Source organism: Chamaea fasciata, unplaced genomic scaffold (genome assembly GCF_029207755.1).
Source record: "Chamaea fasciata isolate MVZ Bird 193981 ecotype frontalis unplaced genomic scaffold, bChaFas1.0.hap1 SCAF_4, whole genome shotgun sequence".
NCBI lineage: Eukaryota > Metazoa > Chordata > Aves > Passeriformes > Sylviidae > Chamaea > Chamaea fasciata.
Genome location: NW_027094089.1, coordinates 2,820,917 through 2,942,812, shown reverse-complemented (window position 1 = coordinate 2,942,812; position 121,896 = coordinate 2,820,917). Strand labels below are relative to the sequence as shown.

The 121,896-nt window shown below is 38.0% G+C and overlaps 1 protein-coding gene across 2 annotated transcripts; it reads right to left on the bottom strand.

The window, feature by feature from the left end:
• Positions 1–1,340: 1,340 nt before the first annotated feature.
• On the bottom strand, positions 1,341–74,884 carry TNPO1 (transportin 1). Of its 2 annotated transcripts, none has more exons than XM_066180726.1 (26): positions 74,833–74,884; positions 57,511–57,693; positions 57,223–57,336; positions 54,583–54,658; positions 37,277–37,426; positions 33,740–33,846; positions 32,477–32,610; positions 30,122–30,203; positions 29,321–29,443; positions 28,723–28,841; positions 27,077–27,137; positions 26,270–26,438; positions 24,567–24,719; positions 23,134–23,359; positions 20,585–20,756; positions 19,290–19,376; positions 18,394–18,501; positions 18,060–18,218; positions 17,878–17,965; positions 16,809–16,907; positions 16,503–16,598; positions 13,661–13,736; positions 12,755–12,854; positions 11,298–11,372; positions 8,467–8,609; positions 1,341–6,987 (listed from the first exon to the last, which is right to left on the bottom strand). In XM_066180726.1, exons 3-25 carry the CDS (start codon positions 57,325–57,327, stop codon positions 8,502–8,504), a joined length of 2,673 nt encoding a protein of 890 aa, XP_066036823.1. In that variant the 5' UTR covers positions 57,328–57,336; positions 57,511–57,693; positions 74,833–74,884; the 3' UTR covers positions 1,341–6,987; positions 8,467–8,501. The 2 variants fall into 2 exon arrangements, with proteins under 2 accessions (XP_066036823.1, XP_066036825.1); XM_066180728.1 differs by having other exon boundaries at positions 57,223–57,332; positions 74,833–74,878.
• Positions 74,885–121,896: the final 47,012 nt, after the last annotated feature.

The following is a 121,896-nucleotide window of genomic DNA, read 5'->3' as shown; positions in this document are numbered from 1 at the left end:
TGGGATAACAAAAGCTACCACCAACTACTCTGTGAGCAGTTAGAACACATAAATTATTTTCTACACACTCTATGCCTATTGAAATATTTCTTCATTCAAGTACAACTTTAAATGCTTTTTTTAAAATAAATACCATGATGTACAATTAAATTTCAATCCTTTGTACCGTTCCACAAGCTTTGCAACACTCATTTCCCTTACTCAAAACGTACTTCACCCTTTTAACATTTTTAAATACAGGTAGTAATTAACCTCAGACTTAAAATTAGTGGCCACAGCTTAAAATCAGACTTTGAGTGGCAGTAGAAAACTTGAACAAAACTAGTGACAGCAGTATGCTGTCAGCACATAAGGTGAGTGGGAATGTCTATTTCAAAGAAAGCTAAACTTCCCCAATCCCCTCCCACACAGGCGCTGATGTGTTCAGCTACCAGGAACTGGTATTTCTGCTAAGCAGCTTGGTCTCTCTTGTTTCTGAAAACGGAAGTCCTTCATTAAGCAGAGTTTCAGCCAAGTATGCAGCAATTAGTTTCTACTATAAATTTCATTATAGCATTTATATCTATGCATTTTATTGCTATATTAAACAGTCAGTCAATAGCACGTAGACAACTCAGACCATAATGTATGTCTAGCACAGACTGCTTATACACTGTAATGACTAAGTTCAATAAAATATTCAATGGATAACCAATTATTAAATACAGGAAGTGGACATAAAACGTTCAACTCCACATGTGTGGATTGAAAAAAACTGTTGTTTCATATTTTAGAGACTTCTAAACTATAGAACTTTCTAAAGTTCTCTAAGGATAGCTCTTTAAATAGTTTATATTACCATGATCCCAAGAAAGATAGATAAAATCAGACTAAGACCACTGCAAATTTTGGTACAAGGTCTTCAATAATTTAAATTTATTTCTTGTTTACTCATTGTTTAATTACTCACATTATTGATAACCCTGGAAATAAGTACAAAATTTTTCTCCTGTTTCCCATTTGGTCAGACTTAGCAAGTATTAACTGTCTAAAGAAATACAATTAATGTTACATTACTCAGTAGTAAAGTAGTTACCAGTTATCACCCAACAGGTTATAATTTCAATCCACCTAAACCTCCTTTTTATACATTGATTTAACATCAAGCAGCATGAAGTATCTAAACTAAACTAACATTAAGTTATCCAAAGACCAAGCTCTCTCAGTTAAAATATAAATCCTTACTTCAGAGATTTGAATATCTACATGTGTGAACCAGAAGAGTTCTGCACTACTGGGTCAGGCAAAACATCTTGAACAATAAATTTTATTAATTTAATCAAAAATTGGAATGCAACATCTATATTTCAACAACTTTATTAACATAGTCAAGCAGTGATTAACATTCACATCTATTATGTCACATCATACAAATGTAAATACAAAATTACTACAGTACAATATATATTCTCTGCATGATCCAAAATATTTGGTGGCCCCAAAAACTCTTTTAAAATTCAGCAGCTTATCAAAAATTAAAACCATATTCTATTTAAAATGAAGTTCTGTTAGCACATAGGCAGACTTCAAGAAATATCACTCAATTTAGTACAGTTTGAGAGGTTGCAGGAGGATATGTTTGAAGGAAACATTCCAACATTGTGGCAGATACAGAAACGTAAGATTTAAAGCTTTCAAGCAAAACTTATACAACCTAAGTTGTCAGCAGAAAGATTGGGTCACCTTTAATTTAAAACTATTTTGTGTACTTCATCCAATTTAAAATTTCAGAAGTCTCTAGTATCAATAAGTCAGACAATGTACAATACAACTATCTCTTTCCACAAAAAAAGATATCACACTGCAGATTTCAGCCAAATAAACCTCCTTACATCAATCTTTTTATTCTCATTGCTGTCCTCAGAAAAAACACCCAAACCTTCCTAATTTTGTTGCTCACCCAAAATAAGGAAATAGAGACCTAAAGCGAAAGTAGCACAACAGAACAACACTATAAGTGCTGAATTCTTTGAGATGTGGATTTGGCTTACTTAAAGCATACTGTAACACCACACATGGATTCATCCTATAGAGCCATTTCAAACTTCCCTCATTTACGTACATTCAAGCGAGTGAGTATCACCATTTTAGCAGAATATACAAGGCAAGCAAGAAGAGTACTTGCCTCAGTTCCCCATTTAAAACTGGCTTGCTCTAACCGTTAAGTGCAAAGAGCAAGCATCAGTGGCAGACAAAATGCAGTTTCTACTGAAGAATACATAGAAGACTGATGGATACAAATCATCCTGGAGAATGCATAGGTGAGTGAAATACATAGCTACTGAACAAGCTTTATTTATTTAAGGTGAGGTTATGTAGTATTATAACAAATATGTGTGCAAACTACATCAGCATCTATCTGAGATTAACTGCAGGATGTTTTGCCATTTCACTGTAGAGCTTAACCTTTAGCTAAGATAAAAAGTCACACTTTAGACCCTATATAAAAGCTTTATGCATCTACCATACTCATGAAAGAGATAGTATGGAAGCAGTTAGTGTTAAGCTATAATTTCTTTCCTTGAAAAAATCCGAAAGAAAAGATTTCCAATTTAATGTTGCATTTAAAGCATTTTTAAAGAAATATTTCAGTTGTTTGAATATGGATGCATTCTCCTTAAGGGAAGAATGTTTTTGCACCTTATCTGTTAATACATTCAATATGAATAATATAGGTGAAGCAAAATTCATTATTGTCCCACAGTAGAAGGTTAATTTAGAGTAAGTTTAAGCAAGAGGAGCTGCCTAAATGAAATACGTAAACTGATAAAATTACAACACATTTTTATTAGCATGTGTTCTGAACAAAAAGAGTATTCACCTGAGATAAAGCTAGTATTTGAATATTTCTAAGTAGCAATGAGTTTTGCTTGAGGAAAGCCACTTGAAGTTTTAAAATATACATTTTACTATTATACAATATATGCAGTTTAAGTAATTAAGACTGATGCTAACATAAAAGTCCTAAAAAAAAAATCACAGTGTGTATCAATATTATTAGTTACAAAATTTATGCTACTTCATAACTTTTAAAAATTATAATGATTACAAATTTTAACCTATTCCTCTAAAAGTGATCTTCTGAGTAAAAGCTTCAAGGAGCAATGAAATAAAAGCATAAGAATTAGCTTCTTATAATTTAAATATATACATACTCACTGATTTAGAAAATAATCAAGCTTTGGAAAAAAAATTACAAAACTACTACTTTTGCTTGCACTGGTTAACATAATGGACTAATCTGTTTTCCAAAATGAAATGAGCGGTTTTATGACTGTGTTATGAAAAAAATTTATATTGAACTTCACTTAAGACTAATTTAACAGCAATTTTGAACTGCCAAAAAGATGCATTTATAAGGATTTTGAATACACTTTCTGTTACCAACTTAGGTTGATCAGCAGCTTTTTTTCACTCTCAGAATCCTTCAAAAAGGGAAACTCAAAACAGGAAAAAGGCATATATAAAAACAGTAAACACTGACCTCCTGAGGTTCCTACAACAAAATTATTCAAGTAGAAAATCTATACCATTATGTAGCAGCGGCTATTTCTGTAGTTTAGCACACTAACAGCACTTTTTCAGTGTGTAAGGAGCAAATGAAGGAAGCCGTGCTTTCAGCATGCCAAGAGGCAGAAACACTGGAATGTAACAAAGACAAACTCACAATTCTACCAGTATAAACATTCAGTCAACATTCAAGAACTGTCAAGACTACACCACAAGAATTAAGATGCTTTTTATATATCCCATGATGCAATAATTCAGTTTTAAATATTAATGCTGTGTCAGAACTTCTCTTACCTCACATTACACCCTAAAAGGTTTCTGCAAATCTCTGCGCTATATGATGCATTAGGAATATGGTTTATTTGCTTTAAAATATACCATGAAAGAACTTACTGATACAAAAGACTATTTTGTTTATTCCTGTACTGGTTATTCCTGCCCTTTTTAATTATTTTACTTGCTGTCATACCAGATCAGTTCACATCTGTACAAGTATGTATTAAAACAAATATGTACGAAAGTGGCATCCTAAGATAATCCAAGGTGAGGTGGAGTGGTTCTATTTGGTTAAAGGGGCTTTCTGAAATTTAAGAAGTTTAGTTAAACCCAGATTTTAGTTGTTATGCTACTATATTATTTGGGTAGGTTTTCTATTCTACAAACTTTTAAATGTAATTTCTCTGAAACTCTTCCTTAATGTTCAAACACACTTAAAATTAAAGCAAGTTTGGGTCTGAAATAATATCCCACCTTGCTAAATGTTGAGCAGGGATGTTCCCTTTCAAAATTTAAGTTTTTTTACATTTAATTTTACTAATTTATATCAGAGTTATTAGTTGAGAAGGTATTTTTGGTTTGTTATCAAAGTAATGTAACTTGAAAGCAAGTTATCACATGCAATTTTGATCAAAGTGAATAAATTCTATATACTGGTATTATCAAATGTATTTCATACAGTACATGTTCAAACTATGCTTCAGGCATAAACCACTAAAATTTGCAAAGCCAAAAAAAGGGGGGGAGGGAACATAAAACATGCATGTGATCATGCATAGAAAAAAAAAAGTCTAAAACTCTTTAAACTGCATTTATAAGTTCACACTCACACAGCTCAAACTTCAGTGCAATGGCTAAATCATTCAACAGTCAGAGAACAGAACCATGCAAAGAAGAGCAAGTTCTTTAAAAAGCCCCAACAAAAAAAGGAAAAAAAAAAAACAAAACCAAAAACCCAAAAACCTCAAACCAAATTAAAAAAAAAAAAAACCCAAACCAAACACAACAAAAACACCCCCAAAACCCCAAACCAAAACAAAAAAAACCCCCAAAAATCCCACAAGCCCTTTCAAGACCCCCCAAAATGCCCAAAACAAAAAAAAACAAAAACCAACCAACCAACCAAAAAAAACCCACACAAAAAAACCCCCAAAAATCAAAACCCAAAACAACAACAAAAACAAAAAAAACCATAAAAAATCCCCAAAACAAAACAAAAATATCCCCAAAAAAACACCAAACCAAAAAACACCAACTAAACCAAAAACTGTTATCCAGTATCCATTCTGCAATGCAAAGGTGAGAAACTAAATCTACAAAAAGGCTGTTATGGCTTAATTTTGTTTTGCAGATTAATAATGCAGCACTTGAAAAATGGAAAGGTGTGGCTTCACCTCTGACCAGCAGAGTTAAAAATCTCTCCATTTTCCTTTATCATCATGGGATACTCTTTAGGCAATCTAAATTAATAAAGACTTGCCACTTTCAGATGGACACAAGATCAAGTGTACCAGTTAGGATTTCACATTCACAGTACATAAGAAAATACACATGGAAGGAAAAGTAAAGCGTTAACTTAACAAGGATTTATTCACAGGAATACATGTAAGTAGAGAAAAAAAAAAAACACAACAGAAAAGCTAAACAAATGAAATGAAGAGGATCCAAACCAACTTTCACTCTGTAGCCTTAAACTTGCACCCTTGTGCATTTAACTACATCACAAAGGGCCACCAACATGCGCCAATACAGTGTAGATACCCTGCATTACATCCATTAACTTAAACATCTCTTTAAGATCATGCTTTGAACAAAAAGAAAGCATAGAAGGTAATACGTTGAGTGGGAATAAACACAAATATAGCAATCTTGTCATCAACTTCTACAATTGTCTTTACGTGCCAACTAACATTTATGCAGCCTTTAACGGGTCTTACCATGTAACTCATTTTAGAGATTCTGATAAAATCACTAGTATATAACCATGCAGAAAGCACATCACACTGACAGCACAGAGGCAAATATTTTGCACAGCTATATCAGCTTTCCACATTGTGCAGGTTACACACAATACAATATCAATCTTATTCTTAACAGATCCTAAAAAGGTATTTCAAGGCCTAATTGTTAACTACAGTACTTTATATCTATATTCTTAATAAAAATAAATTCCACTGAATCTTAAAAAGGAATTTTAAATGCAGGGCTATATTGAATTGGTAAACTGCAACACAAAACTGGCGCAACATAGGTAAAATGTATACCAATTTCACTCTATGTGATGCAAGCATGCTACTTTCCCACTAATTAAAATTACTTCTGATCACTATGAGCCAGAACGCATGCCTGAACCTTAAACTGCAAGTTAAGAATAATGCCTTACTCTAGAAATCAAAACTAACAAAGTACAATAATAAAATCATATCCACTACCTTGGTTGTTTTTCTTAATGTAAAAATTAAGATGTCAATCTTTCCTTTGCAGTGTCCCTCTCCTTACCCCAAAAATGAAAGGAGTGACTTATTTGGCAGCTTGCAGGTTGCTTCATTTTATCCAACTTAACCTTTACTATTTTACGATGGGGTTTCTATACTGTACACTGCAAATGCCTGTTCCTAATACAGACACAAGCTGCATTTTAACTGTACTAACTTTGTTTGTGTAGTTCTTCATTAACATGCAAATACCTAGAAATCCCATCAAGTAGGATGAAATAATGTAGAAAACCCTGACTTAAAAAAACAGAAAACAAAAAAGAAAGCCTTTTACTGCTTGTGACCCCCATTCTTAGGTTTCCTTTATTGTGCGCAAAATATTTTTCCTCTTTACGTATCCCTAAGGTTCAATTATATGGTTTCTTATTTTGGTACAAATCCCCACAATATTCCAGAATGTGCTGTTTTGTGACTAGATTCTTTTTTTTTTCTTCTTCACATCCAGTGCAGAGGTGTAATAGGAGACAGATTTCCACCCACAAAGGCTCCAGATGTTAAAACATTTCCCAACATCGACTTAATACAGTGACGGCAACACCTCCCTCCCGCCCCTCCCAGTAGGGTTGGGATTGTACTGTATTCCCTACTGGTTTACCCTTCCCCCCAGTAAAGGGTAACATTTTCCCTGGGTGCAGAGGCTCCCTCATAGTCTCCCAGACTGAAGGACCTGTAAAAGGAAAAGACAATACTATAATTAAATCTTACCTTGAACCTCTGGCAGATAGATAAATATATCTTTTTCAAGCACTAAGTGCCAACCCCTGACTTAAAAATGGATTTATGCTTAATGTTCCCTTTTAAGCCTGTTAAGAAAGCAGCCCATTTGTATCAGATAAATTATTATTCATGAAACAACACTATATGCTTTGAAGCTACATTGACAGTTCCACTATTGTGATAAACTTAGATTTAAGATAAAAGCAGACCTATATATTGTAACTAGTTTTTCCATTTTTAGCACAAAATTATGAGGTAGTTACGACACTGAGAAAGAATATTAAAACATAACTGCAACTGACCTAGCAGCTTCCCTTTTGAGAGGATTAAAAGATAGCCATAGCTTCTCTGCAGTTGAAACTGAGAATAATGGCAGATTTTATCACTTTGGTTTCCTTTTCATCAGGAGGAGAAAACACCGTTCTGTTAGAACTAAAATGCCCCCATTGGTAAGAATGTAGCTGTTTTATTTTTAATCCATTGTTCCAAATGTGTAATGCAAATAGGATTTTTATGACACTGACTTTGAAAAAATCTTAGGCTGAGTTTTAAATAGTTGTCCATTCTAACACTAAACAGAGCTGCATGACTCACTCTCCTAATTACAGTACAAAAATTCTACTAGAAGGATCAAATTTGTAAAAAGACTAAAAGAATAACCTTAATTCACTCCCTTTCATGGGTAATACAATAATCTTTTCACAGTATCACACATTGGAAATTTACTTTATACAATGTACACAGGCAGCATACAAAGCAAGGTGGTATAATAATAGAGGTACTCTGGAATGCACTTTCAATGTTCTTTGTTGAAGCTGAATCATTCTCCACACAGAGGTGTCTAACAATTCTGAGCTGACAAACAAAATGGAACACGCCAATAATAAACACATCAGCCGCCCCCAAACATCAAGGTATTAGCATAGCATTCTCTATTCAGTGGAAAGATCATTCAGTATGTCATTAAGACTTCTCATAGCTAGGGTGTTAACAAAACTACTTTCTCATCCTAGAAGAGTATTCCCATTTAGACCTCATCTGCCATTTACTAATTCATAACATATAAGGTAGCCTGTGTCTTTAGTATGATGACTTGAGGATCTTACTCATCACTTTGCTTATTAATCTTGAACCAGCATCTTGTTATACCTACACTTTCTTGATAAACTAATGTGTGTATCATAGACTCAGTTTTTCCTTCTTTCTTTCTCTCTCTTTAACAGTAAAAAAAAAAATCAGACAAATGCTTTTGCTACAGTCACCCTCATTTAGGTACACTATCATTCCTTCTTTCTTTCCTTCATATAGGATGGAAAAATACTTTCTCCAGTGTATCTCAGCAATTCTAAACGGATGAATTAATTATGTTTCACATGCAAACAGGGAGGAAGTCCCAGCTCTTTCTGGCAGGCAAGACTCACGTGCTTACCTCTAATTATGGGACTGCAGCTACAGTGCATGAGGTTAAACTCCATAGTAAGCTGCAAGGCGCTCTTTTAAGGGAAGAGGAAACTGGTCAGAGAAACGCCTCCAATTCTCATCCCCAACTTGATTTTTAAATCCATGAAGAATCTACAAATGAGAAAGTGGAAGTCAAAATAAGCAAAGAACAAAGAGTATATTATTTACTAGCCTCATATGCAGTAAGCCACAAACTGCTGAGTTGTACATCTGGCAATTTGAATTCTCCGTCATCAATTTGAATTCTTCATCATTCTGAAATGCTACAAAGAAGCAAAGAAAGTAGAGCAAGGTCTTTCCTAATGTGTTTCTTAAAAGGTGACAAAAAGAATATAGCTACCCACAGAAACTACTGTATGTAACTTAAAACCCAGGGTTAAGCCATTTCAGAATGTTTATTTGTAATTTTTTATATTCATTTTTCATCCATCCATCCATCCATCCATCCATCCATCCATCCATCCATCCATCCATCCATCCAATCAACTGACACTGTTTACATATTTTAATACTACTGTATTCACATTTATTTTTTAATAAATGTGAAGTAGTTGTGGCAAGTTGAGTTAAACAGCAGCCAGCTTTTATAGAATGAATATCTGTCAATTTCTAGCACAAATATAGAATCTTTGGGAACTCTGTTTTCTGCATGGAACCTGTAAGACAACTTCACTAAAAATGAAGCTCTTAAAATCTTCTTTGTTTCGAAAGAACAGGGATCCACAGTCAATGGCAATCAAAAGCCAGTGAAAGAGGAAAACAAATAATCTACAGGTTTCAGTCCAGACCTTGTGATGTAACAAACTAACTGAAAAGGAAATTACACTATCAGAAAAAAATCTTAGTATGTTATCTCTTAAAACTGTAAGTAAAAGCCAAGTATTAGAAAGGACAAAAGCAGACAAAATTACTGTTCCTCATATAAAATCATATGAAGAAAATCCAGAGCTCTGTTTTCCCTTTTTACACTCAGTGTAACTGAATTGTGGAAGTCTGTCATGAACACACATCTTCAAATAAAAGGCAATGTCAAAATTCAAGGTCATGGTAACAAGTTCACACTCAACACAAGACTGTCAAGCGGAGCTGTTTTTAATCAGATGTAGTGGTAATGACATTACATGCAGCCAGTTAACTTACTGCTTTTCTCCCTCCCATAAGCAGCCTCTTTCCTAAACCCAAAGAGTCACATTAACCAGCTGCTATGAAACTACTGAAAATCTAAAAATACTCAGGTATGACAAAAGGTTATGAGTCAGATTTTAACACTGGCTCATCTATCCATTTCTTGAAAGTATTTTCTCCTACAGTTCTAGTACTAAAAAATAAATAAAAAAGAAAACCAAAACCTGGACAAATCCAGTTTCTTTCTCTTGTTCCTGAAAGTCATAATTACTGTTGGAAAAACATCTAATTGGGACTACAGCAATCACATATTCATGAAGAAGTAGTCTAAAAACCCTCCATGCTATCACTTAAGAAAGCTTCATCTTCTTTCCTGTGAGGCAAAACCCACAAATCTACTTTAAAATTGCTTGTTTAAAAAGCAAGGATGCCCTTATGCCAAGCGACCAAGAACCACTCTGTCTAGTTTGAATGCATTGTATCCTAAACAGATAACATGGAAAGAATCTGAAAAAGAGGAGTTTAACCTGCTGAAGGACTGGTGCAAAAATATGCAGTGAGACTGCTTTGGGGAATCATCACAGACTCTATCCAGAACCTCCTTTTAAGTTGTAATTGCTGTTTCATTCTGCTGAGGTTAGAATACTCATGGCTGTGCCTTTTCTAGACCTAATGTTCGTTGAAAGGAGGCAGGTTATCTGAGGGACTAACTAGGACAGCAAGATTTCTGTCTCTGCTCTTAAAGATGGGATAGAGAAGTTCTAGCTTCTGATTTGATGCTCACACGCCACTAATTGAAGAAAAAGTGCCAATACTGACCCATGAATCTAATAAGTACTTAAGAATATGCTCCATTTTTGCTTTGGAATATAATGAAACTTATTTTTGACATAGAACTTCCTAAAAATGGGAATTTCACTTTAGAACTTGTGAGATGAACCACTTCTCCCTCTCTCATTTTCTTTTTTTAAATTTAAGACACCAGTGCCAAAATACAATGTAATGCATTCTGTGTGGGGCTTTTTTAGGTTTTGTTTGCTTAAAACAAGGCAAACAGTCCATTTGTTTAAATTCTAACTCTTTGCATAGGAACGTATTCTTGGGTATAACTGTACGTTAGTTTCTTGAAACTTACACAACCAAGAGGGATTCTGAGGAGGATTAAGCAATCTCATCTTTTCAGCAGGAGTTAGGAGAAACAAGTAAGATATCACTGGGATATCTTTGAATTTGAAACTTATGTGTGTCTCCAAAACAGAGTAGCCATCTTCATGGCAAAAAAGTCTTGAACCATACAAATCTCATTTTCTGAAAAAAAATTACATTCTTACACGTAGTATAAACTCCCCTGTTCTTCCAAATACAGGAAAAAAATAGTAGGCTGGATATTATGAAAAGCTGTTTGAGGATCACTATCCCTTCAAGAAACACCACAAGTGAACTTTGCAGCTATTTAAAAAAGTTTGGAATAATCCAAATGCATATCCAAAGACACAAAAAAAGTCAGGATTTTCATGCTTTGTCTGACAATTTATGACCTTGCATGACCCACAAGGGGCAGAGGAACTCTCATGACCACAAACACAGTAAGTGCTAGCAGTGAAACAGAAAGAAGGAAACCAGAGGATGTAAAACAACCACCACTAGAATGTAACATTATCTTAGCAACCTTACCTTACAGAACATGTCTCGAAGATCATCTTTTGGGCTAATCCATGATGCAACAGCATCACAAAAAAAAATAAAGTCCTACAAGATTAAACAATCATACAGGTTAGAAATCTCAGTTTATACATCTGAAAACAATGCTTGATGTTCATTCTGTGAATTGTGGGTGGTCTTTGATCATAATTCACATCTGCTTTTGCTTTTATGTATTTATTTTCCACTTAAGTCAGACAGTATATTATTGTATGTGCCTAAATGCTCAGCAACAGAAATTGCTGAGTGTCTTAAATTAAACCACAGTGAAATCAATCCCAACTCTCCCTTTTGCACCACACTAATATAACCTCAATTCACCACAGTAATATAACTTCAATTCTTGCAGTACACATACAAATGCAAGATCTACTTACTTTAGTGACAAGTAACAAATGCATCTCTCACACATTTCCAGTTAGGGAAAAAAAAGCTGTTTTATTTCTTTAAGTAGTCTTTTTCTGGGACACAGAGAACATTTATTATACAGGTTCAAAACTAAAGCCACCTCAAAACCCCTATACTCCATTCATCTGCTGTCATGCATTACCTCCTCCTACACCAATAGAACACCAGTCTTTAAAAATAAAGTTGCTAATGCACATAATAGGAACTGAGGATGAAGACTAGAGGAGTTATTGAAATGGGTCCTTATTTAACCCCCTCTGTAAGCTACATGAACAAACACAGTAGAGGACTGAAATGTAAAGTACAGAATAAGGCCTATATGAAATGAACTGAAAATTTCAAAACAAGGTAAATGTTCAATTCTTGTGTTTCAGGAAGAATTATTCCAGGCAGAGAAAAGAGAAAGATCAGTTTTGTTCTCCTCTCAGAAAATATTACATTGATACAGCTTTACTTTAGAGGTGTGGAGACTAAAGATCAAGTCATATTCTTTTCTTCAACAGTACCATTTATTTTGAAGAGATGGATGTTCATTGTCACATTGACTATTTGAAAAAATTACCTGAAATTGAAATAGAATCTTCCCTACCCAATTGTTAGGAATGGAGGAGCGGTTACTGGTTTTGTTCTGTTTCTTTTCTTAAAAACCTAGGTTATATCTGGAAAATGGGTTTAAGAATGTCAACTTTTACCTTACATTTGCATACAGATCCTGACCACAACCTGACAGAAGTATCAAAATACTTATTTGAATCAAAGTTGTTCACATATTCATTGCCAGTAAAAGACAAAAACTGATTTTAACAATACTTCTCCACTTTCCTTTTTAGATGACAATTACTGAAGCATCATGATACAGATCACTCACAATATAAATGTTTATGGGCTCCTTGACCTCAAAATAAAGCTACATCATGTACTGCAGTGAATCTCTTCAAGGTGAACTTTTTCATACACCCCATACAGCTTTCATTAAATTTCACATGAATAAAGAAAAATTAGCATCTATTAATGCATCTTACTTGGACTACTCCACTGGGGTTGACCGTAATCATGGTACATATCCCACGGAACGCCGAGTCCTTTTCCTCATTGTCTCTTATGTTTCGCAGAGAGGTGCACCTAACAAATTGGAAAGCAAAACTTAGATAACTCTATCACTTTTCTTCAATCAAGTCAAAACTAGATGACAGTATCTGATGGAATAAGTCACACTGAAAAGATGATCTGAAACACAGTTTTGACCACTTAGAAAAACACTTGTTGCACACAGTCTTTACTAGTGTAATCCCATTAGGCATCACCTCCAGAATCTGGCTTTTTTTGGTTATACTGTAGTCAGAAAGTGTGACCTCTATTCCATTAAATACAAACGAAACATGTATCTGAAATACTTATAGAAACTATCATTATTAGAAGCGGAACATAAAGTACTGTCACAGTATGAATTATGTCAGATACCACTTACAGAACAGTTATTGAACTTTAACAGCAGCAAGCAAGCTATTTTATACGTAACAAATCTATAAACATATATTCCTTACAGCATTTCAAGCCTCAGACTGAATTTTAGGTAATGCACAGTTTAAATTTTACAATATTTGCATGCATTGTATTTATCATTCTGGTGGATTTTAAAATGCTCTTTCATAATCAAGCTTTAACACAGCAAGCATGTGACAATCTTATCCCATGCATAAATTAGTCGTTAGCCACAACATAAAGAATACATGACGGTGCTACTAAAAACTCACAAACCTGATAGGACAAGATTAGTCACATGGTTGGCAATGATTAAGGATTGAGATTTTGTAACCAACTGAAAATATATCTAAAAGTGAGATAGAGAGAAGAAAGAAAGAAAGAAAGAAAGAAAGAAAGAGAGTGAAGAAAAATGAATTAAAAAAAAAAGATTGAATAATACACACCAGGGTCTTATAAACTGCTGTAGCATGGGGGCCACCTCTTGAGGACAAACGTAACCAAGACGACCAATTGTTATTGCTAAGGTAACGCAATCACGGTTATACACCACCAAACGCCAACCAAGACATGAGCAAATGAGGGGGGAGGAGAAAAAATAAAGAAAAAACAACAAATAACTCAGAAACAGAAACCAACAGAATCTGTGTATGATAATAAACATAAGATTTCACCAGTGCTGTTTATTACCACCCCCTAAATAAGAGGCAGCAACATATATGGTATACTCTCCAAGGTAAAAGAAAAATTAAAGAAGTATGAGAGAACACCAAAAACACAATTTTAAATCCAAAGGCTTTCTGATGCAAGCAGTCATTCTGTCCCTCTTTAGAGTAATCATCTGCAGTAAATTTACCTCTACATATTCAAAGTTTTTATTGAAATGTACTATAATGGATATTTTTTTTAAAAGGAAATTATTCATTTTCAGTTTTAGTATCAAGTATTCTAAACATTTTATTTTATCCAATATTTAGAATTCAAGGGTTTTACAGACCTAATCCATCAGTAAAAATGCATTTCCAAATACTTTTACATGGAATATATTGTGGTCTGCCTGAAAATCCTAAATAGATTGAACAAGTCTCAAAGCGTAACCAATGGTCGTATTCTTCATAATGTCATAGAGAATTTAATTTAAAATGGTTGCTAACTCAAAGCAATTGACTGTAGAACATTAATTCTTTAATCCTAGTATTTCTCCTGCTCACAAAAGTTTTCCTCATAAGATGTACAAGGATCTGACTTCTGATACCAAAGCATGAGAACACATGAAAAGCAAAATTGCTTCACCATATGATGAGGTAGTTTTGTTCTTTATTCCAAGGGACAGACCAAATAAAGTACCATTATGCAAATGTGTTTTAATGGTGTTTGCTCAACTCACAAAAGATTAATCTTTAGAAAAAGGAGAGGGTGGGGAATAATGTATCAGAATTACTTGAAGCAAAATACATGAATAATACTAAAATCCAGCAGATTCGTATGAAGCAGAAAAAGGAAACCTATGTTCAAGGGACATACTATGCAACACTCTAATTAACAGGCATTTGTGAACAGTTTCATGAAACATGCAATAAAGCAGATGATGCTTTCTCAAATAAAAGTTTGGTGTAGGATATACTAGCAGTCTGAAACATATTAATTCCATGTGATGCAGCTCACTGTTAATGTACTGGGGTACTTGATTTCCATATACAGTGTCTGAAATTTTTTAGTATATTATAAAACTTCACTGAAGTTCAAATGAAAATACAGTTTTAAGTTTAATCTGTAAATTCTTACAGCCACAGCCTGAACAACAAATAGAGATCCCTGTCAAAGTGTGTTTTTCCAGCTGTTTTCATAATTACACAGCAAGCTACAGCAAAACCAGTAATATTCTTGAACACACTAGTGGCACACAACAAAATATCCCACAACAAACTTATAATAAGTACACCACACTCAACATTTATTTGCAGTTATCCATTCACATTTAAAGTAACTATTGAGAGAATTAAAAAAAAATAAAAATCAGTGTTTGGATGCTTCCAAAAATTCTCTTAACAATGATGGAAGCATACAATTAACTATAGGATGCCTCTCAGTTACAGGTATTACACATCTATCAGTGCAGAGGAGGGGAGTCAGGACAGGGATAAGGAAAACTTACATTGTTACACTATTATAGCATTATACTGTTACACTATTCCATGGTAAATTTCACAACTAGGTATTTGATTCAAAATTTTCTTTTCAAAAAGAAGTACCTATAATAAGCCAAAAAACTAGGTAAATTTTCGTTCAAGTTCACCTTCCATACTAAATGGGATAGAGGAGTAGAGGAAGTGCAGCTTTTAAGTTCAGAGAATACTGAAAGCAAAATATGCTTTTCAAAACCTCTCTCCAAATTATCTCTTGCTTTATTCAGAAAGTGTAACTGTACCCTAGTATTTGCATCATATTCAATCATGTCAGATATAGCAACTAAACTCTCATTTTCTTACAAGACAGTTTTCAAACAGAAGGAAAAAATCCTCAATTAGTAAAACAGTAAACAAAATAAACCCATTGCATTATCTATAAATTTTTTGCTAAAGTATGGAAGGTGCTTTTCATACCAGAACATGCCCTCTATAAATGCAAAAGAAACAAGCCTCAGAAATTCCAATTCAGTAAACATTTGGAAATTGCTCCCAACTTGGAATGCAAAGCCAGAACATAAAATATGCATGCCATTATTAGAATTCTTTTCAGAAATTTGTTATTAAGTGACCAGGTAACAGAAATTAAACATAATTTCAGTTATGTCGTGGTAAAACTGCCATCACAGATCTAGATTTTTGTGCATGATATTGTAAGTTTATCTTTTAAAAAAGTGCAAATTCAAAGAGTTCATTTTTTATATATGCCAATTATATTTTTTCCAACACTAGACATATATATACAGTACACATGTAAGGACATGCATACATCAAAACCAGTGAGAAATTAAGTCCTAAGTGTTACTGCATACATTTGTCATATTTAATACATAAATAAAACCAGAAGAATAATAAAACAGATGATAAATAGATATAATAAATGTTATAAAAGGAGAAAGCAATTAGAATCTAGATATATGATTTGCTGCAAGACTGAGACTTGTAAGAGCTTGTGCAAAACAGAGCTGCTTTTGCTTATAAAAATATATAAAAGTACATAACAAACTCAGTTCTGATGTAGTTTCCCTATGCAATTTCAAATAATAATTATTTAAAAACCCTTCTTATTCCCTTCACCATGTACAGGTTATTTTCTGGGTACCTGTGTTCTCTAACAACGTCTTTGGTGTGTTGGGTCTGTTAATTATTTCTACAAGCTGGTGCAAGACCATTGGAATATAAGGCTGCATTTCTATACCTGAAACAACAATTTAAAAAAATCAGAAGAAAATGACCATTAATATACATATTGTAAACAGAACATGTACACTTAACTTACTAACGAGGACACGGACCACAAATGTAATTTAAATATTAACATAAAGGTATCACTTAAAAAAAATCACCCAAAACACCCAGACAAATAATTCTAAATGTGCCGAGATTTAAAGAAAAAATTAAATCTTACCCATCTGAATAGAGATTTCTCCAATTGCCCAGGTGGCATTGTTACACACAGAAATGAATTCAGGGTTTAGGTTGGTTCCCAAAATTGGCATGAAATCAGCTAGAAAGAACAACATTTTAAAAACTCATCACACAATACAACCATCTTGTCCCATTACTTTATGATTGTGAGGGGAAGAAAAAGGGATGTTTAAGAAAAAGAAAATTTAAGCCTATTTAAATACTTGGAATGCATGACATTCGAATTAACAAGAGCTATATTCCAGCTATATATCAGATTAACCTGGAATTTAGAACCTAAGCAGATAAATGCAAATATTTTCAATTTATGCTTTCATAATCTTCTTAACAGGGTTTATCTTTATGTAACTTTCACAGAAACCTTCTCTCCTTTCCTTGCTCAGGTGAGAGAGGAGAGAGGAAGAGAAGAAAAAAACCCACAGCTACAAGCACTAGTGGTTTTATCATATGGCTGAATATCCCACAAATCACCTGGATAACCATGTATTCAGCTACCTTTGAAAAAACAACAAAGACTAGAAGGTAATCATGTATTTGATTACATTTTAAGAAAAGTGAGTCAAAAAGGTCATTATAACATCTGCCAAATTAATTTTAAATTACAAGCCTATCCAAGCATTCATTTGGCAAGGGCATCTCAATAGTATCTGTGGGAAGTAAGAGATTGTGGAAGTGTATCACTGATGCTACTTCCAACAGTAATAAAAAACAAAGCAGAAAAAAAAGAGTAAAACCTATCCTCTAGCCCATTTTTAATTTTATATATTATGTACATATTTACTTAACAATAAATTCTAGTAGAACAAAAAGAACTATAAAACTAATGAAGAAAAATTAACTTCTGCACTATCCACAAAAACAGGAACATGTTTTCTTAACATACAAGTCAAGGGAAAAAAGACTACAGACTCTTGTTGATAAAGGAAAATTAAAATTACCATGTATAAAAATATAAAAAGGCAACCCACAGAATAGGGAGCATAACAATGGCTAATACAACCTCCTAGACATCTGCAAAACAAGTTATTAAACACATAAAAGAAACATACCGATGCAAGGTTTAACATGCTGAAAACATGCCTTTGTCAGGTCACCTAACAATGCAAAAGAACTCTGCCGTACTTCAGGCATTTTGTCCTAGAGAGAGGAAGAAAAATAGTTACAATTCTAGAAGAGTTTCTGATTCTCTGAATAAAGAAAATGTATGGATCAAATAGCTTACTCATCTCACCTGCATGCATTGATACATTAGTGTCAAGATATTGCTGCGAGCCACTAACTGTTCAATGTTGCCTCCAAGTCCTTCAGCTAAACCGCTGAGTAAATCAAGAGCCACAATCATGAAATCTTTATCTGGAGCCTCATACTGGTCTGGCTGAGCATTATGCAACTGCAACAAACAAGTACACATTTTCAAAATCATACTTGATGTCTCAGGAGTATGCATAAAAAAGTTGCAGAACTGCACCTTCACTTAGATATTCATTTTCCCTGCACACCTCTAATTTTACATAGTTTAAACTTCAGTTTAGCAAAGTAACATTGGAATAGTTATAGCAAAATACCATGGCTTGTGCAAGTGTCTTCTGCACCAGATTTACACAACGCTGGTACACAGGTTCACAGTATGGAAGAAAGCCAGATTGCAAGGCAGTAGCAACTGACGACAGGCACTGGAATCAAAAAAAAAAAGGAGGGAGAAAGCAGTCACTACTTTTTTTCACATCCCTGAAGAGTCTTTTACTTGGGAGAGGCAATTTGGAATATATCAGGATTACACCAACATGTAACTGATTAAGTAAACACAACGCAGAGAGGCGGCACCGATTTAGCTGAGCCAAGGCAACTATCAGCAAGTTGTTTTCACTCCTGCCGACACCAGTTGAGAAAATTTCTCAGCAGCAGCAGCATCTTCTTAGAGGTAGCCAAGAAAATGCATACAAAACCAGTTACGATAATTCAGACAGCACTTAGGCTAAGCTGCAGTATCTTGACCACGAACAAGCCCTTATATAACCTAGGAGCTCCAAAACTAATTTTTCTAGAGGTTTTTTCCTCTAGAGGTGCTTCACACTCAGCAAGTACAGAGCATTAGACTACATGGCCTGGTTCATACCTTTAGCTTGTCTAACAATAGTTTTAATGGACGGATGAAGAGAAAGCAAGGAGAGAGAAAACAGGAATAAAAGGAGGATAGAAGCCTTTTTTTTCCTAAAAGAATCCTATGAAAGAAAACACTCTAAAATGGCAGAAAAAAAAAAATCTAAAGGATTTCTGCTAAACCTAAGGACATTTATTCAGTCATAAAATTTTCTTACCACTGTCAGAGTATTTTTCCCTAATGGAAAATAGCTAAAAATGTCAGCTTTTATAGTCACATTTCCTAGGAGGAACACCTTTAGTAAAAAACCCATAATTTCTAAAATAAATTGATAAGAAATATTCACATATTAACATTTACCTCTAATAAAGGGAAGAGATCTTTATCTTCATCTTTCAGCATGTTCCACTTCTGGATTAATGGAGGCATTAGCATCTGAATATATTCCTGTTTAGGATGAAAATGCATCAGCTGATAAAACACTTTACTGCATACCACTTTATTTCGAACTTTTAAAAGAACTGAGATATATTCTGCTTTTTCAAAGAACAGGACAAACAGGTGTACTGTAATTCAATCACTGTTGCAAATTCATAGAAATATTTTAATACTAGAATTCACAATTTGTGTTTGATGTTTTTTCCTAAAGCACATAAGTACCTTTACAAGGGAATCTCCTCCTCCAGGTTTGGTTTCAGCATAGCTGCCTGGGTTATCTATCTGACTGCCACAAGGCGTACAGAAAACATTTTCATATTTACATTGTGCCTCTACATCTACCACCTGCTTTTCTTAACCATCTTCTACTGCCCTGATGCTACAAACCTATCTCCATGACCACAAGTTCTGAAAATTCTGCCTCAAACTAACCATCCATGAATAAAGTAATTTCCTATCCCTTCAGAAGGAGGCACTTAGCCTTTCTATATAAAGTTGGCTTCCTTGCCACTGCACAGCCACAGTCACAAAGATATTAAGCACGGCACCTCTAAAGTGCTGTTGCTTGCAGAGGATATCCAAAGAGCCAACAGATTTTGCTGTGTCCACAGGTACAAAATTCTAACCAACTAAAGAAAGTCCCACCCTCATCAGGAGCTGCCATTTAATTTCCTCCTGGTGCTGTCAAATGTCAAGGTGGCCAGGCTCAGAGAGAGACTGAAAAACAAGTCCTTTGATGGTGTGGGGTCCAGATGGCAAGTAAAATACCATGGAAACAACTAAAAATGTTTTTATTTCTAGGACGTCTATGTAATTTGAAGTGCTATAGAGAAATAAAACAAGATTCAACAACCACCATAAGATGCAAACATGTACATCTTCTACTAATTGGACACTAAAAAAACCCCCAACACATTTGCCTGTGTGTTATGTGTGCTTTGTCCAAAGGGGCATCTGTACCGACATGTCCTCTCAGCTAAAAAACTGAAAGCATGCAGAAAAAAACCACAGTGAATGGCACATTTCATAACAGAAAATACTTGTGTAGTGGGAGAATTATGTGCAGTCTGTGTATTTTATCTGTAAGCATGTGGCAATAATAGAAGGTGCACAGAAACAGCATTTCTGGTTTATAACACGTATAGCAAACTACATAAAACACTGAACAACTTTTTCAAATGTGGTAAGTGCTTCTAGAGAACATAAGGTATACTCACTGGTTTATTTAGATGATGTCCTACAGAATCTGCTAGGGTTCCTATAGCATCATAAAGAATGAGCAGGTTTTTATGCTGGTATTTACTAAATGCGAAGACCAAAGTGTCAAGTATATATGCAAGATAAGGAACAAGCTCTGTACAAGCCTCCTCTTCTAGAGTAGCAAAGGCACTGAAGGACAATAAGACAGGTTAGTACTTTGGAAATAATGAAGCAAGACAACCCTAAAATGCATGACTTAACCTATTTCTGTTTAAACATAAAACTCTATTTAAAGCTTCAAATTCCTGTAAGATATGCTTCCAAAAACGTAATACTTAAATAACTTCAATCTTTTTTAACTGAACACAGAATCACCCATGTGGAATTAGTTCTTACATTGTCAAGAACAAAATTTTAAAATATTGCCATAAAACTCATTAGGCATACATGGAAGCCCACACTAAAAAGAAAAGCATTAGCAGAAAATTTACAATACATTAACTAAAATAGAAGGAACCACATCAAAAGCTGATTATTTAAGTTAAAAATGGACCACTATCTTTAATGTACACAGTAGCTGCACCTAGAGATTTTGGTGCTGCTGTGCCAGTACAATGCAAACATCACCCTGTACTCAGCCGTTCACTGCATAGAAAAAGATATAGAAAAACATGGAAAACTAAAAACAAATACAGAGGATGAACACTTTTAGCTGCTCTTGGTCAAAACACACATCATGACATCATGGAAACTTTTCAGCTTGTCTATCCAGTGTTTCACGGCAGCATTAAGAAGACCCATTCAAAATGAAACAAAACCAAAAAAATCCCCTCACACCAGAGACACCGCTTCTGAGAAACATTAAGGAAAGGAAAAAAATATGGAGCTGTTGAAGATTTACTGGCCTAGCTTTGTCAACAAGATTGTTATTAGCTTGTCTCTGCACCAAAAATGCATGCATCATCGCATGAGGTGAACAATTCACTGTGTGCTACGAAATACAGAAAAGCAGTGTTTTAAACACAAGAGAACTGTGAACTGTAAATGGCTAGCATTCTTACTATATTGATTTAATTAATGATTTTTTATTTAGTTATTAGTATTCTTTCAGAAAGGCGCACAAGCAGGAAAATGTGTTTCACTAAAACATTATTCTGTGTGTCGCCAACTAAAGCAGTAGTTTCTTGGAAGTACAGAAGTGAATGTCAAAGACATCTGCTACCATACAGAAGCTAGAAACATAACACACAGACCAATCTTCAATTTGGTAGACATAAACAATGTATGTAACTGTTCACTGTTGTGAGGAAGCTCTTTGTAGTTGCCCCAGAAGGTTCATTGTATTTCCTTACAATTTAAAAAGCCAGTAAATATGTTTTGACTTGGAACAACTTCAAATTTTCTTTATAGTGAAGTTTCCCAGTTTAATTTTAGCTGCAACAGTAATTTTGGTGAATCTCTGCTCTAAAGAAGGTATTTCAAAACACGATTTAATTCTCCTATTGGACTTAAATATAAAAAAAATCAGTGTACTGCAATTTTTAAAATTTCCCCTCTAGATTTTCTCAGGTCCATGGCCCATTGCACATCCCTCATAAGGAGCAGGTGAGGTTATTTAACTACACCACAATACAGATGCATTCAACTAAATGCAGATTTTCAGCCATGTTTAGGACAAGGAAAGCTAGAAGAGAAGTGGAGGATTTTCCTTTGGGGATTTTTTTTTTTTTTGGTTGTTTGTTTGGTTTGGTTTTTTGGGTTTTGCATTTGTTGAACCCTGAACTCATCACTGTCCTTAGGCACAGCTGACATTTGGGAGTAGCCATTATTACTACTACTACTACTATTATTGTTGTTATTATTGTTTTCAGGTGTTCAGAAGCAGACCTAACTGCTTCTTGAAGACACACTGAAAGCTTGCTGTGTACACCCCAGTCTGACAAAAACTGACATGTAGATTTTTTTGACGCACAAGGGGGTGCATACATTCCCATTCCATTAACGTTCTTTCCATTAATTGAGCAATTAATTTTTAAAAATCCCCAACAGATGTACACAAGGGGGAGAAGGGAATCTTACCTCCCAACATCTCGTTTCAAGATAAAGATAATATCCCTTGAAATAATAACTGAAATGTTTTGGTAACACTGAGATAAGTATAAACAGTTTCAGTAACCCAATGATAGGACAACTTCCCACTGTAATTGGTTCTGACTGCATTCATAGACGTTTTTTAAAAATGCCAAATTTCTGGCCAATGAAACAGCATAACAGTGAAATTAAATGTTGCAAACAGCTAATTTAGTACAACAAATTATTTAGGCTGGTGTTTTACATACTCTGAAAACAAAGAGCAGAAGAGAAAAAGACCTTAACTTTTTCTTTATTATTATAATTGAGGAGAAAGTTGCATGTACTCCAATTTAAGAGAAAGAATACATTAAGAGCTAGAAATGGAGTCACGCATTCAGTGGTAAGGGCAAGTAAAATAGCTAAGAAAATAGCTTCCCATGGGAAAAAAAGCACTGTGTCATGGAAAGTGATGTTTGCTTAAGCCTTGGCTTACCTGCAGGCAGCTTCTTGTACTCTCTTGTTGCTATCCAAGATACGCTTTAGCAACTCAGTCATTAATGGCTTCAAGTATGTGTCTGGGGGTTGACTAACTACCCAGTGTGCATAGCGACTAAGAGTCCAGCATGTAATGGAGCGCACAAGAGCCTTCTTGTCGGAGAGGCACTGAATAAGGTGAGGGATTAGCTCTGGAAGATATGGAATCATACCCTGCATGCAGCCTGGAAAGAAAAATATAGCCACTGCAGTACCAGCATTAATGAAAAATTCCACTGTTTTCTGTTTCCTGTGAGAGACATATTTTCATTCTCCATCACATAGGAACCCAACATGCAAAGTTGAAAAACCAAACATTTTAACAAAGCAAGTCTACCTAATTTATATAAAGCACTAAAAACCCCTTACATAAATACTATTTATAATTATTATAATATTGTAATAATTAAAAACATTAAAATTATTAGATAATAATTAAATCTTCAAATAAAATTACATTATTTTCAATTATATTTCTACATCAGTGCTTCCCCAGTCTCCAGAAATTCTGCTTTATTAAATACAGTATAGCAAGTACATACAAATAAAGTTTCTTAAGCTTGATGTTCCTACTTCAGTCTGCTCAGAATAAGCAAGAAAATACCAAGCAGAGAAAGACTGTCTTGACAACAAATCATCACACGAAAAAAGGATTTCTTAAGAAATCCATATTTCTTTGTCTTTCCTAAAATCATACAAATATTAACCACGAATAAAAGTTGCACATTTCAAGTCAGCAAGGGCAACAGGACACTGAGATGTGCCAGAAGTACTCACTTCCATCTTGCTGGACTTCAAATCAAAACCAATTAAAAGTTTTCTAGTAACAGTAAAAAAAAGTATGTTCATTAGACAGTAGGGGAAAAAAAAGATAATCCAGGCAAGAACCCAAATCTACTTCTTCAGCTTGTAAAAGGGACAGAGATGCTGAAACTTCAGGCAAAAAGCCCAACAAGACTGTGAGTAAGTAAAAAAGAATGGGAGTTAGCCTATTTTAATTGGAGGATGATCTACAAAAGGCACCTTAGTGTATTGAAAGCACAGGAGTGGTCATCTCCGTTTCTGAAAACACTTAAAATCTAAGGCAAAAATTTATTAAATATTTATCTTCTGTGAAATCAAGGTAGTATTCTGAGAGACATTAACACCTCTATACTGCAACGTTTAGAAAAGAAGAAATAAAAGCAAATATGTAATCTGTTTAGCCTCCCAAACATGCATAAATTTGAAAATGAAAAATAAAATAACTGCAGTCACCTATCAGCAGATGAAGAGAATAATCACCAAAACCAAACCAGCTAAGGACATACACTTGTTTCCATTAGTAAATTCACCTAATCTACTTTAGAACCAATTTAAAAATCAGCAACCTGATATGAACTGTTGCCTTACCTTCAGCAATTGCACCAAGAACAAGGATGCCAGATTCTTTAACTACCCACTCGGGGTGGAAGAGCAATTCCTTCAACAGTGGCAAGATGTGTGGCAGAAGTTCATCACGAAATACATTAGCTAGGACATCTAGAGCCGCAGCAGAACATTTCCCTAAGGGGAATTAACAGTGTTAATCTCTGTTTATTATACAAACAGTGGTAGTTAGGCAGTATAATCCCCTTTTTAACTCTGAGCTGGCAGTGTATTCTCAGTGCACTAGAAAGGAACATACTTCCACTCCATTACACTACAGAGGAATCCACTGTGCTCCTGTGCAAAGCCACAGCTCTTAGAAAGCCATTTTTATTATAATATCAGTTCCTTCTTAATCTGTATAAAGAATTGCACTGGTCTCATTAGTGAGCAATGCTGCTAATTGTCAAGCTATGCTAATGATTCCTCTCTGTTCAAACTGGAAGTCAAATATAGAACACTGGATACAAAACAGGGTACACAAATCTGATTTTCAGATAATACAAATTTTCTCAAATCCAGATAATGTATGTTGTTATAGATTTCTGAATTGTTCCACTCTTTGTCTTTTAGGCCACCATTCCTGAAAAAATTCAGCTTTCTCACCATTTTAATCAAAAATGTGTACCACAAGGCACCTCATGTCATCTGAACTTGTTCTCAGAAAATGAATATTTAATTCTGCCATCTCTACACACAGCAGTGACAAAAAGAGCATTAAGAATATAAAACTACACTTTTTTTCCAAGACACAGCTTTACAGAAACAAGTATATTTACACTCATATTTTCAACAACAATAATTCTTCAGATATGTCTCTAAATTATTTAACCATAAGCCTGAAGTTACATTCACATGTTGTAAAAACTTGTGGCCTTGGGGAAAAAGACCCTATGTGGCTATGCCCACATAGCATTATTCCACAATGAGTTTGCTTGCAAAGAAAATTCAAATCAGATTTGTCAGAATTTCACTAGCCATTTTCTGTCACTGAACTTAAAAAATGGTTTGTGGTGTTTTCTTTCCATATAACGTAGCCTATTAGCCTAAAGATCCTATGACCCTCAAAACAGGCCATCCAAACTCTGGTATCCTCAGAGCCTCTCCTACCTTCACAACTAAAGTACTGTAATTTGAAGCCAATTACTCACTAAGAAAAGAAATATCTTTATTGACCACAGGTAGTAGAATGTTTACATACATTCTACTAAATGAATAAAAACCAACCCAAACCAAACCAAACACAATCCAATTTTAGAGGGAAGACTGAAATTAAAAAAAAAAAATTAAAAAATTATTAAGCTTGCTCCAGTTATCAATGTACAAAGCTTTTTCTTCTCCTTTTTAAATTGAACTTAAACAAGTGATACAGGATTTTTATTATTTCCATAGAAGTAAAATTTTGAGTCCAAAAGTTTCACTGAATTGTATCAAACAAATAACTTGATCTGCCATATACAAAATAAGCTTACAGATGAATAACTTTAGCCAATACAGTTATAAATTCAAAGTGTCATCTCAAAGACTCCCCCCTACAACATACCAACCAATTATGTCAGCAGATAGTTATTTCTGTAGTCAAAACAAAGCCTTGGTATTCCTTATATACAAACTTGTCTTTTTACTGTGGTTCTTGCATTATGCAAGAAACTCTAGTTCAAAGCATTTCACACATTACTTTGACCTACTTAAATTCCAGTCAGAAATAGTATCATCATCATCAAGTTCATCATCATCATCGTCATCATCTTCAATACCATCTTCCTCATGTTGCTGAGCCACCGTCTTCGAACGATGAAAACGAGGCCTTATATCCTGCTCACTATCTGGAATAGCTTCGTCTTCTTCAACATCCCCCTGTCATCAAATTGTTTTATTAGATAAACCAGTCCAACTGTATTGCTTAAGGAAGTTAACAATGCAGTTTTAGTTCAAGATGTTGTAAGTGTATCAAAGATCCACATCCCACGTGAGCTGCTCAACAAAAAAAATCCCACTGGTTCTGTGTTCTACTGCTGCATTTACCAGAAAAGCAACAGGAAAACACAAGCAAGGGAGGCATGCTCACCCCTAAAGTAACCTTCTTTTTAAGAAATTACTCAATGGGAATGGAATAGAAAAAGTAACTGAGAAATTTTGATCCACAGATATATGTGACGGCAAAAGCCATGTATTCAACCCTGACGGCATTAGAATAAGTTCTGAACATTTTTTTAATGCTGCATTCTTGCACTAGTTCATGATAATAGAATCCCAGCTCTGTCTAAACTGTGTGGGAGGGGACTTGAGGCAAAGCAGGAGAGACACAAATTATTTTCCAATAAACACAGAACCAGTTGCATTTAGTATCTGGAACAGCAAACCTTGCCCCAGAAAGCTAATTCTGCACTGAAGAGATGGTAGGGTAGGTCTGCCCATTCTGGTCAGAATCATTCTGATTTACAGGTCAGAACCTAATCAACTATTCCAACAGAGTAAAAGAAACTGATGCTCACCTTCAACAGAATAATATCAATCTCTGAATATTTCATACCATTAACCAGCACAGGTATCAGCCTACAAAGAAATATTTATACATATTAAAGTAACACATAAAAAAGCAAACCATTTTAAAGTTATATGGTTTTGGTTGTAACCCCCACCTCCCGACTCAAAGAGAAACACCTTAACCTGACAAAAAGACCTATTACCTAAACCAAGTTCCATGTCATAAGATTCATCAATACTTTCTAATGAGAAAAAGTGTTATTTCAAATTACAAACTCATTCAGAAGCACCTTTCAGAAATTACATCTACAGGTTTTCAGTAAGAATTCAAACTCCCATAATATGCATGATAAGTTGACTCTTGCCAACAGTACTTGTCACTTCATCTACCTGACAGTGAAGACTCCACTTCATTATTGTTAAAGATGGAGGCTAACTACATTAAGCTCTCCTATCACCTCGTGATTATTTCAGTAAGACAAACCTTCCGCATTGCAGAAATCCTGACTAATCCATCCCTAGTCAACGCAGAATCTGCAAATATGAAAGCTAAAGCTTAAGGCATCATTGTGTGTTGGGAACTTTTGCTATGTACTATCATTCTTTTGCCTTTTGAACTACAAAAACAGGAATTAAATCTGACCATTTTGAAATTTAAAAATAATTTCTCATAACACTTACTCTCCTGGTTTTAACTCCTAGTCTTCCTCCATCACAGTACATGTTTTAATCTCAATTTTCTACTTTTTAATTGGTTAGGAAAAAATTTTGCTTTCTTTCTTTAATTACTTCACATTTATAATGCTTAATTTAGCTGAGGATGTGTCCCTTCTGTCATTCTGTTCTTCCACTCAAATCTTGAGAGAACCCTCTCCTTATTTAAAAAATCTTAAATGCATGTATGAAAAGAAAGAGCACATTTGCTGGCAACACTGAAGAACTAATTTCCTGTTGTAAAAGACTTCAAATTAGTCTGGAGGAATTTGCAACCACTGCTGCAGACAAAAAGGTATTTACACTACACACATCGATATTTATTCCCATTCAACCAAAGATCTATCTCTTGATGCATAGTAAAACTTTTTGAAACTTTGAAAAAGTGGGGTTTGAAATTTAAACTACTATCAGGCTGCAGAAGTATAAAGGAACAAATTGTACAGGCTTTCTTCAAGTTTAACTTGTAACAGTGATACAAAATTGATTTCTAAATCCAAGTCCTGTCATTTTGTTTTATGCTCTTTTTAAAATGAAGAGTCCTTTGCATGACTGTGCACATTGAAGCAGTGCACAGATGCCAAACATAAGCAGCAGTCTAGACAACATGTTTCTGGTACACCAGATATTGCAGGTAACGTCATGTGGAGTTGTTCACTTAAGTGCGTTTTACTGTATCTTTGCATTCATGTGAAGTGTAACAGCTTGTTAAATTCGAGGTAAGCACTACAGTGACACAGTAAATTGTTTCTGGAGTTCACTGGGTCTGAGACCCTCAGAAGTCTTTTCAATTTTACTGTGCACAAGAACTAGCTATGGAATTCGTCTAAGCATACTGCAAGCCATATACACTGCCTCTAAGAGCATCCATGAACAAGTCAACTGAAATTTTAGGACGAATGTCTCAAAATAAATATGAGTTGTAATTCTTTATACTCACTTAGTAAGATGCCGACATAATACCTCTTTACAAATCGGCTGTTCAGCCAATGTCAGCCAAAATTCACATGCCTCCAAAGCCACATTTTCATCTTGGTCCTGGGTCCTTTGAAGCATGTACTACACAATATAAAAATAAATTACTTGTATAAAATAGAACATTTATGTTAAAACTTTTTTATTAGTAGCTCAAAGAGCATCTTATGTAAAATAACATGCTTTATCCTGGTTATGGTCAACACATCCAAAAAAGTGACATCTTCAGTGAAAGAAAAACTGGTGCTGTTTCAGCACTAGTGCCAGATTTTTTACCATAATCTTTGCACTTAGGGTCAAGCAATGCCTGGCTGTGACATCAGCCATTTAGGGATAATTGACTTAATGAAGAATAAACAACTGCATATGCACTGCCTGTCAAACACAATGTCAAGTTGCAATTAGACAAGAATAATGTTTTGCAATCTCAGTCTTAAAAGGGAAACAAAGAGCTAGCAAGTGCAAGAGCAACACACCTGTTCTGATGAATGCTTTTTATTTATTTATTATTTCTGCAATGTCAAACAGGGGAATCTGCAGAACATCTAGGAAATGAGACTCACCTCAACTATACTAATCATATGAGGAAGAAGGCGATCCATCCGAACTTCCAGCAGCATTACCAGAGCACGACAAACATTTTTGCGTACTTCAGGCTCCTCATCACCAGCCAGTGCAAAAAGATTCTGTTGGGAAGTAGCAACAGTTGAAAAACCTCAATTCACCAAGTTCAGCTTGTATTAGAATTGGCATTACTGGCTGACTGAAGGAGAAGTACTTCTGTACTTGCCCAACGAACACCTCAGAATACTACTTTATTTTTTAAAGACATATGGGTTAGCAAATTAACTCTTCAGTCTCACAGTGTATATTTTATATATAAATATGACACCGTGTATTAACACTGGCATAAGAACAGTACTTCTGCATTATTTTTTCCTCCTAAATATAAACTGTGTCAGTACATAAGAGGACCAAATCAAATACTCTAGACAACCCAGAATCTTCTTATCCAAGTTCAGGAACAGTATTCAGACAGGCAGAGAGGCCCAGTGATATTCAATTCTCAGGACAAGTAAGAGACAGACTGCTGCCATTACTTTTGCATCTTTACACAACAAGAACTTTTCATACTTAGGAAAAGGAAACATCTTTTGAAACACATCTATTTCTTTTGCTTACAGGGTGGTTAGCTCTGAGCACAAGCATACAGAGTGAACTTCAATCTATGGGGGCTGAAGCTAAGAACGGGCAAGAGAAATGGGGAGCTTAGGGGTAAAGGTGGTTGTAAAATGTAGTTCAAACCTCTTGCTAAATTGGACAGGTAATTTGGCTTAAACCTCCAACCAAGAATACACACCCACCTCAATAAAAGAATCTATATGCAACATAAGAGCTTGAGTTCTGCTGATGATAAATTGATTGACGCATGCCACTGCATGAGACCTACAAGAGACACAGTTAAAATATATACGTTTCATGAGCTAAAAACATTTTCTAAAGTGTACTCAGGCATCAAAAGCATATACCAAATATCTTTCAAGGCAAGAGAAAACAAATCTATGCATCTGTAGCATTACCAAGCAAAATTACTAAACTACATTTCAAGTACTACCTTATACTCTGATATACCTAATAAATATTTAAAAATAAAGTATTCAGTAAATAGGCTAGGATGACTACAGCTGGCATATTTGCTCTGAGCAATGTGTATATTCTTTTTGAGTGTATTAGGACTGTGATCTTCTCAGATAATAATAATAATTCCATACAAGTCAACATGGCAAAATTTTAGCCTGACCTTCTTCATTGTTAAGAATGCAGCCGTTTGCAGTATGTTCAGAATTTACTGAGACCAGAATGTGTTCACAATATAGATGTACCTTAGAACAAAAACACACTTGTAGTTGGATATGTACTAAATCACTAGTGGAATAAACATTTTAAGAAATGAACCACTTTTCTTCTATTCCATTCCATGAAAAGCCATTACTTACATACCTTTTTCATTCTCAGACACAAAAGTCAAATTCTCAAGGCAGAGGCACAAGACAAAACTACCTGTAGAGCCCTTTCAAGATTCATTACAGTATTTTTATAACTTTAACTTCAAATTTCTATTCTATTTGGACATTTCTTGGCAGACTGCATCATAAAACATCGTTTGAACGTTGTCTTTTATAAGATTTAAAGTACTGCACTGACACGACTAGTCCTTTTCATGCCTCAGCCCTATGTACTGAACTGTCTGGGTCAGCAGGTAGCCTGCTTTAAACCTGAAACTGGTTCAAGTGTCAAAGCCTTGAACACAGAAGCACAGGAAAGAAGTGAAAGACTGTACAGTGTGGTAAGGAAGAAAGCATGTTTTTCTGCCTCACTCCCAGTTCCAGAGAATTACTAAGTTCATCTTTTCCACAAGACCAAGTTCACACTTTGTTTCATAATCTTCTTAGCAAGCATCTTTTATAGATGACTTTCTAAACTGTATTAGAATACTATCATTAGTCTTAGTCTTCACTATCTATTACTTTTGGCAATAAAGAATTGCCACTTTAAAGCTGTCAAATCTAATTTTCAAAGAGAAGATAAAACACATTTCACAGAATCACCAAGAATCATATAATGGTTGAGGTTGGAAAGCACCTCTGAAAGTCATCTAGTTGATGCCTGTGCTCAAGCAGAGCCACCTACAGCCAGTTGGCCAAGACCATGTCCTGCTGGCTACTGAGTATCTCCAAAAATTGAGACTCCATCACCTGTCTGGGTAACCTGTGCCAGTAATTGGTCATCCTCTCAGTAAAAAAGCAGTCTTCTGATACTCAGAAGGAACAGTCTGCCTCTGTCTTCTGGCCACTGCCTCTGGTTCTGTCACTAAGCGTCACTGGAAAGAGCCTGGTCATTTTTTTTCCTCCCTCTCTTCAAGTATTTACACACGCTGATGAGTCCCAATTCTCTTGGCCTTCCTGATATGGCCCTTTGCTGGTATACTTTCCAGTATATCCATGCCTCTCTTGCACTGAACAGTCCAGAACTGGACACAGTACTTCAGGTGTGATCTCACCAGGAAGATGAAGGGAAGGATCACTTCCCTTAAACAAGCTAGCAACAGTCCAGGATACCATTAGCCTTCTTTGTGGCAGGGGCACTGTTGGCTCAGTTCAGGGTAAAACCTACTGTTCTTTGTCAGGAACACTAGCAATAACAATGTAATTCTGGAACTTTTCTTTTATACAGTTACTTGGGAGAGATTAATACAGTTTTACAATGAAGGGATGATGAATCCATTTAATTTGATTCAGCTGAAAGTTCAGTTAAACGGAGAATCTTTTCTTCTCTCAGAACTCAGAAAATTTTGTCAGCAAAAGAATTTTCACTCTGCCATTGCAGAGGCCATTAAAAAAGGATTGTAAAATTGCTATTTCTAATCAGAATATTAAGTTCTAAGCACAGTACTGATTTTTTTGTAATAATATGCAAAAACTTAGAAGGAACTATTTGATTTTCAGAATCAGACTGATTGTATGAAGAGGTGAGATTCTTGTATTAACTATGAAGATAAACATGAAAATTATTGATGCACGGAATCTCTGTGGGTCTCTGCAGGATCATCTGGAAAAGCTAAGCAGGTTTCAAACAGATCTACAAAACAGTAGCCTTGCTGCTAATGTAATGTAAGTAGAATTTTAACAGGTAACTGTAGGTATAGCTCATAAACCTACCGTATTTTTGGACTGCTGTGCTTGAAGAACTGCAAGAACTTAGGTATCATGATATTGAGTGGCCGGTCCAACACATCACTATCTAAAATTTCAGCAGAATCTTCACATATCTTCTGAAGAGCGCCAAAAGCGCCCTGTTTAAAAATTAATAAACAAGTAAGTGCCTTCTTTCACATTGTGAAGAAAAGAAAATTTAAGACTTCATATAGAATGGGTAATTTCAGCACAACACAGTAAATGTAGCTAGTTAATACTGTAAATGCAGCTAACTAATTAATTGTTAAACTGAAATATTCTTAAAAGCATTTTATTTAAACTAGCATCTGAGCATCTGTCTGCTTTCAAGCTGGGAGAGTCAGCAATGACTAAGTGATAACTTTAGTTTGATTTGATGCTCATGTATCCAAATACATTTCAAAGAACACTTAAAAGCTAATTTTTATTTGAGAAGTAAGTAGAATGAGGCAGAAGTAACCAAATCAATTGCATATATAATTGTATTTCCTTTCATAGTTCACTATAGGGCAAAACAGATATGATGAACAATTAGAGTTTCATTTCAAATGTAGGGAGATTTTTTTCTGAGAGAAAGAAGCACCAAACATTGCACAACAATGTGGCATCTTGGATCATTAGTCATCTTTGAGGTTCACTTTTTACAAAATGTTTCACACTTTCATGGAGATGCTATCAAGTAATTCAAATGGTGTGATCACAATCTTAATTTTTTTACATCAGACATAGCTTTATACTTTTTCTCATAGTTTAAAACTGTTATTTACTTATTTCCCTTCATCCAGACTAAACGAAACAGTCCATTTCACCTTGATATAGCAATCAATCATTTTTCCAGGTTAAGTTACAAGAAGAATGAACACTACTTCTCTGTAAGAAAAAATTCAACATCAACCTAATGATGCTAATGGTGCCTAAAAGATTAGAGACCATGGAGCAGTAATCTCAGAAGACTTCTCAGCTGAGACACTATGATTACCCATTTGCAATCTTGTTGCACTTTTACGCAAAGAAAATCAATTTGTTTGAATGAACAGTAGGAACATGGACCACAGGTAGAAGAAAAAGCATCAAATCTGAGCCACTGCTCTGCAAGAAGAACACATGGGCATGTACAAATACATACAGACATGCACACAGTACTATATATACACATGGTGTCTGTGAAGAGAGATAAAAATAACGAAATTATCATCTTGTATTTGTATCTTGAAAATACCATCTCGTATTTTCTATAAATCTCCTTACCTCACAGGTATTGTAATCTTCAGAATCCAACAGGCTGCAAAGCTTTGGCAAGAGTTCGGGCCAATTCTGTAACTCCCCTTTTGAGGCAATGGTTGTTATCAGAATGCCTAAAAGAAAATAAAAAGAAACAGAAGAATGGAGAAACTGAGATCTCACATGCTTTCAGTTGTTTCATATCAATTTCTTGTATTTTTCTTCTCTCAAATACCTAAAGAGCTAAGAAAGATAAGTTTTGCTAAGGACTGCATGCATAAAAAGAGGAAGTACATGTAATTGCAAACGTTATTTGAAGAGCTTTGAACAGCAAAGTGGGTTGCTCCTTCCTGCTGCCACGAAGGACTCAAACATTAGAAATCAAGCACCAAGTAACTTCACTTAAGGAAATTATAATTTATAACATTTATATATCCGTATAATTTAAAATCAATAACACAGCAGGGTAGCTTTGGCTCTAAATTTACTAAGCACTGTACAAATCTGGACCTTTATTAAACACAGAGTATCCACCCCAAGTCACCTCCTTTTTACTTTAACAGGAAAGCATGAATGTGGGAATGTGTCATTCAATAAACGTACTACAACCTAGTGAAAAATCATGTGTTCACAACTTTTCTGTGTTTACAGAAAACATTTAGGACACATTCTAACACCAAGATTATCTACTAAGAGCTTAAACACTGTGATAGGTCATCCAGTTAGGAGCTGTGAGAGACAGCAAACAGATAGGTCAGCCCAAAGGGTCACTAGTTCTGTTTCCACCACATACAGAAATTATGGGGAAAACTAATTAGGTGACAGGGACAGAGAAGGCTACTTATAAACTAGGACTGAATTTGTGTGAGTCCATTCTGCCTCAATGCAAAATGTAACAGCTAGCACAACCCTTTACTCTACTGGCAGTTACTTCTAAGGAGTATGAACACAGAAGAACTCGACACTACTACAACTAGTAATCTCCCCAGCAAAAAGTGATGGAAAAAGCTTCCCAAGGTTTCTTCTTGAGCTACTCACGATATACCATTTTTCTTTGGAATAAAATGCTAGAATTCTTGTTAAATACACAAGAATAGAGGACAACATTACAGAGCAAAGGACTCTTGGACAGGACATACAGTAACTAATAGATATTTTGCAATATTCCTTTGATGCAAGGTCCTAGAATTGGTTTCAGAGGATGAAATTGTCTGGCATGCAATTCAGACCACACATGTAATTATAAATTTTCTGTACCAATGGTGCTTTGGCTCTCTAACTCCTGAAGCTGACTTCTGAACTTAACTTTTAAAAACTGAACTTCGGAACAAAATTCCTCCTTTTAGGGCAATTGTTAGCTTTCAATCTGCTCCTGCAGTGAAACTGTCCAGTTCCTCCACTACTTTCAAATACTGAAACTATTTTCCCTGCTTGCTTTCAGTCAGGAACTACACTAAGATCCTGCCCAGACTAGAGTCCCTAGAAAGTTTTAAGAACAGTTGCAGATACTTCCTAAAGAGAGGTAATTATATTCTGGTAAATTTGTGGGTCCTCAACAAACTCAGCTTGAATCTATATTTCAAAATCAGCACATGGTTACCACAGGTTAACAGCACAGAGAAGATACACTTGTTCCTTTGGGGATTAGAATAAGGATAAGCCAAGCATGATAAAACAATGTGCAGTTATCATTTGGTCTTAAGTCACGTGCTCATTCTCCTCAGCAGGGTGACTTCTGAAGATGGGATTAATCAGCTTGCCTCCATCTGGGCCAGAAGGTATCACCTTTTGTCTGATCAGCACTAGATGCTAGAGACCACAAAGGAGAGTGAATACTGCAGTAAACCTTCTCTGATGCAATTTTGATGTACTTGCTCATCTTGCTCTCAGAATTCCTGAGATGTTATTTGCAATTGACTTGTTAAATTGATAGTGCTTGAACTGCAAAAACATGTACTCATCAGAAAGAGCAGCTTTAATCTCCACCTGCCAACTCATGCTAAGAAGACAGTCTAGGTAAGTAGGAACATCTATGTTTACATCTCACTAGTAACAAGAATCCAGGGGGTACCAGATCAAGGTCAGACACCTATAATGAGCTAACAATTCAAACAGGAGGGTGCCAAACACATGCAAAACAGCAACACCTAGGCAAGCACACAGTTCATCAGCTGCTACTCATCTCCAGAGTTCATACATGTCTACAATCCCTTCAAGCAACACTTAGAGCTGAACAATACTTGAGCTACTAATCCACAAGCATTTCCTACCAGGAAAAATTAAAGAGTAACTGCTTGAAAACAAACAACCCCTACCTCCCTCAAAAAAACACCACACAGACCATCACCAAACAACACTAAGACAGCAAAGGGAGCTGGAATATGTTCCTTAGCTAGCTGCATTGTACTCCACTGAAAACTCCTGTGAACAAAGAAGTAAGCATGACATCGACAACCTGAAATTCAAAGAGTACCTGCTTCTCAAAGACTTGTTTCTACTCTCATTAGGAACATTGGTCAGTAACAGAATTCATAGTAAAGCAGCTTCACAACTGCCAAGACAGCAGGAAAATTACAAAATTAGTAATTTTCTCTAGTCTTAAATCCATAATCTGAATGCCTGGAGAAGGAATCCTATAGAAAAAGCAAATTACTCTAAACAGTAACTGGTAGATTATTTTATAAGAGGAGTCAACTGAGAGAAGCTGAATTTCTTTCTGAACTGACACCCATATCCATTTTCAGTGTTCAAATACATATTTTATGTTTTTTTTTGTTTTTGAGCAGACCAGGAAAATTACTACAACATTGGAGGAAGTGGTACCATCAAAGAACAGACAGAAAAGCAACTTTACCTTGAACTAAGTAAAAATTATATAAATATACATATAGAACATGTATATAATGATGTATATAATACAAACATTTGTATTTTATGAAATATGTGTATCAAAACAACAGGTTTACAAAATCAAAAATTCATGTGACAAATAAAACTTCTCACTGTAACTAGATCATCTTTACGGTCTCTTCTGAGACCATTTCATGATGCTATGAAGTTCTATACACTACACTTTATCTACTGTTTTCTGACAGAAGTTCTTTACATGAACATCTTATGCATGGTATGATGATTCCCTGAAGGGTGGTGCATATGTGTGCATATAGTGGGTGGAGTGTAGAAAATCAGCTAACAGAAGCATTTCATTGATGGAATCAGAGTACTGCAATAGTTCTTAAGTCAGATCTCTACTGTGTTCCTGTTTCTAAGTACATAAGCTGGCAGCAAGCTCAATTTAAGCAGATTCAAAAAAACTTATATTCAGTTACCTTTCAAGAGATATGAACTGAATTGCTAACATCACATCTAAGATAACAGGAATCTAGACCATGACATCCTTATATTCACAATAAAGAAAAATTTCATTGAACCATGGTGAGGTTTTGACAATTAAGACAAACAAACAATTTTATGAATTTAGTAACTCTCTATGTCCCTAGTACAGCACTCACCCATATCAGAAACATTTCCAATATGCAGAGGACAGCATTAGAAGAAACTTACCTACAGTAGCTCTAATTAAGGGGGAGGAATCACCAATGTTGTTCAGACATTCACTTTTAATGAAGTCAGTTACCCCATTTGGAAAGTTGTGAAAATGTGCTTTTACATTATTCTTCAAGATAAGACCACTCAAGGAACGTGTTGGCTCATCTGCAACAGAAAGTAATTACAGTCAATCTTCAATCAACTCACATAAATAAGGCAGATTTCCAGAACAATGGCACAAGATCAAAGCTTATATACAGATATTAATCTTTATTTCCTTATCTCTCCTTCCACCTACATCCATCAATTCACCTTTTCAGGTTCAGAGCACACAAATTAATCACCAGCCATATAAAGTTCAACAAGGGTAGTGCTGGATTCTGCACTGGGGATGGGGCAGCCCTGGATGTGCAGACAGACTGGGGAATGACATGCTGGAAAGCAGTGCCACAGAAAGGGACCTGGGGGTCCGGGGCAATGGCAAGTTGAACATGAGCCAGCAGTGCCCTGGCAGCCAGGAGGGCCACCCGTGTCCTGGGGACATCAGGGACAGCATCAGCTGGGCAAGGGAGGGGATTGTCCTGCTCTGCTCTGCTCTGGGGCAGCCTCACCTCCAGTGCTGGGGGCAGTTCTGGGTGCCACAACAGCCCAATGCAGGGATACAGAGTGTCCAAAGGAGGCCACAAGGATGGTGAAGGGCCTCGAGGGGACCTTATGAGGAGTAGCTGAGGTCATTTGGTCTGTTCAGCCTGGAGGACACTGAGGGAAGAGCTCATTGCAGTTACAGCTTCCTTGTGAGGGGCAGAGCAGGGGCAGGCACTGATCTCTGCTCTGTGGTGACAGTGACAGGACCCAAGGAAATGGCCTGAAGCTGTGTAAGGAGAGGTCAAGGTTGGATATCAGGGAAAGGTTCTTCACATAGAGGGTGGCTGAGCACTGGTAGAGGCTTGCCACCGAGCCTGACAGAGCTCAAGAAGCATTTGGACAATGCTCTCGGGCACATGGTGTGATTTTTGGGGGTATCCTGTGCAGAGGCAGGAGTTGGACTTAGCGATCCTTGTTGGTCACTTCCAACTTCAGCATATTTCTGATTCTGTGATACTTTGATTCTGTTCATTCAAAATTAGAGTATTGGATTATAAACTCTACATTTTAAGAGAAAGTTTTGAATAGATATATGGGCAAGGAATAGATCTGAAGTCACATGATACAGGAAACTCATTAAAGACATTTGTCAGACAAAGACATTCAGACATTCTGATTATACTGATAGGCTCTTGCTGCAATACTGATACTGTACAAAACTGGTGACAAACCTAGTTTCACTACAGTAAGGTATAGAAGTGATGTAGGGACTGTGCAGTAAAACCTCTACCCCTATTCCCACACAAATATAGTGTTCAATTTTTCTATGAAGTATGGTACTTTAATACCTTTAGAAATTCAAAATGCCGGTCTATTAAATTAATTATTAGAGGAAGCAGGGGAAAAAAACTATATTAGACAATGTTAACAGGAAAGGGTTACACAGTCTGAGCTATAAAATAAACGCAACCAGAACTGACTTGAATTGAGTAAGAATTTAAGTTCAAGCAATGGTCTGAGTTCTGTTCACTGAGTTTGCTCTAAGTTACTGGGCCAAGCAGAGGAATGGAAAAAGAACAGTCTAGATTTTTCATTTATAATGGAGTAGATTCATGTTTCATTCTCAACCAAAGGCACAAGTAACTTGGTATTACATCTGAGATATGGTGAAAGATCTGAATGCTCTATATAAAAAGGGTTAGTTTACACTATAAACAAATTTAAATTTACAGTTTACAGCAACCCTAATAGCACTGGAAGCTAATTTTAATCAGCATTTTAGCCACTCGTTGAATTTTTTCGATGAAGTGCTGATTTGGGCAAAATAAGGAATTCCTTTATGCCAAGCATTAGTCTACACATGGATCTATTCCAGCCCTTCAAAACTACTATTAACCCAACAGAAATAAAGATAAGCAAAATAAGAGATACAACTTTCAAATATAAAGTACTTCCAAACTAAAGGTACTGCAACCACAACACCAAGACTCTCACAACACTGCAATGTCTAACTGATGGCTGGCTGACGGACATTGGACACTTTATAGCAGTCGGAAGAAAAACAGAGCTTTTCACAAGAGAGGGGATTCCTTGCCTGATCAGAAATCAAAATTCATTTTAATCAACTGGTTTTGAGTGCCAAAACCGGAATGCCTCCATACGCTTTATAATCTTGTCTTCTATGTTCACATTTCAGTTCTTCAAAAGAAGTATTGGATAGAATGCTCTGGAACTACAAAGGTATCAGTATAGAAACAAATACGCTCTTCAGAGTTCAGTAACTTTATAAACCAGGAAGCCACCCAATGAATACATATTTGAGCCAATTCTACAACTTTACCTACACTATATGATTTAAATACCAACTTCTAAACAACATAAAAATAAAACTCATTTCACTTGTACATCACTACTGTTTCTGGGAGAAGGAGGGGGAAAAGGGTCTATTATTTAAAATAAAAAACTAAAGATTGTATGTGTGGACAAACTTCTCTCAACCTCACAACTTAGCCGGGAGCCATCACAAGTATTACCAAGTTACTTGGCAAGTCAAATCAAGTAATTTTGAGATAATCTCTGAATTACAAGTAAAATCTTCACATCAATTCATGTTCCAATAAAGTGTGTCAGACTCTTATTGCTTTACATAATTGTCATCCATTGACAGGTAGACACACCTTCAAGCAATTAATGAAATACTACAATGATTTAAAATTGTGCCTGAGGAGGAAAGAAGCCAAAGGAATTCTCCTTTAATTTCCACATTTTAAAACTTTTGCAAACCACAAAAAATCATTATCATTAGCAGCCACAGACACCAAATATAATAGTTATTCTAATTCTCCATCATCTAGCACTATCTTCTTGGTGTGAAAGAAATCAGTGACAACCAAAGTCTGATTAGAATATAGTAGGCTAGTCACTATTAGGATAAACTCTAGAATGAAAATATTGAACACTGCATTAAGGAAAAACATTAATCCATTAGAATGCCTGGCTACAGCTACAAAAGAGATGAAGTGACAGCTTCAATTCAACCAAACAGAGACCTACACATTATCTACACGTTCCTTTTGTCAAAAACAGATTTGTCAATCAGTTTAGATAAAAAGAAAAATCACATGAAGGTGACACTTCAGGCTCATTTCTTTTCTTCACAAACTATTCTATGGTATGCACCAGTAAGAAATATCTTTAATCCATTCTTTTAGCCAAGATAACAAAAAAACTATTCTTCATAGAAAGTGATTATCCCATGTACCTGCAACAAAGATTCCATGGGATTCATAATGGAAGTGGCATCTCCGACAAATGAAAAAGACGTAACAAAATGAGAAAAAGAAGAAAAAAATTTAAAAAAGGCAAAATCAATTATTAACAGATTGAGTGACAAGCAGAAATCACCAAGGACTTTGTGCTAAACAAACACCAACCACTTGAGAGAGAAGCAGCCCAGAACTGATATCCAAGCACTAAAAAAAATTAATAACACTGCATCTTAAACTCTTAGCTTGAGAAAAAAATTCAGATATGACTGGACAAGGTTATTTATGGAATCCAGGGTGTTCAACAACTTAACAGCTACACCATCAGAAGACAGTAATTTAGGTCTGTATGGAATTCTTGCTGTAACACCAAAATTACAGGCAGATGGTTTAAGAGCTGAGTAAGACACTCCTCAGTCTTCATAGATTTTGTGATTAGTTCTGTCAGCCATATGCTTCTGCCATCAAAAAAGCTCAGTCTTGTCCCCTTTTGTCTCAGTCAACTTGGAAGTACAGAGTTGACAAGAACATATAGTACAAGAAAAAGAAGGAATGTGAAGCAGACCTCTAGCATTTGGTATCATCTTTGGTGCCAATTCAGTTCATCAGCTGAAGATTCCACTCTCACACTGCCTCACTTTAAAATAAAACCATATAACAATTATCATTTGTTTGACAGTAAATTTTCAATTCTGTTTAAAGATTCTCATACTACTTCCAAATTTTAGTAACAGAGAAAATGCATGCACAACCACATTACACAAATTATTTTAGGGTTACTGCAGTGCTTTTAAGAACCAAAGTGTGTCCTTCAACAGTCATATTTCCACTGCCGAGGGTTTGTATGACAAAGGATGCATGTGTGAAAGCAACAAGGTTTTTATTACACCTTGCAAGCCCAGGTAAGCTATGTTTCACCATGCCTTTTAGAACCATAGAATGACTTGGGTTGGAAGGCACCTTAAAAAGGTTATCTCATCCAACATCCTCACCATGGGCAAGAACGTGTCCAATTAAATCAGGTTGATCAAAGCCCCACCCAATCTCACTTGGAATGTTTAAAGGGATGAGGCATTCACTACTTCCTAGGCAACCTGTTCCAGTGTTCTACCACCCACATTGTAAAAAACTTCTTCCATACATCTAATCTAAACCAACCTTCTTTTTTAAAAATCATTATACCTTGTTCTATCATAATAAGCCTGGCTAAGAAGTTTGTCCCTATCTTTCCTATAGGCCCTCTTTCAGGTATTGAAAGGCTGCATTAAGATCTCCTCAAAGTCTTCCTTCTTCCATGCTGGATCACACCAGCTCTTTCAGCCTTTTCTTATTGTAAAGGTGTTCCAACTCTCTGATGGTCTTTGTGGCTCACCTCTAGACCTCTTCCTTGTCTTTCCTGCACTGTGCCCCTACTTCTATGGTCTGCAAATTTCCTTTTCGCCCTTTACTTTGACCAGCAGGTCAAACATAACTTGCTAGATTGCTAAAAGGACTGAGTGAGTGGAATGAGAACATTTGTCCATTCACAAGCTGTGATATAATGATTTATAAGCATGGCTATATTTTGCTGTGGTATCTTGTGGTATTAGCAACATTAGATGTGAGGGTGAGACTTTCTAAGGCAAAACTACCTTCCACCTGAGAGCTGTAACGTCTTTTTCAGAAATAAGCTAATAAATATTCTATGTTTTAACTATCGATATGGATTTACTATGTACAAATATAAAATGTGTATTGACAATGACTAGTGTTACTGTTGCACATGAAGATTTTCCATGTGTCAGTAAGACTGACTGTTAAAAGAGATAAAACCAAAAAAATAAGAATCCCACCGCAACTGTGTAATATGGGAAGCAGAAAATGAATAATTTCTTCTGTCCCAATATATAAGAATACAGCACAAAAACAGCTTCTCAAGTTTCCTACCAGAAAAAAAAATCTGCCTCTTTTTTTTTTTTTTTTCTTTTAAACTGGACTATGCCTTAAGTGTAACACTTAAATGGATAAACACTTAAATGGATATGGTTACTGTCACATCAGGAGTGGAGTGATGGTATTTCAAAACATTCAGTGTATGTCAACACATAAGTGACCTTGAAATGTAGTTACTAGACTGAAGTTAATCAGTGCTCTCCATTGACTTATGTGAGTCATGGAAAATAATTTAACTCAATTGCCTAAGCTTAGGAATGTCTGTAAGAGACGAAAACAAAGCTGGAAATGTTCTGCTGATACCGAGTTTTACATATTTATTAAATAAGTTATGCTCCTTAAGATGATTGTGTAAATAAAATTGATCTGTGGACAATACGGGAGGAGTATTGAACTGCTGACCAAAAAGAAACTTGTTAGTACATCTGAGTGTGCCAAGGTTTTGGTAGCAGAGAGGGACCTGCAGAGGTGATTTCCCTGAAAAGCTACAGGAAGTGTCCCACAGGTTCAACAGAACTAGTGCCAAATGGCTCCAAGATGGACCTGCTGCTGGCCAAGGCTGAGTGGGAAAACAGCAGAGGAGGAGGTGCCCACCTCTTCTCTCTCAAGACACAATTTGAGGAAATGGACTGAAGCTGAATCAGGAAAGGTTTAAGTTTGATATCAGGAAAAGGTTTTTCACCCATAAGGTGGCTGAGCACTAGAATTGGCGCCCCAGGGAAGTGGTCACAGCACCAAGCCTGACAGAGTTCAAGAAGCATTTGGGTAACAGGTTCAGGCACACGGTGTGATTCTTGGGGCGCCCTGTGCAGGGCTGGCTAGGCTCAGTGATCCTGATGGGTCCATTCCAACTCAGCAAATTCTATGATTCCCTGATTTACGAAAGCAAAAAAATTACAAGAACAATTGCAGCCAGAGTAGAGAGGAGTGAGAATATGTAAGAGAAACAACTCTGCAGACATTAAGGTAACTGAAGAAGAGGCATGAGATACTCCAGCTGCTGGAGCAGAGATTGCCCTGCAGCCTGTGGTGAAGATCATGATGAGGCAGCCTGTCCCCCTGCAGCCCATGCAGGATCCCACACTAAAGCAGATGGATGCCTGAAGGAGTCAATGCCTGCACTGGAGCAGTCTGTTCCTGAAGGACTGCACTCCATGGAAGGGATCCACATTGGAGCAATTTGTGAAGAACTACACCCTGTGGAAAGGACTCATGTTGTAAAAGCTTGCAGAGGATTGTCTTCCAAGGAAGGGAACCTCTCACTGGAACAATGGAAAGTATGAGGAGTGCTCCCTGTGAGGAGGAACGAGTGGCAGAGAGAACATGTGGTGAACTAACAACAGACCCCATTTCCTGTCCCCCTGCATCACTGGGGGAGAGGAGGGAGAGAAAAATGGGAGTAAAGTTGGCCCTACAGGAAGGGAAGTATTTTTAAGATTTGGCTTTATTTATCATAACCCTAATCTGATTTGATTGGTCATAGAGTAAACTATTTCCCCAAGTCTGTGACAGTAATCTGAATGATCTCTCCCTGTCCTTATCTCACAATCCACAGGCTTGTGTTATATTCTCTCTCCCACGTCCAGATGAGGAAGGGAATTACAGCCACTACGATTAGTTTCAGAAGGGTTTGTATTCCAGCTAATAATTACCACACGTCAATCAGAATGCCAAATTCTGTGTATCTCTACAGACTTGTAAAGGTTAAGACATAAAAAAGGTTAAAGAACTCATCTCCTGGTTTCACTTCTACTTTCAGCCTCTCTGTCAAATCTCCACAACCTTGTTGTCCCAGCACTTTTCCTCTCTCATGTAGTCTCATGTGTTGTCTCCTGATTCAGCAGCTAAACCACTCCTTGAACTGTATCAAGAGCAGAGTAACCACTAGTAAGAAACAGGGATTCAGTGTTATGAAAACAAGAGTTACTACAAGGTCCTGAACTATACAGCAAATGTAGAACAGTGCTGTAGTTCGAGAACATTTTAAAAGTAATGTAATGACTCTGGCATTTACATTTTGAGGGCTGGGAGGAGGATGACAACATGGACTTTTGTACTTAATCAAGTGCATAGGAAAAGGAAATTACGATGGTACCAATGGAACTTGCTTAGTCAGCATCTGGCAGTGAATGAATACAGATTTAGAGTCATTAATCTATCTGAAGAAACTGCCTCGTCAGATGAGTAGAGGTTTTGTCACTCTCTGGATATATCAAAGGTGAATCTTATATATTAAAATATGTGATGATCTGTCACTTGAATGTCAGCTGTTGGTTGACAAGGATTACTTGACTGAGTAAACTAAGGCTGTGTTATCAAAATGAGTAATTCAGAATCCTATTCAAACTGCTGAGAACTGGGAAACACAAAATGCAGGATACAACACTGGTGTTGTACAGGGTATTGCACAGTGCAAATTTTGATTAATTTTCCTTCTGTCTATACCCTATAGGTATAGCTTAACAGAAAGTTGTGCAGTAGCACGCAAGCATAAATGCTGTTTTAAGGCCTGACGGCTTTGTTTCCCTGATATTTTTACAGCCAGTAAAGCTTCTTCCCTTATAAGAACCATTTTATGAAAAGAAAGCCTCCTCATGTTTATTTCCTAAGTCTGTACTCAGTGTAATTCCTTACTTTATTTTATTTTCTTCCCTTCATTCTAGCTGACTTTTCTGAACAATATCATCAGATTTTAATTAGCTATATTGGATTGCACTCTGGTAAACATCAGAACATAGTTTTGGCACTACTGGAAGTGTTCCTCCTAAGCAGCTGTGTATCTAGCTAAAATAGGAAAATAAAGAGCAGAGATCTGCTTTTAATTCAATACACTTTCATGTCACCTTAGGGTTTTTTTGGTTTGTTTTTTTGTTGTTGTTGTGGTTGTTGTTGTTTTTGTTTTGTTTTTTGGGGTTTTTTTTTTTTTTTTGGTGTGTTTTTGGGGGTTTTTTTGGCTTTTTTTGTGTTTTGTTACACAAGGGTTCTTACCAGGAAGGTTAAGAGTACCAGTGAATATGAGACTTATCTGAGATGCTTTGCTGGGTGACTATGCTGCTCTTCTGAGCAACTATAAATCCATCTTCAGTTTCTTCAGTTTTCAGTTTCTACCTACCACTTCATCAGTCTTCTTTCTTTATAGGGGAATGAACGTGAGGAAAAGTGGGAGCTCTTATTATTTTGCAATGTTCAAAGCTCCTGAGACTTACAGCTTGCCAGTCAGAATTTTCTCTGATCCGTAGCACATCTACTGATTCAGAGAAAAACATCCATCGCTTGAAGTTATGTGAATGCTTTTTCCTTAGACATATCAAACTAAAAATTTGTCCTGTTGAATCTACACTTGCTTGAACTGTCAGTGTGTGACACTTCAGATGAAGCAGACAACTGCTGTAGGGCAAAGCAGTTATAAACTCCCTACACAGCCTGAGTGCAGACTGCATTCATTGTTACTTGGGATTGAGTGCTCCCTTAGCAGGTCTGCAGATGACACAAAGCTGAGCAGTGCAGTTGACACAACAGAAGGAAGTGATGCCACCCAGAGGGACCTGGACAAGCTTGAGAAACAAATCCATGGGAATCTCATGAGGTTCAACAAGTCCAAGCAGAGGAGCTGCCCCTGGGTCAGGGCAGACCCAGATATGAGTACAGACTGGGAGAAGAAGCCATGAGAGCAGTCTCATGTGTAGAACTAGAGGGTGAAAAGCAGGACATGAGTCAACAATCTGTGCTTACATAAAGCCAATGGCATCCTGTGCTGCATCAAAAGCAGCATGGCTGGCAGGGTGAGGGAGGGGAATCTCTCCCTCTTTTCTCTGCTTCTGAGACTCCACCTGAAGTGCTGCATTCAGCTCCGTTGTCTCCAGCACAGGAAGGACAGTAACCCATTGGACCAAGTCCAGAGGAGGGCCACAAAGATGATCAGAAGGCTGGAACACCTCTCCTGTGAAGACAGCCTGAGACCTGGGGTTGTAAAGCCTGGAGAAGAGAACACTTTGGGGAGATCTCAATTGCTGCCTCTAAGTACTTAAAAGAGGGAGAGCAACTTTTTTTCACTGACAGATGGTGGTAAGACAAGGGAGAAAATTTTTAAACTAAACAAGGAGAGATTTAGATTACATGTTAGGAAGAAATTCTTTACTCAGAGGGTGGTGAGGCACAAAACCAGGTTGCCTAGACAAGTAGTGGACACCTCATCCCTGAATTTATTCAAGGGTTAGATAGGGCCCTGAGTAATCTAATATAGGGGGTGGCATCCCTGCTCATGGCAGGGGAGCTGGAGCTAATCTTTACTGTCCCTTTCAACCCAAACCATCATAACCATCATTCTCTGATTATGTAACTCTGTCATGGCACAGTTGCTCCTGAATGCCTGAAAGCAGAAGGCCTGAAGCTTCATGAGGGTTCTGAAGAGTACGTATTATGTTATTATAAAAGGAGAAGAAAGGAGTTTAAAATGCCTTGCAAAAGCAATAGTAATGCTTATCCTATTACTGGTATTAGCACGAAACTGTGGAGTTAAGATGTGCCTTTTCTATGGACAGTAAAGATACTCAATTCTGACGCTGGTAAAACATACTGTGGATATTATTATTTGTATTATTAAAAGTATTTGGGTTTTTTCTTCTAGGTTCCACTCCCTTGTGACATTAAAGGAAAGATGTTTTAACTTGTACATGAGCAGTAATGGGCATTCCTCTATTTAAAAAAAAAGCTTTAAGATCTGGCTTTATAAAAATGGTGGGCTATCCAATTGCATCTGGCCCAGCACTGCAAGATAACATACATGCTGAAAAGCTTCATCATCCTAATGCCTCACAGTAAGTATGCATTCTGAAAATCTAGAAAGAGGTGGTGAGACTGCTTCCTAGGAGCCTAAATCAGACACCAGCATCTAGCCTTCCAAACAAGAGGCACCTCTAAACTGCATTAAAACAAATACTGCTTGGTGAACAGAATCCCTTTGGAAACGCTGGCAACACTTTTGCTTCTGTAGGAAAACACCCCATAGGAATGCTTGATACTGGCACTTTAAGTACACTTCGGTTTGATGTAAAAAAACAACCAAACATCACAGAGTATAAGAGCTTGCTTTTTTTATAAAGCATACAAAGAATTACCCATTACAGGAAACCACACTCAGCTTGTAAAGAAACATTAAGGAAAGGCTTGAAACAGCTGATTAAATACCTCCACCTTACACCTAAAGATCTATTTTAAGGAAAAAATAGATCTTATCCAAGACTACTTGAGCTTCAGAAAATGACATAGCAACTCTTTCCTTGTATGGGCTTCCGGGACAAGGAACAAAATAACAATGGAAATTTCATACTCTTGATTCTGGATGTTCATAACAAGGAACTGCAGGAAAGTGTTCCTGAAGCACTGAATCACATAACAATTCCACAGACTGATTCAGTTTCTTTCAAGACTCTAAATAAAGAGTTAATCTGTTAGCTAATCTGTTAGGAGAGACTTTCCTTAAACCTGCACTACAAAATCCCTAAAGAAACATGGAAAGGAATAATTAGTGATCGTACTGGGGAAAGCCATGGAATTTTTACTAACCTTACAAAATCAATTATCCCATAATATGTATACTAAGTAAGTTGGCTGATGATACTGACTTGGGAGGAGCTGCTGACTTTTTCAAAGGTGGAGAGGCCCTGCAGAGAGACCTCAATAAAGTGGAAGACTGAACAACCACCAGCTGAACGAAGTTCTAACAAGTGCTGGATTCTGCACTGGGGATGGGGCAGCCCTGGATGTGCAGACAGACTGGGGAATGACATGCTGGAAAGCAGTGCCACAGAAAGGGACCTGGGGGTCCGGGGCAATGGCAAGTTGAACATGAGCCAGCAGTGCCCTGGCAGCCAGGAGGGCCACCCGTGTCCTGGGGACATCAGGGACAGCATCAGCTGGGCAAGGGAGGGGATTGTCCTGCTCTGCTCTGCTCTGGGGCAGCCTCACCTCCAGTGCTGGGGGCAGCTCTGGGTGCCACAACAGCCCAATGCAGGGATACAGAGTGTCCAAAGGAGGCCACAAGGATGGTGAAGGGCCTTGGACCTTATGAGGAGTAGCTGAGGTCATTTGGTCTGTTCAGCCTGGAGGACACTGAGGGGAGAGCTCATTGCAGTTACAGCTTCCTTGTGAGGGGCAGAGCAGGGGCAGGCACTGATCTCTGCTCTGTGGTGACAGTGACAGGACCCAAGGAAATGGCCTGAAGCTGTGTAAGGGGAGGTTAAGGTTGGATATCAGGCAAAGGTTCTTCACCCAGAGGGTGGTTGGGCACTGATAGAGGCTCCCCAGGGAAGTGGTCACAGAACTGAGCCTGACAGAGTTCAAGAAGCATTTGTAACAGTTTCAGGCACAGGGTGTGATTTTTAGGGGTATCCTGTGCAGAGGATGCAGGAGTTGGACTCAATGGACTTTGTGAATTCACGGATATTCCATAATTCTACTCCTTCCCTTAAGATATTTAGGCAATTCAACTATTAGATTTATGCACTTATTAATAAAAGTAAAGTCTTTCTGTAATTCCTCATGTATCTGAACTTCAGAGAAGAAAATGCTTTGCTGTTGTTAAGTAGGCCACTATGTAGGGTATGCAGCATTTTAAACTATAAAGGCACATTAATCTGACTTGATTTCTGAATGGTAATGCAATCAGCTTCATTGCTTGGCAATTATTTTTGTATATTTAATAATGATATGTAGGGTGACTGTACTGGGTAGAAGTGGTAGGGGAGCTTTTGTTTTAATTTAACCGTTAAAGCTCCTGAATCACTTTTCTGTATTAATCTGTCTCATCAAAGATGTCCTCTTGAAATGGGTAGCTTGCAAATTGACACAATCTCATACCATGGTCTTTTTCTTGCTCAGCTTCCATTATCTTTCAACACCAACAGGTCAATAAAGATCCTAATGGAATGAGTTCATGAAAACTGCTCTCTGGGTCAAGTTTAAATTTCAAGACTCATCAAAAAACATTCCCATCAAACCCACATGACCATTTCGAATTCCAGCAACATCTTATAAAAAGCTGTTTCAAATTGTATGTGCAAAACTAGATTAATTATTAGCGTCATGATTACCAGAACTTAAATTTCCATCTGTGAAAAGTCCTGTTGAAACAAAAACTTGGAAGGGAGGGAGGGGAGGGAGTAGGGTGGGGACAGGACCAGTCCTCATGTTAATGTTCCAGATCAAAGTACTCTGAATGACTCAATTATTACATGAACAAGACCAAGAACTGCTAAGACCATGCTCTTCTATCTTCAACTGGTTGATAAAAATCCAAAGTATTTTGGAAATAAGCTCAAAAGACCACCCTTAAAACCTGTGACAAAACCAGTACTAAAGTAGTGTTCTCAGTTTCAGCTCATTTACCTTCAGAGTAAAAGATCATTTTAAGGACTCTGATCCTTGACTGTAATAGCCTTACACCATTGCCTGTGACCAATCAACCCACTGAGATAACACTCTCTGGAGAACAAATAGTAGAGTTCCCACGGTTGGATGGGGTGAGGAGTCAGTCACTAAAGCACCTTCACAAGATCGCAATTGTGTAACTGCAACAGAACTGACAACTGCAGTTATACAAGCCAGCAGAAAGTATCAGCACCATTATGCACCTCCCTCAATACTCTCCCATTAGCACAAGAACCTGCTGAGAACTCGGCAGACAAGAGGGGGAGATGAATGCAAAACTTTACAGAAATGATGCAAAGCTAACCATGTCCCAGTGAATAACAATGGACAGCATCTTCTGATAATTTAGTGCAAGCCACATCCATGTCCCGTTCACAAAGTTCAGGATGCTGTTTGAAATAAAGTGTGGTGTAATTCTGGGCTGAAACTAAGCAGAATACACCAAGAAATTTATGAAACTGTCCTACAACAGGACAATGCTAATTAAGAAGGGTGTTATTTCTGTCTATTTTAGCATAGAGAAAGAAGTATCTTACAAACATTGATTTGCAGAAGGCATAAACAAAGCAAGTTTTCATGCAGACAACTCTGGAAATCTCATAATTTCAGTCAATAGAGCTTGAAACAAACTCAGTACTTCTGCTTGCAGTACGAATTGTCCATATTATGACATCCAGAGGTTCTGACCTGCCTCAGGCTTCATGTATCTTGGAGAACTGCCCACAAACACCTTAAGTAGAGACTAGAATGGGCCTCAGCAAGACAGCAAAGAGGCTGAAATTAGGAAAATACATTCTCATAACTTTCCTTCGAAGAAACATACTTGGACTAGGGATGCAATAATGCAAACAAGGAAAGGGGGATTTAGATGCATGACTTTGATCACAGAAGGGAAGCTGCAGTTAAATGAAAAAAGCAATAAAAGAAGCAGAATTGATACTTCCATGTAGCAATGGACTATTTCAGTGAACCACACAAAATCCAGAAAATTATCTGAGAAGCAGAAGCAACATGCATACAACACTCCAGATAACAAATTATTAATTTGACTAGAGGATTCTGAGCTCACCTCAAGGGACACTGGAAGAACAAATCCACAAACAAAGTACTAAGGACAGGGCAGTGTCACCACATTATCTGTGAGGTTTTTTACTTTCCAATCCAAGGAGGAACAACTACACTAACAGTACCTACTAGTAATATTTTCAATTACTGATAAATTAGCAAAACAACCTTTTTTTCATTCAGACTACTTTTCAGTTAGTCTGGACTCCATCTTACCTACCTAAGGAAGATCTCTAAGCACCATACTTTGTGGGAAGCACACTTTAGAGATTGTATCTTAAGCTTTAATGGCTTGGGATCTTATTTTATTTCATCAGCCTGCCTACTGTTTAACTGAATGCTGTTTCCTTAAGAAGTTTTATATTGTAATAGTTTTAACACTGGGTTCATCCTGATTCCCAACTCAATCTTTAGAAATGCACAATAATTTTAAAACAATCAAAACAAACAAACAAACCCTCAATAAACAAAGCCTAAAATCCCAGACAACAACAAAAAACCCAAACAAAATCCCAAACAAACAAAAAGCCCAACAAAAGCCCCTCCAACAAAAAAACAAACCAAACAAACAAACAAACAAAAAAAAAAAAAACCCAAGAAAAAAACCAACAACCAAACCCCCAAATAACCAAACTCAAAAAACAAAGAAGAAATGAAGGAATTAAACCTGGGGTGTACATATGCTGTAGCAGCAAAGTAGGCCATATATTTTCACTGATGAAATGGCAGTAGGGCATTCCTGCTTCCAGGAAGACCCAAGCTTAACATGTTTTGACAGGGCCCAGAAAAATAGAAAAACAAAACCAAGAAAACCTCTACTTATACATAGGATTACCACCATAGGTCTTAAACCAGTAAGTCACAGGCATTCCAGAAGAGAAGCCTGATGGAACTAAAACTAGAGGAAAAGAACGTAACACTTCTTTCAACTGAACAGTAACAAAGCTAAAACAAAGCAAATTTCCTACACATAAGGGTTACCTAAGTATCTTAAAGGCAGGCATTAGTGAAAGCCAGTTTTGCAAAAGAAGGGCTACAGTTACAAAAGAAGTTCTCTTGCAAAGTTAATTGTCCACAGAGGTGTAAAACTCAGGTCAAAGATCAATCGGTGTGATCTTCACTGCAGTAGAAGGATACTATTTAACACACATTTCAACCAATCAAATGACAGAATTCCCACATTCAGGAGTGGTCTCCTAAATGTATCCTTGAGCACCATTTTCTGAGAAGAAGTTTCAACAGTAGCAAACACAGAATCAAAGCTTAGTTCCATCTGCTACTAAGCCAGGATCTTCTCCCCGTGGACTGAAAACTTAATTTCTATTGAATAAGCTGTCAGAGATGTCATGAGCCTATTTTCATTGCTCCTTCTGCTGGAATAGTATGGACACAACAAAAGCATGAACTTCTAACAGTACGAATATCTACGCTTTGGTGTGTGGCAAGGCTGTAGAGACAGAGAGCCAACAGAACCTGGTTCAGGAGGGGAAAAAAACAGAAAGCTTTCTCAGTCATACTGAAGACAGGGATCTACTGGGATGAATCTATCCAATATTGCAGCTGCTGACCAGCAGTTCCAACAGTCTCATCACCTCACTTGAGCATGAGGGAAGGTGAAGGACTGCTAGTTGGATTCAAAGCAAATCCAATCAACAGTTTTCTGCCATTCTTCATTAGTCCTACCTAAGCAAGGCAAGAGAATTTGCAAATTTAGAATTTAGGTTTTGGCAAACACTATGAAAAATACCAACAGCAGTCTTGGTTATGGTACCTTCAATATTCTGCATATTTCTAGAAATAGAAATATTAAGTTAAAAAATAGTTGCTTTGGATAAAAGGTTATGACCCTAAAAATGTCATGATGAAGGACAAGAGCATCACCAAAGTAACAGGTGCCTTTTAACAGTCTCACAAAAGACCTGATGTATTTGTGAGAGGTATCAGGGTAATCTGATCCAAAACACCTCTCCCTGGAAGCCAACTTGCTACTTCTTCCCAATCTGGCCCCTCAACCTGCCGGAACCTGCTTTTTTTCCCCTCAGATAAAACATCTTTACACAACCATTTTGTAACAGCAAGCATCTCCTACTATTTATCCAGTTCTACAGAGGTTGATGTGATTAAACATAAGGAAGGGAAAAAATGACTACTGAATAACCAAAACAGTTCTGTTAGGAAGACAGATCTTGACACATCACTAACACCAAACATCTATGATAATCTAGAACCTCAGGCTCAAATGGTGAATGAAGAAAGCGAAATTAGGAAGTCGTGTTAGTGTCAGAAAACAAATTTGTGGACAAAAAAACCCAAACAAACAAACAAACAAACAAACAAAACCAAAATGAAACATCCTTTTTGTCACGTCCTTTTGTCCTTCGTACAGATTCCATATCTTTACTACTGGAATTGCTTTGCTTTAAATTTTTCTGGTAATGGTATAAAGGACATGTTATCTACACTGGCACCTTATTCAAGGATTTGGTATCCTGGCTGGCTCAAGTCTTGAAAATGCTCTTAGACTTAAGGTACTCCCCCAAGACTTTACAGATTATTAGGTGACTTCCTACACAGGACACACAAAAGCATAGATATACTCTAGCATTCAAACAGGAAAATATGTTTTCATACTCCTCTGTGTCCCTTCTCCTGAAGTAGGCTGATACCAAAACAGTGCTTAAAATGTAGACAAATGTTCTTGACAATTCTTTGAACGTTACAGAGCCAGACATAATTAAAATCTATTTCAAAGGGAAAAAGCAAGCATTCACAAACAGATGTGAAACACCAAAATGCAGAAAAAGCTTGAGTAGCAAACCACTAAAGGAAAAAAACCTAGAAAACTACCCAAATAACCAAACATGATTACAAACAAATGTAAAGAAACAGATGTGCTAAAGCAGATCTTGAAACAAATTTCCTTTCTCTATCAAAGACAACTCAAAACTGTAGTACACTGAAAAGACAATCTTTCACACACCCAGATCACAAAGGAATTGGCTGAATTTACCAGCTGGCAGAGGCTACACACTATGCCATATACAGTCCGTACTGTAATGTCCATAACAATAAAACTACGTGACTGATTTCTAACTGTATTTTACTACAATTAAATCTTCAGAATGAATATTATGACAGACATCTTTGGACAATTCTAAATATGTAGTCTTTGAAGTATTTAGCAGTCTCATTACTATGGAGATAATTGAACTTAGCAGTATGTTTTATAATGTATGTAGTCATGATTCATCACAGTTGTTCCACAACTTTACTGCAGTCTAACAGAGGTATGATGCTCTAACATTTCTCAGAAGATTTCATAGGCCATTTAGAATGGATTCCATTCTAAGGCTGATACTGCAGCTACCATTAAGTTATCAGATGTTTTCCCCCAGAAAGACCACTGAGTGCACAGGTGAATTCTACATGACCATGGACACTCAATCAACCAGCAAACTGACTAGAGTCAGCTTTCTATTTCTTTTAAGTGAAATAATACTTAAGGCAAAGAAGTAAAATAAAACAGTCACTATCTCAAGAACTTACCTTCAGACTTCAATTTTGTAAGAACAAAAATCAGGTAGTTGTTGAAATCTGGATACTGATTGAGTTGTTCTAGTTTCTGAAGAGAGAAACTGTTAAGGAAAGTTGAATCTTTACATACAACATTCACAGCTTTCTGGATACCAAGATTGTTATATTTGTTATGTACTGCTACATCACTTCAACCAGCTGTGACCATAAGCTCACGATGTACAGAGAACAACCTAAAAACAGTTTCTGTAATTTTCTTACTGAAGCAATAGCTTTTAGTCATGGGGAAGACTGAAAAATAATCCATGGACAGACATAAAAATTAATTAAAAATATCTGTAATATCACTGGGACAGGCAGCTGAACATTACCAACCATGTAGTCAAATGCATCAAAAACTATCAGAAAGTAAAAGAATGAAAAGAAAGAGCAGTATTTAACAGAAACTTATGAGAAAACACTTAACTGGTCTAGAGAAATGAAGACCAGCTCTTAGACCACTTTTCTAAACAACTTCTTCTCCCACTCAACTTTTCCTTTTTTATTCCATGAAACATACAAAAAATTAATCTGAAAAAAACTTGAAACCATACCAATTTATAACTTTACTAACAAAGGTTTTTAGCTCACCTATACTTTCCACTTCATTGTATTTGACATCCAAACACCCAAGTGTGCTAAAACAGCATCATAAAGAAACAACATTACAGAATAAACACACAGCTTTTTAATTTTTCTACAAAAAATTATAGACTAAGTATTTTTGAAACCATTAATCACAACCGTGCTTGGACATGCTATTAAACAGCATCCTAGAATACAACAGACATCACTTTTTTTTTCTTTTCTTTTTTTTTTTTTTTTTTTTTTTTTTTTAAATTATAGGACATGGTCTGTCAAGTTGTATTAGATAATTTCCCCAAACTGATATACAGTACACTGCTAAAACTATCCCACTTCTCTAACCTTTATGAGCCAACATATGAGGACCCACTGGAAAGCAAAGGTATGAACACAGCAGGGAGGTTTCACTATTACTGAAGAATTCCAAGCATCAGTTGACTTCTATTCAGTCAAGTTCTATACATCAAGACAGACAGCACCACTTATACTGCCCATACTGCAAATATGATGCTATAGCTCAATAAACAAACCAGATGTGATTCAATTATTTGAAGCAAAGCTTTAAAACACAATTTTACACTAAAGCTACACTATAAACACTGTTCCTATAAACACTTTGATATTTTAAACACTAAATACTGGTTTAAGCTTAGGGCGTTAGCAGAACACTACTTCTTTAGACTTTTATGTTTAAGATTTTTCAAAGAAAGCAATCATATCTTAAAAATTAAGAACACAGCTGATAGAACCGGATGATCAAGATGAAATTGACCTTCACCTTTCAGACAGGAGTAAAAGTCTTCCTCAAATTTACTGCATTTGCTACAAAAGTCTAGAAGTGGAGCAAATTTGGCTTAAAGTTAAACTCCTAATATAAATATATACAGACGCGTGTATGTTCTTACCTAACTAAATAAATTCCGTTGTTTACTGTGGAGACCTTCAAGAAAATGCCTTAAATAAAAAGATAGCCAGATAATAAACTCATATCCTTCATAGAATTTCAGCACTTCTACAAATTTCAAAGTACTTATGGCTAGCTCAAAGAGCAGGAGACAATAGATGAGGCCTTCATTTTTTTAAGGCCTATGCTCCTATTAGTCTTAATTTAAAATTCTGCTCTCCCAATCCTTGCTCCTTAAAACCTCGCTATTCATTGCTTCTACAATGAAGAGTGACCGGAGGTGGCGGGGGGGGGGGGGGGGGGGGCAGGCCGGGGGGAGGGGAGGAGGAGGAGCGAGGGTAAAAAAAAAAAAAATCATCAATCTACACCACCAACACCTAACGTACAGCAAAGCAGTACGAGAAGCTACATACAGCAGACCTCCCCTTTTTCGTGAATTTTAACGACCCGAGTCTCAGGAACAAGGCTTCCAGGAAAATCAAAACATCCTCACCACGTACCAAAATGCGCAGTGTCAGAGCCGGCAGGCCCACGAGGGCGCGCAGACAGCGGCTCTGCCGGCGGCACCACCCGCACCAGCTAAGGCTTTCCCCTCGAATCCCGGCGGCAGACGACTTCCAGAGGCTCTGTGGCCCCTCTCTGCCGCGGGGGCGGCAGGAACACCGTCCGGGCACCCCGGGCCCCTCGGCGGGACCCGCCGGGCCCAGGCCCCCGTTCCCGCCTGGCCGCCCTGGGGCCGGGCGGGGGAACCCGAAAGAGCCGCGGATATCGGCGGAGCCGCGCCGGAGCACAGGCTTTGAAAATAAATTAGTAAATTTTAAATTTAAAAAAGTCCCCCACGGCCATACCCAACGCGGCCCTTGTCTCTGGGCTCGCAACAGGTGCCCGGCGCCCGCCGGGTGAAGGCGGCCCCGCGGCCCACAGGCCGCCTGGGCGGTTCAAACGCCGCGCCATGGCCGCCCGCTCCGGCCGGGGCTCGGCCCCCGCGCTGCGGCGGCTCCGCGGCCGCGCCGAGCCGGGCAGGCCCGGCTGCCGCAGCGCCGACCCCACTGCCGAGCAGGCCACACTCCCCCCGCCCGCCCCCGGCCCACGCTCGGGGCCCCGCAAGCCTCGGCCAAGGATACTTGTTGCACGGCTCTCTGCGTGGTGGTGTCCGGGGACTGGGACTCCTTGAGCAGCTGCAGGATCTGCTGGAGCCCCTGCTCGTCGGGTTTCCACTCGTACTCCATCTTGCCTGTCTGGAAAACAGCAGACAACAGGCGGTCGCGGTTGGCGGCGCGGCAGGGCCCGGGCGGGGGCGGGCGGAGATGAGGGAAGGCCGGGCCAGGGAAGGGGCGCGGCTGTGCCCGCTCCGCTCCGTCTCTCGTGCCCCCACGCACCCCAACACGGCCGGATAGACGTAGGACACCGACCTGCTCCCGCCGCTTCCGCGCCGAGCAGAGACTGAGTCACGACGAATTTGTGATCCGGAGCGAAGAGCCGCCTGGCGACCTGCTGGGTCCTAGCGCCGGGCACGGCTCCGCCCGCCCGGGCCGCCTCGGGGCTGCCGGCGCCGCCGTCCGCCTTTCCCCGCTGCGTCCCACACTGCCAGGAGCCTGCGGGCGACACAACGCCAGCACCTCAATCCTGGGGTTTTCCCGACGGGAAACGGGGAGCCCACGCCGCCCCCGCACGAAAACAGACAGAAACTACCAGCGAACGGGACAGGCGAGGGGTGAAGGGGCGCCCCGGGCCCGGCCCAGCCCCCTGGGATAGCGCCCGGCAGCGAGCGCCGAGGCTCCCGCCTTCTTCCCACGGAAGCGAAGTGCGAGCGCGAATCCAGAACCCGGTGTCGGGAACGTGGTACCTGCTGCACTCCTACGTCATTTGGCTGAGTGCTGAGCAGATCTCAGAAGCTCCCAATTCCACGTGTAAAGAGGGAACAGGACGAAGTACGCAGGGAAGTTAGGGGGAGGCTGGGGCATGCAAACTCCAAAGAAACTGCTTTGAATACCTACTGTATCTTAAACTTAGCCCCAAAATATATCACGGGACATCTCGGGTTAAAAATGACAATTTAGATACATGTATACATATATATGTATGTAGAATAGGCATTACACATGGATGTGTATAGTTATTTTTATGTATTATACTAACAGAAGAAAGAATACATTTTGTTTAAAACTGGTCTAAAACGCGCAAATGAAAGCCAGTAATTCCCTGGTTTTTATAATCTTACTGTTAGTCACTGTGTAAGTAAGCACCTCACTTGACATGAAAACTAGCTTCTGCTGCAGTACAGAACTCAGTTGAAACATTGCACATCTCAGCCATAACAACTGTTCAGAGATACTGAGACAACAATACTGATTTATAAGGATGCATCCCAGATAATTTCCTATATGGCTCTTTGCCTCACCTCCCCAACACTGACTGTCCAGTCCAAGGTGCCATCAAGTGTCCTTAGCTAACTTTTCTTCTATTACTATGTATGCTGTTCTTGAAGGACACACAATCAGTATTGCATGGACTCCAACAAAACAGCAAAAGGAGCCATCACAGGCAAGACACAAGACGGGTAGTGTACTTAATACTACATATGTGGAAAATGAGCATAGTGAGAGACTTTTTGATGAACCACGAAAGAATGCACACTGGAGTATGAAGTGTGCAGAAATATACAGAGAAGTGCATGCATAGCACACAAGATAAAATCAATGGAGAGAACAAAAACAGCTTTTAAAAAAAAAACCAAACCAGAAATGAGACCTATTCAGCTCTCCTATTTTACAGTCTGCTGTACTTATCACAGGACTTTTTGGGAGACTACAAAAGCTGAGCACCTCTTGAGAGTTTACAGCACCTAAACAAGATGAAGTCAGTAAGGCAGGTACATAAAGACATACCACTACTTAGTAGGAAAAAATAGGCGTAAGATTTACATGAGATCTTTCTGATCAGGGTGAATGTCCACTCATTTCCTTCTAGTACACGAACACGTTAAAAGAAAAGGATTTTGTCCCAAACCATTAAAACGGATGTTAATGGCTCCCACTTTATGGGCAGGAGAGATCTTTCTGAGATGCATGCACAGCTGGAACAGATGAAAGCTCTAGTTCAACAAATCAGGGAAGAGTTAATGTGGGCCTTATTCATCTAACTGTGCCTTAGCAGTAAGGCTGTAGAAACTTGATTTTTCTGTCTCCCACATCTGTTAAGTTTGTTTGAACCTGATTAGAGCTTCAAAAGTAACTATTCAGAAACTATGACACAAGGATTATATCTGTCTAATATTATCTGGAAACCAAGTGTGCTAAAGAAGAACAACCTTAAATATGGGAAACAAGGGAAGAGATCAGAAAAGATGACTGAGAGACTGAACAGGAAAGAGCAAGTACAGAAGCATGCCATAGATCCATAACTAACAAGAATGGAGGTTTCCTTTCCAAGAATGTAACTAGAACTCATTCCTGGTGAGATTTTCCATTTCTGCAGTGGAAAGGACAGAAAAAGGCCTACAAATTGGAGCCTCTACAGAAGACCTCTAGTGGAGATGTCCAAGTGCCTTACACGATCATCCTCCAAGACAGGTAAGAATAATTTATGAGACATTATCAAGATGAGAAGGTATTCTGCAAGATGAAGTGTCTCCTTCAGCTTCTATATATGAATCCTGCATAAAACCTGAGGAGGAACCTATCTCTAGTCCTCCAAGTTATGTAAGGAAAGAGAAGCAGTCAAAATAATTTGACTGAGAAGAAGAAAAACTTCAGGTTGAAAGCATTACAGAAAAAAAGGAGAAAATTGTTTATTTCTGCATGCTTTGCATTTATATATCTGTATGCTTTGCCTTTTTTGTTTTCTATTACCTGTTCTCCCCAAGCAAGAATCTTCTTGTACAGAAAGAAAACCAGAATCAATGTTAAACAAAGTACCCAAGGCATGAATGCTACCGTCCAAAACACAGCATGGTTCATCCCACTTATCAGCAAAATGCAGCAGAACAGAATCTGACACACTTCATCTATATATGTTAAGATTACAGAAGTTCTCTGAAGCCTTGTGCAAATGCTGAGGAATATTTGATTTCTCTATTATCCAGAATTCAGATGTCATGCACTAGCCATAATCCACTATTACCACAATGTGTAACATTGAAAACAAACAAACAAAACAGTTACAGGCCCAAACACTAATCTATTTCTTTAAGGTATTTCTCTCTTCACAGACCTTGCAATTTCTACTTAAGTGTCCTCAAAAGGCATATAAATATTTTTTTTATCTTCTGTTTTCTTGACCTCTTCCATTTCTCTCTCAGAATTTCCCATTAATTCAGGCTGAAATGGCACATACCTGGCATACAAGGAAAGAAAAGAAATGGCTACAATATGTACTGCTGCTAGATAATTCAAAATCCAGGCTTTTTAAAGTAGTAGCTGTATGAGAATTTGATTCTTGCTTCTTCCCAAGGTGATCAACCCATTTTTTTTTCAGTGAAGTGTTCTTACTATGACATTAGAGTGTATTTGGTGCTAGGTCTTTTAATCTCTCCTGCTGCTTTTAATTATGTTATAAACAGATACTAACAGGAACTTGGATTAGAATCTGGTTTCTGATAAGCAGCATGTATTAATTGACAGTCGATACTCAAAACATATAGACAGAAAAAATAGGAGATTCATAATAGGATACACACCCCATCCCTCCATAGTCTCACTGCACTGACAAAAGAAACAGGAGACTGGTGCAAATCCCTTCCAACAATCAACCAGAAAAAAGACTAAGATCTGCACTGCTAGGAAGATGTCCCATCCCTCAAATGCCATAGACTTCAAGCTGTACATTTGGAAACTACAACTCATCGCTGCCAGTGGTTTTGAAACTAGTTTCAAATAATTAATCTCTAATAAAAATTAATTCTCAAAATAGTCCTTATTTCAGAACTGTTAGACAATTTCAGCCATATTACCCTTCAGAAAAATTTCCCATTCTTTCATTTTATTCCATTGGTAATACTGGATTTTATTTATTTATTTATTTATTTATTTATTTTAGATAATTCTAATAGCAACTTTCTTGTCATAAAATTCAGGCATTTTAACCTGTAATACTAGTATTTACAATGGTAATCAATCATCCAATCAATTGCTAAAATCCAGACTTCTGAATTCCCACACAAACTGCTTATAGTGTTTCTCTGCATAGGATTGTATGCACAGAGGAAATAAATTCCATTATAGTTTTTTGTGTAAACCCCTTTACGTCAAGCTAAAAGTGATGTAGATTAAGAAAAGCAGAAAAAAAGCTCTCATAACACAGAAAAATGTGTTTATGTGAAGGAGCTCATGCAGGATAGCTACTGCTATACTATTTTGCAATGCCTTGTGCCGGGAGACATGCCGTAAACTTTCACTTCAAAAAAATAGTGGTAGTCCTCACATCCAACATATCAAATGAGCATCCATTCTAAAACATTTGGTGCAGTCTGAGTTCAGCCGTATGATACAAGATTAACATTTATTATACAATTATTTTCAATAGTCTTATGAAGAAGACAGTTCGACCCTGTGAAACACCAGAAAAATAACAAAGGAGATGATATTAAGCCAGTTTGAAAGGATTTTGTGTTCCTACTATAATATCTATGAAATTAATTTTCTACTTTTCCAGAGCTGATTGGTTTTGATAGAAGGATTGTTTTAAACAGAAGCCCAAGTAAACTTTAGAAAAAATGTTTTTAAGACAGGGCCTCAACATTACTTTGTATTTGTGTTGAGTTGTGTAAAAATAGGTGCCAGAAGAGGCTGGAAGCTTGCTGTTTTCTAATGCAACACTAATTCCACTATTGCAACTGTAATTCTGTTGAAGGTATAACTTTGTGGTTAAGACTGGCAAAAAGAGTATTAAGTTGCCAAGTGGAGTGGAATCACTTCCTGGTAACTAAGGTTGCAAAAATCCCCTCATTTTTAAAGAGTTCTTCAATGTCACACTGGGTGACAAAAGGCCAAGAGGAGAACCACCTAGCAGAAGATAAACCAAATTCAACATGATCTGTCATATAAGCCTTGGACTAAAGAAAGTTTTGTGGAATCTACCAAACTAAGAATGTACCTCATTGATAGGGTTAAGACTATGTTAAAAAATAACTATTTTTGCTATCTATAGACAGAATTTCTACTACCTCTGAGGAGCAAATTGACAACAACATACAGGCATTCAGGAAATATAACTTCAGATTTGTGTACCGTTAACCGACCTTTGTTTCCTACTGTTTCTCATTCTCTCTGGTCAGTAGGTCTAGAAGCAGAATAAGAAGCTGAAGAAATGTACTGAGAGAAATGTTAGCTTTCTACTCTCCTGAGATAATTCTAGCTAGGATTTGTTTTGTCTGGTGTATGAAACTAGAAATTGTTTATGACTACAAATGTTCCCATAGTACAACACTTCATAATAAAGCTGAACTCGAATTTCCTGGAACACTGGCATTTCAATATTCAAGGCAAATAAATCTGTAATGTGATTTGCTGTCTGAGGAACACCATCAGTTTGATGATGGACTTTTTCTGAGGGAATCTACGGTTATAATCACATACCTGCTCATGAAATCTGTTACACTGTTGCCTGTGTGAAAGGGAGAGCTGTTCTGACTCATTACTGTTGCAGTCACCACGCATGATTTCATGGCTTCTTTTCTCAAAGATGAGAAGCAGTACTTCTGTTTGTAGATAATGTCTGTAAAACCCTGCACTGTGGAATCCCATTGAACAGATGAACTAATACTCAGGATGAACTGACAGCCTGTAATTCCACTCTACTGACAGAAGTACATGCCCTCTTTATTTAATTAATACCTCTGCTTATCATGCATCAAATGAGCATAGAGGAAAGAGCACATTAATACAGTTTCTATATATATGAAGGTACAAAACCCTCACACCATTGCAGATGAAACGTGTGACCAGCCTTGGCATGCACTAATATGTCTTGTTTTGTAGAACAATTAAGACTTAATTCAAATTAGGATAACAAACACCAACATACAGCACAGGATTACGTACAGGTCAGAACTGAACCCCAAATCTCTTGCTGTTCATAGGTTAAATTAGACACGTAACATTTTCAGCTGCAGGGACAAAAACCTGTCAAGCTTTCACCAACTAAAACACCATCACAAGCATTTTGATTTTGAATTCTGCTTTCACAGTATGGAACACCATTCTTATATTGAATTGTCTTGAATTGTCCAACTGAACGAAGTAATAGACAGTGCAAAACTGCAAAGATCTCTAGATTTAAAGTCCCTCTGATCAACTAATCTAGACAAGGAGACACCATCTCTTCAAATTGTACCAGTATGAGAGGACAAGAGGAAATGACCTTAAGGCGAGATTCTGATATCAGAAAAAAAAAAAAAAAATCACTGTTAGGGTGGTCAAGCATTGTAACAGGTTGCCCAAGGAGGTGGGTGGAGTCACCATCCCTGGAAGTGTTCAACAAGCATCCGGACTTGGCACTGGGTGATGTAGTTTAGTGGATAAGGGGTGACAGTGGTAGTGCTGGATGGATGGTTGGACTGGACAATCTTCTGAGTCCCTTCAAATCTTGATGATTCTATGATTCTATGATCATTTCCAAGTGGAAAAACAGTGTATGGCTAATGATTTGTGCCAGTGTAATCACACATGTTGGATACTAAAATGGGAGTAGATGCTTTTAATGATGGCAGTCAGAAAACGATCTAAAACTCAATGGAGAGCTGTTTGAGAAAAATATCACCTCAAGAATTTGTGACAGAAAATATCAGATCAATCAGCTGAAATCTTGAATGGTAAAGGGAGTAAGTGGGTATAAAAAGGATGAAAGGCACCATTTTGGGGAGTCCAGTCTTATTTAAACCTCTGCTGTCAAATTTCATGTCTGAAATCCAGCATGCACTTTTTGCCTGCTTAAAATTCTTTTAAGCATCATTAGTGTCAAGCACACATGAACCCTATTCTACTCCATACTTGGAGTACACAGTAAGATTTCTTTTTCTCTGAGCAGTAGGAGGCAAAGCAACTGGTATCTGCTGGAGGATTTTTGCTGAACTTCAGTTTTTCTAATTGGTAATTCAGGCTTCTCCAAGATGCAGATAAAAAATAAAAATTATACACAGCTTTTGAACCTGTTCCTTATGATAGATCAGAATGCAGATCTGAGGATCTGAAACATTTCATGAAAACATCTGAGGAAAACAGCAGATATAACTTAAAAATGAAGCTATGACTGAAAAAAACCATATACATGGATGGGTATAAACCAGTGAAAAATAAGATGCAGTCCCTGAAATTCTAACCTTCACTTTCTTTCAGTTATACATTCATTCTTATGAACCAAAAGAGACTAATAAAAATAAAGAAGCTAACAGATTCCTGTTTTGACTTACTCCACGGTTGAGAAGGTGGTCCTAGCCCCTGCAGATCTTGGAAGGAAAGTCATACAAGGAGAGACTCCATGGTGCTTCTTCCTCTCACAATGGCTCAGCCAAGATAGGGCCTTTGTGTGAGCCCTAGTGGCATAGGCACGTGATAAACATCTGTTGCTCTTCTTTTACAATAATGTGGGCAGACAAAATCATCCCTGCTGCTAAAACCAGAAAATGTAAAGGAGATTATACGTCATCACAGGACAGTGCCAAATATGGAGAAATTCTTGGCCCTGAAAAGAATGCATTGCTTATTTAAAATTAAGTTATTCACCATTAATTAAAAAAAAAACAAAACCAACAACCTTCATCTAAGTAAGCTGTGTTCTGTTTTTAAGCTAACTTTGAAAAAATCTGCACTATGATGAACCAAAATACATCACAGTTCTCCAACTGTTCTCAATATGTAGGTGCTTTTAAAACAATCAAGTTTAGTGCAAAATGTATATAAAGCACTTATATATCCCCCCAGAAACAGTTCATTAACTTATAATTCCTTTTTGCACAACACTATCTTCAACAACCATAAACAATAATAATACATAAGAGGGTAAAAATTAGGAATCTCATTAAACAAGAAAGAGAACTTGTAAAGGGGCTGAAGACCTTTTGCTAGTAGAAAGAAGTAAGAAAGTCAAATGGCATATTTATTTGTAAGTATGTTTTGATGCATAAATGAAGTAAAAATGACCTATTGTGGAAAAGAAAAGCTAAATTAAAACCAAATACAAAAAATTAAATCTTTTTGCGTTCCAATTAAATTCTTAAAATTAGTTATTTTACACTATTTAAATCATACTACTGTCTTTTCATAGTATGCACCCACTGTAAAGAAACCAGCTGTAAAGAAAAACACTTCTTTTCAAAATACTGAGAAGACTCCTCTGGAAGCCCATCAGGCAAAATTAGGAATTCAGTACAAGGTTCAAGGCAAAAATTATATTGAGAGCCTTAAGAACTGATTAATCAGAATTAGGTTTAATTTTTACTTCTTGGCAAAATACCTTGCATCCCAAGATACAGGGAATTCAGAAGCACACACTCACCTACTTTCCTCACAGTCTTTTTCTGAACACTCTGTGTGTTTTAAAACCTTTACACACAGAACATGCACTAAGACATGCACCAGTCAGTGACACTACCACTGTCTGATCTGCCACTGGTGACAACACTGGGGCTTTGGTGATACTTGCAGTTCTGACAGCAACAGTGCTGGCTAAACCAACATCCCTGGTCATTGTAATAAAATGCTGGAGTATTTTTCCCTGCATAGCTGATGAATTTCCTTACTGCAGTGAGTGGCTTATCTAAGGTTCTTAAGATGCTGCTGCCTCAAGGAAATTGCAGTATTTTGGTTTCTATTAGACCCTGTGTGTCTCCAGTGAGCAGATATCTGTCCTGCCTAGGGATTAATGGGTGGAGTCATATGTGAGCTGGCAGGTACACAAGTGGAAGATCTCCAAACCTTCAGAAAGAAACTGGAATTCAATCTTACCCAGTGAGCCTGAGTACAGGGTGTTCTCTAATCTCTAATGTCAGATAAATATTCCGAAATTACATCCTTATGGAAAAGAGCGAGGAAATAATTACTGATCTGGAATGGAGCTCCTTCCAAAAGAGGATGTGTTCATCAGTGAGAGCAGTCAACTGCTCCAAACATACACATAAACAAAAGGATGATGCACTACTCATCCTAATCAAAGAAGTAAAACCTTTAAAGTAAATAAGCAAATAGGACTTATTGATCATAATGAGAATGCTAAAGAATAACTGCAGATTTCTTTTCAAGCCTCAGATGAACAAGGGAGTAAAATAAAAAGATGGATAAAGGCAGAAGTACTGCCACCCCAAAACTGTTCCTGCACCCATATACACACTGGAATTTGCAGACACATCAAAACCAATGTTTTTGCCTTCTCTGAATATCAGTATTGTCAGATGGTAAGTAATTATATGAGTTGTTATTTGTTATATAACAAACAGTTATGATCCTAGTGCTTCAAGATTAACTTGGCAGAAATTTTGTGAGATGATAACTACAAAAGAACGGAGAAATGACTGTCTTATTAAAGACAGATTATCCATACAAATTAAAATAGTATTAAAAATTCCTAAAGAAAATTTCCAGTTTTCATCTGACCAAAGCAATAAAACTGATTGGATATTGTGGCAAGGAAAACAGCATAATCTTAGGCGAGAAGACTATTTCAATTAACAGATACACAGTGAATATCAAATAGAAATGGCCACTGGAAGAATGCTTCAACTTTTTCAGTTTAAGAATATTCAGCCATATTCTAAATGCTCTTGGACATGACATCTGAAGATGAGGTTTTAGACAGATCTCAGACTTCCAATTAAACAAGATATCCAAGTTGCTATAGTTTGAAGCCAACAGACACCACAGAGGAAAACCTAAAGAGTTCCTCTATCCAGACCTTCCATACAGACCTTTCCAGCAATGAACGTTGAGAGATCACATACAGGTAGACAGTGGACTTATCTTGTCTAGTTTAAAAACGACACAAATACAGGAAGCAATTTAAAAATGAAAATATAACAGTTTAATTCTTACTGTTTTCTCTCATTTCTAGCCTTGGGGTTTTTTTTTGAAGTATTCTCACAACTGTAGATGTGAGATCAGTTTTGAAGCAATGTTGAACCAGTGTAAGGGAAATTGCAAGCAAGTCTGAATGCAAGCAATTCACCTTTCCTAAAGGTCCTGTGCTGAAGTGGCTACAGAGCTGTTTCTGCACAGATAGAGATTGATACTGCACAAATGAATGATCTCATAAAATTCCTTGAGCAGTTTAATGCAGCTTTAATCAACTTGCTACCAGCCCCCTAAGCAATTCTTATACCTTTCTGGTTAAAACGCAGCATTTCATGAAAGAAGAAACATTGGAAACCAAAAAATAAATTAAAAGCACATTATGCGTTCAGGTTAGAAAAGCAACATATACTTAAAGAATCTGAACATTTAAAAATGTAATTAGACGGGGAATTTAATTGTAATTCTTACTTAAGTTGTAAGTAATATTTTAGTAATTTAAATGCTTATATGTTGGTTTGTGAAGGACATCAGAATGTATTTGAATCAGACACTAGTTGCTGTGATAAGTTCCTTAGTCTAAATGATACATATGTAAATCAATTCCCTTAAAATGCTAATAAAACAACCAATACAAAAAAAAAAAAAAAAAAAGTTTTTTAAAGGTTTGGTTTTCTTTTTCCCTTGCCCAAAATAGAAGAAATTTATTTAGTGGAGAAACTGTAATTTTAAAAAAACTCAATCTGCCTTAAACGCACAAGTCATTTAATAAACCGAAGGCCACTTAAATACATTTTTAATAAAAACCAGTTGCAAATCACCAACTTCACTAAATAAACTTGCTGGCATTCTACATATCTTGATTTTTAAAAAGTAATGCAATCAGTACACAAAACATAAAGCTATAAAGAGTTTAAACTACAATCACAGGCTAAACTTTCTATAGCCATGAGAATAAATTAACATCGCTCCCCTCTATAACAGTTCTTATACATTATCATAATGAAGAATATGGGCTTTTTTTCCTGCTAGTGATCTTACAATCTTCCCTTTGAGGATCAACTTATTCACCTGCACCATGCTTTCTCATATGATGCCCTTTAAAACGTGTAATGCAAAAGGCATTCCAAGATACCTTCTGCCCTTTCTCATATTTTATGTGGAAATTCTCCTTAGGTGAAATGTTCACAGAGGTCTTAAGTCTCTCTCATATTTCTTATTCTTGCTGTATTTGTCTACTGGAAAAACATTTATATTTTGTTTTGTAGTTCAGTTGTAAACCTTATGCAGAAAAGGCTGTTTTCTTACACACCTAACATGTTAGAGCCTCATATGCAGAGCTTCTGGGCACTACCATAAGTGAAAATTAAATATAAAATTATATCCTAAAAACAAACAAACAAACAAAACAAAAAAACACTGCTATTTTCTGCATAATATGGCAGCCAAGTTTCTTAACTTCAAATTATCTTCAATAACAAAACTGACTGTTTGACAACACACTGTCTTATATACATGGTGTCTTAAATACAAATAAAAACACTTTTATAAAACTTGGTCTTGCCTGATGGTTTAACACTGAGAGTGTTAAAGCTGTTCAGCATGGATAAGACCAATACTAATTTTTAACATTTTTTCAGGATTACAAAATCACACATAAAAGTCTAACTGAGGAAATCAGAAGTCAGTTTCAAACACATTTATAACTAAATTAGCATAATCTTAAAGGATACTTGTTTAATAGTTTTCTCTATTTAACACTTACTAAAATGTAAACAGGACAGCTGAACTTCACTCAGGTAAGAATTTGTTCACCTTCTTTCAGACCTACCTATAACAGGGCTGAAGTAATTAATCTACATACCACTCTTGCAATGGAGTAATGAATTTTATTATCTTACATTGATATCATCTTCTGGAGGACCCAAGGGTTAAAGTGCAATGAAAATATTACACTATATCTAACCACTCTGAACTTGAGGTACCTCTTTTCAAGCTCCACAGAAGATGCTAGAAGGGATGTTGCAGAGCTCAGAACCACGTACTACAGCACCTTTTTTAGAATTCCTTTCAACATGTAATATTTTATCAGAGATATCAAATTCTCAAATTAATTTTTAATGTCTCACCTTCTTATTTATCACTTTATCACACTTAATTCTAACACTTAGCATTTCTGCTATTATCTCTCATAAAACAAGAGCAAGAAGAAAATGAGTAGAAAAATAGAAATATTATTTTCTATTATTTTTCCTATCTGTAAAATTTTAGAACCAAATATACAGAAATATCACATTTTATTTGTGAAAATAGCAAGTCAGATTGCAAATAATTCACAGGCCAGCATCTAAAATTTCCACCACCAGTTTAGGTCCAACTTGTATGTCCTTACACAATTCAGGATAGTTACTTGTTTCCATGGGTATACTCTTTTTCCTAAGCTCCAAGAAATAAGTGTGGTAGAGAAATTGTCCTTATGTTCAATTAAATCAGCATTATTACCCAAAGCAAGACCTACAAAGAGATCATGAAAGGGCAGCCTCTGCTATCTCACTTTAACAACACACACACACAAAAGAGAATCCCACCCCAATGGAACTAAAATTATCAAAGCTTTACTATGATCCATTAGCCCTGTTACCCAGAGCAAAAGAAACAAAGCAAGGTCAGTATCCTCAGTGTCTGCTGATTCTCAGTCTCATGTGCTGACACAAAAATTCATATCCTTAACTATTAAAAAAAAAAAATTAAAATATTAAAAAAATGAAGCTTCATACAGTCTATTAATTTCCTCATATTTAAAAGAAATGTTTCATCTTTAAAACATTGTACAACAATTGCTAAAAATAAAAATAGAAACAACAAACAAAACAATCTATCCAGCAGCTGAACTCTGTGGTGGTTATATGCAAGATTCACCTAGAATTCCCTTATCAGCATCATCTTTTCCATCCCATATGAAAAGAATGCAACTGGAAGTAGGAACCAAAACAAAGCATACCTTGAAATGCACAATGCAAATGAGGGATGATGTTTGAATACTGATAACTGTGCTGTATTTGATTTTTATTTGCTACTTTGATCCTGTATAGTCACCAAGAAATTAAGAGAACCACTAGAATTGACAATGCTTAACTTAAGATAGGATTCCTTGCTAAATGGAAAAACATACTGTCATCACAGGTTGTAAAATATATTACAAGTACTCATTGGCTCAGAAAACCAACAGTTATCTCCTGGGAGAATAGAGGATTCTCCAGAAGCAAAGAACTGTGAAGTTACAGCATGTTACCCAGTTTTTAGTGGAGAAACAGAAGAAGACTGTACAAAGTCCTCTACAGATACATGGAAGATTTTGGAAGGAGGGTGTCTGAAGTCATTTGTCAATGTAATCAAATGATCAAATAAATTCTTATTCATGAAAGGTTACAGATTTTAAGACAGGAAGATATCTGAACACGTGATATTCAAAAACACATACATTTGCACTTAGGGCATACATGCTCTCTATGTTAGAATAATGAAACAACATTAAGTTTTTTTAACCAACTATTTCCTCTCATCAGTTGACCTACTTCCATTCCTTTTCCAAAGGACTCCAAAAACATCTCTGGTGTCTGTTTCCACACATACAAGCAAATAATGCAGTTACATGAGTCTAGTGTTCTTTAGTTAATGTGATTCCCATTTGTTCAAAAACTCCCATTCAAAGCTCATCTTGCTTGGATTTAACTACTTTTCATGGGCCAGATTCAACAACTGAAGCTTCTGCCTCTTATGTGAAATTCATCTACTTGCATTACACTTAACTGGACCACAGTCACTCCTGATTTCCAAAGACATGGCTCGGGGCCTGCCTGCACAAGAAAGAATAAATTATTTTAATTGAAGATTGGCTTTTTTTTTTTTTTCCCTGGTGAACTGACTCAAGCAAAACTGATGTAAAACAAAATGAAATATCTGTCTGGATTTTTGCACTGATTTAGCTTATCTGGTAGAAGAAGCAAACGTGTGCTTTTTAGTCTCTGAAGAAAATTACTCTTGCCTTTCCATGTGTGTCTGCTACTAATTTTTCTTCCTTGTCTATAAAAGAGGTAGCCAAAGTGTAGTGCAAACATCACTTATGCCTGTTTCCATGCTACGTTCAAAACCTCACTGAGACACAGTTTTTGGGTCGCACTGCTCCCATACAGCCAGCACAGCTATGGCCCCCTGGCATCCATAAATCCTGTCGGAACAGCTAGGAACTACCGCAGCCACCACCCACATTCAATATAATGAAGAGCTCTGCTGTCCCCATGCAGAGTGCACTTCTGGTTCAGGACAGAAAGAGAGGACCAAGACTTGATGAAGTAGGAAAAACAGGATTAAGGAGGTACATGCATGCAGGGGAAGCCAAGGTTCCACTTTTTCTTTCTGGATGTGGAGGTTGATGACATGGGTACTGTGAAAGAGGAATCATGCAACTGAAGTCTGAAACAAAAAATAAACTTTTAAGGGTGCAAGAATGGATAGGAAAGCTTAAAGGTGAGCATTGGACTGTAATCCTAGCTTGAATGATAGGAACCTGCAGTAGGGAAGGTGGGAGAAGAGCCATAGACGAGGCTCTCGTTTGGCATGGTAGGAAAAGCGTGTGACCCTGGATGCCACAAGTGACTGATGATGATCATATACCCACCAAGTCTGGGAACTTCTGGTCTGTGCTATCACACCATCACTTCTGCAGATATGTTCTCTTTGAATTCTAAGACATAAGTCTTCTAGCATCTTTGTACCACCTACTATCTACTTTCTATTCTCTGCTGAAAAAATTTAGTCTTGCCTTTCCTTCTTTCACACACAGCACTGAAGTAACATTTAAACTAATGCACTTGGCATGCTCACCATAAGCAGCACGTTTTCAGTGTTTAAGGGTATCTCACAATGACTTGTAGAAAATGGTCTACAAAATTAAATTACTTAACAGAGTAATTTCGAGTAATTTTCTGTTCTGTAGCCAAGATTTAAAAACAAAACATTTTCTTTAGGCACAAATTTTACTTGATTTTATGCCTTGAGGCTTGACTCACATAGACAAGGTCATACACAGTAGATGCAGACATATACACAAACTCAAAATTTCAAATGCATTCAGTACATAGGAAAGGAGCAAACAATTGTTTTTAAATTCTTTAAATTTCGCTCTGGAGCCTGGTTTGGAAAAGAAAACCTCCTTAAGGCTGAAACTGACATTTGGAGTAACATTTCATAATGTTGCTAGAAAATGCCATATTCAAAGGCATCCATGTATAAATATGTACTGTGTTTTATCATGTACATGATAGGTCACATATATAAACTAAACAGGGGATCTACACAACTATGTCTCTTTCAACAAGAGATTTAAATTAATTTTAGTAAGAACTGTATAAAACAGCTATATTAGTATCTTTCTGTATATGAATATATTATTTATATATGTAGAGTACATGCAATAATTCACTGTATAGTACATATTTGAAATCTACCAATGTATGTAGAAAATCTACCTCAACTACCCAAATCAATACTTTAAAACAATGAGGGGGAAGCAGTGAATTCAGTGGTTGAAACATACTACTACTATAGGTACTTAAATATGGACTTGTAGAATTAGGAGCTAAATTAATGGGTCAAATTAATTTCTGTGATCAAAACTGATCACAACTACAACATATTAAGGCATGAAAGTAATGGAAAAGCAGTCCCACCCTTTCAAAAACAAAGCAAAGAAAAAAATCCTCCCTATTTCATCTTACCAGCACAACTTGATAATAATGCATTGATCAGTGCATACCAAGTTCAGAAACGTGTTGTAAATTTTTTTACGACACAAACCTGCTTTATTTCACTGATAACATTGGGTCCATGAAAGATTTTTATTATTAAGACATTTCAAAGATACAATGTCAGTCTCTATTTCAGCCCCAGTCTTTAACTGGAAAGATTCTGAACACCAGCTTTGATAAGAGGATTGTACTGGGCCTTCCACCACCCTCCTTTGTAGCCACAGCTTCTTGGTGTGCCTGAAGTATGAACAGAATATACTCTGCCACAGCTCTGCCAGTCTGCTGAACAGCTCTGTGCATACCTATCACATGACTTTAACAGGTAGCTCCGCTCCATCCCTGAAGCTAAAAACTAAGCACACATACCTGCTTTATTCAATACCCACACACAAGGACTCCTAAACTGGATTCTAAATAAATGTAACAGAAAAGTGTGTCAAATAATCCAGTAAAAGCCTACATTCATAAAGCCATTATTATGTTGTTTTAACCTCCCTGTCACAAGACATAGCTTAATTTGGCAGCTGTGCTTGCACCTGCATTAGTCAATGAAAAGTGTCGTTGCCTGTACCCAACAGTAATCATGGTCCCTAGTCAATATTCATTCTAACCAGAGTTCTCCTCCTTTAACACAGTCAATAAAGTGCTTTTGTAACCGTGTTTTTGCAGCATCATAACTATTCTTTTGTCTTATCCTGCTTTGAGTATAAGCTAGCTAAATCTTGAAAAATACATTCTACAATAATTTTGATCATACAGAAACTATTCTTCCCAACTGTAGGCACCTTTCCTCCATCCTCCCACATATCACTCAAAAATAACTACAGTTCACACAGCAGATGTAAAATGAAGACTTATGGGCTCAGTTTCCAACTCTATCAAAGGCTCCTTTTAAGAGTTCGGGCATATGACTATTTTTTCTGTTCAATTACTCATTTAGAGAAGGAACACAAGTCAACTTTTTGTTCCATGTGTGTTTTAAGGATTTGACCACACCTTTAATGTATTCGAATGCCACATTAAGGATTACTTAAGTATGCAGGAGCACAAGCAAACAGGTTAAGAAGCTGCGGTGGCCTGAATACAAGGCAGAACAATCCTCAGAGTAGGAGGATTTCTCAGGTCTTGAGCAGAAAGTCAAGTGAGAGGAATTACAACCTTCTCAGCAAGGAGATAAATATCTTGCAGACTAATCAAGACGTTTGTACCAACCCAGAAAGCGTTCCTGTCCTTTGTACAGCCACCCCACAGACGGATCACAAGTTCCACTGTCAATTTCCACCGAGTACCTAAATTAACAACCTTCCTATACAAAAGAAAGTACCAGACAAACACGGGATTTCTCGCCTCTCTAGTATTTGGGGGGGGGGGGGGAGGGAATTAAAACCCCCCCTAGGCAAATCTGTACAGCAGGGACCCCACGCACGCCAGAAACCACGGCAGGAAACAGGGCCACGTTCCCCTATCCTGAATTGACTTTCACTTTCCAGCTCACTACAATGCTGCGGACACGGCGCCAGCCGTGACACCGCCAGGAGCCGGGGGAAACGGGGGGCGGGAGGGGGTATCCCGGGGGTCTGCCCGGGTCCTCATGCTCCAGCCGCTGCCCCATCCTTCCTTCCATCCATCCATCCATCCATCCATCCATCCATCCATCCATCCATCCATCCATCCATCCACCCACCCATCCATCCACCCATCCACCCGATCCGTCCGTCCGTCCGTGCATCCATCCACCCGATCCGTCCGTCCGTCCGTGCATCCATCCGTCCATTCCCGGTAGGAGCGGAAGAGGCAGCCCACGGCCGGGACCCCACGGCTCCCCGCCCAACAGCGGCGCGGAGGCCGCTGACATCGGCCGGGACTCGCGGCGGCGGCGACTACCGGGGATGGGACGTCCTAGCCCGCCCCTCGCAACCCGGACACGTACCCACACCATCCCAGAGCCCGGCGGCAGGGGAGTGGCGAGGGAGCGGCCCGACCTCTCCCTCCACAGCTCGGCGCGGCGCCGCTCCGGCCCCCGAAATGGCTGAACAAAGGGAACCCGGCTCGGCCGCCGCCGCCCCTCGATCGGCCGCGGGGCGGGGCCGGGGGCGGGGGCGCCGCTGCCCCGGTCACCCCGGCAACGGCGGGCGGCATGGAGGCGGTGGTGAAATGGCCGCTCGGCCTCCGGCCGGCTCGGCCGTGGCCCCTCAGCGCGAACGGGCTCCTCTTATGAATCCTTTCTTTCCCTGGGCCCCGCCAGGCTCCCCAGGCCGTCCTCCTCTCCCCACACCCCCTCACGCCCGCGCCTCTCCGCCGCCGCAGCCGCTCTACGGGAGGTGTCTTTCGACACAAGTGCCAAAAAATCATAGAAAGTCACAAAAGAGGCTGAGGGCTAGACAGCAAAGGTGCAGCACCCTAGATTTCATCTTCGGCAGGTAATGTAAGTGCACACACAGGGTCTTGTGAATGGATTGAGAGCAGCCCTGTGAAGAAGGACTTGGTGGTAGTGGTGTAAGAAGAGCAGGGCATGATCTGACAATGAAATATTCCCCCGCAGCCTCCTGGGCTAGCTCAGATCTTTGAGAGGCTTTGGAGGAATATTTCAGGGACAAGACAAAAGATTCTAAAAGAGGCTCTTACTCCGGGATTATTCTAAGGTGTTTATTCTCGAAGGTTTCCTGGGGGGAAAGAGAAAGAACGAGGAAGAACAGGGGCTTTTCTATTCTCCTACTCAGGAAAGGATGCCTGGAACTCAGCCAGTTGGGTTAAGAAAGGAAGGAAGGGTCAAACTACATGGTTACGGGCATTAGGGGGTCCTGGGGAAAAACCATTCCCCAGAGAAATACAGCATGGCAAGGTGCATTTGCAGCCCAGAAAAAAAACTGCACACCAGGCTGTACCAAAAAACGTGAGGCCAGGAGTCTGAGGAAGGTGATTCTTCCCCTCTGACTTCTATATGCAGCCCTGGAGCCCTCACCACAGGAAAGGCATGGACCTGTTCTAACAGGTCCAGAGGAGAGTACTTCCAACCCAAACCATTCTATTCTATAATTCTATGATGTGTGGCCAGCTGTCATGGCAAAAAGACCACTGCACATTTGTTCGTGGCTGTGGACGTCTCAACAAGTTACAGTAACAATCTCTAATTGTGCTGCAATCCTGTCTCCTTGATTGCAAGCGCTAGCTACTTTTTTATTAAACAATGAACAACAGTTCAGCCTTCCTGAGTACAGAACATATGTCCTATAGCTTATTTCCACCTTTGCCAGCAATTTGCTGGCAAATTCCTGTCCTGCTTTCCTCCTGAAAAGGTTCTGTGTGAGTGTGGTTTGCCTGAATGCCCAATCCTCTGCTCTTCCTGAAATGTTTCAACCCCTTGGTTCACTGCAGTCAAATCTAAGTGACGTGTGAGGGTCTCGGAGAGATAACAAAGTTCAAGTCTTGAGATAAACAGGAGGGACCCAGGTATAAGAGAAGTCCTATGTGGGCTGTGCTAATGAGGAAATGTTGGAACTGATCAAAGGAAGGGATAGTTTCTGTCTGTTTGATATCCTGCCAGTTTGTCAGTACCAACATACTGGTTGGTCCAGCCCACACAAGTAATTTAAAATGAGAGTTGTAATGCTGTTTCTGGCCCAGCTGTCTGCCTGAAGATGTGGGAGTGAGCTCGTGGCAACAGTGTTTATTGGGTATGGGCAGGGAAGCTACAAATGCTCAAATTGTGGTGCATGTCCTGGTATCTGATATAGTTAATTTAAACCAGTTCATAGTACAAGAAAGCTACAAAAGCACTATAGTCAACTACTTAAGTATTCCTCTAAAGGGAACAGAGAAACCAGTGTGGACACACTGCCACTGTACATCACTATCTCCAATTGCCAAACTGCTTTTTTGGTGACATGATTAAAATGATCCAGGCCCAGTGTGTCCTTCCACTGGCAAGAGATCAAGAGATGGAAGAAAGAAAGATAAGATCTACCTTTGCCAATATTTAAGATAAATACAGATTACTAACTTCCTGACAACTTCGTAAAGATATCTTGGTTTAAATAAAATGAAATATTAGAAACAAGCAATGAATTTTCAGTTAGCTAAGCTTCATTGAAATGCACTTTCAGACCTTACACACTAGTCTGCTGTACTTAAACAAGGCAAATAAAGCTATAATCTATGTATCCATATTACTCTTGTGATGGATTTGAGCAGAGTATGTTTAAAAAATTTTGCTTTCCATGCACACTTGATATCACCTGGGAAAGGCGTCTTCCATACAAAGGAAGGTCCTTCCCTGGTGGTCCATTTCAGCTGCTGATTATATTCTGTCAACAAAATGTGAAGGAAACAGGTTACTGCAAAATTAGCATTGTCTCCATATTTATATACAGGCATTGAAGGCTTTTGGGATGGTGAGGTACCTGGGAATTAGACACAGCCTAGTCATGATAGCACATAGCAAGCCAGAGCTCATTTATCTGTTTTCTGAGTACAATAATTTTGGCTGAGAAAGCCAAAGGTCTGTGCTAAACAATTCCTAAGTTTATTTGAACCCAGCTTAATCATGTCTATGTTGTGCTGATGACGCATTATATTATTTTTAATTTCATTTTTTATAAATTTTGAGGCTGCAAATTCTGTCTGTGGGACTGCAGATTGTTTTTTAGGAGTAGACCTAGTTATTTTCATTATCATTTGTTATTGTTTTGTTGGGTTTTAAGCACATGATTTTTCTTGACAGGATCAAGCATGGAGATTCATCATCCAAAAGCATGGAAGAATATAATCTGAAACTGCAAGGGCAGTAATAAAGGAAGCTGTACAAAGAATAACTTAATTGAATTTTTGGGTTGTGGTACAGAGGGATCGGAAACAACCTCTGGTGCTCTACAGATGCTGATAATGTATCCTGTAATTTTTACTATTTTGTCTTCCATTTGTAAGTAAGAGTAAAGTTAGGATTGAATAAAACCTAGAAATCAATGTAAAGGTGTTTTGGTATTTGCATGAGTTTGCAATTTTGAAAGCAGCAGGTGGAAGAGGAATTGCTGCCCAACACGTATCAGTGAGATACTAGTTTACATAGTCATGGACCGTGTTTCAATGCTAATATCACTATTTTGTTGATCATCAAAGCCAAGAGGATGAAATTAAGAGAGTAGGATCGTGAGCCTTATTCAGGTCAGAGGGGGACAAGAACTTGGCTTTGTGCAGTATGTTTGAATTTGGTGTCACACTGAAGATCTGCAACATGTGGAAATTGACAAAGTATCCACCAAGTGTTTTGGTAGTTTCTCAAAATGGCTTTATGACAGCAGTTTTACCTGCAGTTTTACCTCTACTTAGATTGGAAAATAAGCCCAGCATTTGTTCTGCTCTTTCTTGCTTATCTTGCTCAATTAAGTATGCAATGGGACTCTGATGTCCAGTTAATGAACTGTAGTACTGAAATCACTTAATATGTTTACAGGTGAAGACCAGGCATCTAACGTTGAAAAATGTGTGACTCTTCACAAAATATGAAGAAAAGGCATGTTTGCATATTCTTCCCTGTGTAGTGATGTTTCTTACCTTGTTAGGTCTAAAAACAGAACAACTTCTGGAACCCTGATATTCTCTCTCAAGATTAATTTGAAAAGAGTATGGATTTTTTTTTTCCAGTCAGTCTCCAGCTACTGTGCACTTTTTGTCCTTTAGTTTCTGCCACTTTTTCCAACGTTTCCAAAGTGGTTGTGCTGCAGCTGAAATTCTGTGGACACTCTACAAAGGCCCTTTCTGAGAGCAAAATGAAGAAGTGCTGCCTAGTGATGCACCTCTGGTTTATGGCTGCTAGACTGTAGAGACAAAACAACTGTAGGGACATCTGTGCTCCATACCAGTGTGAATGTTGATAAATTGTGTCTCCAAGGTTTTTTTATAGCCTGGGTGTGGGAGGGTGAGAGAGAATAAGAGGAGGCAGGCAGGCAGGCAGGCAGGCAGGCAGGCAGGAAGGAATGAAGGAAGGAAGGAAGGAAGGAAGGAAGGAAGGAAGGAAGGAAGGAAGGAAGGAAGGAAGGAAGGAAGGAAGGAAGGAAGGAAGATTTAAGTAGTAAATTAAATAGATCGGTTCATGTACAGTTAATTACTATCATAAAATAAAGCAGAAGTTGTTCAACAATATGCAGTTTACATATTTTGGAAGCATTGTAGATGAACACAAAATAAGATGGTAATCCTGGCCAAGACCTTGTCACTAAATGTGAGAAATACAGATTAACCAGCATTGTTGGTCAGACAAAAATAACATATATTACTTAATTGATTTAATGAGTATGATTATTAAATTAATGGACAAAATTTTGTATAGTTTTTCAGTAGATGCAAAGTTACAAACTTAACTATTTTGGTTTGCAAGAGTCTGAAAATATCACTGCTATTTTGCGTATTCAAAGAGTATTCTTTTTAGTGAAGTTCATTAATTATCTCTATTCCTATGGGTCCTCACTGTTAAGAGAAATTATATATAATTTTTTTGTGTTTGTGTAATTTCTTGTAAGAATTCCACTTTTTTTAGCTGAAAATATTTTTTCAACTACATACTGGCAAGATGGTGTTTAGTGTTAGCTGTTGAGATCTTTTGCAACTTAGTTTCTATTTTATATCTCTACAAAGGAATAGGCTGCTTTCCTAAAGGTTTTGATTCACAATTGAAGATAAATTTAGCGGTAGCAACTAAAGCTGTTATTGCCTGAAGCAATCTACACCAGCCATTTCTCTGAGATTAGTCATAGCATGCCAAGTACATTTTAAGTGGAATTTAAAATATAAATGTTCTGGAATAAATGTCAAATTGTATTGATTATAATGTGTTTAAACTTTAAAACAAATTAAGTATGTGCTTTAAGCATATAGTTTCATTGGGCTGGATGGAGGTCAGAAGGGTTAAAAGCCAGCTTGTTAAATAAATGAATGGGAAAAATTTGTGAAGCAGGCCATCAATACACAAATCAAGGTCAGTAGCAGTTGCAGACATTAGAAAACCCTATTACCATCTGTCTAGGTACCATTTTTAACAGAAAATTCTTTATAAACATTTCCTAAAATCTTCATGTTGTTCTTGGTGTTTTTTCAATGAAACACTGAAACCTGTTTGATTCGTGTTTCATAAAGTTAGTTTGTCCATCTGGAAGCAGCAGGGATTCTGAGAAGAAATCTTTGGAGATATCTGGAGGAGCTGAATGAGCAGCATGAAGAATGTAACCTGTTGTCACTATGACTGCATTATTTTCCAATTATTTTGCCAGGAGTGTAGAGTAGTCGAACCACCAGAAAAGATGTAAATGCTTACTGGTCAAAGATTTGTTTTGTGGGGATGGCAAAATTTACGGAGTTGTGTATAGACATAGGCATAATCCTCTTTGTCTTTAGAGGGAATGGGGGCAACAGCAGTAAAAGAGTTCTGAAAGCACCTTTTCCTCTTTTCAGGGGCAGTGCCAGTGACTACATTAGCCAGTGGTGAAGGTCTGTATGTGGGTTATCTCTAAGATAGTTGTGCTGGAGGAGATTGAAAGAAAATATTATGAGAGTACAGGTTGGCTAACTTGAGAAAGATGAAAAAAATTATAGAAAATAACTAGAGTTAATTAGGAAAGATGTCATGTAGTTATCTAAAATTTGTGAGCTGTGAAGCTGGGAATAACAAGGACTCAGAAAAGGAAAAGAAGTATTGACAGGTCTCTCATTTCCTTTTACTTTACGTAATTCTTTCTTATGATAACGTGTTCTATAACTTAATTTGTTACTCCTTGATTACCATGTTTTATGAATTGTTAAAACTGAAGCCTAAAAGGAGCTTGTTTTCAACAGACTTCAACAACAAGACTATTGATCTTCAGTGATTTTATTTGTTTGTTTGGGTACAATCAAGTTTTAGGGTAGGATTTTCTCATGTCTTCAGTTACTTGCTTGTGATGATTCAAGTGTTACGTTCAGAATTCTGATGCATGACAACTTCTTATTCAGAAATATTTAAATTATCAATCTTTGCAATTCCATGTCAACTTAATGGAAAACTACACAGGAAATGGAGATCTTCCATGAGATTTTGAGAGGTTGGTTATTTTAATGCCCATTTCTATAATTTTTCAAGATAATGGCTGTGGTAACAACAGGAACATTAAATTATTATGCCTCACTTAAGTTTAGTTGAAGATGCTCCTGCGTCTTTGCAGGAGGGTTGGACAAGATGACTTTAAAAGTAGATCTCTTCCAATCCAAACCATTCCACGATTCTGTGATTCTATCAAAGCACCACTTTCCAAATGATGAAGTATGGAGTGTATCTGGTGAAGCTATTTTGGCCTGGAGAAGCAGTCTCAGTGTTGTTTGCACTGTGCTCCTTGGACAGGTGTGCTGGGGAGCCAGGGCAGACCTGTCTGCAATGCTGATGCAGGATCCTACCTGCCTGCCTGGCCAGCCTGGCTGGGTGAGAGTTCTCCTAGCACCAGCAGTACAGCTGACAGGGAAAAGGAGAGGTACTGGCAGGAATGGGATGCTGAATGAGTGGTCTGGAATACCACTTATTTTTTTGAGAAAGTCTTTGGCTAAAAAGATTTTGGGAAATGGTGGCCTAGGAATTGCAGAGCTTATTGGTTTGTGTGATAACTGGAAGTCCTGCACACTGTCTTTGCACTGTCTTTGGTGTCTAGAGTGAATGTCAAATACTTAAAAAAATTATCTGGGATATTTTCAAGATTCTGGATACAAGAGATACCCAAGGACACACCTGTATGTGTTCCTGAATGTTCTGATAAAAATACACACTTGCAGCATTTTTCTCAAGTAACATAATAATTTTATTTCTTTCTCAGAACTCTGCTTAATGAATCTTTATTTCATGAATCAAAAAAAACCCAAACCATAAAATTACATCTGTAGACAGGTCAGATAGACCTTGTGCCAGGTTTTACACAGCTGTCATTTGTGTTTCCTCTTATACATTATGCTGCATTAAGAAGAAATACAGTTACTGGAGCATTAGGATACATGATCCCAAGTACTTTGCCATGATGACATAAAAATAGAAAAATCAGTTGTTTGCATTCCAGCATGTCATGTTTGTAAGTAACTTAGTACTGAAAGCCAAAATGATGACATTGCAAATGTAACTTTTGAGAAGTATAAGAATGGTGTGATCAAACGTCTCAGTATTACAAACAAACTTAGTTTGCTTTTTTCTTCTGTTTACATTGTGGGTTGTTTTTTTTTGTTATGTTTACAAATATAAAGAAGAGATATGTGTTCCACAGTTGAAATTTAAAATATATTACAACATTGAAGCTATGGTTGGGTCTAGATAGTCAGAAAAGTTGTATAGTAAATATAAAATTATGACATAGCCCCTAAATAGTTCTGACTTCATCAAAGGCGTTGGCAGCATTCCCACATTTTATGGATTTCACTCAGTGTCCAATGTAGACCAAAAGGCAAAAAAAATTTATTTCTCAAGGGCATCAAGTTTTTAAACATGGGAATAGCCTCCTAGATATAATCATGAGGTCAAATATTTAATAAAATGCTTATGTTTAAGTCAGAAATATAATTCCAAAAGCACTCTGTGTTATCACAGTACTGCTGTGGCGACCACCTTTGATAAGTCTAATAGCATCTCTTTAGCAAGACACAATCACTGTAGTTTAAAAAGCATCAATCTCTCCCTGACTACTGAAATGACTGCTGAAACAGGGAATTCAGAGCCAATTAAAAAAAAAAAAGACAGAATTATGAACATGTTAGGCATGAGAGAAAAAAAATCTCTCCCTCTCCCTATGCACCTAAAATAAAGAATGAGTAATTTGACTTAAGTTTACTTGAATATTGGAAATTTGTCAAAGGACAAGCATCCCTGGAAAGCATTCCAGTAAAAGCTATCAACATTCTTGCTAAGAAAACATATTTGGAAATAGATTTACTGACCTTTCCCTTGCAAAATATCCTTTTATAAAATATCAGAGATGAGCCTGAAAAAAAATTACAGTACTTAACAGATGTTAACCAAGCTGAAGTTAATTTGCAATATGTGAGGCATTAAGTTTGGTTGAATGGCAGCAGAGCTCTTGATTTGACATGTCTTGCATCATGATCTCCAGAGGCATTCTGACTGCTGCCCAGAACCATTCCAGAGATTACTGAGGGCATTTATTGCACAATCTCCAATCTCCAATCTCCAACTGCACAATTGAACTCACTGCTGAAGTTTGAAAGCAGCGGTGATTTCGGCGTTTGTGAGCAAACTGTGCCTGATAGTATTGTAGATATAAAAGGAGGAGGGGAGGTCACACAATAACCTTTCATTCCCTTTGCATATCTTCAGACATGTAATATGGCTGGTTTTCACCTCCATCTCAAAGGCAAAGGAGTGAGGAGGACACAGCAGCTGTATCCCACATGCCTTTCCAATGCCTCTGACTTTGGAAAGGATACTTCTAGGAAGACACACAAACACCCTCAGGTATTTCATTCTGCACCAGACACACTTCCCTTGGAGATGTGGGTGCTGAGGAAAGGAATGTGCCTTGTCAGGGATGAAGGTCAGCTGCCTGTATCTTTCAATCTTTGTAGCACTGTTACTAGATAATGTTTTCATTTACAAAAGAGAAAATCCATATGCTTAATCTGTTCTTGTGCAATGTCTGTGGCTCTCTTTTGCTGACCTACAGTAAAAGGCACTCATGATCTTCATTCAGTGCTATTTTCTAATTTTGGTTGTTGAAAGGAAGAGCAGCCACAGTAGGCAAAATTTTAGAATACTGGAAATTTTGTTTCTGTTAAAAATCAATATAAGCATAAAAAAATTTAGCCACTGACATTTCTAGTTTAAATCTTTCTAAGCTGTGAAAGCCTATTTTTCTTCTCCAAGTTACTTACAAGGTAGTTCTAAGTCCCAAGCAGTTCTCTGTTCTGTAAGAAAATTCTTTAGGTGTCTTAAGAAATTCTTTAAGTCTCTCATCCCTTGTCATATTCAGATTGTGAATTTAGTTTATTTGTAGATCCTCTAGTCATAAGGGGAGCTTGTAATAATTTTGCAGACCTCAGACTCATATCGATTTCCTGGCATTACTGCAAACTCTTTCCCCTAGATTTTAACTGACTTCTGTCACCTTTCTTATTTTCATGTGGCCTTTTTCCCCCTTTTTTGCACAGTTCAAACATTGCATTTTTAAAGCCACATCTTTGTTTTTGCTGGCTTACATTGTTCATTTCATATATGTCTGTGACAAGTTTTCATGGCCACATGGACCATCAGTGGTTTCATGCTGGAAATCATTTCCCAACATGAAATCAGTTTGCTGCAGAGCTCAACAGCCAGTGTGTTTACTCCATGGGAAATACTGCATACTAGTGAACTTATTTGTTTCTCTGCACAGGGAGGTGAGCATCCTTTCTGCCTGTCATCTTTGAATAGAATTTATAGTCATCAAATATAAATATATTCACTTCCCTAGCATCTAAAAATGAAATTGTTACTGAATTTTCTTCTCACAAGATTTGCATTACTGCCCAGTTGGAGAAGGGTTTATTTTTCTTTCTTTAAAACCTATGCTAATTATTTTCTTCATAGATATAATTCTTCAAGACTGGTTTCCCATGTGTGTAAACTTTGTGCTACATACTTTGTGAAAAATAATAAAAAACTCCCTCAACATATCAATTAGAAAAATAATGTTATGAACCAGAAAATGTGTTTAGCTACAGTAAGTCAATTTAATATGTTCCATTCATCCCTTTGGTGTGCTTAATTTTAGAACTTATGAAGTAGATAATTTGCTGTCAAGAGAAAAATCATATGGCTATGGCAGTTCTAGGTGAGAATAATCTAATTTCTGAATACATAACAGCATATGATTCCATGTAAACTTCAGAAATGGCTTTTTTTCTTTTGGAGATATTTTTCAAATCCCAATGTGTTTCATACATAGAATAGTTGATGTTAGAAGGCAGTTTTGGGAGTCATCTGGTACAAGCTCTGTGCTCAAGCAGGGTCATCTAGAGCTGGTTCCCTGGGACCATGTCCACATGGCTTTTGACAATCTCCAAGGATGGAGATTCTGCTATTTCTCTGGGCAACCTGTGCCACTGCTCAGTCATTCTCACAGGAAGAAGAGTCGTTCCTTACATTCATGAGGAATCTCCCCTGGTTCTGCCTCTGGTCCTGTCACTGGGCACCACTGGAAAGAGCCTGGACACCTTCCCTGTGTACCTTTCCTTCATGTTTTTATATACATTGATGACATTTCCCTTGAGCATTCTCTTCTGCCCTCTTCAATTTCACATCTCTTCTCTGGCAACACTTCTAATACACCCCAGAGTATCATTAACCTTCCTTGTAGCAAGGTCTTTACATTAAAAATCACATTATTGTATTGTTTTATGGTTTTTAAAGAGATTTGCTTGTAGAAAATTAGCTTCCTCTTTTCCCCCAACATTTAAGACATTATTTTTGTTATTCCTGTGATTTTCTTAGAGGCAATGTAATGATAGTAGGTTTTCTAAAAACAATCGTAAACAGGATTTACTTCACCCTTTAAGCTGTAGTGCATAATTAGAGATACTTTCCAAGTAATACCCCACCTCTAGTGCATCAGTTCTGTAGTTCAGCACAGCTAATAATTTCCTAGAACAAAATCCATAAATGAATTATTATTGACATGCAGAATTTAGTGTTGAAGTTCATACAGTGCTTTGGAAACTTTGTGCCATGGTAAAACTGGCTTTATTCTATCAGTTCTGAGACTTGCACTGTATGACTACAAAACTGAGAATGCTTCATTCATACCTGTCACCAGGTTTCAGCCACTGTCTTTTCTTGTTCCAGTGATTTCCATTATTTAACAATTACAATATGACACCTGCTATTTCTGTTTATATTTTTGCTCTTTGCCTCTACCACTGAGAGCAGTAAGAGTCTTAGTGCTTGTATGCCATTTGTCCTTCAACGAAGGCAGCTGATGGACATTCTTCCCCTACTTAGATAAAGAGCAGTTTAATGAGATTTACGTGCTGTTTCTGGTAAGAGGCCAGTGGCTGATTAGTGTACTAGCAGTATACTGACCTCTTCCTTTAACCTGCTTTACATTCACTGCATGTTGACCTACCAGTGTAAAATTTAGAGCCAAATATTTAATGATGTGTCAATTGTCCCATGCCCAAATTTTCACTCGCAAGTACTTTTATGCATGCAGCAGGCTTACTAATGTTACTTGATATCCTTGGTTCATCATTGAAACAGAATATGTAAATATAAATGCTAGTGGCTTATAGAGTCTATGCCTCAGATTCTAGATTTTACATATTTTGAAGTGCCTTTAAAAATATTCTGATAATTAATATTTCTTAAACCATTTTTTCTTTAAGTACTTAAGTGTGACTTGAAAAAATACAGTGCATTTGGACTATTCTTCACATGATGAATCATACCTGTGCTATTTTTTCATATTAGCAAGATAAAATTTCAGAGGAATACCAGAATCTTTTTAAAGCCATTAAACTGATAGTTTGACTTGGCTTGCATTAAGTAATGGGTAGAAAAGGGTTACAGTGGAATACATCTAAAAAAATTCTGCTCTAAATCAAACTATGGTGGAATGTAACAGTTGCTGCCTTCGTGTCAATGCTATTTGCTGATGCAGCTCAGTGCAGTTGAATCACCACAGGGGAGACATTTCAAGGGCTTGGTATTCAAGCATCTCTTGGATGAAATCCATGAAAGAGCAGACATGAGCTGAGTAATAAATCCTGTAGACATGTATGCTGGTGCCATGAAATGGTATCAGTAATCCTATCCAGAGCAGCAATTAAAATATCACAGTGGTAGTCTACCAATACTTTTCCTTTTAACAAAAATTCTAATAATGGAAACAAACAAAGTAAGAGGTGATAGAAATTTTTGTATAACAATGATGTTCTATTTCTAATTAATAATATAATGCAATGGTGGAGTATATGATTGCCTTTCCCCCTGTAATAGCTGAAATACAAATATATGGCAGTGAAGTCCAGCTCATTAAGCTTTTTATGCCCAGAGGCAAGCATGAAAGATTCTTCATAAATCCATTGATGTGCTAGCATTCTCAAATTCCATAGTAGTGTCTAACAGCTGGCAGTATACACTGCAGGTTGAAGGTTCCTAACTTATTAAATTCCACATAAGATTTTCAAGTGTAAATGGCTAGAAAATTGCAGCCTGATTTTTGCAAGACTATGGGCCAAAACCCCTTAGTTTTCAGGCCTGGTCAGAATGGACAAATAATACAGAATTTCATGACCACTGTTAACAGGCTATTACAGGAGCAAATCCTGAATCACCTGTGACCCCCTTGGTCTCTCCCAGGACTTTTGAGGTTGCTCTGACAGCTGTTGTCTTTGACAAAGTGCTTCCTAAAGATACCATCTGAGGATGTCAAAATTATTTCGCCAAAAACATAGGCAGCATACAAATTAAAACAAATAGTAGAGAAAATCTTCTGTGGTAGATATGCGAATAGTAATTAAATTGCATTAAAAATAGTGAAATAATGAATAAATGGCACATAGGTAAGTTACAAATAGCAAATAGTTTTTAAGCATGTCCAGAAGAGCTTTCAAGTTGACTCCATCCTGATCCATTTATGTGTTTCTCTATTAACCTTATTAACCCACAAACTATGGGCCCAATTATTTGGGCAGGAGAAATACAATTCCCTTCACATGGAGTATTTCATGATTAAGAACAGAAAGATATATTTTCATATATTTTCATTTCATTCAACTGTCTCTTCTGAGTAATTCCATTGATTCCACATTTGTTTCATTGTAAATTTGACCAAACTAAATTTGACCCTCATATCTAAGTCAGTATTTTCATGTAGTTCCTTTAGCTGACTGAGGTCTCATACTAAACAGTTAGAACAGCATTAACTCTCTTTGCTTACATTTTTCCTGTATGTATCCTTTTTAAAGAAGTGATTTTAACAATACCATTGTAACATGGATTGTTTTCCAAGTGAAGAGTGCAAGGAAATTTTATACTTAATTTTGAAGGTGTGTTTTGATTTATTTTCCAATCTCTTATTTAAGAGGTAACTTCTGTTACATGATAGGTGCAGAAAGGGTTTCAGTGTCTGTGTATATAAATATTAAGATATGTACACAGTGAAGAACTCTGAAGAACTCTTCACCACAATTTCATCAAGTTATTTCCTCCCATGAAGAAGGATCAGTGAATTTTGCACTCAGCTGCTGCTGAATTGAGGTTTTTTTTATGAGCCAGACTTCTTGGAGAATCCCTTGAAATGGACTTGCTTTGTCTGGTCAGAGCATGAGATCTTATGGAAGGGGCATTTTGGTTCACAAGATCTCCAAAGGATTTCTTTCCCTTCACAACAGTTTTGATCCATTAGACTGAAATTCACATAGCTGGGGAAATGCCTGTACCTTTTTCTGCTCTATATTCCAAGGAGAATCAAATCTCCAACTTGCCAAGAAAAAATGAAGTTGGTTTTGTTAAAAGTGTTGGAAGAATGTCGTAGGAGGGAAAAATGGTCAAGATAAAGACATATTTGAAATTCACTTGGGAATGGAAAAGATAATTTTTTAGACTACTCAGTATAGTCAGTGCAAGACCTTTTAAAAATTTGAACTTTCTTATTGTGTTTCATTGTATTATTGATCAAATCCACCCTAAAATACATCATGACTTAAATACATGTAGGCCAACAGTTGTTATCTTGACTTAATAATAGTTTTTGTAAAAATCTGATTAATTTTTAATTTGTAACACACCTACATTTCACAGAGGTAATCACGTAATCCTGATAATCTGGAGATAATCTGTTGATGACCCTAACCCAGACTGCACCGTGTTACACTCTGTGCTCCTGTCCATTCATGAAGCTATTTTTAACAATGTAATTAAGAGAACAGTCTTTACTATATATAAAAAGGCACAGGTCCACACATCACAATGTTTTTAAAAAAAGTATACTGATAATGAATTAATGAAGTGAAGGCTGAAAGTAGCCTATCAGGAAAGCCAGATGATGGCAACATAACAGAATTTATGCCTTTTATTTGTGACAGAAAATTGTCATTTTATCATTTAAGAAATGCCTGTTTCTAAAGAATAACTTGTTTTAGCATATACAAACATGCTGACCTAACTGCTTGGGTACATTTTAGCCCCTAATAACGGAATGAGTGACACTGACATTATAAAAGTAACTTTTTAGATGGTATTTAGAGATATTGTAATGGATATGAAAATGTAAAGAAAGAGCCACCATTTGTTTAATATAAGAAATTTGCATTATTTTATGACTAAAGAAACTGCATTAAATAGCTAATTTATCTTTCTAAGTACTCTGCTGTTTCTCTACAAGTAGATATCTGAGTTGTCTCATCCAATCGGACGAATTTACTCTGTGGTTTGTTTCTTTGGTCAATAGTTCAACTATTTTTTCAACAAATCTGAGACACTAAAAATGATGTTTGGTTTTGCAAATTCCTAAATATATTTTGGAAGTAAATATAATAAAATTCCATAAAAATGTAGGACACAGTTTACCTGAACATTGGCATAAATTGGTGATATAAAATGGCATATAATTCCAGTTATTGATTTGAGGGTATAAAATTGCAGTGCTGATAACATCATGAAGTGTTAGCTGAAATGGTAAATGCTTTTAAGAGCAATTTCCCCCCAATTTATAGCTATCTGGTAATTAATGTGGCAACCAAAGCAAGCTTGTATAATAAATGACCCAGTAATTATTAAAATTATAATGTAGTATCTTCTGCAGGGGTTTCTCTGGAGTATAAAAAGGAAAAGGAACTCTTAAACAAATCGGCAAATTGCTTTTCTTTTTTCCCAGTTACTTTGCCTGAAAAGTTTACATTGGCTCTGTGCTAAAAGGATTATTTAAGGCTTTGGAGCAATCAAGAATGAGCTGATGAGGTTTTGAATGAAACCAGAGTGGAATTTTTAAAGTTATGGACCATTAAAATGTGGGAAGTTCCATCTGAAAAGAAATGGTTGGGAACAATATTAGACAGGCTGTGACTCAGGCGTACATAATTACATTGACTCAATAGAACAAAAAGATATGTACTTGCATTACTGGGAGAATGAGACACCAGGGACTGACTAAAGCTACAGGTATAGTTAGTTTCCTAGAAAATTATTTCAGCTTCTTTTCCTTTTCCTCATACATACTTTTGCCATTTCTACCTCCTCCATGTATCCTCTATTTTCTCTCTGTCCTTTTGAACTTCAAGAGGTCAATTCTGAGGCAGCCTGTATGCAGCACAATGCTGGGGAGCCCATCCTCCTAAAAGGTTGCCAAAATATATTAAAAAAAAAAAAAATCACAAAAAAGAGTGCTGAAGAACACAAAAAAATCTGGTTTGTGAAAGAAAAGGAGGTACTGCTTCAAATGCTGGGTATTTAGGGGGTTGGCTTCCAATCGTAAAGATCTCTATTTGCACTAACCAGAATAGTAAATCCAATTTTTATTTCCTTACAGCTGACACACCCAAGCTGGCAAAATTGATTCTCTGGGAATGTCAACAATGACACATGTGTATGCGATTGCCAGTAGTGTGAATTTTTACTTCCTGTTTGTGTACAGGGTTGCATTACATAATATCCTTAGAAGAGGAAGAATTTTACTTTTCAGCGTTCACTCCATTCTCAGCACTAAACTGACTTTGTTAGACTCTACTAATAAATCATAGGACTTCTTTGGGTTCATTAGTCTTCTGTTTGATGGAGCAACTTAAGCATTTACAAGACACATAACTTTTATCTATTCAAATAAAGGAAGAAAGAATCAGCCTAACCCTAGCTATGAAAGGGTTAGTTAAGTCATTAGTCAGGCAAGTCTGCCTCATGCTAGGTAAATGTGATTTTGATCCTAGAAATTGTTCTGACATAGACTTGCTCTACTCCTTTGAAGAAAGGTTAGTGTACTCAGTGAAGACAAAATTCATAAGTCTCTGGTCTCTTTCATGCACTGTAACAAAATGCTTCAAGAGTTATATTCGCTGTATTTCACTGTATTTACTGCTTTAAGAAATCATGGCTTAATGGACAAGGATTTGTATAATTAAGTGAGGGAGAACAGAGAGCAGGTAAAATGAAAGGATGATCTTTTCACATGCAAAACTTCTTGGAAGCTAATTTTTTCTAGAGACCCTGCGAAAACTGTCATAGTCAAGTGAAAGCCTGCTTGCTCACTTGGTGCCAGAATTATCACCCTTCTTTTCTCTCTCTGTTAGTCTCTTTCCCACCAAAAATGTGTGAAAGGGTTGAAAAGACAGTGAAGGATAGTAGCTGCTGCAGCAACAAGGGATCTGTTTCTACTGACATTTTAGGATTTTGATCTTTGATGGTGATGAAAGGCATCTCAACTTCCACTCTGTCTTGATGAGTATGGAAGTGTATTATAAAACATATTTATTCAGACAATTCCATGGCCTGTCAAAAATCAGATTTAATTTCACATTGTGTCTGATGGCCCAGCAGTTGACTCCTTTGGCTACACTGAGCTGGAAGTCTATGTAAGAAAAAGGAACAAGTGAAAGCACTCAGTACAGACATCATTTTCAGAATTTCATTTTCAACATGAGAAATACAACACTATTACCTGCTTGCTGTTGCAGGGAGGTGTTTATTTTGATATGGGCAGACATGGCTAGTGAAAAGTGACATGCTCAGTAGGACAAGAGATCTCCAGAAGCCAGTAGGTAAATAAATGGAGAAATTTGCACCTTTCCAAGAATTTGTGCAGGAGCTGTGGTCAGAGGTAAGGCTGAAGGTCAGGCAGCTACAAAGCTGATGGGCAAAACAGGCTCCATGAAGAAAGAAAAGACATCAATGAAGTCAGTAAGACATAAGGAGATATTAAGGCTAATGAAATAGAAGAAGCCAGCTCTGGGTTTTCAGGTCGTATTCATCATAAATAGTGGGGGAAGCTACCCTATCAGTGGCCCAGGCAGATGTATTAGTATGGAGTTAAATAAAAGCTAACATGCAGAACTGGTATCCAAGATTGTTACAGACAACTGAAGCTCTGTCTAAAACATAAAAAATACGTGTGAATTTTTGGAACTGGGACACTGAAGAAATCTTCCCTCCCACAAAACCCCAAACCAAACCAGAAACACACAGAAACAAATTTAAAAAAATCAAACCCTAAACCACAGGAAAAAAAAGAGGTTAGAAAGTTTATTTTATAGTGGCTTGCCTGTGGTGTGCAGAGAGGCTTCTCTCAAGTAAACATGCCCTCTTGTCCTCTGAAATTACCAGCTGTGAGGTGGGAAACTCCATGATGCCACAGAAAGTGACCTTACACAGATGTTTCCCCTGCTGAGTTGGAAAAGCTCACCTGTACTTTAGAATGAGTTCTCATATACCCATGTTTGTCTTAGCTGGTTTTTCTTCTAAGAAGGAATGGGCTATGTGTACCTTAGAATTAGAACTGCCATTACAGTCCTCATTGACTATGTGTGTCAGAATGTTTGTACTGTACTCTTTCATTTTGTATTCTTAAAACAGGTTACTTTTTAGTAATTTATTTCCACTTGATGCATTGAAAATATGTGTGCTTTGGGAATAATGAAAACCCACTAATTTAAGCATCTCATAAAAAAGTATTAAATGTCAAATACCAGCCTGAAGGGAGTGTCTATACTTAGTTTTTAGGGTGAGTGTGTATGTAGCTCCTGAATGCACTTCAGTTTTGCTTGTTTGAGCCATTGCTTGAGTTGGCCACACTCTGCAGAATTTCTATGAATGTGTCATGTGTTTTACTCTGTCTCTTAAGAGATTTTCCAGATTTCCCAAAGAAATAAAGTGTAGTCATCTGTAATCCTCACAGTCTGTGGGTTCAGCACTTTCTGAAGTACATATACCTAATATCACATGAATATTCACAGCTACAGTCAAACCCATGGCACATCACTGTGGCATTAGTACCAAACAGAAGGGACTTCCCACATGAAAGCTGGTGCAAGTAGGCTTAGACAGACTGTTAATCTATCCATTCATTTACTATCATGTGTGTCATGCAAAACTGACACAACAACTTGTTAACAGGCATAATATCACTGCAACATGTCACTACAACCGTAACTACAGAAGGACATATGTACACCAGACTGTAGGAAATGCAGCAGGTAAAAACATGTTAGGAACAAAATTCTTGACTGACACAGTTTATGTTAAATTTGCATGTTTAAATATCAAACAATATTTATAAAGTATCAAATAATAATTCTATCTACTTCATCTAGCTCTCTTATGTCTTTAAATATCAAATGTTATCGCAAACATTTCTTTTAATACTACTGAAGGGAAACTGACAGTGAGATAGATTTAGATTGCACTCTTCTAAGTAGAGCAAAACAATCTCATAACAGGCTGTGTAAAAGTGAGGGGACAAAAGCCTTTCCAATCTCTCTGAGCTCCCATCAAAGCCAAAGGTAATAATGATGGAGAAGAGATTCACTTTGTATTTTCAAATACTTCTTCCCACACTTTCAAGTTCTAACTATGATTTAATTAAGAAAAACAGAGTAGTAAAATGCTGTTAAGATAGCATGACAAAAAGAAAAGCATTTAATTTCTATGTGGTTGGTTTCCTCTGACAAAGGGAGTGATACCAAATTTATACTTCTGTAAAATGTGAAAAAAAATATATACTTCGCATGTTAAACCCATCAGTACCAAACGTCACAGCCGTGTGAGATATTGTCCTTATTTTGGCCAGGCCAGAGTTAATTTTTCCACATTAGCCGCGAGAGGGTGTAGCCTGCAGCCATGTGGGCATGTCTAGGTGGTTATCCTATACCACGAACACATCACTGGGAGTGGAACTGAGGGACTCTCACTTCCAAGAAGGAGGGGTGTGTCGATTGCAGTTGGAAAGAAAAGCGTGGGCGGGGGGGTGGGGTGGGGGTGGGGGGGTGGTTCACCATTTTGCACATTGTCTCGAGGTTGTGCTTACAGCATGCAATATGTCAGGTTGAGCATATTTTGCAAGTAAATCACCCTCTCTTTGTAGACTTTCTTTTTTTGGTTGTTGTTAATATTGCTGTTCCAGCTAATTATCTTATCTTGTTGATTTCAGTAAATTGTTCTTATCTCAACCCTTAATCTCTGCCTTTTGTCTGTCTCGATTGAGAGGAGGAGGGGGGGGGAGGGGGGAGGGATAGGAAGGGCAACTGTAGTGCTGTCTCTATACCGTGATAGATGTACTGAACTTCTGGGTATCTGGCTGCTAAGAGCCTGTTCTGCAGCTCCTTGCCTGGCTCTGATCATCTCTGACAGCCACAACTCAATGGGATGCAATGGGATGTATCGGGCGCCAGGGGAAACTGTATGATAGTTTTGCCAAGCCACTCTCTATTGTATTTGTAAAGTCACGGTGGTCATACAAAGTGCCTGATGACTGGAAAAAGGGAAACAGCTTTTCCCTAAAAAAAGAGAGGAAAGGAAGATCCAGGGAACTACAGCCTCTCCTCTGTGCCTGGGATGATCATGGAGCAGCTCCTCCTAGAAGAAATATTAAGACACATAAAAGGAGGGAGTATCTGAGGCAGCCAGCATGATTTCACTTTGACCAATCTGGTGGTCTTCTGTGAGGGAATGGCTGCAACATTTTACAAGGGAAGACTGATCAATGTCATTTACCTACACCTCTGAAGGCCTTTGGCACAGTCCCACTGGACATCCGTATCTCCAGCTTGGAGAGATATGGATTTGATGGATGTACTATCGAGTGAATAAGGAATTTGTGGGATGGACACAGCCAGAGAGTTGTGGTCAATGGCTCTTTGTCCAAGGGGAGGCTGGTGAGGAATGTGTTTCTCAGGGCAGACAGAGGTCTGGGGACTGGTGCTCTTCAATATCCTCATCAGTGACATCCCCAGTGACATCGAGTGTAGCCTCAGCAGGTTTATAGGTGACACAAAGCTGAGACATCGAAAAGGCAGGATCCTATCCAGAGGGAAGTGGAGCAGCTGAAGCAGTGGGTCCATGGGAATCTCATGAGGTTCAACAAGTCCAAGTGTGAAATGCTGTCTCTGGGTCAGGGCAGTCCCAGATATGAGTACAGAATGGGAGGAGAACTCATTCCCTTGTGGAGAAGGGCCTGGGGGTTCTCCTGGATGAAAAGCTGGACATGACAGAGCAGTGTGTGATCACAGCCCAGAAGCCAGTCATGTCCTGATTGGGGTGGCCAGCAGGGCCAGGGAGGGGATTCTGCCCCTCTACTCTGCTCTCATGAGACCATACCTGGAATACTGTGTCCAGGTGTGGAGTCCTCAGCAGAAGAAAGACATGGACTGTTGGAGTAGGTCCAGAAGATGGTGAGAAAGGTGATCCAAAGGATGGAACACATCTCCTAGGAAGATAAGCTGAGAATCTGTGGGTTGTTCCACCTGGAGAAGGCTTTGGGGAGACCTCAGTTGAAGCCTTTTGGTACCTTAAGGGGGATTATAAATACAAGGGAGAGCGACTTTTTAAATGAGCTGCCTTGTCCTGTCACTAGGACAAGGCATAATTGTTTGAAACTGAAACATGGCATGTTTAGATTAGATGTTAGGAAGAAATTCTTTACTCAGAGGGTGATGAAAGAGTGGAAGAGGTTCACAGAAGCCATGGATGCCCCTTCCCAGAATTGTTCAAGGCCAGGTTGGATGAGACTTTGCCAATCTGATCTTGTGAATGGCATCCCTGCCCATGGCAGAGGCTTGGAACTAGACAACCTTTAACGTCCCTTCCAACTCAAACCATTCTATGATGTTATTCTGTTGATCCTGGCCTTCTCCTGCCTGGTTTTTATGCCCTGATGTTTTCACAAAGAGTAGTTTCAAAAGCAGACTTTCACTACTCTAAACTGTCAGAACTCTGTTTCTTTTTTTTTCCTCCTTCCCTTTCTGCAGGTAAAAATGTGTTGTAACAAACTTGTCCTTCTGTAGAATTTACTGTATTCTTTTATTACCAAAATTAGCTTTTGGTTATACTCTTGGCTCTACTTTTAAACAAATAAAATGCATTGTTCTGTGTTTAGATGACTAAAATAATGCTCCAGTTATTTATTAATGATAGACACATCAAGTCAGCCCAACAAATTTCCTTTTAGCAAGAAAAGCTTTCTCTTTTTGAATGAATAATACATACTGGAGAAATAACACCACTCCTGCATTTTCTGTGTAGGCTGATAATGTCCTGTCTTTTCAGCAAATGCATTAGGCAAATGAGAACACTTTGGGGAAACAGCCATCTCCCAGAATAGAACATTGTGTTCTTGCTGTAGCAGGAAGTAAGTTACGGTGCTAGCAGCTCCATGGTTTAAAACTCATGGTGGCTTGTCTTTGCAGTCATAACTGGGCTTGTGCAGCAGGAGGAGTTACATATTAATGGTCCTCTTTGCTGTCAGAAGAAGCAACTGGCTCCAAAGGGCTCATTCCATCCCCAGTTGGTGAGAAAGCAGGGTGATTGTTACTTACGAAACAATGAAATAAAGTTGCAGGGAGGTGCAGAATGTGTCACAAATATATTCTCATGCCAGTATTTGGTTTATTTTACTGAGAATAATCTTCCCAGCAGGTCCTTAGAAACTGTGATAATGTTCTCTGGGAAGAGACAAGTTATGCCCCCATTCACTGAAGAGATTTTGTATCATTTGCAGGCTTTGAATGCACAGAGATCCTCAGACTCTTTAAGAGCTTAGATGAGGGACTCCTCACTGCCTCAACCAGCTCAGCATATCCTATTTCCCAGAAAAATCTTCTTAGTCTGGCGTTAAACCATTGGATTTTATGTGTATTGATAAAGAAATAACAGAAAAATATGCATCCATAAGCCTCACACTATAAACTCTCTAAGGCAGGGACTTTCATGACAATAATTCCTCTATATATTCACAGAATATAAACATATATATATTATGCAACATATATAAATGCAACATGCATGCTGCATAGAACATGCAAATTTTTAGACTGTATTGTTCTGAAATACATAGTAATTCAATTATCATTATTATGTTTTTTTAATTACTTCTGCATTAAACAACCCCTACAAACAACACAAAAACAAACAACAAACCAAACCCATGTGTCTCTGTCTGAGCTATTTAGGAAATAAGTTCAGACAAGTTAGAATGTTCTGACACTCCCTTAGAAAATGTCACCATTTCTCTTTTCACTTTCTTCTTCTTAAATTTGTGGGTGGTGTAGACAGCTGATTACTGTGTCTGTGAGATCATAAATAAACTGGGTCTCTGAAAAAGACCTAAATAGAAAGAAGGCAAGAAGGCAGTATGAACAGAGACAAAATAAGAAAGCTGGAGAGGAAACAAGCTGATGCTACTCTGCCATATTTGACAGCCCTGTATTGAGTGTGGGGAAGAACAAATGCAACACAAGATGGGGCTGAAGAAGACTAAATGTTCAGATGTAGTTTGGAAAATGCCTCAATGCACTACAAAGTTATTCCAAAACCATGTTTTATCTGTGGGATGGCATGTCATGTATGTGATGTATGTGGTATAAACAAACCAGAAATAATTCAGTCATTTAGAACAATTTTCCCACAGGAATACAGTGAAAGGTGTACCTATGCAGAAAACACCAGGTGTTATTAGTGCCCACTAGAAATCTGCATCATGGTTTATGGTTCAGCCATGTCCTGTAAATTTTGTTCACATGCTTGCAAAAGTACAGTGCCCCTTCCTCCTTTGGGACAGAGACTCCTGTCTGCAGTCATTAGCTCAGTGTCTGTATCACCACGGTTTAGTGATCTGCTGGAGTTGTGTCGGGGTTTTGAACTGTACTGCAGCATTGTCTAGTGGTGTTTTCTTGGCTCACTGCCTAGATTGATGATTTATTTAATATTTTATGAGTATATAAAGAAGACTCCTTAAAAAAAATACCTCAGATGCTCTGACTATAATTTATGACTTTTGATACTCAACAGTCAGAATGAGGAAGAGATTGAGAATATACCAAGGATAATTCTTCCTTCTTATTTCTCACTTAATCTAGCAGGAAAGTAAAACTGACCCTCTGTTGCCACAATTTGATTATTTTCTCTGTGTCCCTGATGAACATGATTTTCATCCTGCCTCTGGATGAAGTAAGGCATCTGACCACCACATAAAAGCTTCCTGAATATCATGTTTATTCCTGAAACAAAGGCAGAAAAGATAGTGCAGCTGCTAGTCCTGTTGATTTGTATTGCTGCAATGCTTTGAGTCTCAACCAAAGTGATTCTGCATATGCAGAGTTAGTCAGCTACAAACTGGACATGAAAACCTCTGTGCACTCATCTTTTTGCCCCAGTCTCATCATTTTACTGAATTTCTCCAGCTGAATTCACTTTGTTATGTTTTATTTCATGGCAGTACCCATGAGGATTAAAACAGAAACATAAAATTCTCCATGTATAAGCAATTAATGTATTCAAGAAGAACTACTGTGGAGCCCCAGTATTTTGAATGGATTAGGGTTTTTTTCGTATTGTACATGTCTTCAGCAAAAAGAAGAATTATACAAGAATGTAAGTGTATGCCTTCATATCAATTCTCATCAGAAATTTTATATTTTTATACCTCAAATCTCCCTGCTAAAAGTAGAAACTAATTCGAGTCTGTCAGTGTATGTTCTGAAGTTTTCTAACAACTATTTTGCTTATTAACTGTTTTGTTAATGTCACTTTAAAAATCTGATTTTCTGCATTTAGGTCAATAGCAGGTCAGTTTATAGCACATTAATGTGGAATTATTTAATCTAAAAATACATAACAAAGGTTTATTTTACACAAAGAAATAAAATCTTGTGAAATAAATCCTCTGTTAAAGGGCTTTTTGGAAGGGCTAAGAAAGTTCATCACTCAACCTAAAGTTAAGCAACAAAACAACTGCCTTCCCTTTCACAGCTCATATATTTTCCTTTTGTGATTGCTCTCACAAACCATGAAATTTACAGTGGTATTTCTTCATGTGGAGATGCAGGGGACTGTTTAGGAGACATTTTTTGAGAACAGAGAAGTGTATGAAGCACCTTCTAATAGTAGAATACCTGTTCATTTTCTGTTGAAGCAGACCAGCAATCTAATTAGAAAGTGAAACCTTGATTTGAAACCTTCCATATGATAGATGGTAGATACACATTAAAGTTTTGTATAGTACTATTACAGTAAACATTAAGAGCAAAATCTTTAAGGATTGAGAGGAAGCCAGTCTGAGAACTGGGGCTTCTTTTGCATTCTGGGCTGAAGGACAAATTTCACTGTATGTCTGTCAAAACTGGCAAGAAGCAGCTGGCTAGAGTAACTCTCAAAACATACGTGGTAACACTCTCTATAGATGAAATTTTTGAACACCCTTGGGCAATATTCTTGTGGAAAATTCTTTTTTGTGATGTATGAACAGTGTTCTTGGATAGTCAGTGTATTAATGGAGAATTTTCTTTATCACTGCATTAATTTTGAATTCTTTAATACTCACACAGTCATGTTGAAACTGGCTACAAAATGTCCATGTGATTTTGATAGGAGAAATCCCTAAAGCTGCGAAATGCCACTGAGAGCAAAGCCCCAAACTGTACTGCTATTAGTCATCCTCAGTAGTGGTTCCTCCTTGAGTAGACTCTTGAAAACATTAGAAACATTTTAGGAAAAACTGCTGTTTAGCTGAGCAATATGTGAGTAAAAGGAATGAACAGTTTGTCTAGTTGATCCCAAACCTTTTAACAAGTGCACAGCAGTGCAACAGTTGTAGAGACATGGCTTTTTTGGCAACATTTCAACAGCTCCAGCACTGTAATCAGCTTGCAGTCTTGGCATTTACAGGGGCCTATGCTGCACTGATCACCAAGCCTTGCCAACAGCAGCAAATCACTAGAACATGCAACCTAGCAGAGCTTTGAGGCTGGAAATGTCCCACATTTCATTCAGAGGTGAAAGGCACAGCTGTGACCAATTCTTCATTTTAATCATTGCCTCAATAGACAGTTTGTGCTCTGAAAGACTCCTGTATCAGACAAAAGTGCTGTAGAGGCGCAACCTTCTCTTAGTTGCACACTGAAAATGGAATGGAAGGTTATCTGTAATTGGCACTAACTGGAAGCAGATTGTGCTCATCATATTTCAGCTGGAGGCTCCTAGGGTGGTATGCTGATCCAGGAGCATGCCTGTCGAGGCAGCTGGCTTTCTGCCCACTTGAATGAATGGCTTGAAAAGCCAGTTGCTCATACTGTAAGTGATGAGTCATTTATCTGGTAATGCACTGGCAGTGAAGAACCATTACAACCAGCAGTAAATTACTTAAAACAGCAATTTGTCTCTGTTAATTCTATCACTATCATACACAACAGCCGTGTTCACTTTTTGTAAGTACAGGGAACTTTGGGCTGTCTAAATTTGCCTTAATACCTTGCCCACCCAACCTACATTTTATTCCCTGTACCAGGTGTTTCCCTATGCCTATCTGTACATTTACGGTCTCTGAGCTTCTGAGGCTCTCTGAATATTCTGAATAGAATATTCACTGCATGGGTCAGACATGGAAATTTATGTATCAATTATATTAACTTTTGGACTGAGCTTATGGGTCAGCAGGTGACATCTGCTCTGGGCACTTGCAACTCACAGAATGAAATGTATCATCTAGGTGAGCTTCTCAAAGAAAGCTCGTGGTGTTGTAGACCAGAAGTATAGAAATAGAAACCTATTTTAATGCTCGAACCCATGAGCACACCATTTCAACACACATGGGTGTGCTCAAAGCCACCCAGGTAAGGCATGCTTTGCAGTACAATTTTCATGCAGGATAACCCCTGCAAAATGAAACCAACTGGAGGCTGATTGCAAGCAATGCTCTTTTTGCAGAAATGTAGAAATACAAAAATGTGCCTCGCATTTGGGCAGTGGCACATGACCAGTGTTCTGATTTGAGGCCAGAATCCTGACTAGATATCAGTTTGCACAATTTCCCAGGGGCTCTACAGACAGAAGCACCTCTCAGCCTTGCCATGGTCTTAACAAGTGGACAGACTTGTGCTCTGCATTACTTGAAATTGTGCATGGAACAAATGTACCTTGTTAGGTAGCAAAGAGATGGTTTGAGCAACGAGCCGTGTGTCTGCAGGCAGGTAAAGTATTACTGGCAAGAAGAAGAAGAGCAAGGAATATTTGCCAAGCTGTTGAGTGCAGTGATGATAATTTTTGGGTTTGCCTAGTAATAGTAGACAGGGATGTGAGAAAGGTCTCATGTTAGAGACAACATGTGGGACAATTTCCTCCATTATTCTTTCTGCTTCTTCCTGAAAGTGTAGTCATCATGTAGCCACTCAAAACGCATTTCTTTTTGAGGAAGTCTGGCATCCTTAGCTTTCCAAGCACTCACCCAAATCACAAAACTGTAAACTGAAGCTGTCTTCACCATTTTTGTGAGACATTTTGTCAGAGAGAAAACCCATGCAAATAGATAATTGAATCTTGATTTGCAGATAACATGTTAAACCTGATTAATAAAATGACTGCACATACGTAGATACTTTCACTTAAGCTTATTTTTGAAACTATCATGGCTGCTAACTCTCATGAAAGGTTATGGTACTTTTCCATACATCTGAAAAACAAGACAAAGAGTTTGTCAAGTCACCAAATTATACATCTGGGTTTTGTTTTTAAACAGACTGTTATTTAAAGTGTTGAACATCTCTCTTATAGTACTTTTTACCAACTTGAAGATGTTACCTGAGGATGATTGAGAGTTTACTGCCATTATCTAAAGTTAGACTTGGAGATGCAGGAAAATCAGGAAGATCCAGGTACAGAAGAATTCCTACTGTCTTATTTTTTTCCTCATTTCTTCAGTTAAATTTATTTGGTTCCTTTTTATTCAGTCTGATACTTAATCCCATTGCCTTCCACATTTCCTGTTTAGCCTTCCAAATGTCCTGTTAAGGGGCAACAAGCACTTCCAAACACAATTCCTCTTCATTATTAAGTCAGAAAATGGAATTCACAAGGGCCAGAAATCTGTTCAGGTTTTCAATTTTATCTTTATCACTACATTTACTAAGAGCAATAGGAGAAATAGCATCTACATAGAAGTTACATTTCATTAAAATTTCAACCTGGTACGATGACCTCTGTTCTGTTTCCCATTGTTGCTCTAAGTGATACACTACTCTGTGAAATCCTCTAGTTGCTCTTGTTAAACATTCTATAAAACAAAATAGGTAAAGTTACATCCAAAGACATTGGATGAAATAACTTATTCTACAGTCCCAGTGAAATTCATCTCCTGAAGAACAAGCTTGGCCAATTGGTTCAATCTTTTCTGTCACTTGCCGTATAGAGGTCTAAATTTCATTTGCTAAATCATGGCATCATAGATCAGCCTGTTTTGGAAGGCACTTTAGATGTTCATTTGGTTGAACCTTTCACAGTACCTGAGCAGTCTTGCAAAGATCCAGAATTTGACATAAGGTTAAATTCAGGTGGTATACTGCAGCTCATCTGCTAAATGTCCAGGAGAGTGCGACTTTCATTTATTGAAAATGCACTTGTATTTATGAAAATAGTAAAATGGGTTTATCTGTTACTGTTGTTATATCAAAGCCAAGAGATTTCAACTAGTTTGGGATTCCACAGAGCAAAACGTTCTGCAGCTATGCGGCAAATTCTGTCAAGAGCTTGGGGCTTATGTTAGCATCTAAATAGAAAAGAAAGAGGAAGAGGAAAACACAATAACTTTCAAAACACCTTGTAGCAGGTCTGTGTATGAGAAACCTGTTACTCCAATTTGTTTTCTGTGACTACATCTCCGACGTGATCTCATCAATATAAGCAGATGAAGCTAACATCTTGTCACATGAAACTTCTACGTGTACTTTATATGTGTGTCTATGTGTGTGTGTGGAGGTATGCAGACACACACCAACACATTTCCACACAAACCTTTTTAAAGCTTTTTTGTTTAGATGAGTTGTTTTGCCCATAAGCTTTGACTTTATGAGAAAAATAAATATGTTGACTATCTCCTTTCAGGATAAATTGTGAGGTTTTTTAATCCTTTCGATTTCCTGTTTATTTACTGCTTCAGTAACTTCACCTGTCTTTTTGCTGTCTGTAAAATAATTAAGAAAAAAGCAATCTAAACAATAGCACTTCAAAAGCAAGCTTGGTGCCAACACGTCTTAGGGTGATATCTGTTTTTTCAACTATATTACACAGACTCAAAACACTATACTACAATTGTTTACACAAACAGAAGTTATATCACTGCCCTTGCCAAGATACACAGGCATGTGAATACCTAAACCACTATATTAGTACTGTTGAAAATGGTAAAGAAATCAGGTATCTATTTGCAGGTTTGGACAATATACACCTTAAAACTCGAATTATGAGGCATCAATACATAATTTCTGTAATGTATAAAACACAATTTATAATTTGACAATTCATATATACAATTATTTACATTAGGGGAACAATGCCTAGTGTTCTAAAAACTGTAACTGGGACAGCTGGTATAGAAACTTCACATCTGTCCAGATGCAAGTACTTATGTAATCCTCAGTTCTGCGTGTTCAAGCCATCACTGGAGATCTCTTTCGTGTGTGATGACAGGAAAGTTATTTTCATCCTCTTGTAAGGATAATGACATTCTTGGTCCCCTTCCATCTTCTCTCTCTTATCTCAGCTTCTCACCCTGCCCCTCTTCCTTCACCTGAGCTTGAGCAAATGTGGATTTGTACATACTGGTTTTGAACGGCCTACATAGATATTAATGAGCTGAAAGTGCACAGACTCCCTCAGCTACAGAGCATGTTTGTTCAACCATTGATGCGCTAATAAGTATTTAAGCATTTACCTTATTTCCAATTACTGTATCATCAAAAACTCTTTAAGATTGGTTTTTTCAATTAGAACATCCCCAAGGTTAGACCAAGGGCATGCATTTTTAGAGGTCTTACACTTCTCTAAATAACTTTGACAACTTCTTTCCTTTTCCAGAGAGATGTTTAGAAGCAAGATTCCTGCAGATGTGCTCCACCACAACAACCTCACCAAACGACAACTGATGATGGAATACCATCAGCAGGGATGGAGGTTTTGATGGCAGCCAACAATCTATTGGACTGTGAGAGAGCTGGCCCAGGTCGGCCAAAATGTTTTAGTTTGGAAAGACAGGTGTCTGCCAGGGAAAACCAGAGCTTCCCTTGGAATGGAGGATGTAAATCCCCTCACTCTGATTTATTATAATTTTGAAATTAAGGGGATTTCAGGAAAAGATATGGGAACAGGAATAACAGTTCTATACTAGGAATACTAAAAATAAAAATGTAATAGTACAAAAAAACAAAAACAACAACAAAAAAAACAAAACAGAAAAACACTGTCAGAGTCAGAACACCACCTGACACTCTGTTAGTCAGGGTGTTGGGACCAGTCCAATCAAGTCCTCCTGGAGTGACAGATGTGGTTCTGTTGGAGTAGAGATGATCCTGTAGAAGGGTCCTGTGGTGGGGAGATAGGTCTGGTCTTCCTCTGGGAATCCAGTGGAAACAGGCTGACTTGGTGTTCTGAATCTTAGTTTTATCCAGGTAGGAATGCTTGGCTCCTCCCCCTGGGTGGAGCATCTCCCAATGAGATGATGTAATTTTATCGACCATGCAGTGAGCCTCGATGGCCCATTAACAGCAGATATCCCCTGGAGGGAGGATGGGTGGTGGAAGAGATGAAGAAACACTGCCCCACCTGGTTTTAACAGCTGGCCATCAACAGAAGGCACCCATCACCTCCTGCTGGAGTTATGGGGAATGGGTCATAGAAGAGATAAAGAAAATACCTCCCCAAATGGTTTCAACAGATGGGAATAGAGTGTATCTTGTGTTGCAACCCAAGACACAAAACCCTTGGGAGGGGATGCCAAGCTCAGCAGACTCATACTCAGGAAGCCCTGACTCCTTGTACATGCACATGCACATACTCAGGTATGCATTTGTAGCATTTTTCTCATGAATTCTTTCTGTTGCTGTGAGTCTCCAGCAAATGAAGATCACTGACTTTGCAGTACCAGTGTTCAGATGGAAGTGTCAGCAGTAAAGTAGCCAACACCTACCGGAATTGCTTGAAGATTTTTTCCATGTAACTGGCAAATTGAAGCTGTGTACAAAGCAAGCTTCTGTTTTTTTTCAACCTGACTTTAAATCTTGAGAAATTTTTATGTTATCAAATACCATAAAGTACAGCTTCCCAGCACAAAACATAGCCATGACCATGAAACTCTGCAGCACCCTGTGCTGCTGAACTACACTGTTTTGCATTACTTTGCCATCTTTTTGAAGACAAGAAACCCCTACAGCAGTTGGGTTTTCTTTTTTATTTTGGTGACAGAAATTGCATAGTGATTAAGTTCAGTTTCTCTTCTGATGGCAAACTACTGTCATGCAGGAGCTGTGAGAAGAATTAGGTTTGGCACCTCACCGTGTTCTGAAGTTGACAAGAAATGAAAGACCTGTGAGGCTTTTTGAAGCAATAGCAAATGACCATAAATGATTAAAATGGACACGAGCACTGAAACTCCAGGTGTAAAAGCTGAGTTTGAATATCACACCTACGTAAACACATGCTCCAAAGGCCATGCTCCAGCCCCTCAGGGTGTGGAAATTTGGACTGAAACAGCATTGTACTGAAGCTCCTGCTGTTTAAATTCAGTGAGTGTGACTTAACGCTGCGTGATTTATGACTTATGTGACCTAGGGCTGATGCCTCCTGCTTTCGAGATACTGCTGCTTTCTCTGTCTGAGGGTTCTCTTCTGCAGAGACAAGTAGACCTTCTACAAGGGGCTGTTACAATCTGCAGCAGAAGATAGACATAGTGTTGATCCTGTTTCTAATACAGTTGAAAACGTTTTGTGTGGAAATTGCTTATTGCAGAGAAATGCTTGTACTCTGAGCAGTGGACTAGATACAGGTGTATATGAATTTTGGTATATATCTCCAGCTAAAGGGGATTTAGGTACCAGTATTATATCTAGTCTTAAAAGGAATGTTGCTGTTTCTTGTGCTGCCATTCTCTTTTCAGATTTAGGAAACATTATCAGGAAATGTTAATTAGCTTAGCCACCTGAGAATTTTACCTCAAAATCATGTTTTTCAGAAAATTCCAGCAATCTTTCACACTTCTTTTTTCATGATTTTTTTTTTCTGAGTCACATTAAAATTCTGTTTTACTACAAAGGGATTATTTTCTGGTCATCCGTAGCAGGTGATGTTTTATTTTGTTTAAATATTATTATATAACAACTGTTATCAAAGGTAACTGGGATGCTTAGGTTGTATTTGTGGTGTCTGCTTAGTAAATGGTTTAATTAGAGTTATCATTTGGACACCCTGGTTCCCAAGTACTTGGCTCCATAGTACAGTTTTCTCTTTTGGTCTTAACAAATAAAAAGATGTAATAAAGTCTTTCCATCAACTGTTACATTACAATGATTTGACTAATCATTTTATTTTTTAAAACAGCTAATGCACAGATCTGATTTGAAATGAGTAGTGCTTTGCACATTGAATCAGAGACTGCATTGCATGGTCAAGAAAACACAAAAATAATAAAAAAAAATCTTTCTTAGTAAAGAAATGTGAACATTTAAATTTTTAACAGCTACCATGAGTTCTCCTGCAGAGCAACTATTGCATATCATAGCCTCAGAGTTCTCTGTAATTGCAAGACATAGGGATTTCACAAGACACATATTGTGCTTCTAGTTTAAGGACATTGCCAGGAAATCAGTGAATTAAAAGTATAGTTTTGGTGTAAAATGAAATTCTGGTTAAGGTTGACTTTGTACCAGCAGCAATTTTTTAAAATTTATGATTACTGTGAAATAAGAGCAGAAAAATCTGTCTTACTCCTAACATAATAAACAACCCAATAAATACTTTAAAAAATTAGGTTGTCTTCAAACTATGGTAGTCAGATCTCAACAACCCAAAGAAAAGCACAGATGGTGTTGAAAGGTGTCCTGCAAGAGGAGCCTTATCTGCCGCCTACTCCAGGCTGTAATGACTCTAAGTCTGAAAGTGAATGCATTTCCAGCTCTTCCAAGATTTTGCAGCAAATTAAAATGGAATAACTGAATATATTTGTCAGTATCAGAACAGTCAAGCAATTGGATGATCTCTGTGTTGTGTGAATTTTCTAACCGGTATGTGGAATTTGGCTTCTGTTACATGGAGTGGTTTAAGAGTTGTTTTCTGGATTTAGTCCAGTTTTAGGCAAGGCTGCTGCTGCTTTAAATCTTGGAGTGTTATGAAAGAATATCTGCTAGGCTGACTACACCATCAGGGAAGAATGAAGAGCTTTAATCATGAAAGCTCTTCTCCAGCTAAAGAGAAAAAGCAATGACAGGAACAGCTGTAGAAACCCTGACAAAGCTGCTACTTAGTTGTCTTCATATTCTCATTAACCCCATGGCCTCCAATCACTCCATTCTCTTGTCTTGCTAATGTTCATAAAGATCACAATACTCCCATGTTTCCAGTATTTAGACAATATAAATAGTTGAAATGCAAAGGCCAGTAGGAGTTTTGTCATTGCTATCCAGCAGTACTCCAATGGTGATGATGTTTAATTCAGCTTGGGATGGATTTGGCATGGAAGCAGGTGCTCAGCCTACTGCCGGTGGGTTTATTATCTTCTTTTCTGTTAGAGCTGGGATTAAATGCTCAAGAGCCACAGTTTGTGTTTGGACTCAGATGTTTATTAAATCCAATCTATGTTACAGTCTCACAAATTGTGGGTTATAGCTAACAAAGTGAAAAATGGCTCTGTCTCTATCTCTTTCCAAGGTCTTTTAAGCACAAACTGTCCAATTATGAGATGACACCTAGATTATTTTTACTTTTAACCCAATAACCAACCATCAGTGGTCCACAATGCAGGTTTTTCTACCCAGTTACAAAAAACCCACCCAAACCCATGAAGAAGAAGATGAAAAAGAGGAGCTCAACCTACGCCCTAAAACCTCCATCTTGCTTTTTATTTATTTTTAGAATCTTAGTATATTCTAAAACCTTAAACCATAAGTTTTCCACCAGATAATATTACACACTTCTATTCAAACTACACACCCACAGTCGGTCAACTCTGGAAGCCTGTTCCGAGGCCTCAGATCAAATTTTTTCTTAAAAGAATTTCTTAAAAGATCTATATAATTGAATACCCTTCCATTAGATCAGATTAGATTATGAGGATTCATTCCTTGGAGGTACTCATGTTTTGTAAAATGTAGAGTACAAAACCAATGAGAGTCTCCAGGCACCGGAATGCATGGAGAAGCTGATGCTACTGTTCCTATGTCATTCACTTATCATGTAGTCAGTAACATGCATAATGTGATATTATTTTAAATGCTAACAAAATATTCTTTCACAAATGTCTTGGTTTAGGAAGACAGGTATCTGCTAGGTAAAATTACAATCAGAGGCTCTTTGGCAAAGATTTGGGAAATAGGAATAGCAGTTCTTTACTAGTATGTAATACAAAGCAAACAAACACAAAAAAAAAAAACTCCCCCCCCACCAAACAACTACAGCATTAATGACAAACGACAACAGTACCAAGAACCTTGAGGGCTTTGTTTCACAAAACCCAGGGCAGTTTGGTTTCGGTGTCCCTGCAGGATCCTCAGAGCACCAAGCTTGAACAGTGGAAAAGTCCCGGGCTGGTAGCTGGGATGGCAGGGTGTCCCGGCAGGCAGGGGCAGGATGTCCCGGCAGCGCAGGGGGTGCAGGGTCACGCTGCAGCAAGAGGAGCAGCGCCGAAGAAGGTCGAAGGCGAGGCAGAAAGCGCCCAGCTTCTCCTCGGCGTGCTTTGCGGCGGCTGAGATCCTCGAGGAGCGGCCGACACGCGTCTCCCGAACGCCGGAAGCAGCAAAGCACGCAGCTGCCTCAAGCTGTGTCTTTTACCTGCGTTATCTCCCCCTTCCACCTTTTGTCCATCTCTTTGTTTCAGCCAAGCACTCTCAAGTATCCAACACCCGGTCCCCTTGGCAACCCGTGGGGAAAAAATTCCCCAGAGAAAGAAGGAACAAACCCAACCCCCAACAACAAAATAATTAAAAATTTTTAAAAAACATTTGAACAAAACCAGCTTGGGCAAATTCTACGAGCACAATTGGAGAGTCACAGTGACTGCAATAAAAAATATGCTAGAATTATCAGAATAACAGAAATACACTAGGATCACACAGTTATCATATATTATAATATTATTTATACACAATTATATATTATAAAATAGATTATATGCTCATAAAAATGAGGCTTTTGAGAAGGGGCATATAACTTAATGCTTCTTTATGTCAAATTGTGAGTGGTATGGATTTCTCTTTCCCTTTCAAGATAAAAAAAAAAAAAATAATTGAGTATAGCAAGAAGACATTTGAAAAATAATATTAATGAAGTTGTATCACCAGTGCATAAGCTTTACACAGATCCTTCTGTGCATGACAGAATGCTCATTTTCCATATAAAAATGATGATTCTAAAAGCATCATATTATCTAGCAACTGGTCCTATCCCTTGACACTGGGAAAACCCCCTGTGTTTTGGAAACGTGCATAAGATGTAATAATTCTCTATTCTTAGAAATCTGATTATGTGCTTCAAGAAGCATTAAAAAAAATCTAGCAGTGATGGACTGTTAACAGGAATGTAGAAGGGCTTTTGTGTTCCTAGGGAATTTAAAGCCATTCTTTCCTCACTACTAAGTGGGGGGAAAAAAAAAAAGGAAAAAAAAAAGAAGTGGAAAGTTAAACAAAAATTGAACTAACCCCCCAAACTTTCTAGACACTCAAACACAGTCATGCTCATGCTGAGCAAACATGAACACAGCTGTTACAGCTCTGCTATGTGAGAGGCAAAAACCCAAAAATCATCTGTGCACTCGTTTACACAGCTTCTGACATTTGGCCAGGCCATGCAACTCCCAACTGAAGTGAAACACAAAAACCATATGCTGCTGGCAGGCTCAGCACGAGAGACTGAGACACCCTGAGCTGCATCCTGGGGCTGGCAGGGGTCCCGGCAGGATCCACAGGGGAGGAACTTAATCTCACAGCCTGCCACCAGGGATGCTGTTCACACAGAGTCCCTGGCGACCTGGGTGTGTTTTACCACTGCACAAACCTGATCAGCGTTGCCCCTTAAAGAAAGGGGCCTCCTGCAATCCAAACTTCGAATGGTTTCACTGTCTATTTCTGATACCTCATCTGAGATAGCCTAATTTCGAAATAGCATAAAGTGGAGATTTATGGTTTCACTGGGCACAGTTTCAGGATCCCCCAACATTTTCCAGAGAATGTTGAGAGTATATAAACCTATTGGCTGCACAGATGACATTCTTAACTCCTTTTTTGGGAACTGTAGAAATAGTCGACAGGTCCCCAGAGTCCTGAAGCATGGATTATAGGTGTTGCTAGAACACAATAACAAGTATATTTCTGCAAATTATTACATCTTCTCATTAATTTTCATGTGCATCTATATGTTAGAAAAAGTGTGAAAACAAACTTGATCATGTATAGATCTAAGAAGTGTCAGCTATTTGCTGTAACCTCATAGTTCAGTTATTTAATTCCTGGATGCTGTCCAGAGAGAGGTAAAATCAACATCCACTTCATAGAATTTGTTTGCTTTTCTGTTCATCCCTCCACTGTTTTTCCAGTACATCTAGATTTCTCCAGGAAAACAGTTTTTGTTTTCTTTTGGAAGTTGACAGAAAGTACAACATGTTACCCATAAAATAAGTGGAGGCCTCGTGTTGCTGTATTCCTGAGCTCCATGACAATTAGCTGTGAGTATGTTGGACCTATATGCTGTTTGCACATGCATACCAGTTCTCCCTCCCTCTTCAAATAAACTAAATGTAGAAATAATAATGAAAAACATCTTAACAAAAATGGTCCACTTTTTTTATCCCTTTCCCTTCAGATTTGTTTCTGATGCTGTAGTCTTTGATCTGACTTGCAGGAAAAGGAATGTATAGATCAAAGCACAATCTGCAATGACATTCTAATAACATAATGTGTCTACAGGTCACATTAGGCATACAAGAGAGAGGACTGAACATGAGTATGATTTTAAAACTTGTTGACAAGAATATGTAAAAATATGCTTACATAAATGTATTTTTGCTTGGTTCCAAGCCACTTTGAGCTAATTAAGAATTACTCTGGAGACTTTGTGGTGCAGTAGATCAGATTCTAGTTTAAATGACATCCTGGTGACCAAGTAGTGGCAGTGATTCATATCTAAATTAGTACAGACAAATACTGGAGCTGAGATGCCAAGTGTGTTAAACCCTTGTAAAGAAACAATCTAAAAACTTGTCTGGAATGTGGTGATTCCGCCAATCGCTGGGTCAGAGCCTGCAAAGAGTTACAGATGTAGAAATCTGTTCATAGCTGTGTGACAAAGCACTCATCTGGCCACAGACAAATTCAGACTTGGCATGAGGGAGTGCAGAACTAATTTAACCAAATGGAGGTGCACCAAGGATGCAGAAATGCCCTGGTAGAGTATACTCCAGCTAGCAAAGCTGTGTCCACTCAGAGACAAGTTTTGCTGATCTCACTCTTGCTTTTTAGGACCCTTCTATCTCACTAGATTTGACGGATAAAGTTGAAGTGTCACACTGAGATCAGTCCTATGAACGGAGTGGTTTTCCAGTGGTTGGATCTGGGAGAAGGCACATGCCAGAGCACAGCCTGGGAGAGAGGCACAGGAATGATGCAGTCTGTTTAAGCCTCTGATAAAAACATCTCACAGAATATAAATATGTAGGTAGATTTAGGGCAATAAACTTACGTTCTTTGTAATTGAAATAAATTCACAAAAACCTTGTTAATGGTGGTTTTCATTTTTTTTAGTGTGTTTTGCAACCTTAAGTAATAAACATCCTACTTCAGTGCTCAATAAGGAAATTATCAAGAATATTTGGTGTGAAAATTATAGAAGAATCTGAAAGTTTGGTGATTGTGGTTGTCATTCTTGACTTAGTGTAAGTCTTTTGAGGAAAAGACATGATATCAATTTTCTGAGATTATCAAAAATCTGAGAAATGGCTAAGAAGATACACAGTATATGCAAGCATTACATTTCTCATTCTAGCTCAGAACTCAGAGGTAAAAGCCTCCATCACATGAACACAAGCTACCAGGGCAGGAGGTGCGAGGCTTTGATTCTACTGTTATTCTATGTGAGTTGTTCTAAGTGCACTGAGAATGAAAAAGGGGAGATTTATATAATCCTTGTTTCTTTTGTTCAGAGTGAGAGCCAGCAGCGCCCCGTGGCAGGGACTCACTCTGACACTGTATCCTACCATATCCTCAATGGGGTCTCCTGCAGGGTGGGCTGTGTGTTAGAGCCTTCTTACTCTCTGTGGAGAAGTAAAAAGCAAATCATGGGCAAACTGTGAAATATCATCTGTAGTGACTTCCAGAAACTCCTCAACTGCATCATGTTGAGGTAGGGCTGGACAGAGATGAACACTGTTCATTCTGTCTGGGCCCTGATTGTGCCCCCACAGTAGGGACCAAAAGCCACTCCACCAAAATGAGGCAGATATTTACCATTCTCCTTTAACACTTTATAGTTTCAGAGTCTGGCTTAGATGTCCTTTTGAGCCATGATGTCCCACAAAGGTCGGGTAAAGAGAAACAAACAAACAATTTTACTGCAGAAAAAGACAGTAATCATTAGCAAACCAAGGACCTTAACTTGTCCAAAGCTGTCAAACAGTGAAAACTTGATTTGGAAAATATAAACTGTACGTTCTACTATTTCTCTTATAGAGACAGCAGTGCTGAGAGTTACAGTTTTGTATCTTCACCTCAAGTCTGAAATACCTAAAATTTGTTATTTGCCTGTGGTATGCATACTGAGAAGACATTAAATCCCACAACTCTCAACATATTTCAAAGTTTAGCGCTTATACTTGCAGTACGAAGGATGTAGTGATAATTGATGGAATATAAGGAATGTAAAGCCTTTTTGCTTCTTTGAGTTTAATGGCAGAAGGATAGGCTGAAAGTTAGATCAGGGTGGTTGAAGTTGTTCAAGAGAAATGAAAGTTTCAGCTCATCACAAAGAGTGATCTGGCTCACATATCCACTTAGAAGCATAGAGTGCTGCCTTAGCTTTATTTTCTTACATCTTTTAAATCTGTAGCCCTTGCTTTTCTACTTAAAGAAGAACAATATAAACACTTTGCTTTTTAAGTCATATGCCCTTGATGAAGGAAGTATAAAAGTGTTTAGCTTTTAAATTTTTTATTTCAGGTCTTAGTTATGGACCTACATTGAAATAAATGAGGATACTTCAACTGATAAGCAGACTTTTCCTCCTTCTGTAAAATTATTCAATCAAATTCACTACATCAGAAGTATTCAGTAGCAACTCCTGATTTTATGAACTCAAGATTAAGCTTTTGCTGCTGGAATGTGCAAGTGCAACTCAGCTAAATGAAGTGGTGCTGTGCAGTCTGTGTCAGCAGTGAGTTTGAATCCAAGGCTTCATTATTTAGACTGTGAACTCCTGATGTGAGGAACTATCTTTCTGTTTGTTTGAGATATCCTTGAGCTTCTTTATAAATAATAGGATCACAGCTCGAAGCCTCAGGGAAGGGGAATACTGGCTGTGAGAGAGACGGGTTTTGTACAAATACAGGAAACCCTCACTTCAGCTGCCTTATAGGGACTTAGAAATTAAAAAATAGTTTAAGTATTTGTTGTGTATATTGATCTTTAAATAAAGCTTTGAACAATGTGTATTTATGTCTCTGGAGATATTTCAGCATGGGTGCCCCATACAACTCACACATGGATGGCCCTGAAGATCTGGATGCACTCATCATGTTTTGGGTAAATACAACAGAGGAAATTAAGTTTTGGGAAGAGCCTTTATGGTCCCTTTTCCAGAAGTGCCTGGGAGATGATTTACTGTGAAGGGTCTGGGGAGACAGGAGTCTCACTGTTACCTTCTGGCAATGTGACACCATGGTGTGATGTCCACGAAGCCATCATCTCTTGGAGTATTATGACCATCCTGGTGCCTTCCCACCTGAGGCAGCTGACCCACAGGCAAGCCCACTTTACAAAGACAAATCAAACAGCCAAAAATTTGCTTTGGCTCATCAATACCAAACAGCTAAGCAGTGCAGCTCTGAAGAATTAAGTACCATCAGTCACATTTGCAAGTAATTGGTGGGATTTTTATTCTTAACTTCGGTAAAATAGAATGGGGAAAACAATAGTCTTTATCAGGAAAGGAAGGCTTAGATTCTTGAGCCAGAACACAGGCATTTGGTGAATAACCTAGCCAAAAAGGTTGTCTGTGCCATTTGTAGTACCAATTTCAAGACAATAGCAGTCTAGGCAAGCATCACTCTGTCTTGGAGAAACCTGAGAATTTGGCTAAACATGAGCTCCAGTAGAGTGAATATAAGCAATTACTTTAGAGGACTGAACTAGTCTGAGTACTCATTAAATAAAGGTATGAATGTCATTATACAGTCAAATTGTTGGTGGGAATTTGCAAGAGCCCTCCTGCTGCAGAAATTATCAGAAGATGATAATCACAGAATCTCTTTTTCAACACAGACCAACGCAATGCTAGGAATTATATACAGGGGGAATCCCTCAGGGCTAGATGTAATTCCAATTTATTCCCACAGAAAATGTTAAGAGGAAATGTGTTTCCTATAAGGACCACTGGAATTATGTATTGAGTTAATTGCTTTGAGACAGATAGAATAGTAGACGCGTTTACAACTAAGACAAGGACTACTGGGGGATTTCAGGTTCTTCTATGAGTTTTTTTAATCTTTGAAATCACACGTTAATTTAGAAAATATGTTAATTATCTTATTTGAATTTACCTAATCTCAGGAAAGCTCTGAAAGCCACCAAGATTTTTTGTCAATACGCTTCTACTGCCATAAGTGTTACTTCGGGCTCTCTGTACATTAATGTATTGTAGAGCTGTGTTAAGAGAGACACAGGACCTCCTTTCAGGTTATCTAATCTGATACTGTTTTTCTGCCTGAGTGCTTTATAATTTTGCCTACAAAGGCCTGGGGAAAATAAGAATTCTGTGTTTTAGGGATATGAATGTCATGAAAGACTGGATGAATCAGAAAAGTAAGTGTGTACTTAGATGTACAATGATGAATTAAATATATTCTTCATTACTATTGGAAAGAAATTGTCTATGAATCACCAGTACTGATGGTGGTGGTGATTTTACTACAGAACTGACTCTATTGTATATTGTCTGGCAGGTGATAACTTTAACTGCTTCTTTTCTAATAATGCAAAAATAGTTACTGTATGTTCCAAGTGAAAAAACAACTGCTGGCAAATATCCCCCAACTTGCTCATAACATGTACTTCATTACTCATCATGTGATCAAATCATCTGCCTTCCAAGTGCCTGTAATATTTGTTGAGAAAAAGTAGCCTTTTCCAGCACCCTGCAGGATAGACAAGGTTTAAAAAAAACTTCCTTCTGTTAAAAAAGATGCTTCAATAGAGCAAGCATTTTTTCTTTGTATAGATCATTTCAGAGAATAATGGAATGTACATTACTATAAGTGGAATAAGAATTGTGTGCTTCCCAAAAAGTTAAAGACCATCCAGAATACATTATTAATAAAAGATCAACAAGACCAAACAATTTAATGAGAGAATTTAGTTCCTTCTACTGAAATGTCCAAGAATGGATTTGTTTTTCAAAATTATTTAGCCAATTTCAGTTTGTGCTATTTACTTTAAGGATTGCACATAGTTAAGTAAAATTTTATCCGTTTTACTCAGTTGTTATGAAACGGTGAAATTATAGCAGTAGCATTGTTTGTGTTCCCAGATGTGACAGCACGTCTGATAGCAATTATAAAATCCAGTTTTTTGTTAAGCATGCCAAAAGGGAATCTTACGTATGAACACTAATGGGAATAGCTCATATTAAGAGAATTCCATGTAAAACCTGGTAGGCTTTAGTTTTGAGTTGAAATCAACATATAACAGATTTTTTTATTTCAGATAGAAGGGAGCACGTGTGTGATTTTTTTTGTTTTTTATTTAGAGGGCTGGAAGCAAATTAATTCAGTAGTAGTCACAACAGCATTTTGGAACACAGCTTGTCCAAAAAAAGAACTTATGTTATTTGATTGACAAATATGTACTTCCAGAGGTATTCGTATTTCAAATATTTATCTACAGAAATTAGTTCTATACTTAAGTACTTTAAGCTGAATTAGGAGCTTTTACTCTCCCATGCTATTTGTTGAAAATTCTTTCCACTTCCATTTTGTCAAAAAATACAAAAAAACCCCAACCAAAACCACAAAAAAAACCCCACAAAAAACCCACAAAAAAACCCCAACAAAACAAAAAACAAAAAAGCCACCAACATGAACCTTTCACATATTCAAGACTTCATTATTCCCGCAAAAAAGAGTGAAACAATACAGCTAATTCAATTCCCCAGTATGCAGTACTTGTAGCTGATTTTTTTACTTGTATTGCCAGGCAATATGGAGTTCACTGAGTGTGCCCTAACTTATAAATGTCACTGCACTCCAGGCTCTAAGGAAGTTATTTATGACCAAAATACATAGGCACAAAAGTCTTTGTGTACATGACACTCAGAAGGAGAAATCTAGGAATGAGAAGCTGACGCAGAACATTTGTTACAGTAATAATCAGAGATCATACTGTGGTTTTGTGGTCTGGTGCAGGCAAAATGTTTTCTATGAATGTCACAACTTCCCTCCTTCATTTTGCCCATGTTTGAAATGGGAGCAGTGTCTCACTGCTTTAAGCAGAATGGAAGAGCTAGCAGGGTGTTTGTAAAGCAATGTAGAAGAAACACTGACAGCCAATAGAAAGCCAAGTTAAATAGCTGTACCGAAAATTAGAAATCTCCAGGAAGAAATCCAAGAAAAAACATCTGGCAAAGGAGGCATGGGAGGCCTGACAGAAGGAACAGAAAAGCAGGATTATTGGTTTGGTTTTCCCTTTGTAGATCAAACCGACACGTCAGATGCAATGCAATCTGTTGTTTGTACAGGAAAAACTGGGGGAAGAAAGACTGGGAACATCCAAACTGAAGAGTGTCCAAAAAACTAGCTGTGCCAAGAAGTGGATGGAAGCACAGGAGTACATGGGAGGATCTGGCGTTGAGCTCCACCAGTCTCCTAGGACAGGGCTACTGTGAGAGGGGATCCAGGCTGGGCTGCTGAGCTCACAGGCAGATGGAAATAACTTCTTGTGTCTCTACAGGGAAGTTAAAAAAATGTGGCAAAATATCTAACACCCATCAGCTCAGCTGGATAATATAGTGGTGCATCAGTGAAATGAGCTTCCAGACATTGTAGAGATTTTGATTTTTTTCATAGTGTCTTTTTCCCAGGCCCCCTGTTGTTCTTACTTCAATTTCAGCTTCACTCTTCCTTTTTTGTCTCATATTTCTTCGTTTTTCCTGTAGTCTCTTAGTCTTCTTCTGTCCTATTCCTATTTTTCTCTTTTCTCCATCCAGTTGTTTATTTCTTCTTTGCATTCCACAGTATAACTATGCACTGATTTTCCCAAAGCCTTGCTGTGTGTTGTTTCTTCAGTAAATTGCAGCAGTGATAGCTGTTCAGCTGTGGTGCTCTGCTCCAGTTCTCCTGCCTAGAGGAAATGTTCTTGTTTGGAGAACTGAAACCAAACTGATGTCCAAAAACTTGCAGCTGCGTGCAAACAGAGACTTCATTAACAAAACAAAACAAAACAAAAAAAATGACAGTTAATGTAAGACAAAATAAAGAAACTAATATTGTCAGATAGTGAATTACAAGGCAGAAGATCCTGCCTAATGAGCAAAAGACTTAGTAACTTAGCTCTAAGAAAGATACAGTCTTTTGTAGGTGTCAAGAGAACAGGTGATGAGACTGACCTGAGGCAGAGCAGGAGAATCCCTAGGAGATGTGAAGAGCAAAAAAACATAAAGCAGTGTCCAATTCCTAGAGCACAGAGTTAATTTTCATCAGGGTAGCTAGTATGGGGCCATGTTTTGGACTTGTGCTGAAACAGTGTTGATAACACAGGAATATTTTGGTTATTGCTGGGCAGCCATTAGACATAATCCAGGCTTTTTCTGCTCCTCACAACACCCTGGCAGCAAGAAGGCTGGAGGTGCACAAAGAGTTGGGAGGGAGCCCAGCCTGGACAGCTGAGCCCAACTCACCATAATATAGGGGTTTCCTATATTATATGACATCATATTCAGCAAAGAAAGCTGGGGGAAGAGGGAGGAAGGTTGGCACATTTGGACTGATGCCATTTCCCAAATCACCACTGTGTGTGCTTGAGCCGTTCTTTCCTGGGAATGGGTGAACAACTGCCTGCCCATTGAAAGTGGTGACTGAATTCCTTGTTTCGCTTTGCTTCTGTGTGTATGTCTCCCAGTTACCCATTAAAGTGCCTTTGCTTCTACCCATGAGTTTTCTAAGTTTTATTCTTCTGATTCTCTCCCTAGTCCTGCTAGTGAGGGAGTGAGGGGGCAGATGAGTTGGTCTTAATTGCCAGCTGAGTTTAAATGATAACCAGAGCAAGCAGAAAAGAGTTTGTGTTGAAGATCCATCAGGGAGCTCTGTAGGATCATTGTGAGTGATCAGATCTGGGAGATGATCTTGTCATATTGAATGGGAGACAGAGAGGCTTATAGAAATTTCGCCTGTGACAAGGAAGACAGGTTAACTTCTCTCCTATATGTTAGGGAGGGGCCAGCAGTGACATGTCTGAAAAGGTTTAGCTAGGTGGGTAACCCATTTCAAGCTTTTTTCTTCTTCTTACAGTTTAAGCAACTTAAAAAAAAAAAAAAAAAAAAAAAAAAAACAACAAAAAAACCCCCACTTGTATTCACATCACAACATTATTTCAAAAGCAATGGATGAAGTTAGCACTGAGTCTTGTGCAACTCGCAATAGAACCACAGAATCACAAAATCGCAGAATATCCTCAGTTGGAAGTGACCAAGAGGGATCATCAAGTCCAACTCCTGGCCCTGCATAGCAACATCCCCAGTAGTCAGTTATGTGCCTGAGAATGTTGTCCAGATGCTTCTTGAACTCTGTAAGGCTGTGACCACTTCCATGGGGAGTCTGTTCCAGTGACCAAACACCCTCTGTGTGAAGAACCTTTTTCAAATACCTGACCTAAACCCTTCCTGACACTACTTCAGGCCATTTCCTCGGGTCCTGTTACAGAGAAGAGATCAGTGCCTGCCCCTCCTCTTCCCCTCATGATGAAGATGCAGATTGCTATGAGGCCTCCCCTCAGTCTCCTCCAGGCTGAACAGAACAAGTGACCTCAGTTGCTCTTCATAAGGGCTCACCTCATGACCCTCCTCTGGGCACTCCCCAATAGTTCTATCTTTTTCTTATACTGTGGCACCCAGAGCTGCCCCCAGCACTGGAGGTGAGGCTGCCCCAGAGCAGAGCAGAGCAGGACAATCCCCTCCCTTGCCCAGCTGATGCTGTCCCTGATGTCCCCAGGACACGGGTGGCCCTCCTGGCTGCCAGGGCACTGCTGGCTCATGTTCAACTTGCCATTGCCCAGGACCCCCAGGTCCCTTTCTGTGGCCCTGCTTTCCAGCATGTCATTCCCCAGTCTGTCTGCACATCCAGGGCTGCCCCATCCCAAGTCCAGAATCTTTTTCACCTTCATACAGTTGGTGGTTGTCCAGACCTTCAATTTGTACAGTTTTTCTGTAGGGCCTCTCTGCCTTTGAGACAGTCAACAGTTCCCCTTAGTTTTGCATTGTCTGCAAACTTGCCTAGTATCCCTTCCAGTCCTGCCTCTAAATCATAAAACAAGATGTTGAAGAACACAGAGTCTAAGATGGAGCCCTGTGGAACACCATTAGTGGCATGTCCCCAGTCTGATGCCACCCCCATTCACTGTAACCCTTTGTGCTGACCCAGAGGCCACTTGCTCACCCCATGCTTGATGTGTTTATTCAGCTGTGTGCTGGACATTTTGTCCAGAAGGATTTTGTGACAGACAGTATCTGAAATCCAAGATTACATCACCTGGCTTTCCTTAATCAACTAGGTGTGTTGTTGCATTTTATCTCCTTTTTGTAGCGTTGGGAGACTTTGCTGACAGTGTGTTACCTTGTTATAAAAAGGAAATCAGGTTTGCTAAGCAGGACATCTGTCTCATTAACCTGTTTCGGAAGTGAGCAGTGGCTGCATTTTCCTTTAGGTGTTTTTCAATACCTCCCAGGATTTTCTTGTCCTTAACTTTACCAGGAACAAAAGTGACACTGTACCAGGCCTGTAGTTTCCAGGGTCCTCCTTTTGTTGCTTCTCAAAAACTGGGGCAATGCTTGCCAGCTTCCAGTCAGCTGGGACTTCTCTGGATTCTGAAGACTGCTTAAAAACCATTGAGAGAGGTTTCATGGTGACATCAGCAGCTCTTTGAGGACTCTTGGATGGATCCCATAATGCTCCATAGATTTATAGGGACCCAGCTGGATCAGCCAATCCTGGAGTTTATCATTCTTGCAGTCATGGTCTTCCAGCTCAGGGCACTTAGACCCTCTTGATGCATCCTCTGTGTTGAAGGGGCACAAAATGCATAAACACCTCTGCTGTGTCCCTGTCTCAGTTTGTGATGTGACTATCTTCATCCCGTAATAAGCTTTTATTTTTACCCTGCTTATTGCCATTAATATATTTTTAAAAACTCTTTTTACTCTCCCCCTCAACTGTGGCCAGCTTCAACTCCACTTGAGCTTTGTCTGCAAAAATTTTCTCCCCACAGTGATGAGCAGCATTTTTGTATTCCTCCCACAACACCTGACCTTGCTTCCACTGGGCCCACACCTTCCATTTTTTTGCTGTATTTCCAAGAGAAGGTCCTTGTTCAGCCAAGTTGTCCTGCCTTGCCTGCTTAACTTCCAACATTTAGGAATTGCCTGCTCTTTTGCCCTTAGGAGGTGATGTTTGAAAAGTGACCAGCACTGATGGGACCCAGCACCTGCAGAAGCATTTTCCCAGGGTCCTTTACTCACTGATTCCCTGAGCAGCCTGAAGTCTGCTCTCCTCACATCCAGGGCTGAGGTTTTGCTGGTGCTTTTCCTCCTATCAACAGATATTTTAAACTCTATCCCTTTATGGTCTGCGTGGCAAAGACAGCCACCAATCTCCACTTGGATAACAAGACCCTTTCTCTTGGCAAGCAGTGGATCACAAAGGACATTTTTCTGAGCCTGCTCTCTAAGGACATATTCATAGAGTTGTCATTTTAGGAACCTTCTGGCCCAGGCTGTACCAGCTGTGTGATGTTTCCAGTAAATTTCTGACAAGTTGAAGTCCCCCATGAGGACAAGGGCAGTTGACTTGGAAGCATCCCTTAGTTCCTCAAAGAATAAATGATCAGCACCATTTTCCTGGCTGGGTGGTCTATAAGAGACTCCCATGATGACATCTGCATTGTTTGTTTGCCTCTTGGTTCTTACCCAGAGGTTCTCAACTGTGCCATTGCCAACTGTGAGGTCCATACATTCTAATCCTTGTGGGTTTGTTATCTTCTTTTTACTTCTGTTATATCTGGGATTAAATGCTCGGGAGATGTGGTATGTGTTCGGACTCAGATATTTATTAATTCTTATCTATAGCACAGTCTCACAAGCTGGGAGTTCTAGCTAACAAAGGGAAAAATGTCTCTAACTCTTTCCAAGGTCTTTTAAGCACAAATTGTCCAATCATGAGATGACACTTAGATTATTTTTACTTTTAACCCAATAACCAACCACCCATGGTCCACAATGTGGATTTCTCTATCCAATTACAAGAAACCAGCCGGATCCATGAAGAAGGTGAAAAAGAAGGACTAGCCTAGGGCCCTAAATCCTCCATCTTGC

Excerpts from the sequence above, each read along its gene's own strand:
- TNPO1 (XM_066180726.1), bottom strand. The coding sequence starts at position 57,327 with ATGGAGTACGAGTGGAAACCCGACGAGCAGGGGCTCCAGCAGATCCTG. Across the intron at positions 19,377-20,584 it reads GACATCATCTAAATAAACCA|GAATATATTCAGATGCTAAT; the intron begins GTGAGTATACCT and ends CATCCTAAACAG. Across the intron at positions 18,502-19,289 it reads ATCTCTTCCCTTTATTAGAG|TGCCTGTCGTCAGTTGCTAC; the intron begins GTAAATGTTAAT and ends TTTTGATTCCAG.